The following is a 127,666-nucleotide window of genomic DNA, read 5'->3' as shown; positions in this document are numbered from 1 at the left end:
AATTTTAAACATACTAATTTTGGTGCATGTAGTTTATCATTTTTTAAAGTATTAAATTAAAATAAAACCTACTGTATGGACCTACAGAATAAGGATTGTGTAATTTTTACCAAAAAGTGCACTGTGTAGAAATGGGAGCCCCCAAAATTTACAAAATATTTTTTTTTCACCCCACAGAATATAATTTTTTTTCGTCTTGTCGCAGATTATATTATAAAATAAGTAATGTAATTACAAAGTACAATTGGTGATGCAAAAAACAAGCCCTTATATGGGTCTGTAGGTGCAAAATTGAAAGCGTTATGATTTTTAGAAGAGAAGTAAGAAATAAACAAAATGCAAAAACAAAAATTAGCTGCGTCCTTAAGATGAAAATGGTCTGAGTCCTTAAAGTGTACCTGTCGTCAACAAATACTTTTTATGTAATGTAGATAATACCATTATATGTATATTTGTAATATACATTGATTAAAAATTGTGTATATTTTTGGGTGAAAAAATGCTGTCCCTGCTGCTATTTGTCTGTGTGTCTCTATGAGGAGTCCAAAAACAGGAAGTGAGGGCGGGACAAGCAGGAATCTATCATCCTGATGTATAAGCCAGGATCATGTTATAGAGCCTCAGTGCACACTGTCCTGCTTTTTCTTGGTGCACAGTCCTGCTTGTCCACCCACACTTGTATTTGTACTCCTCATAGAGACACACAAGCAATAGCTGCAGGGACAAAAATATACACATTTTTAAACCAATGTATATTACAAATATACATATATTGGTATTATCTACATTATAGAAAAAGTTTTTGTTGACGACAGGTACACTTTAATGGGTAAAGTGCACTTTAAATGTATAGGTACACAAGTTTTTTTATTATGAAATTGTATAATGTACAGTTGCCGAATGAAGCAGAAATGATCCCCAGCCAATGGATGCTTCCTATCCCTCATGCTTCTAGCAGGCTCCAGGCAAGCATTTCTACAGCTCAACAACATGTATATTGGAAAGACTACATTAGATCACTATCTTGTTGGTGTTTTTGTGCCGCAAGCTTTACTTATTATTTTAGATTAAAATAAAGTGTTCATCCAGAAAGGTATATAAAATGTAGATGCAGTCATGAGTGGTTCGAAGCAAAGCAGTGGAATTCGGAAAGCAATACAGCGTGACCAACAGCTTGTGAGATACTGAGCTGGGAAAGTGCAACTAAGAATATTCCCACACGGCAGATTTGTTAGATATGTCTATACACCTTAATAGGGCTGCTTCTGCAGTATGTGCATGGAATTCTGTAAACCCTATTCAGAGGCATGGGATGGTCATAGAAATTGTGACTGGTGTAAGTGAACATTTGTACAGATATACAGTTGATACCATAAGTTTACATACTACTTAGGCTGCGTTCACACGGCCGTCTAGACCCATCCCGTTCTTCTCCAGTCAAAAATAAAAACGGACTTTGAAGAAAAAAGCGGACAATAATGGCTGCAAACGGATGGTATCCATTTATTATGTTATTGTTCAGTTAATAAACAAAAACAAAAAAAAAATTTTGTTCTGAGCATGCTCAGTAGTAAAAACGGATCAGAAAATGGATGACATTAAAGGCTCTTCCGTTTTCCATAGACTTCAATGTTAAATTTACTGTATCCGTTTTTTTTCTTCTGTTTTTTTGACGGGAGAAAAAATACTGCATGTGCCGTTTTTTTTTTTCTGCTATCAAAAGAATGGAAATGAGTGTAGAGGGGTACAAACGGATGTAAACGGATTATTAAAAAATCCCATTGACATGAATGGGATTTTTAAAAAAACGTTTTTAATCCATTTACAGCCTGCAAGAACGGAATCGAAATGGGGATAAAAAAACGGGGACAGACAGCTGTGAACGCACCCTTATCCATATTCTTTTGAATTCCTGACATTTAATCTTAATTTACATTCCCTTTCTTAGGGCAGTAGCTGTATTTAAAGAATGTGAAGTATCAAAATAATACCATGAGACAATGATTTATTTCAGTATTTTTTTTTCTCTACCTCCCAGTGGCTCAGAAGTTTACATGCATGTGGACATTTTTTTTTTAAAAGTTCTGCCCATACATTTTTTTGTAGGACAGTGGTCAAGACAAATAAAGCGCTCCTGGGCCTAGGCTGTAACAGGCTGGCGTTGTTTAGGCTGGGGAAGGCCAGTAACAATGGTCCTCGGCCACCCTGGTAACGTCAGGCTGTTTGTTGCTGCTTGGTTAGTATTTGACTAAGAACGTAAATATGGGGAACCCTATTTAAATAATAAAAGAAAAATGCATAGGGTTCCCTGTATTTCATTCTCAGCCAAATACAAACCAACAGCAACAGCCTGACATTACCAGAGTGGGCGAGGACCATTGTTACTTGCCCTCCCAAGCCTAAATAACGCCAGCCTGTTACCACCTAGGCCCAGTAGCGCCATTTTTGACGCTCCGGGCATTTTGGTACCGGCGGCTCTTCCCGGCGCCCCTGGGGCAGTGGGTACAAGGGTAATAATTGGGGGTTAGCGCTAGCTGTTATGGGGGCTAACGCTAAGCCCCGGCTTAGTAATGGACTCAGTCTATAAGACCGGCTTCCACTACTAAGCCTGTAAAGTAAATTTAAAAAATTTAAAACGCATTTAAAAAAACTTTTATTCCAAAAGGCACTCCCCCACAAGCCCTCGTTACAAAATGTTGTTCATATTAAACAAAAAATTACTGGTCATCGTAGCCCACAGGATACACGGATCTGAAATGAGAAGAACAAAACAAAAAATGGGTTAGTACATTTAGGGGGGAAAAGTGATTAAAAAAAAAAAAAGTGTATGCTGAGAAAAAGTGATTTTATTGTTTTTTTGCTTATGTGAGCCAAATTTATTAACCCCCTGTGATAGTTTAATAAATGTGCCATACAAAAGCAAGAAAAAAATGCCTACAGAACTCGCTTACCAAAGCAATGATGATAAATGTTCCCCTAAGTGTATGGAAACGTATGACTTCACCTGTATACAGTGCACACAGCTGGTGTAGAGACTTATCTAATAAGGCAAAGTTGATCTGTCCAGGACATTTTCCAGCAGCGGCGGAATACCAGCAGCGGCGGATGATAAAATAAAGCAGTTATTTATGGTTGTCTTAAAAGGTTTTATCTGTTTTGGAAAATAATTTGTAAAAAACTTTTAAGGGTCTTTTCACACATACAGTATCCTGAGCATATGTGATGTGCAGGATTTGAAGCTGCAGATCTGATGCAGTGTTCAGTCATTTAGTTTACATCAAAATCTTCAGCATAAAATCTGCAGCTTCATATCCTGTGCATCAAATATGTGCAGGATACTGTTCATGTGAATACATCCTGGTGGAGTACTCCACCGTTATTGTGCATTCTCTATGGGAGTGCTGAAGATGTTGCACTGTGTATTTGCAGTGCTTCCATTAAGAATGCAGGGAGCGTGTAACGACCCTGTGCTTCATTCAGTGGGGAGATTCGGGACCCTGTTCTGGAAATCATAGTGGGTCAAACAACCCAGAGGTTGAACCCCCCCCCCCCCCCCCCCCCCAACGATCAAACACTTAGCCCCTAGTCACAGGATAGGGTATATGTTTTTAAATGCAAAAATCCAAGTTACACATCTACCTACTAGTTTGAAGGGGTTATCTGGCATTAGGGTGTTTTTTTTTATATACCCATACCCAAGCCTCTACTCGCCTTTAGTGCTCCCCCGGTGCCTCTGGTATCCTGTTCCAGGCCTCTGTTGTGATCCTCCTCCTGGTTCTGGGGGTTGATCCATCACACTGCAGTTTAGCGAATCTCTGGCTTTGGTATCCTGCCTCAGCCAATCAAGCAACGTGACGTGTTGAGCCCTGGCTTTAGGAAGACCACCGGGGCAAGGACTCAATTCAAGCACATTCTCATGCCCCTGTCACTTTTCATACTGAACTGCTGCATACAATCCACTTTTGGCAGGTTAGACTCTTTGCTGCATTCTATATCCTGTATTCCTATAGAACGCCACCATTTCTATTGATGGTTCTTGGAGCAGTTGAGAGTGGCAGTGATAGAAGCAGATCAGCTATTAAGAGTACTCTAGCACATAGATAAATCTCATGTATATTCAGTTTTTTATCGTGTAAGTGCACATGCTGAAAATGTCTGTCCTCTATCAGGTGTAAGTCTGACCACCTAGCTCTTACTAGCTCATGGTTAGTTTCTATTGATGCTTGCATGGTGTCTCTCCTACAGCATTCTACCCTTAAAAGATGTCAAAATCTTCCAATAAAAACATGAATGTAGATTGTTTTAGCAAAATCTGCATGATGCCAGTATGCTTCATAAAATACAACAGGACAGTACTTAATGTACTAGGGACTGGTATTGTCCAGGTGAAGTATTATGTGGGTGCCTTTTTATTGGTTCTGTAAAGCAATGCAATCATTTGACTTGGACTGCGTATCCATTGTGTGTTATTGTCATTGAAATGTTCGAGGTTTGTTTACTACTGTCTGTGCCTTTTAAAAGGGATTCTAGTAAAATTCTTAAACAATGTTGTCGAAATATTCAATTATTTCTTTCTGACTTTGCTTTCCCCAATAATCCGGTCCACCAATAAACATCTGGCATATTAAACACAATTCATACTTTTGGAAAACCACACATGAAGTTTGTGAAAAAACAAGTCGTTTTTTATATTAACAGTATTATAATATTAACAGTATTTTCTTTAAAGAAAAAACGTTAAAAAACAAAACCCAAAAAAAGGAAGAATGGATGTAAAATAATCTTTGTAGTGTGAAGCAGCTTATTCTACATTGTTTTTATTGCTTGAATTATGAATTAGTTATCCGAAGAAAAGTCAGCAAATAGCAAAATAAGTTAAAGGTTTTTTTTTTTTTTTTTTAATAAAATATTTTCTTTATTACTCCAATTAACAAACATATATATAATATTATGCATTTCAAATATTTCAATCAAGCCAATAACCAAACAATGGCCCAGATTTATCAAACTGTGTGGGAGAAAAAGTGGAGTGATTTCCCCACAGCAACCAATCACAGTTCAGGTTTCACTTTACCTCAGATCGTTAGCAGAGCTGTGATTGGTTGCTGTGGGAAAATCACTCCACTTTTTCTCCCACACAGTTTGATAAATCTGGGACCATATGGCTCTAAATTTCAATGAGGTACCTTACTGGACCTTTTGGGGCATAGATCTTTAAAATTAAACCCTTTCCACCATGGGTACCATATTGGCACAAACCTTTGATATCTCTTGCAACGCTGATATGCAGCCTTTTCCCAGCTCAAGAATATATTTACTTTACTAACAAATTGTCTCTTGGATAGACACCTGTCACTTTTCCAATGCTGTGCAGTAAGGTTTCTAGTTATAGATAGTATACGTCCTACTGTCAGTTTTCTAGTTTCACCAAAAGCAAGTTATTTTGTATAACCTAAAATGCAAAGTATAGGGTCCTTTGGAACATGTACATGATACAGAGTATGAATACGTTCCAGTACAGAGGACTAATTTTCTGTCAGACTAGGACACGACCACAACATATGAAAGATATCGGCGGCTTTTGAAAACATTGCGGGCATGTTGAGTCTAGTCTAATGCCCACTTTATGAAGGAATGCCAAGATCTGATTTACTCTTTGAAATATATTTATTTAAGACATTGGCCCGCCTTCCCTAGACATTAATTTGGTACGGACTCCAACACAGACCTTTATTGTTCCATAGTAATTGGCCCCACATCTTGCTGCCATTTAGAAAGATCCCTTATCAGATATAGATCAAGCAACTTGTTAAGAAAGAGTTGGTAAACTTAAGAAATAATGCCTAAGGAACACAAAGTCCTAACCACAGTGTCCAAAGCAGGGTCTTTAATAATGTGCAGGGGAGATAACTTATGTTGAGCCTGAAAGGTATGTCTCCATTGTAAATATTGAAAGAAAAATTGTAATTTGCCCAAATGTCCAAATATACAATTCTTTACCATGGTGACAGATGACCCCAGCTTTCCACCATGCTTCAAAGACCTCCATTTTTGTCACACATTTTGTGGACCTTCCAACCTCTCTAAGTTGTTTTAGTTAACCTATGCCTTATGCATGAGATAAATGGTGGAGGGAGCAGACTTTTTTACAGCAAAATCACCTCTATCCAATAAAGCTAATAGCGCTGTCACGAATAGGACGTCAGAGCCTGCTCTGAGCAGAGCCCAGGTGCTGATAGTCACTTATGTCTCTAGGACGTGAGAGTCTATGTTGCCTACTCATGGGGGCGGGCCAGAGCGGGGGAATATGAAGGAGGCAGGGGAGCGTGGCAAGCTGGCACCCTGCCTTCATTGCGCAGAGCTGTGCAATGCAGCTGGACTCCTTCAAGCCTTCATTATTTCAAGTAAGTGACCCCACAATTTAATGCTGTCAGTTTCCCTTTTAATACATCACCCAAAAGAAGAGGACACTATCCATGCCAGTATATAGAATACAAAGTTAATGTTTATTGAAAACGACAAGAGTAATAATAAAACATTAAAAGAACAATGGCACAATAGAAGAACCCTATGGTAAGCACACACCATGGAAAGCTATTGAGTAACATACATGTAGATGTAATCAACTGGACCCACTCCCATATATATATAAATATTAGTATATAGTATAAATACCAATACAGTTGCAGAGGGGAAGAGTCAGTAACAAAAATAACCAGTACCAATCATATAATAAGCCTTACCAAGGAGTGAGCCAAACCCCTACATATGTTTTGCTTCTTCGAGCTTACTCAGGGGGCAGGCTAACTCTAGGTCACTTGTGGCTATATATGGCTGACATTGGCCAATCACATCCATCCTCACATTCAGACCATTCATGCTAACTAATCATTCACAGCCTGACAACTCTGTCAATTCTACCTCTTGCCTCCAGTACACAGCTGAAGTGTTCATTAGAGGTACATCATATCTCGCGAGATACGGGATGATACTTGGATTTACAGACTCAGAGATATGACATACCTCTAATGAACACTTCAGCTGTGTACTGGAGGCAAGAGGTAGAATTGACAGTTATCAGGCTGTGAATGATTGGTTAGGATGAATGGTGTGAATGTGAGGATGGATGTGATTGGCCAATGTCAGCCATATATAGCCACAAGTGACCCAGAGTTAGCCACACCCCCTGAGTAAGCTCGAAGGAGCGAAATATATGTAGGGGTTTGGCTCACTCCTTGGTAAGGCTTATTATATGATTGGTACTGGTTATTTTTGTTACCAATTCTTCCCCTCTGTATTGGTATATATACATATATATATATATATATATATATATATATATATATATATATATATATATGGGAGTGGGTCCAGTTGGTTACATCTACATGTATGTTACTCATGTTACTACATGTATGTTACTTCCATGGTGTGTGCTTACCATAGGGTTCTTCTATTGTGCAATTGTTCCTTTAATGTTTTATAATGTTATTTTCAATAAAGATTAACTTTGTATTCTATATACTGGCATGGATAGTGTCCTCTTCTTTTGGGTGCTGACTTAATAATTTGAGACACTGTTCCAATCATATGGTACCTTGCAGTGGCAGTTCACTGCAGGATGTTTTTTTTTTTTTGGAATATACAATTTCCCTTTTAATAGCCAAATCTTCTGGCTTCTGTTATACATACCTCAAGCACATGATAGGAAATTATTTTAATAAATGCATTTGTTTTTCCAGATCAAGTAGAGAAAAACATTATTGAATAACTCAATATGGAGGGGAAAATTGTGGAATCGTCAACAGCAAATTCCCGGTCTTTGGCTGTCCGGGCAGACTGGGAGTCGTAGTTTTACAACCGCTGGAGGCACCTTGGTTGGCAAACTCTTTTCTAAGACATGGGTTCCACTCCCCCTCATCTACCAAGGTGATCACCTTATTCACATGGCTGAATAAGAGCTTTTGATGTCTCTTTGTTACGGTTAAAGATGCGCGGCATTCAGGAAAGCATTGATTTCTACAATTTGTTAAATACAATGCAGCTCAGACACATAAGTGGCTTTGAAGCTTCTGACTAGAAATGTGGTTCGACTTGGAGCCAATTATATTCTATGGCCGTGCAACTTTTAAGAATGGACAACATTGTTCCATGACTTCTTTTATTCACTTTTATTGAAGGGGGATATAAATGGCGTGAAAGTTGGAACTTCTCACCAAGCACTGACTTTATGAATGACACTTTTTTTTTGTGTGTTTACATTATAGGAAGAAAATGAAACGGCAGGAGGACATTGTATTGTATGGCCAGTGCTGAACAAACATATATTTAGAGTCAATACCAACACAATTGCACCAATTCTCACATACAAGGGAAACATCTGGGAAAGCTTTTGTTCTTTGCAAGTAGCAAAGTTCTGTTTCTGACCATTGTACATACCGACCCGGAAAGAGAGACAGTATTCATCTGAACTACATTTTTGGTAGTTGTTTGTATGACATTTCCTGTTTAGGTGAAGACTTCCTTCTATTAGAAGCTAAAACATTTAGGTACATTGATGTCAAGGGAAGCTTGTATATGGATAAAGAACACGACCAGATGCAACTGCCGTAACAGTAAAGCTTGCAGGCAGCAGATGCTAAGATCCATATAGTTTAGGTCTGTGTGCACCAAACTATTTCTTAGTCTCTGCTCTATTAGGACTTATGACAAAGAGGCGGTAATTCTATAAGGTCTCACTCACAAGGCAGAATTTCTGAAAATTTCGATACCCCAAAATCCATGCGAGTTTAGCTCCAACACCACGTCTTACTTTGTTTTATGGGGATGCAGACAATTTTTATGTGGTTGGCGCCATTTGTTGGTCACCACAGTGCCATCTTCTCTTACTGTATTCTTTGGCTGAAGAAAAAATAATGGGCAGAAGAGAAGCCAGACCTGTGTGGATCAGCTGATGCTGGCACCCGTTTAATAAGAGTACTTTGAGGTTAAAACATTCAATTTTAGTATTATATAATGTATAATTATATTCCTATTATATGAGTGTATTTGTATTTATACAGATGAGCCAAGTGGCTTCTATAAGCTTGTGTAAAATAATGCTAAAATTACAGAGCACATGTGGTCTCATTTTGTAATACACACTGCTGAATCACTTGTTCTAAAATCATACATCATTTTAATATACGGCAAGCTTGTATAGACGAGGCACTGTAAAGTGCTACAGAACCTGTTGGTGCTATATAATGATTATTACTGTATTTGTAGCTGTGCTGAGGATTGTTACATTACTTTGTGCAAAACGGAGGCCCAGACCATACACCAGTGTTTCCCAATCAGGGTACCTCCAGTAGTTGCAAAACTACAGCTGGGTTTAACAAAAATCTGCATTTCTAGTGACTGGCAGTTTTCTGCCACTTGACTAGTGGATCAGTGGCAAATCAATCAAAATACCCTCCAAAATAGTTTTAATTAAAAAAAAAAAAGTTTGTTAAAGTAATGGTTAGATAAGGATGGGGTAGAGGAAAAGCACCCCTGACAGGTCCTGTCAGTAAGCATGTTGGTGGTAGTATCAGCACTGTGGGCACCACCCATTTTCCAAGGCACAGTACTGGTAGCAGCAGCACCCAGGTGCCTGGTGGTAGTAGCAGCAGTATCAGCAAGCAAAAGTTGTCCATGTCTTCAAGGGGTTGTGTTGTTTCAGCACATAATAATGCTATTGTGGACTGGTTGGCTCATTCTTGATCATCTCTTACACATTTCACAAAGGTCTAACTATATCAACAACACAGTGAAAAAAAGGCTTGGGGTCTCCCTGTGTGATGTTTATAAACTGAGACATTCCAAGTTTGCTTAATGTCTCTTTATATAAGTAATCATCTTATAAATAGCATTTATTGTCCCCATGTAATGCTTTAGACATAGACGGCTACACAAACATACCAGTCTGTCGTTTTTGTCATTTCTTATGCCTTGTCTAAAGAGACACTTCTTGCAATATTAGATTTTTTTTTACAAAAAAAAATGCTGTGAAGTTACCACATATAAATGTTTAATTTGCTTTTTTTTAATTTATTTTTTTATTATTTAACCATGTGTTCAGAGACTTTGGTGCAATGTACTGTTGGTGTCTAATGGAACTCTTCTTTCTAAAGGTAACTGTGGATGTTCAGGAAAGACCTCCTTAAAGGAGTACTGAATCCCCCGCGATCTCCCGTATGGGGACTTTGCATTGCTGCGACTAATGTGCGTGTCGTCGACCTTGCATCTCTGCCTCTCTCATAGAGGTAGATGGAGGGGGCGTGTCAGCCGCGGCATCATACTGCGGGCAACACGCCTTCTGCATGGGAGAGCCACAGCAGAACCGGGGGCCCCTTACAGGAGATCACGGGGATAATCAGACACTTATCCCCTGATCTGCGGATATGTCTATGGCTGCAGGTATCCTTTAATGTAACAGTAACTGTGGAGCATCCTGATTATTTAGTCACTTAAATTGTCATAGGTCAACTAGGCCAATGCATGTTTCTATGTTGTCTTTATGTGGTTCAGTTTGGTTTCCCCTGCAAGCAATCCCATTGGTCTTTATCCTGACTATTACAATCCCAAAATTATATGTAGTTTCATCAGACCCTTAGATATTGACTTCTCAGTTATTTTAAGGATTGTTACTACTGGGTAGCGGTTCTTTCAGTTGTTGGTTGCTTGTGGCTTTTGATATACAGTCACATCTATGCTACCTTGCTCCTTTATGAATCCCATCAAAAATAGAATAAAGCACTTGTGAATTTCATATTTGAACTTGAAACGGATATTGTTCTGAACCATCTCTCTGGGGCTGTATAGACAAGTGGTGCTTGCTCCTCCTACTGAAATGCAGGAAGCAGTGCAGATTGATGGCTCCTATAACTGTGTAGTGCACATGTGTATGAATACGGTTTCACATTCTTTATTAAATGCTGCATTTATTGGAATCATTTTTTAGCGTTTAGGATTTTTTGTCCTCTTTCCTTTTCAAAACAGACCTCAACTTTGGTTAAATTGTTGCTGTAACTGAGGAAATTGAGCTGCTTTGGCATATATCTACCTTCATTCCCTGGTTCCTCTTTGTACTCTGCGTGATTGAAAACCTCCTGCTGCTTTCTGGAAACCATCAATAAGAAGGCTATAGATCTTATTCTTACTTTTCCCTCAATTTAATACTTTCCATGCTCAAAGGCTTGTGACTGTGAATGGTTTATGAATCCAATGGGCTCATTACCACCTTAAAGGGAAGCTCTGCTTTCAATTAACTATAGATACAGAGAAACTTTACTTTAATGGGATTTTCATTATTTTAGTAATGAAATACAATCGGATTTAGTGAATTATAATCATACACATATATATATATATATATATATATATATATATATATATATCTATATCTATATTATATATATAGGGACCCCCTGACCTACGATGGCCCCAACATACGATTATTTCAACATACGATGGCCTCTCAGAGGCCATCGCATGTTGAAGGCAGCATCAACATACGATGCTTTTGTATGTCGGGGCCATCGCATAAACGGCTATCCGGCAGAGCAGACTGCTTCAGCTGCCACCGGATAGCCATTTACGGTGCCCCGTGTGGTCAGCTGACAATCACTTACCTGTCCTCGGGGCTCCGGCGTGTCCTCTTCGGGATCCCCTGCATCGTCGGTTGTATCTGTAGGACCCCTCCCCCCCCCCACATACCGTATATGCCGGCGTAGAAGACGACTGAGTGTATAAGACGACCCCCAACTTTTACAGTTAAAATGTAGAGTTTGGGATATACTCGCCATATAAGACTACCCCTCCTACCGCAATGTACAGTACCTTGTAGTTCCCCCCCCACATTAGGTAGGCAGCATGTTCCCCCACATTAGGTTGGCAGTATAGTTCCCCCCACATTAGGTAGGCAGCATGTTCCCCCACATTAGGTTGGCAGCACCCCCCCTCCCTCCCTCCCCACAGACATACAGCCTCCAGCCATATACAGTGTATGGCTGTATGTCTGTGTGCTGCCCCCACTGTGATCCGGTCACCGCTCCTCCAGCCCGGGGTCACAATCTACTGCTATGGCCTATGGACCATAGCAGTAGGTGCCAGGACCGGTCGAGCGGTGACCGGAATGCTGAAGAAGATAACGTGCTGCCGGTCACTTACCAGGCCCTGGCCGGCGCACATCCTGCGATGATCCTGCCGTCCTCCTGGTCCTCCCGCGTCTCTATGGTTGTAGGCACGGGACGTCACTGACGTCCCGTGCGTACAACCATAGAGGCGGAGGACCAGGAGGATCGCTAGAGGGCAGACGTTCTCTGGCTTGTAGGCTGCCGCGCATGCGCTGAAGAGGCGGCTTTCATGTGTAAAAAAAAAAAAAGCGAGAATAAAAGGTGAAGGCTGGCGGCAGCTACGTGGGCCACATGACGAGGTCTGGTGGGCCGGATTTGGCCCGCGGGCCTTGTGTTTGACACCTGTGTGCTAGATCATTTACATTAATCAAGTAGTTTACCATGTAAATATATAAATTTGATATATATATATATATATATATATATTACAGGCTCAATCCATATTGATACAGTGCATGTGTTATACACCTTAGTAGTGTACATATATAAAAAGTGCATGGTACATAATTAAAATTGATAAAAACTTGAAAATGCCCCACATACCATAATTAAGGTGCAGATATAACTAACATAAAAAATCTGAAGAAGGAATTTAAATGTTACTGCTTTGACATGAGTTGAATAAATAACTTTTTGCTTTGGACCTTTTGGGAGTACCGCGCCATTGAGTGTGTATTAGTGTGTGTATATTTTATATATACAGGGATTCCATTAATTTACAATGGCCTCAACATACAATAGTTTCAACATACAATGGTCTTTTCTGCACCATTGTAACTTGAAACCAGACTCAACATACAATGCTACAGAGAGTCCAGATCTGCGAAACATGTCAATACCCGGAAGAACTGACTAATCAGAATGGACGTTCACTGGTACAACACCTTTATTACTGATGTGTATGCACTGAATTCCTGTCTGGTAGCGCCCCCTACAGTACAGGGAGGTATTACATGTTCTGTACTACTCTTTGGGCCAGGGTTAGCTGCTCCTTTGGACACCAGGTGAGGGCGGCTCCATGTTACTTTATTAGAACGTTGCGTGTACTGTACAGGACCCTGAATAAGTCCTCTACATAGACAGTGATTTACAGCTCCAGCAGATCTTTCTTACTTTTATATGTAAGGATTTGCTTTATCTATATTAGTTATCTACTTTTTTTTCTCTAGTCCTCACTTTTTCCTATTTTTGGATTACATTTTGGTGGCTTCAGAACCAATTACCAGGTTTCCATAGAGTTATGGTTCAACATACAATGGTTTCAACCAGGTCTGTGGAGTCGGAGTCGAGGAGTCTGAGTCGGACAAAATTTTGGGTACCTGGAGTCGGAGTCGGCAAACAATGCACCGACTCCGACTAAATTTGATTGGAATAAAAAAAAAGCAAGTTTAAATGTCCCAATTCACAAAAAGTTATAATTAATGACTTCTCTACTGTAACAAAAAAGACCAATGCATGCAGTGCCTCACGTAACCGCAAAATGAACACGTTAAGTGACCATGAAGAAGCTTTTCATGTGCTTCACTATATAGCACGCAACGCACAATTAGGAGCGGCAATACTTATACTTTCCATAGTGTTGTGTTCTGCTGTTACAGGGAACCCATGGGTAACCTAGCCTCTCACTGATAAGGGATTAAGTAAATATGTTTTTTGCAGGACTAGAGACACTTGTATAAGTGAAGGGAATGGAGGGTCAATAGTTCAACACTGAAGCTGTAAACCATTGGAAAAACTGCTGCCATTCAGCTAAGGCTATAAAAACTTGTAAACTCAGATTGTTAGCTTAAAGGGGTACTCCGCCCCTAGACATCTTATCCCTATCCAAAGGGTAGGGGATAAGATGTCAGATTGCCAGGGTCCCGCTGCACAGAGCGAGTTCGCTCTGTGCGTAATGAAGGACAATACAGGGGCTGGAGCATCGTTATGTCATGGCTCTGCCCCTTGTGATGTCACGGCCCGCCCCCTCAATACAAGTCTATGGGAGTGAGCGTGGCAGTCGTCATGCCCCCTGCCATAGATTTGCATTAACGGCACGGGCCGTGATGTCACAAGGGGCGGAGCCATGACGTCATGCTGCTCCGTCCCCTGTATCGCCCATCATTACACACAGAGTGAACTCGCTCTGTGCAGTAATGATAGCGGGGTGCCGCAGTGGCAATCCTGGGGGTCCCCAGCAGCGGGACCCTGGCGATCTGACAAGATGTCTAGGGGCGAGTACGCCTTTAAACTTAAAACATGACTATGGGATTCTACTAGGGAAATCATGTTTTATAATAAATGCCCCTTCCTGGATCCTCCCACTGCCCTATCTTCAGCAGCAGATCAGCACACAAAAAGGAGAAGGCAGCAGCTTCTGCCCAACTACCTCTCTCTGCTAGAAGAGCTTAGAAGAACTTGGTGGAACAGCTTCTTGGATTCAACTGTAAGTGTTTATAAATACATTTGCATATTAATGTCGGGGAGTCGACAAAACTGTGGAGTCGGAACATTTATCTACCGACTCCACAGCCCTGGTTTCAACATACAATGGTCGTCCTGGAAGCAATTAATATTGTAACTTGAGGGACCACTGTGTATGTATAAAATTTACCAAATCTCATTGTACTTTATAATTAAAATATTGAAAATCCCATAAAAGTAAAGTTTCTGTCTCTATAGTTAATCGAAAGCTTCCCTTCAAGGTGGTAATGAGCCCATTGGATCCATAGACTATTCACAGTCACACACCTTTGTGCATGCAAAGTAATAAACTGAGGGAAAAGTGAGAATAAGATCTATAGCCTTCTTATTGATGGTTTCCAGAAAGCAGCAGGTTTTTTTTCCCACATTGGGTATGTGAATATGTGCCGCTGAGCTCCTCATGTTCAATAGGTGCTGTTTTTTCTATGTCTATTCCATTTTTTTTCGGCTTGGAAGGGGTGTAGGAATTACAGATCAGAGATTGGGTCTTAGAGAAAGAATCTCAATTTAATTTATATTCTACATCCTCTTGTCACATTAGGTCAGTTATAGCTTCTGCTACGTTCTGGGAAGCCTCAAGCTAATAAGACATAATGTGAAGTAACACAGGAGGAGATAGGCTTATGTGTTTTTATTTTAGTTTTATTTACATAACACACTATGCCTTCTTTATATTGCTTCATTCTAAAACAGACAGCAATTCAACTTGTGTTTCAACTTCTTACATTTTTCTTAGGATCTCTGGTTATTTTCGATAGAAGACAGTGGGCTTGGCCTTCAGACCAATACAAACTATCAGTACAAGCAAAAGATTTTTCCACAGATTGTAAAAATTTGGAGGAACTAAAACCAAGTATCTTAGAAGTTTGAAAATGTTACATTTAGCAAATTTAATTTACATTTAGGGCAGGGTCACACATGCCATATTTTGATGCATATCTGCTGTTACGTATTTTTCCTTCCCATTGAAGTTAAAATATGCAGATGGCCATCACGCCCCCTCCCATAGACATGAATGAAGGGGGCATGGTGTGATGACTATGGGGTGTGACTGTGACGTCACTTCCCTGTCTCAGAAGCAGCGCCCGGCACAGAATGCCAGGGGCTGCACAGGGATCATGGGCGTCCCCAGCGGTGGGACCCCTGCTATCATACATTCTACATTGATCGTACTCTTGGTTAGTGTGCCTTGAAAACTCCATTATATATATAGTAAACGTATCCATAAGCTCCCCACTGACCAGGCATACTTTTTATTAAGAGTTTTGAAATGTAACAGGCATCGCTTCTTGTGGTACAATAAAAGTAATACAAATATCAAGTACATATTACAAAGTGTAAGGAACAGTGAATAATGGTTGTGAGTACTTGCAAAGACAGTAGCATTGTGATCCCGTAATAACCGTACAAAGGCCTACTTGGCATGATGCTTACAATTGTGTGGATGTACTGTAGTTTAAAGCTCTCCTGTGGATAGACAAAGGAGACTCATAATCTTAGATGCGTATAGAGATAATCGGGCACAGTGTTTTATAGTATGTTAACACCCAGAAAAAGAAAAAACCTGAATTCTTATCCATTTGAAAGAAACATATACTTTTTTCTACAATGGGAGCTTTTTAGCCATATAGTCCACTACATGCATATACAGTAGGATACTTTGCAGCCCTCCATTAGAAGTATGCATCAGGGATTCTTACTGAAATGATGGAAGGCTTTTAATTGATGTGCACAAAGCTTAAATCCTATTAATGCCCCTTATAGTAGTATATTCTGACAATGCATCTTGTATGGAGCTTCAGTCGTTGCAGTGATACAACTTTCGTTACTATGGACCACAAAACAAAAGAGAGCACCATGAATACACTAGATCTCTTTATTGGAATCACAAGTTAATACACCATTAAAATGCATGAAAAGAGAATATATAGTGTTAATGATACACTCAAGAAAGAATACTTTTTCTTGAGTGCATCATGTGCTCTATATATTCTCTTTTTATGCAATTTAATGGTGTTTTGAACTTGCAAATTCCAATGAAGATAACTTTTGTATATTTTAATCATGTACTGTTTTTGGTGTTCTCTTTTGTTTTTAGCTCCGCAACCTCTCTCCACATTGGTTGCCTTTGGTGGTGTTAATTTTCATTACTATACTACCACTTTTAAGAAGACCTGTGGTCTCTTTGTAAGAAAACAACAGTGACATCTATAAACGGGCAAGGGGTGATCACATACCTTTTTATAGAAGGTGATCAGCTCCCCCTTCTGGACTATTTTGCTCATCTGGCAGGCTAGCTACTCTGTCAGATGGGCGAGGACAGCATTATACAGGGTGCGTTGTGTGTCCTGTATTAGGAGGGAAGGCATGCATACTTTATGGCCAGGGTCTGTATTCAGGTCCGGACAGTGTGCACAAGATCTTGTTCCTAAAGCTCACCCACACCCCAATGCACACCCCCCCCCCCCCCCCCCCCATCCTAGTACAGGAAGATTGTCAGGCTAACAAGCCCTTTATCTCCAGAACAAGGGGACAATCACCATACTATGAAAACATGCAAGTGATCATCATCCCCCCTTGCCTGTCTATAGGTACCGCTATCAACTTTTTTTTATATAGAGATCGCAGGTTTTCTTTAAGTTAAAACAACTCATGCCCAATTATAAGTGAGACTGCAGTAGATTTCTTACATAGATCTAGCCGTAGCCCAGTAAAAATTGTGAAAAAAATTGTTTTCATGCAACTTTATATATGACTTTCATCGCATTCAAGGTGTGTGACAAAAGATTTTGCCCACTTGTGTCCCATAAAAAAAAGTTTCAATTGCAGTAACATTACTTAACATATCTTTATAGACAGCGACTCTTGTGGTACAATTGTAGATGCCCAATAAACAAGTAGCCCTATCACAGCACAAAGCCCCAAGCTAAGGGATCTGGGTGTTATGGATCTGAAATATAGAACTGACACCCCTGTGTGCATGCAGATCTTTTGTTTTCTTTATATGCACACAATGTGCCACTGTATGGAAAAAAAAAAAAAAAAACAGATCCGTAAGAACCCTCCACGTAGATGGCGCACTATAGATGCATTACCCTGTATTCATACATTGCCCATATGAAGCATACGCTGAACAGATTTAGTTCCATACAGATGATCAGTGATGCATTTTGCACATCCATAGAAGATTTCCTATGATACTGTATGTGTCGTGCTCTCTTGCACAAGACCTAACCTATTAGAAGACTCCTCTTATAAGTCCTATATGAATGTGTGTACAGAATAGATTTCACTTGTTATAAATAAGCTCCATTTGCAATTCACAAGTCTGTAATCTTTTTTTCAAGCACAATAAAAGGTATATAATTTCTTACTACACAAAAGTTAAATACTTTATACAAAATATATACATATATCAGTACTGGGAATACTATAGATACATAATCTTACAAAAATATGTGAATTGATATAGTTCTGTTTCACTACAGACTATAATCAGATATAAAGTGGATCTAAAAATTATATTGAATTGGAAATGGAACATATTACAACATGTGACTTGTCATTTACTCCATAGGTGTATGGCAGCTCCTGGCCACACTTTTTTTCGAATGACAACATCTACTATGAATACAGCCAAAGGTCTCTTTCCAACATGTCCCTAGAGCAATTTCAGGTGGTTCCATTGGCCAGTGGGGTGCAGCCTCCATCTATCTGCCATTGTTCACTATTTGGAGCTATTCAGCAGCACTTTGTGATTCAAGAAATGGAGAGTTACTTGTAACTCCTTACAGTAGGATTCTTGATAATATGTCAGTAATGGCAATTTGGGACTAGGCAGCATTGGTCGATCATCACTATACTTTTGAGATCTTGGCCCTCTCTCCTTACATATAATTGTTGCCAACACTAGAGTTAACAAATCTAAAGATTTAGCTTTGTCTATTGTTTGACCCCCCCAAAAAAGGTCATATTGTGAGGGGCACTGACTAAACGCCTTTTTACAATGTTCTTTTTATGGAATCAGCTGAGGTTGTGGTATTTCTAGTCACTATTGTTAGGAATTGCTAATGTAAATGTATATGACGCTTAATTTCTTTTTTCAGGCCATTTATGTTGTTTTCATAGTAAGTCCTTAATAGACAGTTACATTTACAGTCTTTTACATGGTCCCTAGTCAATGATGGTCAACCAAAACATAAGAGTGTATATACCATGAATAAGACCATAGTATGAAACACAAGTAAATCTCTGAGAATAAAAAGGCCCAGTTACACCTAACAAATAGCAATAAAGAAAGGGACATTCTATGTTTTTTCCCCCCCACTAATTCCTTATCAGACACCAATGTATTGTTCATGATTTACTGAATGGATCTTTTCGAGTTCATGTAAGGATACACAGTTTAATGGTTATGGATGAAGGCCTCATTCCGTGTATGCAGTACACAACATGTCCAAAGACCAAAATAAATATTCCTGATACGGCCATCTGTGCTCTCATCTGGCCACTGGCAATCCGCATTCCAGAAAAAGCCATTCCTTAGCACATTATCAGAACAAACATTATCTGAAGGAACAAGACAAGGTCTTAGACAACTCTTTCATCCAGCAATTTATTGACGCCTTCGCAAATCCTTCTGAGGTACGGCCTGCAGCTTCCATCAAGGCTATAAAGGGCGGTAAGGAATTCAACATCCGCAAAGTGATTGAAGACCCTGTTGATTCGCGCGTGAGACTTCGGCGTCAAGTGGCGCTGTACCAATTCATGAAGTAGGTTTTTGCATTCGTGTAGTAGTCCAGAAAGAACACTTTTATCAAACGTGTATTCCACTTCATAGAAACTGACTGCTGTCATAGCCGTCTGGTTGAGCTTTTTCCTGAATTTCTCCACGATCTCCAGTTCTTCAGGACTGAACTGGTTATTCCTATACAGAATGCCAACTTTTACCGCAACCTTGATAAGGTCCTTTAGGATTTTGTGAGCCTCTTTCTTATTCCTCACGTGTTCTTTAGTTGCTTTGAAAAGCTCATCAAAGATCTCGCTGCTTATGTCGTCAATAAACATATTTGCCATAGTCTTTGTAGCCATTTTGCTCAGAATTTTCTTTTGAGCTTGTACTGCGAAGCTTTTGGAGCTAAAATGTTCTGGTCCTGTGCGTGAAAGAGAAAACAGTGTCACTTGTTTCCTGTCAAAACTGCAATAGACAGTCAATAATTTATTCTGTTTTGGGGACAGGAAGACTGTACAAAGTCACAGAGGACATCATTTACCATTTGTAGAGAAATGTCAGCCACTTGTGTTTTTTTTTTTTACCAAACATGAAGTAAACTCTTTAGCTGCAATTACAAAGTCACAAATAGACACAATATTAAAATGGACTTTCTGTAATGTGTTCCGCTGTAGCAGTCAAACTTTTGCTTTATTATCATTATCTTTATATAGGTGAAATAGTACAACAAAGATACAGCATATCATCCTAAACGTACAAACAAAAAGAAAATTAGTAGACCATTCTATCTAGAAAATATGCCCAAAAATTACTGCAGTAACAGATCATAGAAAAGAAGAATAAAAACAGATAAACAGGTTACTGAGGGTGATGCATGCAGGTTTCCAAACTGTTCCTCAATATTCCTGTTTTTATAACCTACGATTGGGTTGAAACTTCAAGACACTTTGCTGCAATAAAATAAAGTAATTTGTTATATCCCCAAGGTGTAGCTTTCTTTTAAAAGGATTATTCAGGAATCGAAAAACGGAGATAATTTCTTTCAAAGACCGCTCCCTGTCTGTCTCCAGGTTGGGTGTGGTTCTGCAGCTCCGTTCCATTGAAGTGAATGGAGCCAACTTGAAATACCACACCCACATTTTTTTGGTCAGAATTTGAATCCAAAACCAGAAGTCGGTCCAAAACACAGGAAAGGGTGCAAATGTATTCATAATAATTTTTCTAAGTGTTTGTTTCCCTCCTGGTTTGGGCTGAAAACACTGACCAAAATACTATGTGTGAACACAGGCTTCTAGTGAACCACTTAGTATATACTGAACTGTGCAAGAAAGCAGAGCTATCCAAAGAAAATTAGGACTAGGATTACATATGTCCGTTGTCTCAACGAAACTGATGCCACAACTGATGACAACATGCATCAGTTGTCATCAATTGTGCAGCATCCGGCATCCATTTTTTCTGAGCGCTGGATGAGGGAACGCGCCAGTCCAGCGAGTTTAACCATCCGGCATCGAAATTAAGATGCTGGATGATTGTGAACTGTCCCATTCAAATGAATGGGATCAGTTCTGTTACCTGTTCCCCTCCAAAATGCAGCTAGATGCCTGATATATGTAAAGGAGGCCTTAATGGTGAGAAAACGATAAAAAAAAATTGGACCTTATGAAAATATTGAATAGTAAACCATATGGTCCACCAGGCCAATTATTTAAAGGTTTTGTCTGCCATTAAATTTTTTAAGGGATCAGACTGGGTTAAAAAAAAAAAAAAAGTGCAGCACCTGCACATTTTGATGATAACATGGTCCCCACTGATTGCCACTTCCTGGTCCTAATCTCAACACACAGGAAACGGCAACTTAATCAATAGCTGCAGTGGTGACCTACATCGGCAGGCGAGTGGTTGAGTTGGGCAATTCCAGCTAGCTCCTAGATACTGAGATGTGACATATTCTACTTTATTTTAGTGGTAACCTTTGGTCGATACTTGCATCATTTTTTGGTGTAAAATTCCAAAATTTCTAACTTTGAAGCTCTCTGCTTGTAATGAAAATAGACATCCCAAACAATGGGATTTTGAAGAGTGAATTTTGCTGAAATGGTTTTTGGTGGGAATGTTGCATTTAGGAAGACCCTATGGTGCCATAACAGCAAAAACAAAACCCCCCATGGAATACTATTTTGGAAACTACACCCCTCATGGCACGTAACAAGGGGTACAGTGAGCCTTAATACCCCACTGGTGTTTGACGACTTTTCGGTAAAGTCGGATGTTATAATGAAGTAGGTTTTTTTCACTAATGGGCTGTTTTTTCCCAAATTTCAATTTTTTTTAATAGGAGAAAATGCCCCCCAAAATATGTAACCCAATTTCTTCTGAGTATGGAAATACCCCATATGTGGATGTAAAGTGCTAAAGTGCTCTGCAGGTGCACTACAATGCTCAGAAGAGAAGGAGCGCCATTAGGCTTTTGGAGAGAGAATTTGTTTGGAATGGAAGTCAGAGGCCATGTGCATTTACCAAGCCCCCCGTGGTGCCAGAACAGTGGACCCCACCACATGTGACCCTATTTCTTAAACTACACCCCTCACGGAATGTAATAAGTGGTGCAGTGAGCATTTACACCCCACTGGCATTTGACAGATCTTTGGAACAGTGGGCTGTGCAAATGAAAAATGAATTTTTTCATTTTCATGGACCACTGTTCAAAAAATCTTTGAGACACATTACATTCTGTGGGGGATGTAGTTTTCCAAAATGGGGTCACATTGGGGGGGGGGGGGGGTGGAATAGGGACACCACTATTCTGGCACCATGGGGGCTTTGTAAACGCACATGCCTTTCAATTCCAGACAAATTCTCTCTCCAAAAGCCCAATGGCGCTCCTTCTCTACTGAGCATTGTAGTGCACCTGCAGAGCACCATACGTCCACACATGGGGTATTTTTTTCTTTTTTCCTATTACCCCTTGTGAAAAGGAAAAATTTGTGATAACAGCAGCATTTCAGTGAAAAAATTCTAATTTTTCTTTTTCACATCTAACTTTTAACAAAAATTCTTCAAACACCTGTGGGGTGTTAAGGCTCACTATACCCTTGTTACCTTCCGTGATGGGTGTGGTTTACAAAATGCGGTCACATGTGGGTGTTTTATTTTTCTGCGTTTATGTCAGAACCGTTGTAACGATCAGCATCCCCTGTGCAAATCATCTCAAATGTACATGTCGCTATCACTCCAGAGCCTTGTTGTGCACCCGCAGAGCATTTTACATCCACATATGGGGTATTTCTGTACTCTTAAATTGCGTTACAAATTTTGGGGGGCTTTTTTTTCTTTTACCTTGTGAAAATGAAGTATGGGGGCAACACCAGCATGTCAATGTAACATTTTTTTACAATAACATGCTGGAGTAGACCCCAACTTTCATAAGGGGTAAAAGGAGAAAAAGACCCCCAAAATTGGTTAGGCAATTTCTACCAAATATGGAAAAACCCCATATAGGGCCCTAAACTGTTCCCTTAAACTACGACAGGGCTTTGAAGTGAGAGAGAGCCATACGCATTTGAGGACTAAATTAGGGATCAGTGCATGCTGGTAGTTGTAGTTTGCGACAACTGTAGGCACACTGGTTGCAAAACACTGAGTTAGGTAACAAACTCTGTGTTTCCCAACCAGTGTGCCTTCAGCTATTGCAAAAACTACTACTCTCAGCACACAGTGACATCTGAAGGGTATGCCGGGACTTGTAGTCATGCAACAGCCGGAGGCATACTACAATTTCCAGCATTTGGCTGTCCGTGCATGGTGGGAGTTGTAGTTATGTAACAGATGTAGGCACACTTTTTCATAACTACAACTCCCAGCATGCCCAGACACCCAAAGGGCATGCTGGGAGTTGCAGTTGTGGCTCCAGCTGTTGCAAAACTACAACTCCCAGCATGCCCTCTGGCTTTGCATGCTGGGAATTGTTGCTAAGCAACAGCAGGAGGCAAACAGTGCTTACTTCCCGCTGTTGAATCCCTCCACTACAGACCGCCGCCTCAGGAGACCACTGCCGCTGCTCGGGACTGCTACCACACCGGATCCCGGGTGAGCGTACCCACACCCCTCACCACCGATCACCTTCTCCCTCCACCACTGATCACCCGCTGATGCCGCCCAGCAGGATGGGAGATTGGTCGGCCGGTCCGGCTGACTAATCATGCCGATCGTCAGGTGGCACCAGTGCCACCTCACTCCTGCTGGGCAAGGGTGATTGGTGCCGACTCGGACTGCACCAATCACCCTTTTTTCCAGGTCACCGGGTCATCATCGCAAATTGCCGATCTGAATTGATTGCCGACATGGGGGGGGGGGGGGTCTCAGGACAACCCCCAAGGGTTTGCACGGGGTGCCTGCTGAATGATGTCAGCAGGCATCCCTGTCCTGTCCCCGCCGCTTGCCCTTGTCCAGAAGTACCATGGAGTCAGGGCATACCCATACGCCCGTGGTCCTTAAGGGGTTAACAAATAAAAGAAAATGTTGGCTGACCATTTATTGTGTATTTAAATCCCTTTATTTAGTTACATTGACAATTGTGAAATCTTTATGTTAGGATGATTTAGATTGATCAATTTATGACCTCACAGATTCATATAATGTTCTTCCAAACAGGAATATAATATGGGTGCAAAACATGTGCCCTTCAGGTTTCTACTTGTGGCCTCAGGCATCATCACACCATATGTGTTATACGACACAGTGTTGGTATAAATAATAAATGACCACATTGACTGGCTGGAATAACACATTGATCTCCTCTATATGTACTGAACATGATGTAGATTTTGAATAGTTGTTTTAGCAGAGCTGAATGGAGATGGATACCTCAAATAAGGATATTTCTGTTGTTAGGCATTATCCCTATCCCAGTAGGTACAAAGCATTCATGCAGAGATTATACAGTAAGTTAATGAGCAATTGACATAAGCAGCTGCAGTCTCTTAGTAAAGATCCATTTGAGATGCATTTACTGTACATTGTAATCTTACAACAGTTGCTGTATATGTGGACAGAAATCAGCTCCGAGCTCCATGTCCTAACTCCGAGCTCCTTATAATTTCCATGATATTCTTTATGACTCACCCCAGTGTTCCTCATACCTTTCCCAGTATACTCTAGAGCGGACTGTTCACACCATCTATCATTATTGTCTTCCTATAATTATATGCTGCTGTTCAGTTAGGTTCAGGGTTCAATATTTTGCCATTTTGCAAAGTTTGTACTCAAGCATCGGTCAGGGAAATTATACAGGGAACACCGGAGTGGTTTTCATTACATGGACCTCTGACTATTAACTCTTACAGAGCGTGGAGCAAAACAAAATACATATAGAACTCCTAAAAAAACTATTAATTTGCTGCATTTTGTATGTCTGTTTACAACAACACCCAGCTAGAGGAGGTATAAAGATTAGAAACATTCCAGTGTGTAAAAAGACAATAAAAGCAAGCATCAGAACAATGAAAAATACTAGTTTATTATACTGTATATAAGTGCAGCAACCTAGCAGTTTAGAGAATTTACCTGTACAGATGAAACCAGTACATAGACACATACAGTCATGGTGGTAAATGTTGGCACCCCTGAAATTTTTCAAGAAAATGAAGTATTTCTCACAGAAAAGGATGGCAGTAACACATGTTTTGCTATACACGTGTTTATTCCCTTTGTGTGTATTGGAACTAAACCAAAAAAGGGAGGAAAAAAAGCTAATTGGATGTAATGTCACCAAACTCCAAAAATGGGCTGGACAAAATTATTGGCGACCTTAACTTAATATTTGGTTGCACACCCTTTGGAAAAAATAACTGAAATCAGTCGCTTCCTATAACCATCAATAAGCTTCTTGCACCTCTCAGCCGGAATATTGGACCACTCTTCCTTTGCAAACTGCTCCAGGTCTCTTATTGGAAGGGCGCCTTTTCCCAACAGCAATTTTAAGATCTCTCCACAGGTGTTCAATGGGATTTAGATCTGGACTCATTGCTGGCCACTTCAGAACTCTCCAGCGCTTTGTTGCCATCTATTTCTGGGTGCTTTTTGATGTATGTTTGGGGTCATTGTTCTGCTGGAAGACCCAAGATCTCGGAAGCAAACCCAGCTTTCTGACACTGGGCTGTACAGTGCAACACAAAATCCATTGGTAATCCTCAGATTTCATGATGCCTTGCACACATTCAAGGCACCCAGTGCCAGAGGCAGCAAAACAACCCCAAAACATCATTGAACCTCCACCATATTTAACTGTAGGTACTGTGTCCTTTTCTTTGTAGGCCTCATTCCGTTTTCGGTAAACAGTAGAATTATGTGCTTTATCAAAAAGCTCTATCTTGGTCTTATCTGTCCAAAAGATGTTTTCCCAGAAGGTTTTTGGCTTACTCAAGTTCATTTTGGCAAAATGTAGTCTTGCTTTTTTATGTCTGTGTCAGCCGTGGGGTTCTCCTGGGTCTCCTGCCATAGCATTTCATTTCATTTAAAATGTCTACCGATAGTTTGCGCTGACGCTGATGCTCCCTGGACCGCTTGAATATCTTTGGAACTTGTTTGGAGCTGCTTATCCACCATCCGGACTATCCTGCATTGACACCTTTGATTTAATAAAATTTTCCTCTTCCATCCAGGGAGATTAGCTACAGTGCCATGGGTTGCAAACTTCTTGATAATGTTGCGCACTGTGGAAAACGGAAAATCTAGATCTCTGAAAATGGACTTGTAACCTTGAAATTGTTGATATTTTTCCACAATTTTGGTTCTCAAGTCCTCACAGTTCTCTTCTCCTCTTTCTGTTGTCCATGCTTAGTGTGGCACACACAGACATACAATGCAAAGGCTAAGTGAACTTCTCCCCTTTTTATCTGCTTTCAGGTGTGATTTTTATATTGCCCCCACCTGTTACTTGCCCCAGGTGAGTTTAAAGGAGCATCGCATGCTTGAAAAAATTTACATTTTTTTCACAATTTTGAAAGGGTGCCAATAATTTTGTCCAGCCCATTTTTGGAGTTTGGTGTGCCATTATGTCCAATTAGTTTTTTTGTCCTCCCTTTTTTTGTTTAGTTTCAATAGACACTAAGGGAATAAACATGTATAGCAAAACATAAAATACTTCATTTTTTGGAAAAATTTCAGGGGTGGCAACATTTACGGCCATGACTGTCTCTACACTGTGCCTGGTCTTTACTGGTAGATTTACTGCACTAACTAGTATAAAAAAGTATATCGTTGGGTCAGTAATTGGTGGTCCACCCCTATATACTTCAGTAGGGTCAGGTTTATACACTGGTGCAGAAATATTAATACTGCTGTAAAGTTAGGATTACAATTGTAAAGACAGGAGAAAACTAGGACAAAAAGACAGGAACTGTGCCAAATTCATCACGCAAACGGCATGATAAACCTGGCACAACTTACCAGATACTCCTTCTTTTACACCAGTGTATTAAAAATGGCTCACGCTGTCATTTTATCTGGCACACTGTTCCTCTTAGACATGACCCCTGTTCTAAACACTTTGTAAAAAAGTCAAGAAAGGTATGAAAGGTGTCAAAAAGACATAATTTGTTTAACCCATAATACATTTAACGGAATACATTTAGCCCATAGTATGTAATCCACTTTTTGTAGTAATCGATGACAGAATTCTTTCTTATTTTGCCAATTAATTCTCTTTCAGGATGTTCAGTCCTTGGTAAACCAGTTGGATATAATGGGCCTACGCTTTGATGACCTACTGGATAATACTATGCCAAGTATATAAGGCCGAGTACAAACAACTAGTACTGAATAATAAATAGGACTCTTTTATATATTCAATCTGCTCCAGGCAATATACAGTGCCATCACCTATTCTGTTACTGATCATTTATAGAATGTTCTTTAATAAAACATTAAAAATGTACTGACGTAAGTGGTTCGTGGTGCAGGAACCATAGGATTCCTATTAATTTAATAAAGAAAACTTGTTACTTTATTAAAGTACATCTAGCTTCCATACAATCCTTGCACCCATGTATAAACTATGGTGGTTGCTGTGTCGGCCGGCATCCAGGTGACATTATAGAGCTGTAAAGAGAGCATAGGGGGAGATTTATCAATACCTGTGTAGAGGAAAAGTAGTGCAGTTGTCCATAGCAACCAATAAGATCACTTTTATTTTTCACAGGAATCTTTAAAAATGAAAGAAGCGATCTGATTGGTTGCTATGTGCAACTGGTCGGACTTTTCCTCGACACAGGTTTTGGAGGCGATCTCCTTCTCATGTGTACACAGTAGTTCATATTCGTGTCTAATGGGCTAAGTTCTACCATAGACTATACCAACGTTTTACCCTAGTGTGCGCATGTACATGACAGGTGGCTCAGCCTATCATCGGCCGAGGCGGGACATTGCTGCGGCCGGTGATAGGCTGAAGGCTCTGTGACGTCCCAACACCAGGAAGCAGCAAGAACAGTGGAGGGACCATGAGGCGGGTGCCTTAGCAACGGGGGAAAGGAGGACGAAGGTAAGTTAAAGTTTGTTTTTTAATATTTGCAGCCCGGGCACAGGAATACAGTACAGCGCAGCGGCTGATAATTATTTGGCAGGGGGAGAGAAGCTGCGCTCGCGGGTGACAAACGATTAGTGTGGGGTGCAGAGCTGCGCCCATTACATGATGATAATGGGGGGGGTGTAAATACAGTGGAACCGCCATGTTGTTCAATGTGCATACGGTACCGTAAATAAATAAGCCCTACCCCGAAAATAAGCCCTAGTGTGTTTATTGTGACTAAAATTAATATAAGACCCGGTCTTATTTTCGGAGAAACACAGTATTTATATTTTATAACAATCTTAAAATGTTGCAGTTTCCTTTCTGGCCACTTGGTCTCTAAAACTAAGATAACACTTCTTGTTCTTTACAGATAATTTCCCAGTAATGCCTTTCTTCTGAGGAGCACAGTGAAAGGTGAAACCAGTAGTTATAACACTGGATCCACCACCATTCACAGCAAATATCAGCATCCCTCTTCATGTAGAATGGCCCGAAATGTTCGCAGATAATGCTCAGCAGTGTCTCCAATTCATATGAATGGGACAAGTCCTGTCTATTTTTGACTATGGACCTATAGGGGTTCTGCTATAAAGCATATCACTAAATAGTGTTAAAAAACAGGCAAGGCAAGATGGCAGCTTCCATAATAATGTACAAAAAAAAAAACGATAAAAAAAAAAAACAACAGTGTCTGCCTTTCATGGTGATCCCTTCAAAGAATTCAAACTTCTAATATCTACATGTTACTTTTTGGTATGCGGTAAACTTTACAATCAAAGGTGTACTACAGTCAAAAACATTTTATTTTATATCAACTGGAGCCAGAAAGTTATCAGCTGCTGCATGCTCCACAGGGAGTTCTTTTCTTTTTGAATTTCTTTTCTGTCTGACCACAGTGCTCTCTGCTGACACTCCTGGTTGTCTCGGCACCAGTTGATTTAAAAATAGTATTTCACCGGAGTACCCCTTTAAAGGGGTATTCCAGGAAAAAACTTTTTTTTTATATCAACTGGCTCCCAAAAGTTAAACAGATTTGTAAATTACTTCTATTCAAAAATCTTAATCCTTTCAGTACTTATCAGTTGCTGAAGTTGAGTTGTTCTTTTCTGTCTGGCAACAGTGCTCTCTGCTGACATCTCTGCTTGTCTCGGGAACTGTACAGAGTAGAAGAGGTTTGCTAAGGGGATTTGCTTCAACTCTGGACAGTTCCTGAGACAGGTGTCATCAGAGAGCACTCTGAAAAGAACAACTCATATTCAGCAGCTCATAAGTACTGAAAGGATTATGATTTTTTAATAGAAGTAATCTGCTTACAAATCTGCTTAGCTTTCTGCAGCCAGTTGATATATAAACAAAAGGTTTTCTTCTGGATAACCCCTTTAAGTCCACCCTAGGCTTTGTTTATTCAGTGTTTTCACTATCTATGGGTGCATTCACACCGCATTTTCTTCATACGGTCACCGGAACCGGCAGTGGAGTGCGACATATCACAGTTTTCAGTCCAGCTAAAAAAACAGTATGGAATGCGGGCTGGGTCTGGTGGGGATACGTAAGCAATCGGTTTTGAAATCACCCCATAGGATATGGTGACCGTATGAAGAAAACGTGGTGTGAATGCACCCTTACAATCTTTATCTTATTTACATTATCATATTAACAAACATAATAAAAGGTGTTATCCAGGATTAGAAAAACAGCACCACACCTATACCCAGGTTGTGTGTGGTATTGCAGGTCAGTTCCATTGAAGTGAAGTAAAACCACACCCAACCAGGAACACGTGTGGTGCTGTTTTGAGAAGAAATTAGCTCTGCTTTTCTAATGCATACTTTATATCACAACTGAGTCTTTGAAGATACTCAATAGCATGTCCCCTTTTTCATTTTAACAGACATTGATGAATACATGGATCCAATACAGCTTTTATACATATGTGTACTATCTACCCTACTCTTAAAAATAAATAAAAAGATAAAAAGGAAATTACCAAAACATATATGTTCATTTCTCCAGACCGATTATAAACCACTTCATTTAAATAAATTCACTATTTTACAATATCAGCAAAAGTGTATATTTCCCAAAAGGGTATTAAACAGTGGGGACTGATTAAAATTAAACTTTTAATATCCTACCTTTTAAAACATATGCATTGACAACCATAATATTATATTTTAAAACTAGTCCCTTCACAGTCCCTTTTTTAATACAGTACACTATGCGAGTCCAGGGCATGGCTTGTTTGTAGTACTACTACTGAAAAATTAGCAATACTTGTCCATGAGCAATGACATTTTTTGTCATATATCACAGTCAGTGCTCACATTAATGACACTAATTAATAACGTTGCAGGGATATGTTCTGACATTATGTAAACATTCCCCAGTGTATCCTCGATACCCTTTTCTACTAGGCACACATGACCTTTTGTAGAGGGATCTTACAAGTGTAGACTTTGTACAGTCACCTAATGGACTATAGCAGTGTTGCCCTCAGCTGTTGCAAAACTACAACTCTCAGCATGCCCTGACAGGTGTAGTTTTGCAACAGCTGGAGGTACCCTGTTTGGGAAACACTGGCCTACGGTGCAACCGAAACAAAATTTAGCCCTTTAAGGGGTACTCCACACCTAAACATGTTACCCCCTATCCAAAAGGTATAGATGTCTGATCACAGGGCGGGGGTGTTGCGGCGCTGTTCCAGCCACTGGGCACCCCCCCCCCTCTCTGCGATCTCCAGCACAGCACTCCGTAATCGAAGATAACTCCGCTCCATGCCAGATGATGGGCGACCACTGCTGTCATGCCCCTTCCATTCATGTCTATGTCAAACCGCCATGCCCCCTCCCATAGACACGAATGGAGGGGGCGTGGCGTCCAAATTCCATATGTCCGCGGTGCTGGCCTGGAGATTCATATAGAGCAGTGGTCTCCAACCTGCGGACCTCCAGATGTTGCAAAACTACAACTCCCAGCATGCCCGGACAGCCGTTGGCTGTCCGGGCATGCTGGGAGTTGTAGTTTTGCAACATCTGGAGGTCTGCAGGTTGGAGACCACTGATATAGAGGATAAGATGTTTAGGGACGGAGTACCCCTTTAAGTTGCACACATGCATATACCAGTGCTTGTACCCTTGATTTTGTTATATTTAGCCTCGATACAATACGGCAATGGGAACATTTTGTAGTCATTTTAACTACAGCAGAATTGACTACAGTGCGCGCTCCGCGGGGACAGTATGGGACAGTCATTGCAGGGAAACAGATGTCTTTGGTTAATTTGCTGTCAGAAGAATAAATTGTAGGATCAATTTTAACTCCTCATTAACAGGAGAGCCCATCCATCTCGGCGTGTCATAAATAATCTCGATTACATAGTGCTAAGCCCCGAAACGCGTTAAATGTTATTTTACGCTCCGCTCGCGGGAGCCGAATAAGTAGAGTGACCAAACTCCGTCCTCATAACTTTGTAATTACAGTCAATTTACAGAGGGTTACATCTCACTGTCGAGAGCTTTCCATCATTGTACGACACGTGTTCCCAGAAAAGGGCTTCGCCGGCAAACATGTAATTATTTCTATTTTCAATACAGACTCTTCAAATATGTTACATTCATTCCCAGGAAGTTGTCAGCCTTGTGCAGCTGTCTTTTGGAGCAGAAGCTTTTATCTGTATAACAACAGGAAAACTTGCCTGTGATTTCAAGCCATTTCTTTGATAATAAAAAGAGATAATAATTGAGGAACCCTGATACTTCTGACTGTGGAGTATGTACATGTATTAAAGGAGAACCGAATACCTCCATATGCTGTATAATAAAACATTACCAAAAATTCGACTGGGTTTTGATCATAATGGTCACGTGTATAGACTATGATCACTCCATTAGATCTATTTGCCTTTACATACTGGAGGTAGAGTTACTTAGTGCTAAGAGATACTTCGAGGTAATGAAAGGTAAGTACCGTATTTTTTTGCCCTATAGGATGCAGCGGCATATAAGACACACCCAATTTTAAAAGGTGCAAAATCTAGAAAAAAAAGATTCTGAACCCAACAGTGATCTTCAACCTGCGGACCTCCAGATGTTGCAAAACTACAACTCCCAGCATGCCCGGACAGCCGTCGGCTGTCCGGGCATGCTGGGAGTTGTAGTTTTGCAACATCTGGAGGTCCGCAGGTTAAAGACCACTGGTAAAGGATGTAGTACTCACGTGTCCCCGCCACTCAGGACCCGTCACCGCTGCCCTGGATGTCGCTCCATCGCTGTCGCCGCGTCCCCGATTCTCCGGACATCTTCTTCCCCGGGATCCACGCTCTCCGTCACCGTCATCACGTCGCTACGCACGCCGCTCCTATTGGATGACTGGACGGCGTGCGCGAAGACGTGAGGACGTCGAAGGAGAGCGCCGACCATGCAGGGGATCCCGGCACGGAGCAGACACCAAGGAGGCAGGTAAGGTCCCTCCCGGTGTCCTGTAAGCTGTTCGGGATGCTGCGATTTCACCGCGGCGGTCCCGAACAGCCCGACTGAGCAGTCGGGTTAGTGTCACTTTCGCTTCAGACGCGGGCGGTGGTCACCTTTGATCGCCGCGTCTGAAGGGTTAATACAGGGCATCACCACGATCGGTGATGTCCTGTATTAGCCACGGGTCCCGGCCGTTGATGGCCACAGGGACCGACCCATATAGGTGTGTATTCGCCGTATAAGATGCACCAACTTTTCCCTCACAGTTTTGGGGAAGAAAAAGTGCGTCTTATACGGCGAAAAATACGGTACTACCCAAGACGAATTGTTTCTCCTTCTTTGTAGATGTGCAGACCACTGTCTGGGTTATTGAATATTCACTACTTGCATTGGGTTCAGCAATGATCGTGCACAGGGTTGGAAATACAGATCTGTGTGATTTGATCCATAATATGATGTCCATAAAATTGCATGTGTGTGTACTGTACCCCTTGTAGAATTCCTGATTGATTTGGGAACAATGGGAGAGACTTATCAATATCTGCATAGGGGAAAAGTGGTGCAGTTGCCCATAGTAACCAACCATATCGCTTCTTTCCATTTCTACGCAGTGCACTTTTCAGTAAAAATGACACCTTATATTTATTCTGTAGGTACATACGATTAAAATTATACCCAACTTATATAGGTTTGATTTTGTTTTACTAATTGTTTTGATGGGACTTTTTGATCTCTTTTTATACATTTTTTTTATACAATTTAGAACTTTGGATTTTTTTTACGTTTACGCCATTGACCATGTGGTTTAATTAACATTATATTTTTATAGTTCGGACACTTACGCACGTGGCAATACCCACATATGCTTATATTTCTTTTTGTTTACATTTTTGTTATGGGAAAAGGGGGGGTTAAATCCCATCAACTTTTTATTTTTACTTTTTACACATTTATAGCCCCTATATGGGAGTATAAAATGCAATCTTCTGATTGCATACACTGTTCTCTGCTATGCCATAGCATAGCATTGATCAGTGTTATCAGCGCTCTGCTGCTCCAGCCTGGATCTCAGGCATGGAGCAATAGAACGACGATCGGACACAGAGGAGGAAGGTAGGGACTCTCCTCGCGTCCTCTCAGCTGATCGGAACACCACGGCTTTACCGCGGTAGTCACGATCAGCTCCGCTGAGCTGCCGGGAAGCATTATTTTTTTCATTTTAGACGCGGCGATCAACTTTGATCGTAGAGTCTAAGGGGTTAATACCGGACATCACCGCGATCGGTAATCCGATATTAGCCATGGGTCCCGGCCGTTGATAGCCGCCAGGACCGACCCACTATGACGCGGGGTCAGCTCGTGAACAGGTTAAAAAGGCTGCTTAATGAAAGAAGTGATCTGATTGGTTGCTATGAGCAACTGAACAACTTTTCCTCTACACAGTTTTTGATATAGTACCTTACTCCACAAGCTCCGCTCTGCATCTGCTGGTGAATGCGTCAATCCGGCTTGCAAGCCACACCCCATCTCACAAAGACACACCCACTGTTTAAGCCCTACCCCTTTTATTATCTACTCTTTTTGTGCATCGGTCTGGCTTGCATATCACGTCCAGTCCCACAAAAGCCACGTCCCCTTCTATTTTCAGCTTACAATATTTTCATCACAAATCAGTCCCACCTGAGGACAGGATATGAGGATGGGACATAAGGACGGGATATGAGGTCGGGATATGAGGACGGGATATAAGGACGGTATATGAGGTCAGGATATGAAGACGGGATATGAAGACGGGATGTGAGGTCGGGATAGGAGGACAGGATGTGAGGTTGTGATATGAGGACGGGATGTGATGTTGGGATATGAGGTCGAGATAGGAGGACGGGAAATAAGGTTGAGACATGAGGACGGGATATGAGGACGGAATATGAGGAGGGGATATGAGGACGGGATAGGAGGTCGGGATAGGAGAACAGGATATGGGGTTGGGATATAACAACAATATATGAGGACGGGATATGAAGTCAGAACTTCATCCTTTGTTGATTTTCCTCCCCAACAAGGATTAGGAAGGAAAAACCAGGCAACGCCGGGTATTCAGCTAGTATCATTAATAAACAAATTAAACAAGAGCGGGCCCAGTACTGAACCTTGGGGGTACCCCATTAATAACTGGGAACCAATAGAGTATGAATCACTGACCACCACTCTCTGGGTATGATCCTTAAGCCAGTTTTCAATCCAGTTACAAACAAAAATTTCCGAGCCCAAAGACCTTAACTTACCTATCAGATGTCTATGAGGGACAGTATGAAATGCTTTTACCGAATCCAAAAACACTATATCCACAGCCATTCCTCTGTGAAAGCTTCTACTCACATATTCATAAAAGAAAATTATGAACATGGTATTTCCAGCTTAATGATGTTTTCAAATGGTAAACAATGAAGGCTAAGCTATTAATGCAATATTATCCAAGCAGAGTGCCTCTGGGTGTAGCAAAACTACAACTCCCAGCATGCTCAGACAGCCTTCGGCTGTCAAAGCATGCTGGAATTTGTAGTTTTGCAACCGCTGGAGGCACCTTGTTTGGGTAACGCTGCATTAATGTATCTTTTTTGACCTCTGGCAGATACAAATGGATATGAGGTTTTGTAGGAGATATGTATGTGTCAGTGATAAGGTTACATAATAAAATATTTAAGACAAGACAGAATTAAACTATTCCTAGGAAAAAAAAAGCTATCCAGGGCGCTAACAAATGATTGCTGTCACCGTTCATGAAGCTTATATTGATCTCAGTGGAAGCACATCACCTCGGGCTACTTAGTTGTCTAGTTGCTACACTTCACTGATGGGCTCTCACGGTTAATATGGTATTAGTTTGTGCAACAATTTAAGAGTGTTTCTTTTTTTAGCAGGTTTTAAATAGTTAAAATCCAGAAAAGGTCAAATGACAAACAAAGGATAAACAATAGAGGAACCTAGGGGTGATAATACAAAATAAGTGGTAATTTGTCCGCCAGCGGTAAAAAAAAACAATGGGCCTCATTTACTAAGCCAAACCCAACAAGCCTGTGCGACACTTTTTGCGACATGTTTGGACTAAAAAATAGTCTACATTCTCACACATCACTTGGAGAGTTTGAGAAAACCCTACAAGGGGGCGTGGCTTATCAAAAAATAGGTGTAACCTGACACTTTCAAAAATCACTTTTTTTTGTCCCAAACCCAATGAAAAAGCAGAGAAGACGGAATTTTGAAAACCCGACTGCCAGAGGCTGGTGCAAAAGCAGGTAAAATAGTTGGTTTTTCCCCAGCATGGTTCTTTTGGGCAATATGCATAAACTAGGTAAACCAAAATTAAAAAGACTGGTTCATTTAACTCTAATGTTATCGGAACTTATATTCCTGACTTAATAGGATATATGGACAAATGTTTAATTTTTATACCTTAAATGTGTGGAAATTTTACTTTGAAGTTTGCATTGTTAGGGCTCACACGGCCACCTGCTCCCGTCATAAAATGCCCGTTCTGCAATCCGTTTACTACTTTTGCAAAGGGCTGTAAAAGGATCCCATTGATTTCAACAGAATTTTTTTACAGTCCTTTATCACCTGTTTGCACCCGTTTTGTTTTTAATCCATTATTTTTGACGGGCAAAAGACGTTGAATGCAGAATTTTTTTTGGGCGTCAAAAATAACGGGTGAAAAACGGGTCTTTTAAATTTTACATTGAAGTCTATGGCAAACAGATGAACCTGTAATGTCATCCGTTTGCCCCCCCGGTTTATAATATCCGTTATTACTTCTGAGCATGCTCAGAAGAGGTGAAATCAGCAGACTCCTGCAGTGTTGTGGGACTACTACTACTCCTATCATGGAACAGACTTGTTTCCATAATGGGAGTAGTAGTTCCCCCAGCTGCAGGAGTCTGCTGGTGGCTGGGGAGACTATATTAGTGCTTGTACTACTACCCCCATCATGGAACAGATTAGGTTCCATGATGGGGGTTATAGTACAGGGGCTGAGGGATTGATTGCACCTTCTGTGACCCCATGCGATCAGAAGTTATAAAGCAGGGGAGCGGCATGATCCGCAACCCTGCGATGTATCATGTGTTTTTTACTTTAATTTTTAAATCCGCCGCCGGGAGCCCTGAATGGCCGGTACCGAGGAGCAGCCATTCAGGGCTCCCAGCAGGGTTTTTAAAATGAATATTGTAAGTGGCAGCGGGGGCCATATCTATATTAAAAGCGCTGTGGGGGCAAAATATATAGCGCTTCAGGGGGGGGGCAGGTATATAGCCTATATATCTAGCCCCCCAGCACATTTATAACATGCCCCCCGCAGCCCATTAATAAAGATATGACCCCCGCCGGCGCATTTCTAAATATATATACTCCCCGCAGTGTATGTATAATGTGCCCCCCCAGAGCATTTGTCATAATATGCCACCGCAGCGCTATATGTGAAAAGTATATCTAGCAGCAGCGCATCGGACCAGCAGCCGACCGCCCCGATGATGCTGATGCAATACTTTTCATACATAGCGCTGCAGTGGCATATTTATATAGAAGTGCTCTGGGGGGCAAATAACGCTATATGTCTGCCCCCCCAGCGCTTCTAAATACTTATGCCACAGCAGCACTATGTATGAAAAGTATTGTATCAGCATCATTGGGCCGTCCGGCTGCTGGTCTGAAGCGCCGCTGCTAGATATACTTTTCACATATAGCTCTGCGGTGGCATATTATGACAAATGCGCTGGGGGGGGCACATTATACATACGCTGCGGGGGGTATATACATATCTTTATTAATGCACTGCGGGGGGCATATTATAAATGTGCTGGGAGGCTAGATATATAGGCTATATATCTGCCCACCATGCAGCGCTATATATCTTGCCCCCCCACAGCGCTTTTAATATAGATATGACCCCCCCCCCCCCCCCGCTGCCACTCACAATGTTCATTTTAAAAACCCTGCTGGGAGCCCTGAATGGCTCCTCGGTACTGGCCATTCAGGGCTCCAGGCGGGGGATTTAAAAATGAAAAGTAAAAACACAGGATACAGTGCAGGGTTGTGGATCATGCCGCTCGCTCCCCTGCTTTATAACTTCTGATTGCATTGGGTCTCAGAAGTGAAACCCGGTGCGATCAATCCCTCAGCCCCTGTACTACAACCCCAATCATGGAACAGACTCTGTTCCATGATGGGGGTAGTAGTACAAGCACTAATGTAGCCTCCCCAGTCGCCTACAGACTCCTGCAGCCAGGAACTATTACTCCCATCATGGAAACAAGTCTGTTCCATGAGGGGAGTAGTAGTAGTCCTGGCTGCGGGAGTCTGTAGGTGGCTGACTTTTCATACTAACGGATGAAAAACTGATGCAAAAGGATGGAACAGAATGTCATCCGTTAGTAGTATGGTCCATTTAGGAAGCAGTGATGGGAGAAAAGCGGGACAGAAGTAAACGGCCATGTGATCCTAGCCTTACATGGTAGTAATTTCTAACTTTATCTGTGATTTATTCAATATTTATTGCACAATTTTATTTGTGGGATTCCTAACATAATCAATCCACTTTCAGACTTTTTTTCCCCCCTCTGGTCTGTAGAATATTGTCGCTATGGCTGGCAGCCTCAGTGTCAGAATGCATGCTCAAATGGTATTCCCAAATTGTGAAAGTGTGTTATTTCTTAAATAAAATCGTTATGGTGCACAGAGCAGATTTTACACCCAACTCAATTTTTCAGGAATTCAGCAAATGCATTGGAAATGTCATGCTTTTGCATGGCTGGTTGTTGGGGTGGTGTTTCTTGCCTCAGATTTGCATAAACCTGAAGAGCCACTGTTTATTCCCACATTTTTTGTACCTTCCGGTGTGGACAAAAAACCCTTGTGTGACAAAAAAAAAAAGAACATTTTAGTAAATAACACATGAAAAAAAGAAGAGGACAAAAAAAAAAAAAAAAACCCTGACAGACGAAAACCCTACACTCTTAGTAAATCAGGGCCAATAAGTTCTATTTATTACACATCAGACCAACTTAAAAAAAATATTCTTGGCTGATGGTTAACGCAGATGAAGTAAAGCAAAGGGTTAATCCGTCTTTATTGAAAGATTCGCACATTAGATTAAGTGCTCCGGAGGAGCTGATGTCTGTCTTCCTCCCTTCTCTTCTGCAGTACATGTAATGTGCGAATCTTCAATAAAGATGGATTAACCCTTTGCAACTAATGTGGTGAGTGCAACGTATATATTTCCTTAGAAAGAAGAGAATGTCCAGCACCAGACTCGTGCAAGGAACTTCATTAGGTTGCCATGGGAAATGACAGGAACACAAGTAATGACACGTTTCGTCCCACAGGGCCTTAGTCTTAGCCTTTGACTAAGGCCCTGTGGGCCAAAACGCGTCACATTACTTGAGTTCCTGTAGTTTCCCATGGCAACCTAATAAAGAAGTTCCTTGCACGAGTCTGGCGCTGGACATTCTCTTCTTTCTATGTGCTAAGTGGACTAGTCCTGGTCCAGTCCGAGCGCAATCCCAAGGGTGAGCTGGATACAACTCTTTTGCTGTTTCTATATATTTTCTTATTTTGACTCAAAGCCCAAAATATGTTTCGTAACAGAATACAGCCTAAAAATTGTGGTATTTTGGACTATAAATGGCCCCAAAAATTAAGCTCTGTAAAAATGACGGCCATACAATTAATTTCATGTGCGCACAAACATTTTACTACCGAGCTCAATAAACAGTTGTTTTATGATTCAAAAATGGCCCAAAATACTATGTGGGAACAATCCTGAAGTCAGGGACTATGTCAAGGTGACCAAAATGATTCTGACTGCCGATCAACATATATACTAATACTGAGATATTTATATGTCATTTCTAATGCTGAAGGAAAAAGATATTTGTTGAACTATGCACCACTTTCCTGCGTTTGCAAACTGTTAGTGACGGAATAACCTTGGATCAACGCCAGACGGCACAAGATGGAAGTCAAAACATTTGAGGAAGATGCAGATTGTATAAGAAGGGCAAAGAACTGGAATTTTCCGGTATTAGAGTGAGAGGGTTGCATAGATGAACTTTGGTCAAGAAAGAAATTAATGGACACTAGATGTGCTAATATATACGGACACAATATATTTAAACAACTAATCAGAATGTAATATGCTAATTGTGATGTCATAATTCATCCTCCTTCTTTGTACAATGTAAAAATTTACTTCCTGTAATAAACAGAACTTCTTAGGGGCAGCTCCTTTGAGTATGCTGAAAAAGGAGATATTATACCAACATCCTGTGTCTGGTGTAAATCCCTTGTGCCGGCCCTCAGCTATAAGCAGAAGCAGTCACTCACATATTAATGCCTCACCTCGGTCAATCCTTAACAACTGTGCCCCCATGAATCTTGTCACCCATTACACACTTGTCATTGTGTGGTTCATGGTGGTCAATCCCTATGTTTGTCAGCCATATATACATATAAAATTATAGGCATTATAGAGTAAGATACAAATGTAGACTTGGCATCTGTTGGGTCATCGGTTTATTTTAGCAATACATATGCATATACAGATACCACTAAACGCTGGAATAATTTTTACACTGAATCATAATGTAATACGTCATATGAAAAATAGGAAGATCAAAAAGGTACAGTAATTCCCTACAGAAGTCTATAGTTGTCTACACAATCATCCTCCCTGACCTAGTGGTGGACGACATTCGATATAGTAATTTACAAAGATTAGTTTGACGTAACCAAGTAATCCTTCCAGCACCAGTGAATACTAATAAAAAGCTGCCAGACTACTCAGGTACTACAGTCTCTAGAACATATAAAGATAAGTGTAAATCATTTATATGACTTTGGTTAATAATATATGTAGGAATCAGAATATTGCATTAACACATATGGGAGTTATTTTAGGAGGTGATGATCTGGGGCCTATGAGAAGGCACATCCCCATCTTCTAATTTTATCCTGATAGCTGTTTGAACATGTAAAGCAGATTTCAGTCCTCTAATACCTCACGGGGCTTTACATTAGAACTGCCATTAGATGAATCTAGACCACACACATGGTGATGATCAGAGAAGGTCATTGGGAATTATTAATGCACCAGTAATGATAGCAGACATGATCAGGAGCCATTCCTTCTTATAGATATGTGCTGCAAGGATCCTGCAGATGGGCTTATATATTACTTGTGTGTTTCTATAAGGCAGCTCAGTGAACTCCATCACTTTTGTAAATCCTCTATAATCGCACAAGAAGGAATCCTTCAAGCCTAAGCTGTAATCTCTGATTCTTTATTCATGTCTCCCAGAATGACTTTACAAGTTCTCTCCTCCTTTCAATGTCGGAGATCATTTCTTACGGTAACTACCAGGAGTACATTAATGGCAATGTATATTACACAGGACCAGCTTCAAAGTTATTGGTCAACAAACTTATACAGCAACGATGTATACACTTATCCAGCAGCAAAATATAGGAATATTTAAATGGGTATTACCATTTTTTTTAAAAAGGATATTCAATAAAATGTCTGATAGTTAAAGGGGTTATCCAGGGATTGAATAATCAAAGACCGCTCCCCGTCTGTCTCCAGGTTGTGGAGACAGACAAGGAGTGGTCTTTTAAAGAAAATAGGTCTGTTTTTTTTGATTCCTGGATTACAAGGGTCCAACCTCAGGAATACTCGTGTCAAAATTAGGGATCGACCGATATCGTTTTTTTTTCGGGCCGATACCGATAATCGGTGGAGGTTAGGGCCGATAGACGACAACTTATACTGATATTCTGGTATAAGTTATTGGCTATTTATCCCCCTGCGACACCGCTGCAGATCATTGATTTAAAGCGGGCGCTTTAAATCAATTCACTGCAGTGGCTTTTGCGGTGCAATAGGCCGCCGCCGCCACTCGCTTCTCTCCCCCTGCCTGTCCGGGGGTCCTGAGACCTATCACCACCACCGCTCCCCCCACCGCCGTGCCGCACTGCACCCCCGACCTGCCGTTCCGCACCCGCGACCGACCCCCGGACCCGCCGCACCGCGACCGACGCCCCGCACCGCACCGGCCCCATTGCCTCCCCCATCCCCGGTTTTATAATTACCTGTTCCCGGGGTCCACTCCACATCTGGGTCCGGTGGCGTCCTCCTGAGCTGTCACTGTGCGCGCTGACGGTGTCGTCATTGCGCACAGCGTAACGCAGGACGCAGCAGGAGCAAGAAGTAGTATGGGCCCCGGGAACAGGTAATTATAAAACCGGGGATGGGGGATGCAATGGGGCAGGGGCGGTGCGGTGGGGGGTGCGACACGGTGTGGCGGGTCGGGGGCGGTCGCGGTGCGGTGGGCCGGGTGGGGGTTTGGGGTGTGCGGGGGCGACGCATTATTGTCAAGGTAATTGCCAATACCGATAATGCCCAAAATCGTGATTATCGGCCGATAATATCGGCCATACCGATAAACGGTCGATCCCTAGTCAAAATTATCCAGGTGGGAAAGGATTGGAAAAGAACCTATACTCTTCTGTGCGAGTTATTAAAATAGTGAAGAGATATATATACATATACACATAAAAGAAGCAAACTGTTTTCAGTCCGGCACTGCAGGGGTGTACTGTGTGAATCCCATTTAGTAGCACAGATCGTCGGATTAGCGTTAGGCTAGGGAGCTGCTAGTGCTGGTGGTGCAGGTAAGGAAGGCACAAAACGCTGATATATAACGTAAGAAAGAGAGGAACCGCACTCACCAGCCTTTCCATGCAGATATTCTTTATTCCTTTAAAGAAATAGAACGGTGCACACAATGGTGCAGAGCAGTCGGCTAGGACGCCGGGAGCACTCACAGGTCCTAGCTGACTGCTCTGCACCGTTGTGTGCAGCGTTCAATTTTGATCAAGCAACAAAGAATATCTGCATGGAAAGGCTGGTGAGTGCGGTTCTTCTCTTTCTTACGTTATTAAAATAGCTAAATCATTCTCCACGCTTTCCTTAATAGAGTACTCCAGGTTAGGGAATTTTATTGTCTATCTTAAAGGAGTATTCCAGTGCAAAATAACTTATCCCCGAACCAAAAGGATAGGGGATAAGTTATAGATTGAGGGGGGTTCGAGCACTGGGGCCCCCCAGGATCTCTTGGACGGGACAACGGCAGTCTGCAGGAAGTGAAGTTTTGTCCCCAGCAGAAAGCAGCGGCAGACACGCCCCCTCCATGTATCTCTATGTGGTACATGGAGGGGGCGTGTCGGCCGCTGCGTCATGCGGGGACGGAATGCCCCCTTTCCAGCATACTGCCGCTGCCCTGTCCAGGAGATCCCGGGGGGCCCCAGCGCTCCGACCCCCCGCTATCCATAACTTATAAGTTATATTGCACTAAAGATGTCCTTTAAGGATAGGGGATAAGTGTCAGATCACGGGGAGGGGGTCTGACCGCTGGGAACCCTGCGATCTCCCGTATGCTGCCCCGGCTCTCTGCATGGACACGCCCCTACATGCATCTCTATGGCAGATTCGGAGCACTGTACTCGTGTATCTCTGGCTGTCCCATAGAGATGCATGATGGCCAGCGCTTTGTGCAGTGGTGGACACACCTCCATTTATAAGGAGAGCCGGGGCGCCATATGGGAGATTGCAGGGGCTCCCATTAGTCATAACCCCGCAATCTGACATGTATCCCCTATATTTCCCTAACCTGGAGTACTCTTTTAACATAGGTGAGGGTACCAGGAGGTGAGACACACACCCATCAGACATTTGTGGTATATGCCATTTGTTTACGGTTTAGAACTAACTGATAATCTGGCAATCTTGCAAAATTGAACATGGGAAACTAGAATCCTATAAATAATCTTGTAGCTGTGCCTGGGTATCTGTGAGAATGAGTGGGGATTCCATACATTCACATGTTAGAAATACCAAATAGCATTTAATAGGGACCTAGCCATTCCATAACTACAAATATAGCAGCGGTAGTGGCTGCTATAGAGCTTTTTAGTCCTGTAGATGGAAAAAGCAAAAATAAGATTTTCAGCATTTCAAAATAACTTAGCAATTTTTTTTTAAAGTAATAAAATAAAAAACATAAAATTGTGTATTTCTGGAATTGTACAGACCCTAAAGATTGAGCTGTAGAGCACTTCACCCAACACTTAGCATTGTGTATAGATATCTCAAGTTTTCATTCAGCTGCTTAGCCATTGCCAACAATAAACTGTTCTTTTAGGGGACATTTATTAAACCTTAAAGGGGTACTCCGGTGGAAAACTTTTTTTTTTTTCAATGAACTGGTGCAAGAATGTTAAACAGATTTGTAAATTACTTTCAGTACTTTTTAGCAGCTGTTTGCTAGAGAGGAAAATCTTTATTTTTTAAATTTCTTTTTTGTCTTGTCCACAGTGCTCTCTGCTGACACCTGATGCCCATATCAGGAACTGTCCAGAGCAGGAGAAAATCTCCATAGCAAACCTATGCTGCTTTGGACAGTTCCTGATATTGACAGAGGTGTAAGCAGAGAGCACTGTGGACAACACAAAAAAGTAATTCAAAAAGTAAAGAATTTCCTCTGTAGCATACAGCTGCTAAAAAGTACTAAAAGGATTAAGATTTTTTAATAGAAGTAATTTACAAATTTGTTTAACTTTCTGGCACCAGTTAATAAAAAAAAAAGTTTTCCACTGGATTACCCCTTTAAGGAACCCATCATGTTGGGAATGCTGTCAATGAGTGATAAGACTGCTTATTCTGGGCTTAGGAGTCCCGTAGGTGGCCCTACTCTGTGACTGACACATATCTTTGCATGCCTTTATATTTAGGGAATGCTGTTAATGAGTGATAAGTCTGCTCATCCAGGTCTTAGGAGTCCCGTAGGTGGCCCTACTCTGTGACTGACACATATCTTTGCATGCCTTTATATTTAGGGAATGCTGTTAATGAGTGATAAGTCTGCTCATCCAGGTCTTAGGAGTCCAGTAGGCGGTCCTACTCTGTGACTGACACATAGCTTTGCATGCATTCACATACAGGGAATGCTGTCAATGAGTGATAAGACTGCTTATGCTGGGCTTAGGAGTCCAGTGGGTGCTGATTCTATTCCTAAAAATTTGAGCAGCTCCTCCTACTGTGTACCATGCTGTCTGTTAGATTTAAATTTGAACCTAACAGGTTCAATTTTAATAAATTATGGATACAAATGTTTTACTCTTTTCAGTCCAAATTGAATTTTGTTGGCTTTCTGGTCAATGCTCTGTGGAAACTTTTCGTAAACTAATGACACTAACTGGAGAGTCAATGTGCCCAGTGGACCTCATGCGGGCCAGTTGGGTCATCTCTAGCTCAGAGCTTTATGTCTCCGTTTAGTCTATTAGCAAAGTGGGGCTTGTAAACCCTTCTGAGGGGATGGCAGGGCAGAAATCGCTTTAACTACAAGAGGTGCTCTGGGAGGTAAACAGAACTAATAGTAATGTGATCATTGGGTTGTAAAATATACCAATTCTTGCCAGTGTCTCTCTGTGAGGTTAACCTTCACAGCGCAACTCATTGTGTCTGTAGGGAAATGTCTGCATGAATTAATGTGATTTCTGCATGTCCACCAATCTAGGACTAGGAACACAGCCAAGGGGGCACTTGGGTGTTGTATCTGCTTCCACACGACTGTCTGAGGTCCAGTTTGCAATCTGCCATAGGAGGGATTGTTATTGTCTGGCTACAAATAACTGTATTGGCTGACATTTGATGTCATTTCCCCTAACCTCCATTAGAAGTCTAATGTGGCTTAAAAATATATTATAGCCTCAGCTTCTCCCCCATATTCATGAACTCATAAGCAAACATTTATGTACAACTTTCTATAACTAAACCTATAAAGTTTGGTTTGCAACCCTATTGCTTACTTCTATCATGCTGTTTTTTCCTGTATGATGTCATTGGAAAAATCTCTTTAAACAAATAGTTAAACAGAACAAATGAAAAAAAAAAAAAATATATATATATATATATATATATATATATATTCTTATACAAGGGTTCATTCAGTGTAATTGTAATCCTATTACAGTTCTGGAATGCTTAGCTATATATTTACCTTATTAAGTCAGCAGAAACTAAGCTTTAAAAAGCATTAAAAGAGCCTGCACTGCCTATTCCTGTGTGTATTATGTGTGATAACAACGACTGCGCGACACGTGACTTACACACAGACTACAGACGCACAACAATATAGGTCAGCAGTAACTGGAATGCCATGAATTGCAAATACTATAACTTTAGTGAAGCCTATCCAACTTATGGCCATGTTCCACATACAGCTGTCTGCGCCTGTATGGCCTGGATCATGAAGTCCTGTTCTATCTAATATGGAATATAAACAGATAGATAGAACTTTCAGAAGCTTTTATTATGATACTTTTTTATACTATTATTTATAGATTGTTGAGTGAGTTTACTTTTTTTGTATGTCTTATTACTTACTCGAGGATTTTACTGCTTTTCTACTTCACTCTGTACTTTCAAGCCTCCCCCATATAAAGTATATATACTCATAAGCCAAAGCATATACATATAAAACTAGCCGAGTACCCAGCGCTGCCCGGTTTTTCCTACCATGTCCTTGCGGGGGAGGAAAAGCAACAAAGGAGCAAGCTTTTGTCCTCATATCTCGTCCTTGAATCTTGACCCCCATATCCCCTCCTGATATCCCAACCCCAAATCCCCTCCTCATATTCTGACCTCATAGTCTGTCCTCATAACCCATCCCCATATGTAATCCTCTTTTTCTAATGTACCGCATCGGGTGACACCCTGCCTGGCACTAAATAGCTGCACTCCAACTATCCCGCAACAACCCATCCACCCTCCTCCTCCTCAGAAATTAAAAAATATTAAAAACATACTATGCCATGCACCATGAATATCTGTACTCTGGAGGCTTTTTGGTTTAATTTTGAGCCCCCAATTTGTGACGTTGGTGGGCGGAGTGTTGCGCCGCTGCGCTGAGGCCGGAGTTTACGTCAGGAAGGAAGACAGCGCAGCACCAACAGGCACATAACAGTCAAGCCACAAAAAAATAAAAATAAAAAACGCTCGGTACGTTACCCACCCCATAATGTGCATGAAGCTGTATTACTATTGATGTTTTATTTTTTTAAGGATTAATGTTTGTGCCACATATGGGTTATTTATATAGTCTGCAAAAATTCTTACACAATAATTTTGTGCCTAATTCTATTTTAACAAAACATTCATTTTAAAATTTAGAGGGTACACCAGCATGTAAGTGTCCTAAAATGTGAATTATCATCCTTAAAATTTATAGTTATTAGTTATATAATTATTTTTTTCTATAATTAACATTAAAGAGGTATTATAGGAAAAAACTTTTTTTTATATATCAACTGGCTCCAGAAAGTTAAACAGATTTGTAAATTACTTCTATTAAAAAATCTTAATCCTTTCAGTACATAGGACCTTCTGAAGTTAAGGTTGTTCTTTTCTGTCTAAATCCTCTCTGATGACACCTGTCTCGGGAAACGCCCAGTTTAGAAGAGGTTTGCTATGGGGATTTGCTTCTAAACTGGGCATTTCCCGAGACAGGTGTCATCAGAGAGGACTTAGACAGAAAAGAACAACTTTAACTTCTGAAGCTTATAAGTACTGAAAGGATTAAGATTTTTTAATAGAAGTAATTTACAAATCTGTTTAACTTTCTGGAGCCAGTTGATACATAAAAAAAAAAGTTTTTTCCTGGATAACCCCTTTAATGTAGTAGCTTTGTTTCATGATGCAGAAGGCGTTGGGCAGTGCAACCTTTCCATAAACTAGGAGTAGATGGGTGAAGCCCATTTTCACAGTCATTTTAAAGGGGTACTCCGGTGGAAAACTATTTTTTTTTAAATCAATTGGTGCCAGAAATTTAAACAGATATGTAAATTGCTTCTATTAAAAAAAAATCTTTATCCTTCCGGTACTTATCAGCTGCTGTATACTACAGAGGAATTTATTTTCTCTCTGTCCACAGTGCACTCTGCTGACACCTCTGCCCATGTCAGGAACTGTCCAGAGCAGCATATGTTTGCTATGGGGTTTTTCTCCTGCTCTGGACAGTTCCTGACATGGACAGAGGTGTCAGCAGAGAGCACCGTGGACAGACAGAAAATAAATTCAAAAACAAAAGAACTTCCTCTGTAGTTTTCAGCAGCTGATAAGTAATGGAAGGATTAAGATTTATAGATTAAATAGAAGTAATTTACAAATCTGTTTAACTTTCTGGCACCAGTTGAATTGTTTTCCAGCGGAGAACCCCTTTAACAGTAGTTCAGCTTTGTCCTCATAGGTGGATGTGCTTTAAATAAACAAAGATTCTGGAAGAGAACCCTAGAGGTTTCCACATTACAGGACCCCAGGGATGTAAGATTTGTTGTTAGTTTTACCTGATGATATATTGTATTCTCTGTTACCTAACATTATGGGCTTTCAACAAAGAACCAAGGCAGGTAGACATGATGGAGGAGATTTACCAAAACCTGTGCAGAGGAAAAGTTGCCCAGTTGCCCATAGCAACCAATCAGATCGCTTCTTTCATTTTGCAGAGGCCTTGTTAAAAATGAAAGTAGTGATCTGATTGGTTGCTATGGGCAACTGGGCTACTTTTCCTCTGCACAGGTTTTGATAAATCTCCACCGATGTTCCTGACGAATCTATTCCTGACCCCTCTGTCTCAAAGGATAAAAGCTAAAATATCAGCTTTGTGTCTTCATTGAAGTGATGAGGAGCACTGACCATACTGTGGTATGATTATAGTAAATATCAGTGAATATTCCACATGTTAACAAGAGCAAGGTGATGAGTATATATCAGTGGTCTTTAAACTCTGGACCTCCAGATGTTGCAAAAACTACATCTCCCAGGATGCCCGGACAGCCGCTGGCTGTCCGGGCATGCTGGGAGTTGTAGTTTTTCAAGAAGCACTCCTGTTCTTTTCCCCCAATATAATGCACCATCATCCTCACTAGTCGTACAGCATCATTTGTGTTATTCTAGTACAGATGCATACATGCATGCACTTCATTACTGTAACTGGGTCATGTGGTCACCAGTCTGAAAACACACAGAAAATCACAGCAGCAGAGGAAGTGTTCAGTCCTGGGTCAGCTGACTTCCTGTGGACTAAAGATCCCCTCCCCACTCAGCTTCACCTGTATACTGCTACTACTGCAGCCATCCCTATGGGTTCTGCATATATAGTAGTTACACCTAGAGATCGTCCGATTATCGGTTTGGCTGATATTATCGGCCGATATTCACGATTTTGGACGTTATCGGCAATTCCCTTGCCAATAATGCCCCGCCGCCACCGCTGCCCCATTGCCTCCCCCATCTCTGGTTTTATAATTACCTGTTCCCGGGGTCCGCGCTACTTCTGGCTCCTGCGGTGTCCTGCGCTAGTGCTGTGCGCTGCGCAATGACGAGTGATGTCCTCAACGCGACGTCACCGTCTGTGCGCACAGTGACAGCTCAGGACGCCGCCAGAGCCAGAAATAGCGCAGACCCCGGGAACAGGTAATTATAAAACCGGGGATGGGGGAGGCAATGGGGCAGCGGTGGTGGTTGGACTCAGGACCGGCAGGGGGAGAGAAGCGGGCGGCGGCGGTCTCTGGCCAGAGGATAGGCGGCGGTGGTGGTAGGACTCGGGAGGACCCCAGGACCGGCAGGGAGAGAGAAGCGGGTGGCGGCGGCAGTCTCTGGCCCCGCAAAAGCAGCTGCAGTTCATTGATTTAAAGCGCCCGCTTTAAATCATTGATCTGCAGCGGCTTCTGCAGGGCCGGGGGGGGGGTGAGAAATAGCTGATAACTTATACCGGAATATCGGTATAAGTTATCGGCCTGAAAGTTCACAGATTATTGGTATCGGCCCTAAAAAATCAATGTACGTCGATCCCTAGCTACACCCCACCCCTAAAGCTGTATTCAGACTGAATTTTTGCCTTTTTTTTCTGGTTTTGCCATGTACTTTTTACAGCAGTTTTGAAAATTTGCAGCAAAGACATGGCCAAAAAGTGGTGAAATTGTGTAATAATGCAGTAAAAATGCAACATATAAACAAGGCCCGAAGAGTTGTTTTCATAAACCACCTCAGTTGTAATAATAGGTTAAATCACTTTCGCCTCATGACAATATTTAAAAAAAAAAAAAAAAAAAAATGCATTTGAATAAGAAAACCTATCAAAACTGTATGAATTTATAACCAATACACTTTAATAGGATTCTGCTGTCCAATTCACGCAGCAGAATTTCTGCTGCAGAATTTCCGCTGCAGGAAATCCATTGAAATGACTGGGCAATTCATTTCTGCAGAATTTTCATGTAGAATTCGGTGCAGAAATTCTGCCCTGTGAACATAGCCTCATAGGTGTCAGCGGTTTAGGCTTCTGGTTGCAAAGTCTAGCCACGTGATAAGGTTGGTCTCATTAGGTGAACTGCAGGGATGAGACTCCATCCTCTCTCTAAAAAGACACAGAAGTCATGGAAAATGTAGGCAGCATGAGGAAATCATTTCTGCTCTGAAACAGAAACCAACATGGCTCAAAACCCATGCCTGCCACATCAGCTAAAAGAGGTAAGCACAAAGCGTATACAATAACCTGTTTAAAGTGAAATCCTGAAGGCTACCGCTTCACACAATTTATTTATAGGTGCACAGTTTGAAATCTATGTTATCTCTCTGTGCTTAGATTTAAAGGGGTACTCCACTGCTCAGCGTTTGGAACAAAATGTTCCGTACACTTAGAGCCAGCGCCGGGAGCTTGTGATGTCATAGCCCTATCCCCTCAATGCAAGTCTATGGGAGGGGGCGTAACGGCCGTCACGCCCCCTCCCATAGACTTGCATTGAGGGGCAGGGCATGATGTAATGAGGGGCGGCTCTATGATGTCACAAGCTCCCGGCGCCGGCTCTAAGTGTACATAACATTTTGTTCCAAACGCTGAGCAGCGGAGTACCCCTTTAAGCTACAATATACGATATGTCTCTAGTAGTTCTGCACAATTTATTGCAAAAACTATTGGGATATAAGCGAAATCCGGCAACTATTGCTTTGTATTTGGAATGGACATGAAGTGGGGGAATGGACATGACATAGGGGAGATTGGACATAAAATAGAGGGAATGGTCATGAAATGGGGGGGATTTGGACATGAAATGGGGGAATTGGTCATGAATTGGGGGGATATGGACATGAAATGGGGGAATTGGTCATGAAATGGGGGGATATGGACATGAAATGGGGGAATTGGTCATGAATTGGGGGGATATGGACATGAAATGGGGGAATTGGTCATGAAATGGGGGGATATGGACATGAAATGGGGGAATTGGTCATGAATTGGGGGGATATGGACATGAAATGGGGGAATTGGTCATGAATTGGGGGGATATGGACATGAAATGGGGGAATTGGTCATGAAATGGGGGGATTTGGACATGAAATGGGGAAATTGGTCATGAAAATACTCCCACTTTACACCAAGGTCTTCCCATTTTTTTTTTTACTTTTTTGAGTCTGAAGTCATGAATCTCCCCCACAGATTCCGCTAATTCCTAATAGCAGACAATGTAAAAGGAGCGCCTTCTGTGCAGCTCCAATTAAAAAAAATGAGGCAATGTACCAACAATGTTATAAAATACATTATTAAAGAATTGTCAAGAAAAGCATGAAATGCATGAATGAGCGGGAGGATGGGACGTATTATATTAGAATTTTACAGTTAACAATGTGATTACACAGTTCAATACATTTAGGCTAAACAAGCCATATAATATTAGTAACAGTACGGTAAAAATATTTTCCAACTGGGAACATAAATCTATAATAAATTCATCATATTAAATGATATCTGTTTAAACGTTAAGCTTTATGACAAGCACAACATTTCTCATGGGAATCCAAGTAATGATTTTCCACCACAACCATAAAAAACGACAGAGTGTAACAAATGATGGTCAGAATGTGAACGAATATAATTCATAGTTCTGAAAAGTTTGGCAGAAACACTTGTCACTATTGAAATGGAGGAAATGTAAGAGACTACCCCTGTTATTAGAAGAGGAGATGGAAGATGCAAAGGGTTCGCAGCTGTCAAGAAGGGCCCGTTTACATAGAGCATTTAGCAGTTTCTGTATCTACATATTGTTGTATATTTATCAAAACTTGTGCAGAGGAAGAGTGGTGCAGTTGCCCATAGCAACCAATCAGCTTGCTTCTTTCATTTTCAAAGAGTCCTGTGAAAAATGAAAGAAGCAATCCGATTGGTTGCTATTAGCAACGGCACCACTCTTCCTCTACACAGGTTTTGATAAATCTCCCCCATTGTAAGCAAGTAGCTGGTAAAATGGTGGATGGAAGGTATCCCTTCTTCCCTCAGTGCCGTAAGACTGGGGTTTGGGTCTGGCTTTTGGGAGTGACGGAGGGTCCTGGAGATAAAGTCACTCCTGAACCTGATCTCACAGGAGTGTGGGCGCTGAGAGCAGCAGAGAGGAGTTGGTCTGAAGGAAGACCGGTTTGCCTTAAAGGGGTACTCCACTGGAAAACATTTTCTTTCAAATCAACTGGTGTCAGAAAGTTAAAACAGATTTGTAAATTAAAAATGTCAAAGAAAGGGGAACTTGCACTCACAACCATGTAGTAGACTTTAATCCACGGGACCTCCGTGCGGCAGGGAGAGTTTGGGATGGGAGCGCTCAGAGGCTAACAGCCGTTTTCACACACACCTGTGTGTGAAAACAGCTGTTAGCCTCTGAGCGCTCCCATCCCAAAATCTCCCTGCCGCACGTAGGTCCTGTGGATTAAAGGGGTATTCCAGGCCAAAACTTTTTTTTATATATCAACTGGCTCCGGAAAGTTAAACAGATTTGTAAATTACTTCTATTAAAAAAATCTTAATCCTTCCAATAGTTATTAGCTTCTGAAGTTGAGTTGCTGTTTTCTGTCTAACTGCTTTCTGATGACTCACGTCCCGGGAGCTGTCCAGCTGCTATGGGGATATTCTCCCATCATGCACAGCTCCCGGGACGTGACATCATCATTGAGCAGTTAGGCAGAAAACTTCAGAAGCTATTAACTATTGGAAGGATTAAGATCTGTTTAACTTTCCGGAGCCAGTTGATATATAAAAAAAAGTTTTTGTCTGGAATACCCCTTTAAAGTCTACTACATGGTTGGTGAGTGCAAGTTCATCTTTCTTTGACATTTTTGGATTGCTTGCTATTTTTCTAAGAATTTAGCACCCCACCAGTATATACATTATCAGCTACGGCCACTGGACACTTATCAGACTGTGCGAATATATTATTACTACAGGCAGAATATAGTAAGACTGTGCCTTCTGTTTCCTTCTCAGATGTTAGATTTGTAAATTACTTCTGTTAAAAAATCCCAATCCTTCCAGTACTTCTAATACACAGGAAGTACTCCAGATTTGTAATTGACCTCTATTAAAATATCTCAATCCTTCCAGTACTTATCAGTTGCTGTACGCTCCACAGGAAGTTTTTCTTTTTGAATTTCCTTTCTGCCTGACCACAGTGCTCTTTGCTGACACCTCTGTCAATTTCAGTAACTGTCCAGAGTAGGAGCAAATCCTCATAGCAAACCTCTCCTGCTCTGGACAGTTCCTGACATGGACAGAGGTGTCAGCAGAGAGCACTGTGGTCAGGCAGAAAGGAAATTCAAAAAGAAAAGAACTTCCTGTGGAGCATACAGCAGCTGATAAGTACTGGAAGGATTGAGATTTTTTAATAGAGGTCAATTACAAATCTGTTTAACTTTCTGGCACCAGTTGATTTGAAAGAAAATGTTTTCCAGTGGAGTACCCCTTTTAAATATGTTGGATACTGATAAACTGTATCAAAAAGATTGTCTTTTGGGACTAAACCTGTCAAGTTTTGGGTGAGAAACTCAGTAGTTCATGTAAAGAACCTGATTTGAAGAATGTTTGAGTTTCTATAATACTGCTGCAAATGGAATTTATTGCTGGATGTAAATTATAACAATAAACCCAAGACTACTGAACGGAGACCCCTGCCTGTTTGCATGCTGACAAGACTGTTTGAAGGGTCCCGTTCTACAATATGTAGTGGCTGATTACCAGGGCAACTAGCAAATTGTCCTTGGCATCTGGATTTTGCCTTGGCCCCTTTCATATGGATAGTATTATTGTTGTTAAATATTCCTTATCTTTACTGTTTATTTTATTACTTTAAGCCATGAAGTGTTCATTTTAATTAAAATTCATTTTGTTGAATTTTCTAAATTTATCCCGATTATCTAGAATTACAACTATCACCCAAGACATATAAAACTTTTTAATATAGTGTTTTCACTAATTGTACTGGCTTCAGGGTGTTTATGCTTAAAACACACCTAACAGGAAGTTGTGTAGTTCTATCATTTTCATTGTGGTATTGTCTCAGCAGCTCCCCAACTCCTAATTCCATCCCTAGACAATGCATAAACATGTGGTGTTGTCTCAGGAAACTTGGCTGAATCTGGTCACTGAGCTCAAGCCTCCATCCCTGAGTGATGCCACCATCTTTGACCAGCCCCTGCAGCCCATTACCACCTCTTCCCAATCCACACAACTTTGTAATGCACATGTATATATGTATATTTGTTTTACTTGTCAGAGAAAAATTTAAGTTTATTGGGACATTTTAGCAGAATAAGGTGTTTTTATTTCATGCTTCCTTTTGAAAAACAAGGTGGGTCGATAAATGCAGCAGCTGCTGGCAGACTTTTTAAAGGGGTACTCCGCCCCTACACATCTAATCCCCCTATCCAAAGGTCCCGCCGCTGGGGCATTCTTTTAGCGCTTCGGGTGCAGCGCTGGAGGCTCGTGACGTCACGGTCACGCCCCACTTGTGATGTCACGGCCATGCCCCCTCAATGCAAGTCTTTGGGAGGGGGCATGACAGCCGCCACGCCCCCTCCCATAGACTTGCATTGAGGGGGCATGGCCGTGACGTCACGAACCTCTGCCCCGCATCGCTAGTCATCCGGCACGGAGCGAAGTTTGCTCCGTGCACTGGATGTCTGGGGTACTGCAGCCAGGATAGCAGGGGTCCCCAGCGGCGGGACCCCCGTGATCAGACATCTTATCCTCTAGATAAGGCATAAGATGTCTAGGGGTGGAGTACCCTATTAAAGGTATGTTTACATACGGCATATTTTCTGCAACTAAGCTACAGCAGACTTGCAACAGAATTTTAAATTCATTGACTTTATTTTGGTGCAGAAACACTGCACATTTTCATCTACTAATCTTTCTTCAACTGGACTGTTGCAGAACATTTACAGTGTTTCTCAGCCAAAACCAACCAATGTAGTTAAAATGAGTTGCAGCATTAGTAATTAAAGCCACAGCTTTAGGTGGGGAACTGGCAAGAGTGCTGGGGAAGGGAAGTAGACAGGATTGGAGAGGTGTCAGAAAGAGCTGAGGGACGCAATGCATTCTGGGAATTGTAGTATTGCGCAACTGCACAACCAAAGCGTACACTGATCGTCTGAAAGGAGGCACAAACCCAAAAAACCCATGCTGGGCATGGGCATGCTGGGAGTTGTAGTTTTGCAACAACTGAAGACACTCTGGTTCGGAAACACTGCATTAAATGATGTTCTAGAGAGTTGTTTGTTTCATAATTTTGCTACAACAAAACTCACAGTAACACAGGCGCAGTGTTAGGCCCGGCCGTCAAACTCTCTCTTTTTTGGAGTTTGACAGCCGTCATTTTGACGGGTCATAACAGGCAATAAACGGGTCCCGATGGACCCCATTATAGTCAATGGGGTCCATCGGGCGCCGCTATTTAGCCGAAGAAAAAGACGGTGCAAGCACTATTTTTTCTCCAGCTATTTGCGATCCTAAAATAACGGGCTTCACACTGCTGGAGACAAGCGGCAGTGTGAATGTAGCCTTAGATACAGTCATCCACCCCTGAAGTATTTCTCACAGAAAAGGATTGCAGTAACACATATTTTGCTATACACATGTTTATTCCCTTTGTGTATATTGGAATTAAACAAAAAATGGGGGGAAAAAAGGCAAATTGGACATAATGTTACACCAAACTCCAAAAATGGGCTGGACAAAATTATTGGCACCGTTTAAAAATTGTGGAAAAATAAGACTTTCCCTCAGTGCCGTAAGACTTTCAAGCATGTGATGCTCCTTTACACTCACCTGGTGTAAGTAACAGGTGTGGGCAATATAAAAATCACACCTGAAAGCAGAAAAAAATGAGAGAAGTTCACTTTGTCTTTGTGTGTCTGTGTGTGCCACACTAAGCATGGACAACAGAAAGGAGAAGAGAACTGTCTGAGGACTTGAGAACCAAAATTGTGGAAAAATATCAACAATTTCAAGGTTACAAGTCTATCTCCAGAGATCTAGATTTGCCTTTGTCCACAGTGCGCAACATTATCAAGAAGTTTGCAACCCATGGCACTGTAGCTAATCTCCCTGGGCATGGAAAGAAGAGCAAAATTGATGAAAGGTGTCAATGCAGGATAGTCTGGATGGTGGCTAAGCAGCCCCAAACAAGTTCCAAAGATATTTAAGCTGCCCTACAGGCACAGAGCATCAGTGTCAGCGCGAACTATCAGTCAACATTTAAATTAAATGAAATGCTATGGCAGGAGACCCAGGAGGACCCCACTGCTGACACCGAGAAATAAAAAAAGCAAGACTAGATTTTGACAAAATGAACTTTAGAAAGCCAAAATCCTTCTGGGAAAACATCTTGTGAACAGATGAGATCAAGATAGAGCTTTTAGGTAAAGCACATCATTCTACTGTTTACCAGAAAGAGAATGAGGCCTACAAAGAAAAGAACACAGTACTTACAGTGAAATATGTTGGAGGTTCAATGATGTGTTGTGGATGTTTTGCCGCCTCTGGCATTGGGTACCTTGAATCATGAAATCTGAGGATTACCAATGGATTTTGGGTCGCACTTTACAGCCCAGTGTTAGAAAGCTGGGTTTGCATCAGAGATCTTGGGTTTTCCAGCAGGACAATGACCCCAAATATACGTCCAAAAACACCCAGAAATGGATGGCAACAAAGCGCCGGAGAGTTCTGAAGTGGCCAGCAATGAGTCCAGTTCTAAATCCCATTGAACACCTGTGGAAAGATCTTAAAATTGCTGTTTGGAAAAGGCGCCTTCCAATAGGCGAAACCTTGAGCAGTTTGCAAAGGAAGAGTGGTCCAACATTCCAGCTGAGAGGTGTAAGAAGCTTATTGATGGTTATAGGAAGCAACTGATTTCGGTGTGCAACCAAATATTGAGTTAAGGGTGCCAATAATTTTGTCCAGACCATTTTTGGAGTTTGGTGACATTATGTCCAATTTGCTTTTTTCCTCCCTTTTTTGGTTTTTTCCTTTTCTGTGAGAAATACTTCATTTTCTTGAAAAATTTCAGGGGTGCCAACTAGAGATGAGCAAACTTACAGTAAATTCGATTCATCACGAACTTCTCGGCGCGGTAATTGATGACTTTTCCTGCATAAATTAGTTCAGCTTTCAGGTGCTCCCGTGGGCTGGAAAAGGTGGATACAGTCCTAGGAGACTCTTTCCTCCGGAGCACCTGAAAGCTGAACTAATTTATGCAGGATAAGTCATCAACTGCCGAGCCAAGAAGTTTGTGACGAATAGAATTTACTGTAAGTTCGCTCATCTCTAGTGCCAACATTTACGGCCATGACTGTAGAAGAAAGAGCTATGATACGATAAAGACTGCCTGTCTGCAATCCTGATGTGTCAAATTCAGTACATACAACAAATATCACTTCTGTAACATCTTTTATTTGTATGAATTTATTGATACATTTGCATGTTCAAACATTAGTCTCTTGATATTGAGTATATTGTGATCATGCTAGATAAACTATTATCTTTGTTGTATTGCAGTACGTAGGATTATGCTAGTTCTATCACAAGAGCAGCTGCACACCAAGAACATTCTGCTGTCCTCTGCAATGCAGGTTCTTGTACAGTATCAGCATCACACAGCAAGTACTATACATCTGAAATATTCCCTCATTCCCTGGTTCGCTGCAGTCTAGAAGCTGAAAAATGAAGCCACCTGGCCTGATTTTACTTTCATAAGAATATAAAATACAAGATTATGTGTTCTTCTGCCAAAAATTATGCAGAATTGTTGACATTATGAAAATGAATTGCTTGGATTTCAGAGATGCGTTTCATATAGAGGTTTGCTTTATACCATCATCATCCTCAATCAGTTTGCCAAGGCCTCCTACCATAGTGATATTTCAGCTTTATAACTCCAGTTTTCACAAAATATTAGGGAATTTCATCATTTTCATACAGTCAGTATGATGTCAGCTAAGTCACCTTTCATATTAGACTTCTGTAATATATATATACACAATGGGGGGTATTCATCAATTTTACCTGTTGACAGTTTCTTTTTACCCTTTTTTTTTCACTTTGGTTTTCGTGGACATGTACCAAATTTATCATTTGGTGGCAAGTTGTTAGTAATTTTGGCGCAAATGTTGAAATAATCTGTTCACAGCGCCTTTTACACAGAACTTACCGACACAGAGGACGCGTATTTTACCCTGTAGAGCAGCCATTTCGGAGTCCCTCCTGCAGTATATCAGCAAGCGACGTGAGTTATTTTCTTTTGTTGGGTATATATATATATATATATATATATATATATATATATATATATATATACATATATACACACACACAAATCAGCTCATTACATCACCTTCTCAGGCGATGTTCCCTGGTATCAGCTTAGCTCCATTTACGGAATATAAAAAGCTAATCGGGATTAATGCCAAGCCAGAACTCTCTCTCCAGAAGGAAAGAGTACCCATCTGCAGACAGCTGTTTCAGGGCCTTAGACCAACTGAACGGGATGAGTATTTAACTCAGGGAGAGTTCACCACTCCTGGTGTGACGGAGCTTTCAACGGCCACTAAGCACTCCGCAGGCATTCTGATGTAATGAGCTGATTTGCATATTCCCCTACCCAGAATGCCTACGGAGTGCTTAGTGGCCCTTGAAAGCTCCGTCACAAGGAGAGTCCGTGAACTCTCCCTGAGGAGAGGGGGAGAGAGAGGGGGAGAGAGAGAGGGGGGGGAGAGAGAGGGGGAGAGAGAGAGGGGGAGAGAGAGAGGGGGGGAGAGAGAGGGGGGGAGAGAGAGGGGGGGAGAGAGAGAGGGGGAGAGAGAGAGGGGGAGAGAGAGAGGGGGAGAGAGAGAGGGGGAGAGAGAGAGAGGGGGAGAGAGAGAGAGGGGGAGAGAGAGAGGGGGAGAGAGAGAGGGGGAGAGAGAGAGAGAGACACACACAAAAAGGCGACCGCAGCACTCCAATGCAATGTGCAAAAGTATTTATTCCAGGATTATTCGACGTTTCTGTGGCATTTTCAAGCGTGAAATATATATATCTCATGTGAAATGGATTTTATTTTTAACTTGAGTTTTTTTTTTTTTTTGGTTACTTTAGTGCAGTGGTCTTCAAACTGTGGCCCTCCAGATGTTGCAAAACTAAAACTCCCAGCATGCTGGGAGTTGTAGTTGTGCAACATTTGGAGGGCCACAGTTTGAAGACCGCTGCTTTAGTGCTTACCTTTCCTGAACCTGTGTGGCCATGTCCAATGCTGGACAACTATGTCGCAGGATAGTATTAGTATTGCGCAGCCCTGGACGACGGAGGTGTCGATGCTTTCACAAAAATCTTTTTTTTTATGTATTTTGACACCTTTACATTTTCTGACATTGCTCTGTGGGTTTTCCATGTACAAAATTTCTTGCCGGTGAATTGCGCCAAAAAACAAAAAAAAAAACCTAGAGGCGCAAAATTGCGCCAAAGATCGATTGGCGCAAATGATGAATTACTGACCAAAGTAAAAATCACACACAGGACCGTGTGATTTAGAGAAAGTTGTAAAAATGACAGTGGAGAAAATGCGCCAAACTTTGGTGCAAAAACTGCGCCAAAGTATTGCGCCAAAGTTACGTTAAAAAAAAAAAAACACATAAATCCTTTGATAAATACCCCCCAATATCACATACTGTACATATTCTACAGATCATTTCTAGTGGTGGGATATCACTTAAAAGGACTGCTTATTAAATATCCATTTGGGGTCTGAAAACTATTTAATTCTGGCAAAACCAGTCTCCCTCACAGGATAAGAAAAGAGAAAGAGAGCTAATTTGCATACTTATTTGAGGCAATGCTCCATGGGAAAAAGTCTCCATAATCCAACTGGGTCTTTTAAATGAGAGCCAGTACCTCACCCTCCACCTAGTGCTGCATTGGGGGCTAAAAACCCTTAATGGTCTATTCACACGTACAGTATTCTGCGCAGATTTGATGCACAGGATTTTCATCAGACATAAAAAAAAGCTAGACTACATTTTGCCAAAATGAACTTGAGTAAGCCAAAATCCTTCTGGGAAAACAGCATTAAAAACATTGGTCACTTACTTTAATTGCTTGCGTAGTTTCTGAGTTATGCCCGTTTTTTAAATCCATTGCTATTGTGCTACTGTGCTCAATTCCTCCTCAATAATCAATAATGAATATGCAAATATCTTCACTTTCACGTCACTAGGACATGAGAGCCTGCGGGGGTGAGCGCTCTCTGAGCACAGCACAGGGGGCCACTGCCTTCCGGATTTAGCGAGACAGAGCAGGGCTCTCACCCTCGGCAGGATCTCACGTCTTATTGACATTTGCATATTCATCACAGGGGCGGGCAGTGAATATTGTCTCGCTTTACGTGAAAGGCAGTGGCCCCTTCGCTCTGTTCCCTAAGAGTGAACACCTTTGCTTATTCATTACAGGGGTGGGCCAGGCGACGAATATTGAGGAGGCAGGGGAGCTCGACAAGCCGGCTCCCCTCCTCTATTGTGCACAGCAGTGCTACAGCAATAGATAAAAAAAATGGGCATAACTCTTATGCAACCAATTAAAGTAAATGACCAATGTTTGTTATTGCTGTTCACCTGTACTATAACCCTTTATATTGGGTTTTGCGCAGATGAACAGCCTGTCAGTTTCCCTTTAAACAATCTTAATACAAAATGAATAGAACCTGGAGCCTTGTGTTCCAATCCATAAGGCCACATTCTACCCTGGCATTCCTGTTGGTGCTAAAGATCTGTCAGGTAATGTCTGTGTTTCAGGTAAAAGTATTAATTGCGAGATCTGCGGTGTGATCACAAAACAATCAGCAAGTCCTTTATTATACCGGTGCTGGGAGAACAGAACATAATGCCGCTCATAGTTTTTACATGACAATAGAATTCTGTTAATTGTTTTTCTTTTTGGGCTTGGAAAACTATATTATTAAAATGGAGATTCTGCCAAAGAAAAACATTTCCTGGGAACGTTTCCTCCTACTGCTGTTTTCCATCTGTTATCATCATGACTGTATCGTTTAATGATCTATTATGGTACACATGTAAAAGGCTACTGGGGGGAGAGGGAGATAGATAGATAAAACATGAGAGATAGATATGAGATAGATATATAGATAGATAGATAAAAAAATGGAGGAAAACAGCACATCCAAAACAAGAAAACTGTTCAATGGTGCACGCAGAGTCCAGACCTTGGTCAGAGGTCCATGTGTAAAATGAAGAAAAATATTCGCAGCACACAAAATCGGTCAAAAAATCCAAAAGGTGATTTATTCCATCAAGAAAACATGAGTGTCATAGAACAACGTTTATCAGCTCTCCTGAGCTTGATAAATACCAGGAGAGCTGGTTGAAACGATGTTCTAGAACACTCATGTTTTCTTGATGGAAAAATTTACCTTTTGGATTTTTTGACCGATTTTGTGTGCTGCGGATATTTTTCTTTATTTTAGATATATATATATGAGATAGATAGATATGAGATAGATAGATAGATATGAGATAGATAGATAGATATGAGATAGATCTTCTAGGAGAACCGCACTCCTATGATGATTACGGGTGCAAGCTGGTCCAACCCGGGCAGGGTCCCCAAAATATAAGAAAAAATGCAGCAGCACTCCGTGATGGATGAAAAAAGTGGAGTTAGGCTTTATTCAACAAGTGCACTACATGATGTTTTGACCGTCTCACACTGGCTTGACAAAGACCGTGTGAGACGATCGAAACTTTGTGTATTGCACTTGATGAATAAAGCCTAACTCCACTTTTTTCATCCATCACGGAGTGCTGCTACATTTTTTCTTAGATAGATAGATAGATATGAGACAGATATGAGATAGATAGATCACCAAAAAGGCAGCAGCAACTCCAAATAAGGTGCAAAAAGGAAGTGTTTATTCACACAATGTGAGGCGACATTTCGGTTTGCTCACCAAACCATTTTCAACCATTTAGATAGATAGATATGAGATCGATAGATATGAGATAGATAGATATGAGATAGATATGAGATAGATATGATATGGATGGATAGATAGATTTGAGATAGATAATGGATAGATAGATATGAGATAGATAGAGATAGATATGATATGGATAGATAGATAGATATGAGATAGATAATGGATAGATAGCTAGATATGAGATAGATATGATATGGATAGATAGATATGAGATAGATAATGGATAATGGATAGATAGATATGAGATAGATAGATAGATATGAGATAGATAATGGATAGATAGCTAGATATGAGATAGAAATGATATGGATAGATAGATAGATATGAGATAGATAATGGATAGATAGATATGAGATAGATATGATATGGATAGATAGATAGATAGAGATGAGATAGATAATGGATAGATAGATATGCGATAGATATGAGATAAATAGATAGATATGAGATAGATATGATATGGATAGATAGATAGATATGAGATAGATAATGGATAGATAGATATGCGATAGATATGAGATAAATAGATAGATAGATATGATATTGATAGTTATAAGATGTATAGATAAAATATGGATAGCTAGATATTAGATAGATGTTATTTTAAGTAGCATTTTACAGGACTGTACATTATGATCCCATTAAATGATGTCACCTTGTTATTTCAGAAGGCTTATAATCCATGATGCTCTATGTTTGCCATTAGACTGCAGTCATTCCTGTTCAGGATTTCACACTCCTCCTGTTAATGATCTGTAAACTGTCAGAATAAGTAACTTAAACATATAAAACATCATCTGCTGTATGTAAAACACACAAATACCCTCAGGACTACTGACTGCCTTAATAGAGCACTGTGCCACAGTAATACTATTCATTACTAAATGCCTTAAAAGGATGCGTGATATTTTGCCACAAAAATGCCCCATGTTGTTGTAGTTTAGCAACAGCTGGAGGCACCCTAGTTGGGAGACACTGCCTTAGTAAACTGAATATGAGTGGATAATAGGGTGTTTGGACACTTTGCTTTTACCACCAGAATTTAGCTGTAATCTTTAAGAGACTGTGCATTTCCAAGCCATCCTAGAGCCCGCCGGATTCTGTGCGGAATGTCCGCCTATGTTTTTCAGGCATACATTCCACACATTTACAGCCATGTAAATCCATCCTAGGTGTATTTCCACACACAGAAATGCCACAAATTTAAAGCCCCATTGATTTCAATGGGATTCCGCCCCAGAATTCTGCAATATATAAGACCGGAATGCCCACCGCGGAAATTCTGCTGTCTGAATGGGAATGCGGAATCCTGTTTAGGTCATTAGTCCGTAAATTATGGTGGGATTCTTCCGCTGAATTCCAGAAGGAAATTCTGCCATGTGAACATACCCTCCATGTCCAATTCTGCCTCAGTGATGGCACAGAAAAAGCTAAGCCCTTCAGGGTGCTCATTGAAAACAAATGGCTTTGTATGTAATGCACGGATTTACCAGAGAAAAGCTATAAGTGGAATATATGGCTCTCCTCTGTTACACCAGAATTCTCTAATCTAGTATGAAAAATTGGTTTTCTAAGGCCCTTTCAGACAGGCACAACTGTGCCTATAAACTAGAGAACACACAGTAGGGTTTAAAGGGGTACTCCCACCCTAGACATCTTATCCCCTATCCAAAGGATAGGGGATAAGATGTCTGATCGCAGGGGTCCCGCCGCTGGGGACCCCCGCATTATTGCATGCGGCACCCACCTGGTTTTTCACCGGAACCGCTGGAGAGTCTGAGTCGCGACTCCGGGAACGGAAGTCCGTGACGTCAGGACTCCGTCCCCTCAATGCAAGTCTATGGGAGGGGGCGTGACGGCCAGGAGTAGCGACTCAGACCCTCCAGCGGTTCCGGTGAAAAACCAGGTGGGTGCCGCATGCAATAATGCGGGGGTCCCCAGCGGCGGGACCCCTGCGATCAGACATCTTATCCCCTATCCTTTGGATAGGGGATAAGATGTCTAGGGTGGGAGTACTCCTTTAAGGTTGAACTCGATGGACTCTTGTCTTTTTTTCAACCTTACAAACTATGTTACTATGTAATGATTCGTGTAATTGTGTTTGTAGGCCTCTATAAACAATGCAAACAGCCAATGCCATTATAGCCTATGGGTGATGGATACCAGCTTTAGACATCTGTTCATTGGGTCCAGGGGTGTGGAAATTTAATAAAAAACTACTTGTTCACGGGACTAAAATGGAGCAAAATCTACTTGTCCCTCATGACGATCCACTAGTCTGGACCAAGTTTCACTTTTACACTCTCATTTTTTCTTCCTCGCCCTATAATAGCCATAACTACCTACTATAATGATACCTTTTAATTTATTAATAACATATTTTCCGAACAAAAAAAAAAAATATATATATATATAAAAATCGGTGAAGTAAAATTGAAATAGTAAAAGATAATTTAGCAGATTTGGTGGTTTTCTTTTCTACGCCATTTACCTTGTCGTTGAGCTAACAGCATTGTATAGTTTCCGTTATATTTTACAAATAAATAAAAAAATCTGAATTTTTAAAAAAAAATTTATTGCCATTTTTTTTTACTTTTGTAACTTTATTTTTTTTTCCGCATACCAGGCTGTATAAGGGCATATTTTTTTGCGCCATTATCTGTTTTTTGTATCGGTAGCATTTTGGTATTGATCTGACTTTTTAATCGCTTTTTAACTTTTATTTCAGGGATATTATAAAAAGGAATCATTAGATTCCTCATACAGATTATAAATAGAGTTCTATTGAACTCAATTGATCTGTGTGCTGTGCAATCCATTGATGGAGACTGGCTGGACTAGGCTCTATCAATGACAGAGCCACAGATGCCAGGGAAGCAGAGGTAAGCCCTCCGGCTACCTCTACAGTGGATCCCCCCCCCCACGATCACACTGTGTGTGTGTGTGGGGGGGGGGGGGGGTCGATCCGATCCACCCCACTAGCCCACCAGGAAGCATTTACTAGCCCACCAGGGAGCATTCACATGTCCCTTTAGATGCTGCTGTCAGCTTTGACAGTGGGATCTAAAGGGTTAATAGCCAGCTGCGGCGATCGCCGCATGCTGGCTATTAACGGCGGCCCCTGGCTACTGAGAACAGCCGGGGGCTGCAGAGTATGGAGCGGGCACAAGTCGGGAGCTGCTCAGACTGCTCGTCAGGTCCAGCCCTGCTTGCCCCAAGCTGGAAAAGTTCACCTGCCCGGCGCCCGGAACTGCATGTCCCGGGCATCGGGCGATAGGAATTCCACATGCCTGGGGTCTATACCTTATAGGGTACTTAGGCATCCACTTTTGAAAATGACATACCTGTGATGGATGCCATATAGTGGTATCCATACCTATTACCTACCATGTTAAATGTATGAATTTAACATGTATGATTTTTACTAGACTAGCAGGAAAATAGTCTATGAAAGGGGTACTCCGCTGCTCAGTGTTTGGAACAAACTGTTCCGAACACTGGAGCCGGCGTCGGGAGCTTGTGACCTCATAGCCCCGCCCCTTCATGACATCACGTCTGCCCCCTCCCATACACTTGCATTGAGGGGGCGGGTTTGAGGTTGAGGGTTAAGTGTATGACGTCACGCGCTCCCGACACCGGCTCCAGCGTTCAGAACAGTTTGTTCCAAATGCTGAGAAGCGGAGTACCACTTTAAGCTACTGATACACTCACACTGTATACTGATGTACACTAGCATGTACGTCATGAGCTATACCTGCATACACACTAAACAGAACAAAAAATGTCATGCGAACAGGCATTAAATCAGGAAATATCTTCCAAGAGTTTTCTACAAAGTAATATTCATTAGAACATGCATATTTACATATGTATTGTACACCTATGTGGAGTCTCATGGAATGATGGTTTCCTAGGGACAAAAATACATAAATTGTCCCTCTTCATACAGAGCACTGGAGAAATGATCATCTTTAAGTCAATCTTGTCTATGGGAGCTTTACAGCTTTGAATGTGAAGTGGTCTATAAAAAGGCTTTTTTCACATCCAATGGACACGGCTTTACACAGCTCCAACTGCATAGGAAGCTAGGAATGTCCATCTAAAGTGCATGCGTTATGTTTGTGTGCAGTGACATCATGGTCTCTCATTTCTAAATAAATTTAAAGGGTACATTTTAAATATATATACGGTATATTTATACATTAAATACCATTTATATGAGGCGACTAGGGGTTAGTCCTACAGGAGAGCCCTATTGACATGGAGGGACTCTGGCTGAGGGGACTTTAGACAAAGGGACCAGTTGATTTAAAAAAAAGAATAATTGTACCCCTTTAATGGAGATGTCTAGTTTGTATATTGAAGCATGCTTACAGAATCCTGTTCTAAAATGTTGTGTATGTGGCTATGACAAAACACACCTTCTCAGGCTATGTCTAGACACACAGGGGGGTATTTATGAAAAGTGGAGTAGGTGAACGTCTTTATACTCCATTTATTCATGTGGTGGAAACCGTGTACCTGCTCCAAATTTATACATGGTGCAGGGCATGTTATAAATATGGTTTTGATCACATTTCTTACTTCAGTGAATGAAAAGTTGCACAAAAAGTTGAAAAAAATTAAATAAAAAATGCACTGTGCTAAAATATTGCAATACATTTACCCAGAAAAACCTGAGTAAAAGTTTCATAAATAACACCAACAGTGTTTTGGAAAAAAAAACTGGAAAAGTGGACCAAGTAGCTTTTGTTCTTTTCTTTGTTTGTTTTTTGAGGTTCAAAAAGCATCTAAAAAAATTGCATGGGAACATAGCCTCAAACTGAAAGAATGAACTTCCTGTGGAGCATATGGCAGCTGATAAGTACTGGAAGGATTAAGCTAGGAATTTTCAAATCTGTTTAACTTTCTGGCACCAGTTGATTAAGAAAAATGCTTTCCAGGGGAGTACCCCTTTAAAATAGTATTTTCATCTCAAAGAATGACAGCTGCCAGTCCTAGAGCTGTTTTCAACCTGTGGCTTTAGACCTGTTGTAATATTGCTGCTGTCCCTAGGTCATGACAGCCTGCGGCATGATGAGAGTTGTAAGGTCGCAGATTGTGGACCATGGATCTAGGACGTAATAAAAGCTGCCTTTCTGATATATAGATGGCTATCGGTAATTTTAACAACTGTACTTTTTTAACCCCTTAAGGACTCAGCCCATTTTGGCCTTAAGGACTCAGACAATTTAATTTTTACGTTTTCATTTTTTCCTCCTCGCCTTCTAAAAATCATAACTCTTTTATATTTTCATCCACAGACTAGTATGAGGGCTTGTTTATTGCGCGACCAGTTGTCCTTTGTAATGACATCACTCATTATATCATAAAATGTATGGCGCAACCAAAAAACACTATTTTTGTGGGGAAATTAAAACGAAAAACGCAATTTTGCTAATTTTGAAAGGTTTCGTTTTCACGCCGTACAATTTATGGTAAAAATGACATGTGTTCTTTATTCTGAGGGTCAATACGATTAAAATGATACCCATTATTATATACTTTTATATTATTGTTGCACTTAAAAAAAATCACAAACTTTTTAACCAAATTAGTACGTTTATAATCCCTTTATTTTGATGACCTCTAACTTTTTTATTTTTCTGTATAAGTGGCGGTATGGGGGCTCATTTTTTGCGCCATGATCTGTACTTTTTTTTATACCACATTTGCATATGAAAAACTTTTAATTAATTTTTTATAATTTTTTTTTTAATAAAATGCATTACAAAAGTAGGAATTTTGGACATTTTTTTTTTTCGTTCACGCCGTTCACCGTACGGGATCATTAACATTTTATTTTAATAGTTCGGACATTTACGCACGCGGCGATACCAAATATGTCTATAAAAAATGTTTTTTACGCTTTTTGGGGGTAAAATAGGAAAAAACGGACGTTTTACTTTTTTATTGGGGGAGGGGATTTTTCACTTTTTTTTTACTTTTACTTTTACATTTTCTTACATTTTTTTTTTACACTTGAATAGTCCCCATAGGGGACTATTCATAGCAATACCATGATTGCTAATACTGATCTGTTCTATGTATAGGACATAGAACAGATCAGTATTATCGGTCATCTCCTGCTCTGGTCTGCTCGATCACAGACCAGAGCAGGAGACGCCGGGAGCCGCACGGAGGAAGGAGAGGGGACCTCCGTGCGGCGTTATGAATGATCGGATCCCCGCAGCAGCGCTGCGGGCGATCCGATCATTCATTCAAATCGCGAACTGCCGCAGATGCCGGGATCTGTATTGATCCCAGCACCTTAGGGGTTAATGGCGGACGCCCGCGAGATCGCGGGCGTCGGCCATTGCCGGCGGGTCCCTGGCTGCGATCAGCAGCCGGGATCAGCCGCGCATGACACGGGCATCGCTCCGATGCCCGCGGTTATGCATAGGACGTAAATGTACGTCCTGGTGCGTTAAGTACCACCTCACCAGGACGTACATTTACGTCCTGCGTCCTTAAGGGGTTAAATACTCTGCTTATGAAGATTTTATACAGTGATGCTTTGTTCTCATGTTGTAAAGAATAATGAAAATAAAGTCAGCTCACCGCCATGTACGTGCACATAACACCCCAGGATAGGTGCAAAATTCCACCAAAGACTATGGGACGCCATTCGCACCGACTCCTGGTCCATACAGCAACAAGAACAGTAAATGCTATTTTTGATATTCTAAAATATAAACAAACTTGCCACTTTTAATTAATATTTAGAATAGTCCTCAATAGCAATCAAAAAGCATGTAAAAAAATAAATAAATCTAAAATTCACTGCAATGTGTAAACACAGCCTAGGTTTACTAGTCAGTCAATAAATGAGCCTGATCAACTAGCTGCAGTCACGGCCTCACAATGTGCTGACTATTACTGAGGATCTAGGGACTAATGCCTCTGACTATGCAGCACCTAGACCAGTGGTTCTTAACCTTGTTGGAGGTAATGAACCCCACCAGTTTCATATGGGCATTCACCGAACCCCTCTTAATTGGAAAAATAAAATATGATTTTTTCAAATTCAAAACATAGGAGGTATATATTTAAAGATATATTTATACATAGGTGCACAAAATGAACAAAACCATGAGGAACAAAGAACAAAACCATGAAAACATGATTTTCACACAAAAACATAATGAATATTTTCTGCAAATCAGTGTGACTTCTGCTGTTGTCTTTCAGAGACCAGTTCAGAAATGCGCTTTACCTTGGCAAGTGCCACTCTCATGTAATTTTCACAACAATGGCAGTGTTCCCCCACATTAGGCAGGCAGTGTCCCCCCACATTAGGCAGGCAGTGTTCCCCCCACATTAGGCAGGCAGTGTTCCCCCCATATTAGGCAGGCAGTGTTCCCCCCACATTAGGCAGGCAGTGTTCCCCCCACATTAGGCAGGCAGTGTTCCCCCCACATTAGGCAGGCAGTGTTCCCCCCACATTAGGCAGGCAGTGTTCCCCAGGTCCACAGGTTGAAGACCACTGATGTAGGCAGTGTTCCCCCACAGACATACAGCCTCCAGCCATATACAGTGTACGGCTGGAGGCTGTATACCTGTGTACTGCCCACTTCAGTGCTCAGACCACCGCTCCGGCTATAGCAGTAGGTCTCAGGACCAGGGGTCGGAGCACTGAAGATGACGTGCCACTGGTCACTTACCAAGCTGGCCAGCGCGCATCTTCCTCCTGCTCTATCCTCCGGTCCTTGGCACCTTCATTTCCATGGGCACACGCACGTTTCTATGGGCGTGCGCTATGTCTCGGCGGCCCTACGTTTTTAAACTTAATGCGGGGCCGCAGGGAGTTAATAGTGATGCGGGGAATTGCCCCGTCGCTACAGGACGGGCAAACACCGGATCTGCTCGGGGCCCCAAGCAATTGCTTGGTTTGCCTGTCCTGTTGCAACCTCCCCCGCCGAACCCCCGGGACTGACTCGCTGAACCCCTGGGGTTCGATCGAACCCAGGTTAAGAACCACTGACCTAGATGGACATGTGAAGAACCACTGTGCTACTTGTACTTTGAATTTACAGTAAGATCAGATTTTACTGATCTTACTAAGGGCATCTGCCTTCCTCCTTCAGTACTGTGTACAGAGAAGGTCCTCATCCATTGGAAACCCTTTATTAATACTAAGCAGTGTAAACTTTGTAAAGTGTGTATAAATAGATCTTTAGGAACCTATAAATGAGTTTCATGGAACAGGATTATGTTAAAGGGAACTTGTCAGCTGTTTCTTGCTGCCTGAACCCTAGGCAACATGAAACAGTTCCAGGCACCCGCACTGCAATGAATTATAATCTACTTTGAAGGTCTCTACCTATAGACACAAATATATACCTCCTCATTAATGTAACTACACTGCTCAAAAACATAACAGGAACACTAAAGATAACACATCCTAGATCTGAATGAATGAACTAATTTCGTCTTTACATAGTTGAATGTGCTGACAACAAAATCACACAAAAATTATCAATGGAAATCAAATTTATCAACCCATGGAGGTCTGGATATGGAGTCACACTCAAAGTCAAAGTGGAAAAACCACACTACAGGCTGATCCAACTTTGATGTAATGTCCTTAAAACAAGTCAAAATGAGGCTCACTTTTTTTTTACTTTTACTTTTACATTTTCTTACATTTTTTTTTTACACTTGAATAGTCCCCATAGGGGACTATTCATAGCAATACCATGATTGCTAATACTGATCTGTTCTATGTATAGGACATAGAACAGATCAGTATTATCGGTCATCTCCTGCTCTGGTCTGCTCGATCACAGACCAGAGCAGGAGACGCCGGGAGCCGCACGGAGGAAGGAGAGGGGACCTCCGTGCGGCGTTATGAATGATCGGATCCCCGCAGCAGCGCTGCGGGCGATCCGATCATTCATTCAAATCGCGAACTGCCGCAGATGCCGGGATCTGTATTGATCCCAGCACCTTAGGGGTTAATGGCGGACGCCCGCGAGATCGCGGGCGTCGGCCATTGCCGGCGGGTCCCTGGCTGCGATCAGCAGCCGGGATCAGCCGCGCATGACACGGGCATCGCTCCGATGCCCGCGGTTATGCATAGGACGTAAATGTACGTCCTGGTGCGTTAAGTACCACCTCACCAGGACGTACATTTACGTCCTGCGTCCTTAAGGGGTTAAATACTCTGCTTATGAAGATTTTATACAGTGATGCTTTGTTCTCATGTTGTAAAGAATAATGAAAATAAAGTCAGCTCACCGCCATGTACGTGCACATAACACCCCAGGATAGGTGCAAAATTCCACCAAAGACTATGGGACGCCATTCGCACCGACTCCTGGTCCATACAGCAACAAGAACAGTAAATGCTATTTTTGATATTCTAAAATATAAACAAACTTGCCACTTTTAATTAATATTTAGAATAGTCCTCAATAGCAATCAAAAAGCATGTAAAAAAATAAATAAATCTAAAATTCACTGCAATGTGTAAACACAGCCTAGGTTTACTAGTCAGTCAATAAATGAGCCTGATCAACTAGCTGCAGTCACGGCCTCACAATGTGCTGACTATTACTGAGGATCTAGGGACTAATGCCTCTGACTATGCAGCACCTAGACCAGTGGTTCTTAACCTTGTTGGAGGTAATGAACCCCACCAGTTTCATATGGGCATTCACCGAACCCCTCTTAATTGGAAAAATAAAATATGATTTTTTCAAATTCAAAACATAGGAGGTATATATTTAAAGATATATTTATACATAGGTGCACAAAATGAACAAAACCATGAGGAACAAAGAACAAAACCATGAAAACATGATTTTCACACAAAAACATAATGAATATTTTCTGCAAATCAGTGTGACTTCTGCTGTTGTCTTTCAGAGACCAGTTCAGAAATGCGCTTTACCTTGGCAAGTGCCACTCTCATGTAATTTTCACAACAATGGCAGTGTTCCCCCACATTAGGCAGGCAGTGTCCCCCCACATTAGGCAGGCAGTGTTCCCCCCACATTAGGCAGGCAGTGTTCCCCCCATATTAGGCAGGCAGTGTTCCCCCCACATTAGGCAGGCAGTGTTCCCCCCACATTAGGCAGGCAGTGTTCCCCCCACATTAGGCAGGCAGTGTTCCCCCCACATTAGGCAGGCAGTGTTCCCCAGGTCCACAGGTTGAAGACCACTGATGTAGGCAGTGTTCCCCCACAGACATACAGCCTCCAGCCATATACAGTGTACGGCTGGAGGCTGTATACCTGTGTACTGCCCACTTCAGTGCTCAGACCACCGCTCCGGCTATAGCAGTAGGTCTCAGGACCAGGGGTCGGAGCACTGAAGATGACGTGCCACTGGTCACTTACCAAGCTGGCCAGCGCGCATCTTCCTCCTGCTCTATCCTCCGGTCCTTGGCACCTTCATTTCCATGGGCACACGCACGTTTCTATGGGCGTGCGCTATGTCTCGGCGGCCCTACGTTTTTAAACTTAATGCGGGGCCGCAGGGAGTTAATAGTGATGCGGGGAATTGCCCCGTCGCTACAGGACGGGCAAACACCGGATCTGCTCGGGGCCCCAAGCAATTGCTTGGTTTGCCTGTCCTGTTGCAACCTCCCCCGCCGAACCCCCGGGACTGACTCGCTGAACCCCTGGGGTTCGATCGAACCCAGGTTAAGAACCACTGACCTAGATGGACATGTGAAGAACCACTGTGCTACTTGTACTTTGAATTTACAGTAAGATCAGATTTTACTGATCTTACTAAGGGCATCTGCCTTCCTCCTTCAGTACTGTGTACAGAGAAGGTCCTCATCCATTGGAAACCCTTTATTAATACTAAGCAGTGTAAACTTTGTAAAGTGTGTATAAATAGATCTTTAGGAACCTATAAATGAGTTTCATGGAACAGGATTATGTTAAAGGGAACTTGTCAGCTGTTTCTTGCTGCCTGAACCCTAGGCAACATGAAACAGTTCCAGGCACCCGCACTGCAATGAATTATAATCTACTTTGAAGGTCTCTACCTATAGACACAAATATATACCTCCTCATTAATGTAACTACACTGCTCAAAAACATAACAGGAACACTAAAGATAACACATCCTAGATCTGAATGAATGAACTAATTTCGTCTTTACATAGTTGAATGTGCTGACAACAAAATCACACAAAAATTATCAATGGAAATCAAATTTATCAACCCATGGAGGTCTGGATATGGAGTCACACTCAAAGTCAAAGTGGAAAAACCACACTACAGGCTGATCCAACTTTGATGTAATGTCCTTAAAACAAGTCAAAATGAGGCTCACTTTTTTTTTACTTTTACTTTTACATTTTCTTACATTTTTTTTTTACACTTGAATAGTCCCCATAGGGGACTATTCATAGCAATACCATGATTGCTAATACTGATCTGTTCTATGTATAGGACATAGAACAGATCAGTATTATCGGTCATCTCCTGCTCTGGTCTGCTCGATCACAGACCAGAGCAGGAGACGCCGGGAGCCGCACGGAGGAAGGAGAGGGGACCTCCGTGCGGCGTTATGAATGATCGGATCCCCGCAGCAGCGCTGCGGGCGATCCGATCATTCATTCAAATCGCGAACTGCCGCAGATGCCGGGATCTGTATTGATCCCAGCACCTTAGGGGTTAATGGCGGACGCCCGCGAGATCGCGGGCGTCGGCCATTGCCGGCGGGTCCCTGGCTGCGATCAGCAGCCGGGATCAGCCGCGCATGACACGGGCATCGCTCCGATGCCCGCGGTTATGCATAGGACGTAAATGTACGTCCTGGTGCGTTAAGTACCACCTCACCAGGACGTACATTTACGTCCTGCGTCCTTAAGGGGTTAAATACTCTGCTTATGAAGATTTTATACAGTGATGCTTTGTTCTCATGTTGTAAAGAATAATGAAAATAAAGTCAGCTCACCGCCATGTACGTGCACATAACACCCCAGGATAGGTGCAAAATTCCACCAAAGACTATGGGACGCCATTCGCACCGACTCCTGGTCCATACAGCAACAAGAACAGTAAATGCTATTTTTGATATTCTAAAATATAAACAAACTTGCCACTTTTAATTAATATTTAGAATAGTCCTCAATAGCAATCAAAAAGCATGTAAAAAAATAAATAAATCTAAAATTCACTGCAATGTGTAAACACAGCCTAGGTTTACTAGTCAGTCAATAAATGAGCCTGATCAACTAGCTGCAGTCACGGCCTCACAATGTGCTGACTATTACTGAGGATCTAGGGACTAATGCCTCTGACTATGCAGCACCTAGACCAGTGGTTCTTAACCTTGTTGGAGGTAATGAACCCCACCAGTTTCATATGGGCATTCACCGAACCCCTCTTAATTGGAAAAATAAAATATGATTTTTTCAAATTCAAAACATAGGAGGTATATATTTAAAGATATATTTATACATAGGTGCACAAAATGAACAAAACCATGAGGAACAAAGAACAAAACCATGAAAACATGATTTTCACACAAAAACATAATGAATATTTTCTGCAAATCAGTGTGACTTCTGCTGTTGTCTTTCAGAGACCAGTTCAGAAATGCGCTTTACCTTGGCAAGTGCCACTCTCATGTAATTTTCACAACAATGGCAGTGTTCCCCCACATTAGGCAGGCAGTGTCCCCCCACATTAGGCAGGCAGTGTTCCCCCCACATTAGGCAGGCAGTGTTCCCCCCATATTAGGCAGGCAGTGTTCCCCCCACATTAGGCAGGCAGTGTTCCCCCCACATTAGGCAGGCAGTGTTCCCCCCACATTAGGCAGGCAGTGTTCCCCCCACATTAGGCAGGCAGTGTTCCCCAGGTCCACAGGTTGAAGACCACTGATGTAGGCAGTGTTCCCCCACAGACATACAGCCTCCAGCCATATACAGTGTACGGCTGGAGGCTGTATACCTGTGTACTGCCCACTTCAGTGCTCAGACCACCGCTCCGGCTATAGCAGTAGGTCTCAGGACCAGGGGTCGGAGCACTGAAGATGACGTGCCACTGGTCACTTACCAAGCTGGCCAGCGCGCATCTTCCTCCTGCTCTATCCTCCGGTCCTTGGCACCTTCATTTCCATGGGCACACGCACGTTTCTATGGGCGTGCGCTATGTCTCGGCGGCCCTACGTTTTTAAACTTAATGCGGGGCCGCAGGGAGTTAATAGTGATGCGGGGAATTGCCCCGTCGCTACAGGACGGGCAAACACCGGATCTGCTCGGGGCCCCAAGCAATTGCTTGGTTTGCCTGTCCTGTTGCAACCTCCCCCGCCGAACCCCCGGGACTGACTCGCTGAACCCCTGGGGTTCGATCGAACCCAGGTTAAGAACCACTGACCTAGATGGACATGTGAAGAACCACTGTGCTACTTGTACTTTGAATTTACAGTAAGATCAGATTTTACTGATCTTACTAAGGGCATCTGCCTTCCTCCTTCAGTACTGTGTACAGAGAAGGTCCTCATCCATTGGAAACCCTTTATTAATACTAAGCAGTGTAAACTTTGTAAAGTGTGTATAAATAGATCTTTAGGAACCTATAAATGAGTTTCATGGAACAGGATTATGTTAAAGGGAACTTGTCAGCTGTTTCTTGCTGCCTGAACCCTAGGCAACATGAAACAGTTCCAGGCACCCGCACTGCAATGAATTATAATCTACTTTGAAGGTCTCTACCTATAGACACAAATATATACCTCCTCATTAATGTAACTACACTGCTCAAAAACATAACAGGAACACTAAAGATAACACATCCTAGATCTGAATGAATGAACTAATTTCGTCTTTACATAGTTGAATGTGCTGACAACAAAATCACACAAAAATTATCAATGGAAATCAAATTTATCAACCCATGGAGGTCTGGATATGGAGTCACACTCAAAGTCAAAGTGGAAAAACCACACTACAGGCTGATCCAACTTTGATGTAATGTCCTTAAAACAAGTCAAAATGAGGCTCAGTAGTGTGTGTGGCCTCCACGTGTCCGTATGACCTCCCTACAATGCCTGGGCATGCTCCTGATGAGGTGATGGATGGTCTCCTGAGGGATGTCCTCCCAGACCTGGACTAAAGCATCCGCCAACTCCTGGACAGTCTGTGGTGCAATGTGGCGTGGTGGATGGAGCGAGACATGATGTCCCAGATGTGCTCAATGGGATTCAGGTCTGGGGAACGGGTGGGCCAGTCCATAGCATCAATGCCTTCCTCTTGTAGGAACTGCTGACACACTCCAGCCACATGAGGTCTAGCATTGTCTTGCATTAGGAGGAACCCTGGACCCAACCCGCACCAGCATATGGACTCACAAGGGGTCTGAGGATCTCATCTCGTTACCTAATGGCAGTCAGGCTACCTCTGGCAAGCACATGGAGGACTGTGTGAGCCCCCAAAGAAATGCCACCCCACACCATTACTGACCTACCGCCAAACCAGTCATGATGGAGGATGTTGTAGGCAACAGAACCTTCTCCTCTGTCACATGTGCTCAGTGTGAACCTGCTTTCATCTGTGAAGAGCACAGGGCGTCATTGGCGAATTTGCCAATCTTGGTGTTCTCTGGCAAATGCCAAATGTCCTGCACGGTGTTGGGCTGTAAGCACAACCCCCACCTGTGGACGTCGGACCCTCATACCACCCTCATGGAGTCCGTTTCTGACCGTTTGAGTGGACACATGCACATTTGTGACCTGCTGGAGGTCATTTCGCAGGGCTCTGGCAGTGCTCCTCCTGCTCCTCCTTGCACAAAGGTGGAGCTGTCGGTCCTGCTGTTGGGTTGTTGCCCTCCTACGGCCTCCTCCACATGTCCTGATGTACTGGCCTTTCTCCTGGTAGTACCTCCATGCTCTGGACACTTCTTGCAACTGGGGCACAGCAAGTGACCCGGTTGTCTGGGAGACCTGTAAAGCTTACCTAAGAGGGGAAATAATAAGAGCAATAAAGTGGGGAAAAAAAAGTTTAAATCAAAAGAGGAGGGCTTAATAAGTAATCTGATGGATACAGAGAAGGAATATACACAAAATTCATCGGAAGAGAGTAAGGAAAATTAAATAAGCTACACAATGAATTTAATGAATATATGTTGGAAAAGAGTAAAAATAAATTGATATTTCAAGGCCAGGAAAGATTTGTACAGGCAGGGAAGCCTAACAAGTATTTGATGGCAATTGTCTCAAATCAACACACTAAGCAAAGAATTTCTGGGATAAGGAATAAAGAAGGAGATTGGTGTACAGAAAAAAAGGAAATAATAAGGGAATTTAGAGAATATTATGAGTTATTATATAGATCTGAATATAATAAGGAAAGAAAGGAAACGCAAAATTATTTGGACCAAATGGAACTCCCTAGACTCCCCGAAATGGAAAAACAAACCTTAGATGCTCCATTAACTAGAATAGAACTGAATAAAGCTCTAGATCAGATTAGGGATAATACAACATCTGGAAGCGATGGACTACCCTTTGAGGTATATAGAAGGTTTGGCGGAATTTTGATCCCGGCATTACATCGAGTGATTGAGACCAGCATGGTGACCGGGAAATTACCAGACTCAATGCGGGAAGCGGTTATAATATTGATCCTGAAAGAGGGAAAAGATAAAGAGGATATGGGGTCGTATAGACCCATATCGTTAATAAATACGGATATTAAGATTTTCGCCAAAGCATTAGCCATTAGATTACAGAGTAATATCACAGAGTTAATTCAGGAAGATCAGTGCGGGTTTATCCCGGGAAGAATGGCCCGACACAATATATATATATTATATAGAGTCCTTACGAATATAGATATGGTAAAATTACAGGGCGGGGAATCCCACTCCATCCTGTCTTTAGATGCCACTAAGGCTTTCGACAGGGTGGAGTGGGAGTTCTTGTGGGCAGTATTAGAAAAATGCGGCTTTGGGAAAACATATTTAGACATGATCCGACTGTTATACTCCGAACCTAAAGCAAGAGTGTCGATCAATGGGAAATTATAGGAGCAATTTTTGCTCTCAAGAGGCACCAGACAGGGATGCCCTCTCTCCCCCTTGCTGTTTGCTATGAGCATGGAACCTTTGGCTATTAAGATCAGAGAGGAGAAGGAGATTGGCGGGTTTGGTGCAAGGTGGAGAGAGGACAATATATCCTTATATGCAGACTATATCCTGCTTTTTTTGGAAAAACAGTCGGATCTGACCGGAGTGATGGAGATTATCAAGGAATATGGGAGTTTCTCAGGGTTAGAAATAAACTGGTCCAAATCAGTACTTCTTCCATTGGGGGAGAATAATACATTCATAGAAAAACTAAATAAAAATATTTAAAAAAGATGAGCACTTTAAATACTTAGGTATACAAATCTCAGGTAAATTAGAAGATTATAAATTAAACCTAGAACCCTTAATAAAGAACATGGAAAAGAAAATTAAAATATGGAGCGACTTCAAAATTTCTAAAGCAGACAGAATGATATTAATTAAAACTATTATGTTGTCGAAAATATTATACGTATTTAGTGCTTCACCCATTTGGTGTGGTGAAATTTTTTTTAAAGAATGCTGTCAATCTTCAATGCTTTGATATGGGGCCGAAGAAGGGTGAGGATTAAGATAGAATATTTATGTTTACCCAGAAGAGAAGGGGGAATGGCGTTTCCAGACGTGAAAAAGTATTTTTTAGCTGCCCAATTATACTTTATTAGGGACTGGAAGAGATCGCATATGATTGAGTATTTGATGGAACGATGTAGAGGATCATATGATGATATTTACCAGTTACTGGAGTCAGGGCAATTAGAAGAGAAAGGATGGAAAAACTGTATAACAATAGCTGCCTTGAAAAGAACGTGGAAAATGGTAAAAAGGGAGGTGGGAATAACTGGGATATTGGATATAGCCCTCATTTGGAATAATAAAAACACAGTAGAGGAAATAAATAGATTAGAATTTCGAACACTAGCACAATGGGGGGTGAATAAAATAGGGGATATATATAAGGAAGGGAAGATTAAAACATGGTTTGAATATATGAGATTAAGAGGTATAGTAAAAGACACGGTAGATAAGGGGAAGAAAGTAGAAATAGTAAAAGGTAGTTTTTTTGATAAGATGGTGAATACAGAGATGGGGGGAAAAAAAAAAGAAAGCATTTTTATAAAATATTGTATTTCTTTTTTTTGTAATATGTGGTGGTAATAAAAAAAAATTAAGAAAAAAAAATGGGAACCGTACAGAACCATATGTGTGTACAGCTGCATCCAGTTTGCACCATCCGATTTTTAAATAGAAGTAATTTACAAGTCTCTATAAAACTTTCTGGCACCAGTTGATTTACCCCCCCCCCCCCGGAGTACCCCTTTAACCCCTTAAGCACCATGGACGTACTGGTACGTCCTTGGTCCTGCTCCGGTGATATAACGCGGGGTTACACTGTAACCCCGCATCATATCACGGCGGGCCCGGCGTCATAGTGATGCCGGGACCAGCCACTAATAGCGCGCAGCGCCGATCGCGGCGCTGCACGCTATTAACCCTTTAGCCGCGCGCTCAGAGCTGAGCCGCGCGGCTAAAAGCGAAAGTGAAAGTTGCCGGTTAACTCAGTGGGCTGTACGGGATAGCCGCGGCAAAATCGCGGCATCCCGAACAGCTTACAGGACAGCGGGAGGGCCCATACCTGCCTCCTCGCTGTCAGATCGCCGAATGACTGCTCAGTGCCTGAGATCCAGGCATGAGCAGTCAAGCGGCAGAATCATCGATCACTGGTTTCCTATGAGAAACCAGTGATCAATGTAAAAGATCAGTGTGTGCAGTGCTATAGGTCCCTATGGGAACTATAACACTGCAAATAAAAAAGTGAAAAAAAAAAGTGAATGAATATCATTTAACCCCTCCCCTATTAAAAGTTTGAATCACCCCCCTTTTCCCATAAAAAAAAAAAAAGTGTAAATAAAAATAAACATATATGGTATCACCGCCTGCGGAAATGTCCGAATTATAAAAATATATCATTAATTAAACCGCTCGGTCAATGGCGTGCATGCAAAAAAATTCCAAAATAGTGCATTTTTGGTCACTTTTTATATCATTTAAAAATGAATAAAAAGCAATCAATAAGTCCTATCAATGCAAAAACGGTACCGTTAAAAACTTCAGATCACGGCGCAAAAAATTAGCCCTCATACCGCCCCATACACGGAAAAATAAAAAAGTTATAGGGGTCAGAAGATGACAATTTTAAACATATTAATTTTCCTGCATGTAGTTATGATTTTTTCCAGAAGTAATACTAAATCAAACCTATATAAGTAGGGTATCATTTTAATCGTATGGACCTACAGAATAAATATCAGGTGTAATTTTTACCAAAAAATGTACTACGTAGAAACGGAAGCCCCCAAAACTTACAAAACTGCGTTTTTTTTTCAATTTTGTCGCACAATGATTTTTTTTTCCATTTCACCGTAGATTTTTGAGCAGAATGACTGACGTCATTACAAAGTAGAATTGGTGGCGCAAAAAATAAGCAATCATATGGATTTTTAGGTGAAAAATTGAAAGAGTTATGATTTTTTAAAGGCAAGGAGCAAAAAACGAAAATGCAAAAACGGAAAAAACCCGGGTCCTTAAGGGGTTAAGTGATCTTTTTCCATAAAACAATATATTAATCAGCTCAGTTCCTCCTGCCCCACAACATGATGCTGGCTAATCAGACTGCAAATTCAGTGTGACAGGTTCCTTTATTAGGAAATAAATGTATAAAACACCTCCCTTGCCAATGACCTGCATCTTTTTTTTGTATAGCGTCCAAACGCTTACATAACCATATTTATATACTGTTGGAACACAAAAAAATTCCTGTACAATCATAAACTACCTGCACAGTCCTGACTGGCAAAATATCTCCTCTGCTGTGATGTTCATCACGTGATAAAGATACTGTAAATAGCTATGAAACTGGTTTTCACATAGATTTAAATGGTTCACAGTGACCTTAAAGGGGTATTCCGGGCAAAAACATTTTATCCCCTATCCAAAAGGAAAGGGAACAAGATGTCTGATCGCGGGGGGCCTGCTGCTGAGACCCCCCGCGATCTCCCTGCAGCACCCGCATTCTATGCGGATGCTGAATCTCCAGTTTTGGAAACCTCCGGGTTTCCGGGACTGGGGATGTGTTGTCACGCCACGTCCCCTACATTCATGTCTATGGGAGGGGGTGTGACGGCCATCACGCCCTCTCCCATAGACATGAATGGAGGGGGCATGGCGTGACGTCACGTCCACAGTCCCAGAAATCCGGAGGTTTCCGAAACTGGAGATTAAGCACCCGCATTCCAGGCAGGGAGATCGCAGGGGATCTCAGCAGCGGGCCCCCCGCGATCAGACACCTTATCCCCTTTCCTTTGGATAGGGGATACATTTTTTTTGCCTGGAATACCCCTTTAAGAGACAGCTTGTGCTGAATGATGTTATACTTCAGAAATATTTTGTCTGGATTTCTCAGAAAATAGATTTTGTGTAATTTGTCAAATATACAAAAAAAAAAAACCTGGAACGCCTCTATTTGATTAAACCATAATGAACATCTGAAGCCAAATCCGCATTACAGCAGCTGGAAAGAAATCATTATCCAGCTAGGAAACCTTTGTTGTTGTTGAGTGGTTGTTTCTGCAGCTGTAGGCTCAGTTCACATCAGATGGTTTTTGTGTTCGAGAGAGAGAGAAAAAAGACTAAGAATGAGAGAAAAAGAACAGCATAAGTTTTACTGTGCCTGGTGGTGTTACATTAGTAATGCGTTACGAGATGGTACAAAAAATAGGGGCCGAGTGTCTAAAGTCTAGATACTGATCATACATGTATCCTAACAGAAAATTCGGAGTTAACAGAAGAGGGTGTCCAGTCCTGCATTCCACAAAGAGCCTATGGATATGGGAATGTGCAGTGTGCTATGCTTATATTCTCCTGTGATAGTACTGAAGGAATAATAACACTTTGTAATAGATGTATCTGGTCCTGGCAAAAGGGCCGATTTGTCCTGTGTTTGGCTAGTTCATCCTTCAATGCTGTGAATGGCCATGCAGGACGCTTGGATAATAATCCAATTACATCCGGCCTAAGTGTCCACACCCTCATCAGGTGGGCTAGATTACTTCATTAAGTTTCACTTATTGTCTATGTTAGAGGTTTTGAGGTTTCTATCAACACTATTTTCCTGTTTTGTTTCACTTTAATTCTGTGCATTCTTTGACTTTGGCATGTGAACTGACTTTCCTTAGCTTTCTGATTCTGCACTGCGCTGTTCTCTAGGTTTTTGACTCAGCTCTCTTATCTTGATGTTTGTTCCCTGCTTTGGTATTGCTCCTTGTTCTGTGCCTCTTTAACCCATTGTGCCCTGACCTGCTTCCTGATGTCTGTACAACGTTTGTTATATTGTATATAACTTTGTTATGCACAGCACTTAAGTAGGGTAGGGACTGGCATAATGGTTCAGATCATCCTATTAAGGAAGTGGGCACCCCAAAAGGCAAGGACAGGGGTTTGGGCAAGCTCAGGGACGAATTTATCCCTGTCTGATGTGACACACTTACTGCCATGTTTCCCCACACACCTTTCCAATAAGCAGGGACTGTCAAAAGTGGAGAGCTATCTTAAAGGACTAGTCCAGTGTTGGAAAACATCGCCTCTCCTAAGGATAGGGGATAAGTTTCAGCTGGGACCCCCGCAATCTCTTGTATGGGGCCCCAGCTCTCCAGCCACTACTCCACTACTGTCCACCACTGCCTGAAGCGGCAGCCGACACGCCTCCTCAATACAGCCCTATGGCATAACCGGAGATTGCAGAAGGCAGCACTCTGGCACTCCCATAGAGTTGTATTGAGGGGACGTGTCAGCCACCGATCCAGGGTTCCACCCCGATGCTTTTGTTTAGTTACCTTGATGCCATTCTGTATCACCTCTTCTGATGAATCCCCTGCAGACTCAATGATTGGCTGCAAAGGGTTTGGAACGCCATATCTTCTAGGTAAGTAAATAAAAGCACTTGAGTATTACGGACCACAGACACTGGACCAGGAGAGTGAAGTGTGGCATAGTTAGTTATATTACACATCTTGCTGCCGGATGCTTACTTTGTAAAAAAAATTGACAAAACCTTTTACTGAATTGAGACTTAAGAAACTCAAACTTATAAAGAATAATAACAACAACATAAAGATTAATAAATATTTCAAGGGTAATGGACATGGCCCTATATGTCATGTGTATAATATAATAAAATGTAAAATATTGAAATTCTACTCCGCTGCTTGAACAAGGGCAAAATGCGCCAGGATGTGATGCTGAACAGAAAGAGAGAGAGAATACCATTAAGTGATCAAGCTTGATGGTATCTTGACGAAGATGAGTTTAAGTGTGAATCCACATAAGAAAAGGAAAATTAAGTTGAGTTATCTGAATGAATTTAAACCAGTATTGATATCTGTATCAGTTGTTCTTATGGACAAGCAGGGCACAGTCAAGCCAGCAGCAGCCATCTACATGTCCTGATGCACAACTTATCGTTCCTCAGCACAGATGGGCTGTGACAGCAGAGGACCAGTTCAAGTGTCATTGTTGTCTAAGGTAAACTGTGGGGAAAGAGAACACATACATTGGACCACTAAGCATTGGAAAAACATTGCCTGGCCACATGAATCCAGGTCGGAAGGAAGCGTTAAAGACCTTTAAACATCGAAACACAATGTTCAATCTTTGATTATAGTGGGTTCTACATAGCAACATTAGAAAGCGATGCAGGACACATCTCAGCATAATAGAACAAGAAACATAACCCTTTCTAATGTGCAGTTATGTCAATAGACCAAATAAATATATTACAAACCCTGAGCGTAAATTATAGACGAATAATATTTAAGAATAGAATTTTAATGGTTATCATGGCATGCTCAACACATATCTGATGACTCTGACTTATCCAATGTATAGACACCTGATATAATTATAGATGAACCATTCCAATCTGTTGTCAGGAGACAGTCAGGAGGCCCCCATAAACATTACATTGTTGGTCTATACCAATTGACAGTTGGACCAGCCTTGGTATAACTAACTGCAGTTTTGCAGTTAAATGCTAATGGCAGGGTCATAATCTGGCACAAGCAGCATGATTGGGTGAACCCTTTTTATCAGATATCATTAATTTAGGTTAATAGAGGTGGTGTAATGGTCATGACCCAAAACCTGTGGGTAGACATTTGGACAGTAGGGCTTATCTAAACATTGTGGTTTACCAAGTTAATTTCTTCATAGCAACCTTTTACCCTATGGCAAAAGGGCACCTTCAGCAGGACTATGGACAAAGTCTAAAGGGACATACAGTGGTATACTGGCTCCAGGAACATGACAGTGACTTGTCCTTGTTTTCCTGGTCGTGTTTTCCCAGGAGAAGGATAGGTATTACTTTTCCTTACTCCCTGGTGCTCCACGTCTGTCCTCCATCTCGGTATCGTCTCACAAGTATAACTTCAAAGACAGGGGCAGGTACTTTATCATGATCATCACTGGCATGCAGTGGCCAAGGATTGCACAATTTTGCCCTAAAATCAGCAAAATTGTGCAGCCATTTGCCACTCCATGAGTACCGCCGGCTGAGATAATACCGCGGCGGAAGTAGATCGCTAAAGAGCAAAGAAAGGTGATACCTGTCTTGCTCCCCTGTAATCCTAAATTGCATCTCTGGGTTGAGGAAGACTAATCTGTTTAGAGCATATAAGTACTTCCATCTAATGTGCATAACTGTAAGACTCTATCCTGTCTGCACGGTCCAATATTCCTTCAGAATGACTTAAGCATGTAACGGAATCTACATCATGAGAAACTGCTTTGGTAATGAAGGCCAAGTTCTTTACTAGAGGGATGGCTCTAATACATTGCTTGTAAGATTTGGGGCACTAAATATTTATAGTCTACTAGTTTACATTTCATCCTGAAGACGCGAGTTACACTTGGTTTTTCTACTACAGTCCAATCTCTTGGCTACAGACGGAGAGAACAGACCCACGGCAGTTTATTTTACACATACACACATTATAAATGAAATGGTAGGAAGCGTTAAAGCATAAAGCAAAGCACTGTTTTACAGGAGACCTTTGACATCGAAAAGACAGTGTTCTATCTTTAATGATAGCGCAATCTACAATGCAAATTTAGGAAGAGGTACAGCACTCATCTCAGCATAATATCACAAGAAACATAACCTCCCTTTCTAATGCGCAGTCACGTCAATACCAAGCACATTAAATTACATACCCTGAACGTAAATTACGACCAGTAATGTATCAAGATAGAATTCAACTGGGTATCTAAGCATGCTCAAAACATATCTGATGACTCTGGCTTAGGGGACAATACATACTGGATAATGTAAGGGATAGTCAGGTGGCCCCCATACACATTAGATTGTTGGTCGATACCATTCGACAGTTGTGTCAACTTTGGTATAACTTTAACTGCAGTGGACATGATATGAGTGACAATGTATATCACTGAGCTGCATCTCCTCTTTAAAGTGTATTGTCCGTGATCAATGCTCTTTCTAAAGAACCTTCTGCAAACTCTACAAGCCAACAGAGGAACAGCAACCCACAAGACAGAGAGAACCACCATGTCTGTATAATGAAGGCACATAGAGACATGGGCACAGAATAATGCAGGCACATGGAGGCACGAGCACAGTATAATGGAGACACAGGCACAGTATAATAGAGACATGGGCACAGTATAATGCAGGCACATGGAGGCACGAGCACAGTATAATGGAGACACAGGCACAGTATAATAGAGACACGGGCACAGTATAATGCAGGCACATGGAGGCACGAGCACAGTATAATGGAGACACAGGTACAGTATAATAGAGACACGGGCACAGTATAATGCAGGCACATGGAGGAACGAGCACAGCATAATGGAGACACAGGCACAGTATAATAGAGACACGGGCACAGTATAATGCAGGCACATGGAGGCACGAGCACAGTATAATAGAGACACAGGCACAGTATAATAGAGACACGGGCACAGTATAATGCAGGCACATGGAGGCACGAGCACAGTATAATGGAGACACAGGCACAGTATAATGAATGGTTTGGTAAATGGAGCAGATTAGGCAAAGAGCAAGAGGCCTGAGGAGATAGGGAGAGAATATGGAGTATGAAGAAGAATATAAAGAAAACAATATAAATAAAAAATGACAGTAGTTATATCAATTACAAACATGCTACTAATATAGAAGAACCGGAGGGGAGGCAACAAGCCAACAAGGGGTGCTCTGAGAAGAAAAGATTAGGAACCACTGAACTATAAATTGTCATGAAGTAGTTCTATTGAACACCATGGGGGACATTTATCAAAGCATTTAGTAGATTTTTTTTTGCTTAAAATTGTTGCAAAAAAGTTGCAAGTGCGCCTACTCTCTTTTTTCTGCGACTTTTTGTTTGTGCAGTGTCCTAAACAAAAAAAAATGATCTTGCTTACCAAAGCAAAAAGTGATTTTTGACTTGCAGTGGTCAGAGATTTATCAAGTGCGAAAGTCGCAAAAAAGTTGCATGGCATGAAAAAACCTACAAAATTTACTCCAGCTCAGACATGGAGCAGAAAAAGCCACTACCAAAGCAAAAAAATAAATAAAATAAAAATTTCTTATGTGAAAGAAATTTATCAACAGGCTGAAAGCAGTTGATAAATAAGTTGCAAGTAAGCAAAAAAAATTGTAAGATGAAAAGAGTTAAAAAAAAGGAATACATAAGCAAACATTGATAAATGTCCCTCATCTGTATATAAAATATCAGTGCCTACAATTTCAGTATGGCAGAATGAGCATTTTAACTTTGCTATCTGTGTCTATAATAAATTTCTAACTCCAAGACAAGATAGCCTTTTCTACATACTACTGTATTTTTTTTTTTGTATATTATAAACCAGCTGTAGTCAACTAGTGACTATGCTTGGTCCATTTAAAGAGGTATTCCAGGAAAAAACTTTTTTTTTTTTTTAAGATCAACTGGCTCCAGAAAGTTAAACAGATTTGTAAATTACATCTATTAAAAAATGTTTAATCCTTTCAGTACTTATGAGCTGCTGAAGTTGAGTTGTTCTTATCTGTCTGGAAACCGTGCTCTCTGCTGACATCTCTGCTTGTCTCAGGAACTGCACAGAGTAAAAGAGGTTTGCTATGGGAATTTGCTTCTACTCTGGACAGCTCCAGAGACACGTGTCATCAGAGAGCACTTAGACAGAAAAGAACAACTCATCTTCAGCAGCTCATAAGTACTGAAAGGATTAAGATTTTTTTTTATAGAAGTAATTTACAAATCTTTTTAACTTTCTGGAGCCAGTTGATATATATATAAAAAAAAAGATTTTTTCCTGGATAACCCCTTTAATGCATCTACATGTTTATTTTGCAATACAAATGTATAGGGGCAGGAAATGGACCAAACATAGTCTGTGGTGTCCCGGTACCGCATCGTATACGGTACCTATGTATGTGTGGGTCCCCATAGCCAGAGTCCCTAGGACGTAGGGATCCCTGTAATGTAGTTTGCCCCTTGTCGCCTCTATTCCAACTAATATACTAATAATTTATTTAAAGTTAATGTAAATAGGGTAATATAGATGTAAATAAATAGTTAATTACCTGTTCCATAGCATTGCAGGACCTGCGGGTCACGTGACTAGGTAAACTCTATGGTATTCTGCTTAAGGACCTTTGGAGGCCATGTGATATAAGCAATCCCATTACTCTCTAATGGTGAGTGACAGATGTTCGGACCAATCGGATTCGCTCCGCCCCCTGCCCATATAAGGGAGCGGCGGCCATGTTTTCGCTCTCTTGTTCCTGGGCTGTGAAACGAGAAGGACCTGTACCGCAGCCAACGCAGTGAGTTAGGCCCGAGCCTTGCTGCAATGGCTGAATCATTCAAAATATAGAGTGTATCAATTCCCAGACACTCTGCAGCATCGCCGGACCTAATAATACCCCTAAGTCCGGACGGATCTGCAAATATCTACCCTAAATTCAGAGACTGTTTAAATAGCAAGGTTCGCAACTACTGTCAGTCACTAAGCGATTTAAGGACTGTTTGTACAAGACTGTTACTGTGCCTTGGATGTATCGCAAGCACTTAAGTAAAGTTGTTCAAGTTCAATCTCCTTGTGGACCTTCAGTCATTTCATGCACCTATCGTTACTGGGAAGGGCAGCGATAGGCCGGAGCATTGACTCAGCATACCAGCCCTCAGCCTGGCGTCACGAACTATAAGGTTAACATTAACCCCTTATATACCGATACCATACCACCTCTACCATACACCCCCCAAGGGCTACCACAAGTCACTAGCTGAACTCTGTAGACTGTAAGCCATGGCATAGCATTGACATGTCTCTGTTATATATCAGCAGTGTGCCTTTACAACTATATGATATACTGTAAATCCAGCATAAACATGTTTTGTTAGGAATAAGATGACATTTTTTATATAAAACAAACTATTATATTTTATTATCTCTATGAACTTCTAAAATAGATGCCTTAAACTATATGTCAGATGTTAAATATAGACATAGTGATGGTATTTACTAGAAATTCATGTGAAGCAGGCTGCAGAGGTCATTGATGGCTTTAGAAATGGAAGAAAAATGTAAAATGACACGATGTCTTTTTCTTTTACAGCTGCTTCATGACATTGTGCAGTATTGCAACAACCAAGTAAAACAAGATTGTCATAAAGACCTGAACACAATATTTACAGTGTGAATTCAAACAGAGAAAACAGACATGGTCGCACATCCACAACATGCACAATGATCTAATGCTTCTCAGCAACATTTATTAAAACTAACAGTTCGTTTGTGTACTTTATGATCATGAAGTGCAAGCCCACTAGCCACTAGACTGCATAAGTGTTTTCTCCTTACATTCTTCCAGCCCTCTGGCAGGGAGCACATGGTAAGTGTTCACACTGGTGTGGTGCTCTGTGGCGGCCATTGTTTCTGTCATGCTTTGTCTGTGGGGTGGTGCAGCCCAAAGCCATGGGCTTGGTCGGGCAGCAGTGGGGCTGCCTGGCCACTGGGTCGTTCCCCCTGTGGGGCATGGGACTCACTCTGACTAGGTGACCTTGACGTGGTGAGTGGGCTTGTACTTTTTGATCAAAATGTATACTAACAAGCTGTTAGTTTTTAAATTATGCTGAAAAGCAAGTAGATCAAATTACAAATGGTGGATGTGCGGCTGTGTTTCTCTATTTGTGTTTTACAGTATAATCCTGGCCCTAGTCTTCCAATTCACTCAAGGACACTATGCGCTGGGTCTTTCCCTTCTCCCTACAGTTGAACATTTTCACAGTAGTAACTAAATAAGTGACATCTGCAATGTGTAGTAGGCAGGGACAGTTTTAGTGTGGCCCTGAGCAAAAATGATAAATGGGGCCCTCAGATTGCGAGGACTGTCACTACAACATGAGAAACGTAATAACTCCATCCTGGATGAATTTGTGGCTGCAGTAATTTGGGGGTCCCCATTTAGAGCAAATCAGCTCAGCTCCCCCTTTGCAAGAACAAAGTGCACGGACAGCTGTGGAGCAACAGCAACTTGTAAGGACACACGTAGAGAAATCCAGCACAAAACAGCATCATAAAATGTATGGTGGCAGGAAACCACAGGGTCACAGAAAGTCATACATTTTATGATGCTGTTTTAAGGGTTTAATAAACAACCTAAAGAGCAAGAACTGATTTGTGCTGAATTTCTCTACGTGACCACATTTACTTACAATAGCCGAGATTCAGGCGACATGGCGATCTTTGACTGTGCGACCCATTTTTGCCATGTAGCCCTAACCTAATACGGTCTCCTTGTTCTTGTAATAGTCACCACACACAGATAAACTGTGATCTTCTCAATACTGCCTATCAGTAATAGCGCCCACATATACTATAAGGCTATGTTCACAGACGAAATGTCCGCATGGAGAATCTCCGTGTTGATATTCCACGAACTGGGGGACACCGGCATACTATACCGGCGCTAGGACTGCACAGTAATGTGCCATCTCATAGGCAGCTATGCATTCTGTGTGGACTCTGCACAAAGAATTACTGTGTGGACTCTGCACAAAGTGTTCAGAATATGGAATTTCCGTGCCGGAAACATCTGGCTAGGAAATTCTGCCGTGTACACAGAGCAGCAGAATCCTGTTGAATTCAACGGGCCCACAAATCCAGCGCAAAACAGCATCATAAAATGTATGGTTGCAGGAAATCACAGGATCACAGAAAGCCATACATTTAAAGGGTAGGGTCACACGTAACAGATCCACAGCGTATTTCACGCTGCGGATCACTGGTGATCCAACCCATTTATGCCTCCAGCTGTTACACTGCCACTATGAGCAGCCACACAGGGGGCCTGCGAGTCACTGAGTCCCCTCTGACACCGCAGAGCAGCCGCAATGTCTGGCAGGGGAAGGGGGGGGCAACAGCTGGAGGCACAAAATGGGTTGGGTCACCGGCAGATCCACAGTGTGAAATACGCTGTGGATCCGTTATGTGTGAGCCTACCCTAACAGTGATCTTCTCAGAGCTGCCTGTCAGTAATAGTGCCCACATATACTATAACAGTGATCTTCTCAGAGCTGCCTGTCAGTAATAGTGCCCACATATACTACAACACTGATCTTCTCAGTTCTGCCTGTCAGTAATAGCGCCCACATATACTATAACAGTGATCTTCTCAGTGCTGCCTGTCAGTAATAGTGCCCACACATACTATAACAGTGATCTTCTCAGTGCTGCCTGTCAGTAATAGTGCCCACATATACTATAACAGTGATCTTCTCAGTGCTGCCTGTCAGTAATAGTGCCCACATATACTATAACAGTGATCTTCTCAGTGCTGCCTGTCAGTAATAGTGCCCACATATACTATAACAGTGATCTTCTCAGTGCTGCCTGTCGGTAATAGTGCCCACATATACTATAACAGTGATCTTCTCAGTGCTGCCTGTCAGTAATAGTGCCCACATATACTATAACAGTGATCTTCTCAGTGCTGCCTGTCAGTAATAGTGCCCACATATACTATAACAGTGATCTTCTCAGTGCTGCCTGTCAGTAATAGTGCCCATATATACTATAACCGTGATCTTCTCAGTGCTGCCTGTCAGTAATAGTGCTCATTTTATTCTTTACACAGTAATAGTTTTCCTCTTAATGCCCCACACTGTACAAATGACCCATTTGTGCTCCTTAATGTGTACCTTCATGCTGCATGCTCCTTACTACAGATCATGGCGCAAAAAAACGACCCTCATGCAGCCCTGTATATGGAAAAATGACAAAGTTATAGTGGTCAGAATAGGGCGATTTTAAACAAACTTATTTTGTTAAAAAGTCTAAGTTTTTTAACCCCTTAAGGACCCATTTTCACCTTAAGGACTCCTTTCGTTTTTGCATTTTAGTTTAGTTTAGTCTTCCCTTCTGAAAATCATTACGCTTTCAATTTTGCACCTACAGACCCATATAAGGTCTTGTCTTTTGCGTCACCAATTGTACTTTGTAATGACATCACTTATATTATAATATAATCTGCGGCAAAACCCAAAAAAATTTTTGTGGGGTTAAAAAAAAAAAAAAGCAATTTTTCACGTTTCTACACAGTGCACTTTTTGGTAAAAATGACACCTTATCTTTATTCTGTAGATGACGGTTTAGCTAACCTTATATTTTAATAGTTCCGACATTTACGCATGTGACGATACCACATATAATTATTTTTATTCTTAAAATGGGAAAAGGGGGAGGAGGTGATTTAAACTTAATAGGGAAGGGGATCTACGGTTTTAAACAACAGCAGTGTTCTCATCCAGTTGGCCCTGTAGTACTGCAGGCACAGGGCCATATACAGACCTCCAGCTGGAGGCCCATTTATAGAAACAAGAGTGGCAACAGCTGCTGGGCTTTTAACTATTTTCCCTCACAAGTTTGACAGTTTTAAACAATTTAATAAAAGTGACGTTTTAAAGGGATGGTGCACTTTAAAGGGGTTTTGCACCCCCATCTGGAATTTATTCTAGGTGTGGGGTTTGGATTTTTTGTCCCTTTTGGATGGGGGCCCTGGGCAACTGCCCAGGTTGCCCTGCCCTAACGCCAACCCTGGTAATTGGTTTCTATTGACATCCAGCCTGGAATTCATTTAACAAGGGGACTGCCCTGAAAGCCAAAGAACCCTTATAACATCAACAAATTGTACCGGATATATCCACAGCTTTGATTGCTGTTTACATTGGCTAAAACACTGACTAAAGAAAAAAAAAAAACAGCATTATATGTATCATAGATGTTGTTTTTATTAGTGGTAGAAAGAAAAGGAACCAGGCAGTTACTTTAATAAATAAAGTTACTTTAATAATAAATACATACAATATGATTATATGCATTCTAAATATTATACAACATATTGTATAAATACCATATCGGGATGATGCAACTCAAGGACGAAGCTATACACATAAAGTTTTAAAATGAGAACTCATGTCTGTTGCATGGTGATAATGTGATAATATTCTTATTTTCAATCCTGAGCAGAATAATCCAAATACAGGATTTACTTTGTGTGTGAATTCCAGTAAGCAATAGTAAGCAATGTATAGATAGAAATCAATAAACTAACAGTGTAGGTAACAGAAATAAGTTTTCTTCATTAACTTCTGTGTGATTTTTGGGTGAAAATGTTGTGCAGTGGTTCGGCTGACTGAGATGTTCTGTCACAAATATTGAGCATACTCCTCTAACAACCATCCAGAAGAATCAGCTCTCTTAGGCTAGGATTTCAGCTCTCTTAGGCTAGAGTCATCAGAAAGCAGTTAGACAGAAAACAGCAACTCAACTTCAGAAGCTAATAACTATTGGAAGGATTAAGATTTTTTAATAGAAGTAATTTACAAATCTGTTTAACTTTCCGGAGTCTGTTGATATATAAAAAAAAAGTTTTGGCCTGGAATACCCCTTTAAATAAATATTGATGTTTTTCGCATAGAGGTCTATAGGAGGCAATATCAAAAATGCCATATGGATTTAGCATTGGCATTTTTTTTCTGGCGTCCCCCTCCCAATTCTTCAAGGAAAATCCTTGAGTCACATGGCTTGTCATGAGAGAAATGTATGGTATAAAATGGCAAAGAAAAAATGCCAATACTAAAACCCACTATTTTTGACAAAAAAAAGTCCCAAAAACTGGGAGTTCAAAATGACAGGGCATTATTTGTGGGGGTTTTTCAGGTAAAAAAATTGCACAAAAAAAAATAAAATAAAAAGTGGAAACCTAGGGGGGAGAGTGCAGAGGAAAAGTGGTGCAGTTGCCCATAGCGACCAGATTGCTTCTTTTCTTTTTCACAGGCCTCTTTAAAAATTAAAGAAGTGATCTGATTGGTTGCTATGGGCAACTGCTCCACTCTCTCTCTTTGCACAGGTTTTGATAAATCACCTCCATAGACTCAAAAAAGGCTCATTTTACAAAGCAAAAGTAGTCTTACATTTTAGAAGGGTTTTTTGCATTGTTTTTTTTAGGCATTTTTTGTCTGTTTTTTTTTTTTTTTTTTTGTTAGGCTGCTGCCAATTTGAACACTGCCTTGGGGCTACAGCAAAAACATACATTTTGGGGGAGATTTATTAAAACCTGTGCAGAGGAAAAGTTATCCATAGCAACCAATCAGATCGCTTCTTTCATTTTGCACAGGCTCTTTTAATAATGAAAGAAGCGATCTGATTGGTTGTGATGGGCAACTTTTCCTCTGCACAAGTTTTCATAAATCTCCCCCTTTATGCCTTAAAATAAGGTCCGGAAAGCTGTGTGTGAACATAGCCTCACTTTTTTGGGGGATTTTTTACATCAAAATAGGGTGCCTTATGCATCTGTACTGAAGGCTGTCGGGGGTCGCACTTCTATGCTGGAGAATGGCAGCCATATGGTAGAATAATACACTTTCCACCCGTTGTGGCAAATAGAGGAAGCTCCTTATGGGTAGGGTCACACATACCGTATCTGTTTATCTGTTCCATCAATGGTCGGCAGAAGAATGAAAAAAACAAAGTTGGCGGATCTGCTACACCCTAGATAGCAATAGAACTCGATAGACCACATTGATTTTAATGGGGTCCATCCGGCATAGTGCCCGTCTTGGCTGGACAAAACAGTGCTGCATGTTGTGCTATTGAGTCAAGTATTTTGGATAGAGCCTGCAATGGAGGCACCCCACAGAGCCACTGACACACATGTGAATCTAGCCGTAGGAGCTGTGGAGATTATTTTTTTCTTTTGTACAAAGTTATTTTCTTGTAGTGATTGTAAATCTTATATTCTTACCAATCTGCCAAGACTAAAATACATAAAAAATCTAGTTGTGAGAACCATATTAATTATTGTGGCTTGAAGCCTTCCTCTTCCCAACTCGCCTAAATGTTTTTGTATTTTTTTTATAGGCTAGGGCTTCATAGCGACTTTGGTCATGTGACAGTTTAAAGAATCAACTTCATTTCTCAATTCCCCATATCCCATCTGTGGGAAGTGCTGGAGAAACAAGTCTGATCCCAGGAGGCTACACATTACAAATTACAGGATTTAGAGGATCTGCTGCGAACATCTTGGTGCCAGAGTCCATAGGACACCCTCACAGGTCTTGCTTCAGAGTCAGAGCTGATTTGGTGGCTCAGTGGGGACATACACATTATTAGGCTTTATATTATAGCTGACCAGTGTATCTTTTTATTATTAGTAGCAAATTCTGTATTTATTCTATTGAGAAAATTGGAAGAAAATGACCAGAAAGTGTCAATGTAATATTAAGCGGACATCATCAGCTGATTCATCACAAAATGCCAAATGTTACTTTACTAACTGCATATGAGCAGAACTTTCCTTCACTTAAACCAGGCATGCAATGAATTGAATATTGTACTGTAACACTAATGACAAACACACACACCCATATACCTACACATAAGTGTATATATAAAGTATGCAACATTTATAGATAGGCGGACATACTGTATGGTTTTGTTTATTAACAATGCCAGTTACATAGGCTTCAACAATATCCACGTCATGAGGACTTAAAGGGGTACTCCAGTGGAAAACGTTTTTTTTAAATCAACTGGTACCAGAAAGTTAAACAGATTTGTAAATTACTGCTATTAAAAAATCTTAATCCTTCCAGTACTTATTAGCTGCTGAATACTACAGAGGAAATTCATTTCTTTTTGGAACACAAAGCTCTCTGCTGACATCATGACCACAGTGCTCTCTGCTGACATCTCTGTCCATTTTAAGAACTGTCCAGAGTAGGAGAAAATCCCCATAGAAAACATATGCTGCTCTGGACAGTTCCTAAAATGGCCAGAGAGGTCAGCAGAGAGCACTGTGTTCCAAAAAGAAAATTATTTCCTCTGTAGTATTCAGCAGCTAATAAGTACTGGAAGGGTTAAGATTTTTTAATAGAAGTAATTTACAAATCTGCTTAACTTTCTGGCATCAGTTGATTAAAAAAAAAAAGTTTTCCACTGGAGTGCCCCTTTAAGTTAGCTTTTTAACCCCTAGAGGACCAATGACAATGTATGTTATGGCGCCCTGGGACTTACATTTACATCCTAAACATAAAAGGAGTGCAGGAGCTCTAACTTCAGGCTCTGCGGGTACTGGCTTCTAGCCCACTGATCGCTATTAACCCTTCAGATAGTTATCAACTGCATTTATAAGATGTAAAAAGAGTCATATCACAAATGGAAACCTACAGAGACCTTTATCTATTGGGGGCAATCCCCAGCCATCAATGATACTGTTCTGTCAAGTTCCGAATCCCTGCAAACTGACTGTGGCCATCCCACAAAGATCATCCTCACATTCTTGCCTTTTAAAGAAGAAGCTGAGCTGTTATCCTAGAAATATAAAATGCATAGATAAGTGAAGACGTCTGTGGAGCATGCGCCATTCCTTAACGTAAATCAAAATGTTTATCCTTGTCCTGTCAGGTGAGAGCAAACACCCTGTGTATCTTGTCAGAGTGTGTCACTGACTACATTGTGAGACACAAGACCTGGGGACACTTTAATGATGCTGAACAATGACAGAAGACCTGACACAGTAACAAACTGGTGACAATCTTGTGTGCGATAATTGTGCCATTCCACCTCTCCGGAATTCTCCAGTAAAGCTGCAGCCAATAAACCCCTCATTACTTGCCGTCTAATAACATGTTATGTATGACATGCTGTTATGTAGTCCAGGCCCTTTCCGGTTAAGCCAATGACTGTTTATTGTACAACCGCTGCTATATCATTAAAGTAAGACGCTCCAGGCGCCTAATTAGATCTAATGACCGCAGAAGAGGGGACGTTCAGCGCCAAATCTACCTACCACTTCCCATCTGCCTGTCTATACTTATACAGAACACTATTCCCTCTGTGAGGAAAGAAAAAAAAAAAAGCACACGCCTGGAAATCTACATAATACCGTATATACTAGAGTATAAGCCGAACCGAATATAAGCCGAGGCCCCTAATTTTACCACAAAAACCCAGGAAAAGTTATTGACTCGACTATAAGCCTAGGGTGGGAAATACATCATCCCCCCCATGTCATCATCCAGACCCCCCGTCATCATCTCCCCCCCCCTTCATCATCACCGCCTGTCAATCTCTTCATCAGTGGTCTTCAACCTGCAGACCTCCAGAGGTTTCAAAACTAGAACTCCCATCATGCCCGGACAGCCATCGGCTGTCTGGGCATGCTGGGTGTTGTAGTTTTGAAACCTCTGGAGGTCCGCAGGTTGAAGACCACTGCAGCCTTCCTCATCATCCAGCCCCCCCCCCTTTGTTTTGTACTCACCTCCCCTCGGTGGGACGTTAGGGTGAGCTGGTTCGGGCCATCTATGCAGCAGGGTACGTCCGGTGGGGATGGTTAGTCGTTGCGGGCTGTCCATTTTCACAGGGGGGGGCCTCTTCTCCGCGCTTCGGCCCCGGAGTAGTGACGTTGCCTTGACGACGATGCACAGGGACGTTGTGCCTGAACTTCCCTGTGCGGCATCGTCAAGGCAACATCACTACTCCGGGGCCGAAGCGCGGAGAAGAGGCCCCCCCGGTGAAGAAGGACAGCCCGCAACAACTAACCATCCCCACCGGACGGTCCCTGCAGCAAAGATGGCCCGGACTAGCTCACCCTAACGTGCCGCCGAGGGGAGGTGAGTACAAAACAAAAGAGGGGGGGCTGGATGATGACGAAGGCCGCAGTGGTCTTCAACCTGCGGACCTCCAGAGGTTTCAAAACCACAACACCCAGTTTTGCAACATCTGGAGGTCCGCAGGTTGAAGACCACTGATGAAGGCATTGACAGGCAGAGTTCACTCGAGTATAAGCCGAGGGGGGCGTTTTCAGCACGAAAAATCGTGCTGAAAAACTCGGCTTATACTCGAGTATATACGGTACCTTGAATTCTTCTCTGGTTTCAAGTGGTTACAAAATCCATTGTTCCCTTTCTTTGTTTTCTGGAACAGCTGGGTAAAGCTCCTTTCCCACTGCCATTAGTGCCCAGCAGTGTGACGGCCGTCATAAGATAGTGGGAGAAAAATTTCTTCTTGTTCAGTCTTTTTCTCCCGCCATCTTCTGGCGGAACAACGGCTGCAATAACGCACGTCAGAGAATCCCATTCAAGTGAATGGGATCCTCTGTGCCCGTTATGCCTCCTGTTGGCCTCCGTAACATTAACGGCTGTTAAAGGCAAAACATTTTTTTAAATAAATAGAGCCTCAACGGCTGATTGTGGCGGAGCCCAGGGGCAGTATGAAAGTAGCCTAAATTCTCTATTTGTGTTGTCAATCTAGGCTATATTCACACCTCGGAATGTCCGCACGTAAAATCTCAGTGCGGACATTGCTAGGACTGCATGGGAATGCGCAGTCTCATAGACTGCTATGCATTCCGTGCGAAGTCGGCAGAAAAAAAAATGGACAGGTTCATTCTTTCTGAGGACACGGAAATCTGAATTTCTGTGCCCAAAAAAAATCTGGTGCAAATGTGCTGTAGTTTTGGAAAGCTGGTTAAGGCTTTCGTGAGAATATATATTGATTTCAACAGGCTTGTCCATTCTTTCTGTGGATTCTACTCGGAAATGCATTGCCATCTATGAGATAACAGATTTCTGAGCGGTCCTAGCATCTGCCGAAACATTCAAATGTGTGGAATGTCCACCAGTGTTTTCCAGGTGGACATTCTGCACATTTTCGGGCGTGTGAATATGGCCTAAGGCTATGTTCACATGGCGGAATTTCCAAGTGTAATTCTGCAAGATGTACTGCACACTGTACTGAATGGGGATTTCACTGTCCCATTCACACGGCAAAAGTTCCGCGGTGGAAATTCTGCTTTGCGGAATCTACAAAAACATTGAACATGTCTTCAAATTTTGCTGTATTCCGTGGCGGAATCCCATTGAGTAAATTTCAGCAGAATTCACACCAAAATGTTGTAGAAATTGGAATAGCAGTCCTATTTTTTTTTCCACCTAGCTTTCCCAGGTTTTCCTGCTGAAAGAACAAATTTTAACAGTAAAACAGGGATACAGCCTAAGCTCCAGGATTACTGTATTACCATGAGAATCAAGGAGTCTGGGAAGGCTGGGTGGACAGTATCATGACCGCATAAATGTCTGTCACCTAGCTTTCCTATAGTTAAAAGACAGTATTCCCCAACCTGTGGGCCTCCAGCTGTTGCAAACCTACAATTTCCAGCATGCCCAGACAGCCGTTGGCTGTCTGGGCATGCTGGAAGTTGTAGTTTTGCAACAGCTGGAGGCACCCTGGTTGGGAAACACTGATATAAGGAATGGCTGAATTATGTTTTGTATATATATTTATGTTTAATTGTAAATGTTTATCAGTTTTACAATAACACAAAACATAAAAAACAGTGGGCAAAGTAAATAAGGATAAACTACATTAATCAGTGTTAAGCTTAAAAAAGTGTTATGTTATTATGCAAGAAAATGCTCTAAACACTATTTCCTATCCCGGTGTGACTTCTTTCACCAGTAAACGTCTATACTGGTTCCAGTCTAGAAGTAACAATATCGTCCTGCGAGGTAAGAGTAAGGACACGACTGAGGTGTGCAGAACATGCTCATCTTTGGTAAAGACATCTATTGCTATGGTTTTACTGCAATCCATCACTTTAACAACCACCCTGGCAACGAAATCCAAGAGTATTCAGTGGAAAGTTTAAGGTGATATATTACTTACGAGACTGTTCACTCTACCCACTCATATCCATGGGACTTTCCTCGCTGAAACAACATCGCATGCCAAGCCTTAAATCAAATAAATGGTGAAAGGGCGTGGAAACATATGGCGTTATATTGGTTAAACACTATTTATGTGATTTACGGTTCTGCTTTATACCACTGCCGTTCGGTAACTGAGACAACGATGGGTGGAACATATAGTGTTATGCACTGTATACACTGCTGCGGTCCATTAACACGGACACAGGGTCATGTCAATAGCATCATGGCTGCTTGCTTGACCAGCTGGCAGGGGAAATGGACAATACAAACTGTAAGGGGTTCGGGGGGAGAACCAGTTGTGATAGCCTGGGGGTGTAGGGTATATGGGGTGGTAATTAAAGGGTGCTATCTTAACCCTTTCTATTCGTTATGCCAGGGTGAGGGCTCATCTGCAATGCTTGTCCTACCGCCACCCTTCCCAAGAGTGATAAGGAGGTATGGAATAATTGAATGTCCACAACCGGAGAGTTTGCTGAAAACAATCGGAACTTTTACTGAAGATTTTATGCAAGCTTCATAACCGGAACAGTCTCTATACAGGCAAAGTCTCTTAGAGATTGACAGTGGTTGGGCCCTTAAGCGTTTTAGAGTCCGTAGACTGATATGCGCTGTTCCGCTGGATTTAGGGGATTTAGTTGAGGTCCAGCAGTCATGCTAGCTTTAGCGGGGATTTAGTTTAGAACTCACTGTTTAGTTTGAGGCTGAGGCCAGCAGGCTTCAGGCCTAGAGTGTCTTTGTAAGTTGCGCAGATCCGTCCTGATAGTCTGACATCCATGAGAGCAGCAACCCAAGAGAGCGATCATTGGCTACAGCTCCCTTATATGGGCAGGGGCTGGACTTAAACTAATTGGTCCAGTACTTCTGTCAATAATCTTTACAAAGGGTTATGGGTAATCATGTGACCTCCAAAGGTCCTCCAACATACCATAGAGGAATTAACATAGTCACATGACCGAAGGTCCTGCGACGCTACAAAGGTAAGCACACTAATATGCATTATATTAAATATACACATTATTAAATATGTACACATAAACATTATAAAATTAGAGAAAGAGGAGGCGACTAGGGGCTGTCCCACCTGGGGAACCCTACCTGAACGTAGTAACTCTGACTTTGGGAACCACCATACAAGGTACGGTATGCAATACGGTATCGGGACACCACATAGTTATCTGCTCAAGGTTCAAAGATACATAATTACATTGATGAGAAAGGAGGCAATCATTGATCCTTGTCCTTAGGCTGTTGTGTTCAGTTAGACCGATTTCCGATGAGTGTTATATGGCGGCATCCCTATTAGGCCATGAAGGATTTCCAGAATCTGGTAGAAAAATTCTGCTCGTAATTCTGCTCCAGCAGAGTCTGATAACTTTCAATTGGGTTCTGCTGCACCGTGCACACTGCGTAATTTTTATTCCAGCCTCTGCCAAAAGAATTGACATTTCAATTCTTCATGCAAAATCCACTTGCAAATTCTTTGCCGTCTATGGAGCGAACCTAGCACTGGCATCCTCTGCCCGCTGTTTGCCTCGTTTTCCGGGGGGATATTCTGACGTGTGAACATAGCCTTTGGCTGGGATATTACTTTTTTGGAATAAATGCCCATACTTGCTGTATGAATGTTTTTGGTGGCCAAAGATGTTGCTGCAAGATATGACCTGGGAGTCGATAGGGAAAGATGAAATGCCAGACCCACATGACTGTTTTTATTTTGCATTATTTTGCCCTTTTATGGCATTTTTAAGCTCAAGGGCAGATTTCCAAAATTGCAGAATGTTGATGATCTGGCTTTTTTTCAGAAAATTCTGGTTTTTCTCCTCCCATAGACAAAAAAAAAAAAAAGGGAAAAAAAGGGGTGAAAAGGGTATTATAATCTGGCTTATTTTTTTCTTTTGGATCCACCAATTCTTCAATAAAAAGTCCTTGAGTCGCATGAACAAAACCCATTTCTTTCACCTATACCGATTGCCTGTATCAGCCGCTTTTCATCTATTATTGGAACTCTATTGCTCCCCCAATTCAAAGGTTTAACCGGAGGCCTCCACACCACAGCATTCTGTATCTCTTGCACCTACGGCCAGCTTGGGCAGCGGCCGCCTCCGGAGCTAGAGGCACAGAAATTGATTACATCAAGGACGAGTCGCCACACTTTAAAGGGGTTATCCACCATAAGGTGATTTTAGTACTTACCTGCCAGACAGTAATGGACATGCTTAGGAAGGATCTGCGCTTGTCTTGGGGCTAAATGGCTATGTCATGAGATTACCATAACACTGTGGCTATCTTTTTGTCAACTTGTATTTCCTGTTTGACTTTTCTTTTTTTTACTACAAATCCCACAATGCCATTTTCCTCCCTCTCACACATTAGCCACAAGGGATCGACCGATATCGGGCGACCGATAAAGCAGGCGCTTTAAATCAATGCACTGCAGTGGCTTTTGCGGTGCCATAGGCCGCCGCCGCCACCACCCGCTTCTCTCCCCCTACCTGTCAGGGTGGTCCGGGCCATCCTTCCTTCCTGTAGTGTCCGGCGGCATTCCGGGTGGAGGGTGAACCGGTCCGGGCTGTCCTTCTTCTCCGGGGTCCTCTTCTCCACTCCGGGCAGGCTCCGGCCTAGTAACGCAGCATAGACGCCGCTGCACAGTGACGCCCGTGCGCAGCGACGCACCTGACGTCACGGCGTAGCGGCGTCTATGCAGCGTACTAGGCAGGTGCCTGCCCGGAGTGGAGAAGATGACCCCCGGAGAAGGACAGCCCGGACCTGTTCACCCTCCACCCGAAATGCCGCCGGACACTACAGGAAGGATGGATGGCCCGGACCACCCCCATTACGGGTAAGTTTAATTTTTTTTTATTGACTCGGAGGATGGGGGAGGGGCCCGACCGGTATAGCGGTATGGGCAAAAATCCATACCGGTATACCGCCCAGCACTACGGTGGGGGTTGCGACGCGGTGCGGTGGGTCGGGGGGGGCGGTCGCGGTGCGGGGCATTATCGGCAAGATAATTGGCGATACCGATAATGCCCAAAATTGTTATTATCAGCCGATAATATCGGCCATACCGATAATCGGTCGATCCCTATTAGCCACCCCCCTCATTGAAACAAAAGACCTGTGGTTTTCAATCAGGGTGCCTCCAGCTGTTGCATTAGTTGCAGATTTATCTCTCTCCCACCAAGCTATCCCTCCACCTATTGAAGCAGACCGGCTCCCTGTCATCAGCTGACTAGTGAGTCAGGTCTCGACCGCATTGCAAGCTGGGGAAAATCCAAGACAACAGTCATTTTGTATGCTGTTAAAAATAAATATTGGGGTGAAAATCACAGAAGAATTGTGAGAAAACCGTCACACACAGGTACAGACACTATATTATGTACTACACTAAATTTACAGCCCCTGTAGCAAAGTCAAGTAAAAAAAAATCCTGGAATACCCCTTTAAGTGGGTGAGCGGTACATAGTACCAATACTCTTTTCTTCAACAGGAACTGTATATGAATAGAACATCTCTAATTGATACCAGAATACATGTATATACATTAATACAGCAGTACACAGCACCAACCCGTCCCATGGGTACAAATTTACTTTTTTTGCACAGCGTCCTTATTTCCAACAAATAAATATATGGAGTGATTTATTGCATTTTGGATGTTTAGAATTTGGATTGATAGCATTTACATTTACCGTATATACTCGAGTATAAGCCGAGTTTTTCAGCACGATTTTTCGTGCTGAAAACACCCCCCTCGGCTCATACCCGAGTGAACTCTCCGCCTGTCAATCCCTTTCAGTGGTCTTCAACCTGCGGACCTCCAGTTGTTGCAAAACTACAACTCCCAGCATGCCCGGACAGGCATGCCAGGAGTTGCATTTTTGAAACCTCTGGAGGTCCGCAGGTTGAAGACCACTGCGGCCTTCATCATCATCCAGACACCCCCTTTAGATTTCTACTCCCCTTCCCTCGGTGGGAAGGAAGGGTGAGCTGGTCCGGGCCCATCTATGCTGCAGGGACTGTAAGGTGGGGAGGGTTAGTCGTTCCAGGCTGTCCATTTTCACCGAGGGGGGGGGGGGCCTCTTCTCCCCGCTCCGGGCCCGGCCCCGGACTAGTGACGTTGCCTTGACGACGAAGCACAGGGACGTTCATGCGCGTCCCTGTGCGTCGTTGTCAAGGCAACGTCACTAGTTCGGGGTCGGGCCCGGAGAAGAGGCCCCCCTGGAGAAAATGGACAGCCCGGAAAGACTGACCCTCCCCACTGGACGGTCCCTGCAGCATAGATGGCCCAGACCAGCTCACCCTTCCTTCCCACCGAGGGGAGGCGAGTAGAAAACTAAAGGGGGTGTCTGGATGATGACGAAGGCCGCAGTGGTCTTCAACCTGCAGACCTCCAGAGGTTTCAAAACTACAACTCCCAGCATGCCCGGACAGTCGATGGCTGTCCGGGCATGCTGGGAGTTGTAGTTTTGCAACATCTGGAGGTCCGCAGGTTGAAGACCACTGATGAAGGGATTGACAGGCGGAGATGATGAAGGGGAGGGGGGGTATGATGATGGGGGTGTTAATGACGGGGGTCTGGATGATGATGGGGGTCTGGATGATGACGGGGTGGGGGGGGGATGATGTATTTCCCACCCTAGGCTTATAGTCGAGTCAATAACTTTTCCTGGGTTTTTGAGGTGAAATTAGGGGCCTCGGCTTATACTCGAGTATATACGGTATCTTTTTAATCCAAGCATTCATAACTGAGCACTGAATGCATATGTGGCTTTATATTTAATATGTGTTATTCACTAGTAAGCTGGCATTATATGTATGACATGCCACTATGAACATATGTTAATATAGGATATTGCTTTGAGCAGCAGATTACTAGGGGTTATTTTATTATCCCTTCTTATTTTATGGTCCTAATTATTGTTATAAATATTTGGCAACAGCTATAAAAGGGCCCTGTGGTGTGACAAACTGAAATTTTAGAGCTGAATCTTACATCTTATTTTTATAGATTGGAATAAAAATGTTTTTATCATAACTTATTAGTTGCTTATAATTTATATATATATATATATATATATATATATATATATATATATATCCATTTGGACCTTGGGCAACGGTTTCATATTAATTACTATCAGTTTTATTTTTGTTCGACTTTCGATGCATATTTGATTTTTTTTATTTTAACACAAACTTTTTTTTAAATCAGCAGTGTATATATACTGTGTGAACGACATTGCAAATTTCTCATTGAAATCAATATGACAGGGTTTGTTTGAAAAGGACATGCATTTTGGCATGAATTAGGCCTCGTTCACACTGCCGTCTGGCTCCATTAGGTGCTGCTCCGTTGGCAGTTACGTTAAGTTTAGCGGAGAAAAAAAAATATTGTGCTTGCACAACTTTTTTCTCTGCTAAACTCCTATAAAATTACTGGATCACCAAAGAACCCCATGCAAGTGAATGGGGGCTGTTGGAACAAGGCAGTAGCCATTTGCATCCGACCCATTTCAGGGTCCTTTCAGCTCAAGAAAAAGAAAAAAAAGAGCCAATCAGATCCTAAATGGGTCGGATGCAAACGGCAATGTAAACAAACCCTTAAAGGGGTACTCCGGTGGAAAACAGATCTTTTAAAATCAACTGGTGCCAAAAAGCTAAACAGATATGTAAATTACTTTTATTTAAAAATCTTAATCCTTACAGTACTTATCAGCTGCTGTATACTACAGAGGAAGTTGAGTTGTTCTTTTCAGTCTGACCACAGTGCTCTCTGCTGACATCTCTGTCCATGTCAGGAACTGTCCAGAGCAAATCCCCATAGCAAACCTCTTCTGCTCTGCACAGTTCCTGACATGGACAGAGGTGTCAGTAGATAGCACTGTGGTCAGACTGAAAAAAAACTATACAACTTCCTCTGAAGTATACAGCAGCTGATAAGTACCGGAATGGTTAAATAGAATTCAATTTACAAATCCGTTAAACTTTTTTGGCACCAGTTGATTTAACCCTTTAAAAGGACCAAACCTATTTTCACCTAAAGGACCAGAGCGTTTTTTGAAAATCTGACCACTGTCCCTTTAAGCATTAATACTTTTCATTCTGATTCCGGATTTTCCGTCGATACTTGCATACTTTCTTAAATTTCTGAAAATGTTTAAAATGTTGCATTTTTTTTTACTTTGAAACTCTCTGCTTATAAGGAAAATGGACATCCCAAATAAATTATATATTGATTCACATATACAATATGTCTACTTTATGTTTGCATCATAAAGTTGACATGTTTTTACTTTTGGAAAACATCAGAGGGCTTCAAAGTTCAGCAGCAGTTTGCCAATTTTTCACAAAATGTATACCCCATAAATGACCCATTATAAAATCTGCACCCCTCAAAAGTATTCAAAATGACATTCATAAAGTGTGTTAACCCTTTGAAAAAAATTCAAAATCTTTATTTTTTACGCTGGCATGTTCCTATAGACCCAGATTTTGAAAATTTACAAGGGGTTAAAGGAAAAAAAGCCCCCAAAAATTTGTAACACAATTTCTCTCGAGTAAAAGAAATACCTCATATGTGGATGTAAAGTGCTCTGAGGGCTCAGAAGGGAAGGAGCAACAATGGGATTTTGGAGAGTGAATTTTGTTGAAATGTTTTTTGAAAAAAAAAACACATGGCATACTATTTGGGAAGCTACACCCCTCAAGGAACGTAACAAGGGGTACAGTGAGCCTTAATACACAACAGGTGTTTGACGACTTTCGGTAAAGTCGAATGAGTAAATTTAATTATTTTTCTTATTTCACTAAAATGCAGTTTTTTCCCCAAGAGGTAATAGGAGCAATGCCCCCCAAAATTTGTAACCCCATTTCTTCTGAGTATGGAAATACCCCATGTGTGGACGTAAAGTGCTCTGCAGGTGGACTACAATGCTCAGAAGAGAAGGAGTGCAATTGGGCTTTTGGAGAGAGAATTTGGTTGGAATGGAAGTCAGGGGCCATGTATGTTTACAAAGCCCCCCGTGGTGCCAGAACATTGGACTCCCCCACATGTGACCCAATTTTGGAAACTAAACCCCTCACAGAATGTAATAAGGGGTGCAGTGAGCATTTACACCCCACTGGCGTTAGACAGATCTTTGAAACAGTGGGCTGTGCAATTGAAAAATTACATTTTTCATTTTCACGGACCACTGTTCCAAAAATCTGTCAGACACCTGTGGGGCGTAAATGCTCACTGCCTCCCTTGTTACATTCCATTAGGGGTGTAGATTCCAAAATGCGAATCTACACCCCTAATGGAATATTCTGGCTCCATGGGACTTTGTTAATACACATGGCCTTCAATTTCAGACCTATTCTCTCTCCAAAAGCCCAATGGCGCTCCTTCTCTTCTGAGCATTGTAGTGCACCCGCAGAGCACTTTATGCCCACATATGGGGTATTTCCATACTGGGGTTACAAATTTTGAGGGGCTTTTTTCCGATTTTTTTTTTTTCATTTTCTCATCCAACTTTAATGAAAATGTGTCAAACATCTGTGGGGTGTTAAGGCTCACTGTACCCCTTGTTATGTTCCGTGAGGGGTGTAGTTTCCAAAATGGGGTCACATGTGGGTATTTTTTTGCGTTTATGTCAGAACCGCTGTAAAATCAGCCTCCCATGTGCAAATCACCAATTTAGGCCTCAAATGTACATGGTGCGCTCTCACTCCTGAGCCTTGTTGTGCGCCCGCAGAGCATTTTACATCCACATATGGGGTATTTCTGTACTCATGATCAATTGCGTTACAAATTTTGGGGTGTCTTTTTCCACTTTTACCTCTAGTGAAAATGAAATGTATGGGGCAATACCAGCATGTTAGTGTAAAAAATTTAATTTAATAACTTTCCTTTTCATAAGGGGTAAAAGGAGAAACAGCCCCCAAAATGTGTTAGGCAATTTCTCCCAAGTACAGAAATACCCCATATGTGGCCCTAAACTGTTGCCTTGAAATAGTGAGAGAGCTCAATTCACTTTTGAGGCCTAAATTAGGGATTTGCATAGGGAAGTACTCGGATGCAAGAATAGCACCAGCCTCCGATACCAAAAAAATACCCTACGGCAGTGTTCCCCAAACAGAGTGCCTCCAGCTGTTGCAAAACTCCCAGCATGCCTGGACAGTCAATGGCTGTCTGGCAATACTGGGAGTTTTTTTTTTTTTTTTTTGGAAAAACTGCCGTACGAGACATTTTCTATTTTTATTGGGGGGGGGGGGGTAGGGGATGTGTATATGCAGTGTTTTACTTTTTACTTTGTGAAGGTGTAGTGTAGTGTAGTGTTTTTAGGCTGGGTTCACACTGCGGAATCTCTGGGAAGAATTTCTGCCAAAGATTTAGCCAGCGGCACTAGGACCGCACGGACTGAATTGCCGTCCCCGTAGACGGCAATGCATTTCTGGGTGGACCATTTGGGAGATCTGCTCAGAAATGCATTGACATCTATGGGGACGGAAATGCAGTCCACACTGTCCTAGTGCCGTTGGCTTGATCTCTGGCAGAAATTCTGCCCATAAATTCTACAGTGTGAATCTAGCATTAGGGTACAGTCACATGGTCGGGCGTTTACAGCGAGTTTCCCGCTGGGAGTTTGAGCTGCAACGGAAAATTTGCCACAGCTCAAACTTGCAGCGGGAAACTCACTGTAAACCCCCTCCCATGTGAATGTACCCTGTATGTGGGGTGCCAGGAGCTCCGGTCCTAGCTCCGCCCATGCCCCAAGGACCTCATTAAAAGAGAAAGAGTGATAACGGCACAACGGCTGGCCATTCAGGACATTGTAAGTATAATTTTGATCAGTATAATGCGGGTGATACTGATGACAGATTTCCTTTAAGTCCCAGATAGCCAGGGTGTAGCTCTACGCCCTGTGTCCTTAAGTGGTTGAAAAATAATTATAATCCACCGGAGTACCCCTTTAACACAAATTACACTTGAAAAACACAAACATAGCTTAAATGTGAAATCCAGTCAAAAATAGATTTGTAAAATGGATCCACATTGATCTCCTAACAAACACTATGTTCATTTTTTAAATATTTGTTATGATAACAACATCCTATACCTATGGAAAGGTTCTACAACCCAATCAAAATATGAGATCCACGGCACACCCCACAATGGGGATGCAAATCAGTGTCTCACACTTTCATATTAAACCTTGCAAAAGTACAAATAGAAAATCTGCATTTCTTTCAGACAGATATTAGAATGCATCCATAGTATGCAACGTTTTGGTCCTGTGGTGACCTTTATCAAGCAATGTTGGATGTATGTCGAGGAATGGTCCCACTGAGGTAAATGGTCACCACATCTCTGAACACCAGACGGAATTTGTCCTCTTCCATTCGGCCCTGCAAGTCAATTCAGAAGTCAGTGGGGGAGATTTATCAAAACCTGTCCAGAGGAGAAGTTGCCCATAACAACCAATCAGATCGCTTCTTTCATTTTTCACACAGGCCTTTTCAAAAATGAAAGAAGCGATCTGATTGGTTACTATGGGCAACTGGTCAACTTTTCCTCTGGACGGGTTTTGATAAATCTCCCCCATAGTACAGTGATCCCTCAACTTACAATGGCCTCAACATACAATAGTTTCAACATACAATGGTCTTTTCTGGACCATTGTAAGTTGAAACCAGACTCAACATACAATGTTCAGACAGTCCAGATCTGCGAAACATGTCAATGGCTGGAAGAACTGACCAATCAGAATGGGCATTTTACTGGTAAAACCCCTGTATTCCTGAAGTGTATGCACTGACTGATGTCTGGTAGCGCCCCCTACAGTACAGAGAGGTATTACATGTTCTGTACACTTTACCTGTATCAGGGTTAGCTGCTCCTTTGGACACCAGTTGAGGCGGCTCCATGTTACTTTTTTAGGACATTTCCTGTACTGTACAGGACCCTGAAGAAGCTCCTGTCCTCTACATAGACCAGTGTTTCCCAAGCAGGGTGGCCCCAGCGGTCGCAAAACTACAACTCCCATCATGCCCGGACAGCCTTTGGCTGTCCGGGCATGCTGGGAGTTGTAGTTTTGCAACAGCTGGAGGCTCCCTGCTTGGGAAACACTGACATAGACAGTGATTTACAGCTCCCAGCAGATCTTTCTTACTTTTATATGTAAGGACTTGCTTTATCTATATTAGTTATCTACTTATTTTTCTTTACTTTTCACTTTTTCCTATTTTTGGATTACATTTTGGTGCCTTTAGAACCAATTACCAGGTTTCCATAGAATTCTGGTCTCAACATACAATGGTTTCAACATACAATGGTCATCCTGGAAGCAATTAATATTGTAACTTGAGGGACCACTGTATTTCGGTATGTTGTCTGGGTTCAGCTCCTGAAGAAGATGTAATCTCTAACAGACCTTTTCATAAGATTCGCCATACCATGGCTTACGGCACATGTAGTTCCATACTGATCAGCCTGGTTTAGCTTTGATTTTCAGTCACTGGTCTTTTAATTCTGGCCTTTACTTTTTCCTTTCTGAATCACCCTGTATTTTGGTCAGCATTCAGTCCCTATTTCACAGTCAGTACCAATTAGCCAAAATCCCACATGGAATCTACACGAAGAAAAACTATAATGAAAAGAGTTGCACTTTTTTCAGTGTTTTGGATCCGCTTCTGGTTTTGCATAAAATAACTGACCAAATGGGTGGTTTTCTACATCGCATTTTCCCCAAAAAATGCTAAAAATGTATCACGAAAAAATAACTGCCTTTTTCTAGTGAAAAACTACTGCAGCCAGTAAGTCAAAAGTCAATAGGCAAAAATAATCGGCTGTGCCTATAATGCTTTTTACTTGGTGGTGTTTTCATTAATAAAGTGGAGTTTTTCATGATGGCCCAAAAAACAATGCAGTTTTTTGTGGCTTTTTTTCAAGTGTGAAGGAGGCAAAATACTGCCCAAAATATTTTGTTAAACCCAGTCTTAGGGTGCGTTCACACGCTAGTAGCGAGTTTCTCGCTGCGAGTTACATTACCATTGATTTAAATGGGTCCGCAGACAGTCCGTAAATCTGACACTCATGCGGACTGTCTGCGGACCCATTCAAATCAATGGAAGCGCAACTCGCAGCAGGTTTCCCGCAGCGTGAAACCCGCTGCTAGTAATAGCGTGTGAATGCACCCTTAGTAACAACACACGTAGCAGATATGCTGCAGCAGAAAATGTGCAAAAGGCAGAAGTGGATCCAACTGAAAGGGGAAATATCAAGTAAAGCCTTAGGCCGCGTTAACATTTTGGAATCATCAGACGGAATTTTCTGCTTTCACTCAGATTCCGCTTTGACATGGCAGCAAATTTTTTTTTTTTTTGCAGTTTTGCGGATTCAATGTGGAATTTGTGCTGAATTTATGCAGAATTTCTCGGCTCAACACACAGATTCTGGGTGTAATTCAGAGTCCCACTGACTTTAATGGGACTCTGCCACAAAATTCAGCAAAAATAACTGACGAGTTAATTCTTTTTTCAGAATCCGGAATGCAGAATTTTTGCATCAGAAAATGATCTGTGTGAATGGGACAGTGGAAAATCCATTCACCGCCGTGTTTACTTCTTGTACCAGCATTGCGGAGATTCATTTTTCAGCCGCATTCCACACAGAAATTCTGCCATGTGAACATGCCCTTAGAGGATGCTTACACAGTAGGAACATGTGTGAAATATCCGCCCGAAAGTATTGGCTGGCGCTAAGACCACTCAGAAATGCATCGTCTCATAGACGGCAACGCATTTCTGAGCAAAATACGCAGAAAGATTAGACATGTCTATTTTTTCTGCTGAAGCTGGAATTGGGATTTCCGTAGATGTTTCAGCGGAAATTCCACCGTGTGCACAGTGCAGGAGAATCCTATTGAAATCAATGGGACTGCGCTGCAATGGGAGGTCTGCGTGGAATATTCTGGCGGAATTCCGCCGTGTGAACATAGCCTAAGAGTAAAAATTACCAGTGTCAGCATATCAGACCCAACAAGTGTATCACTTTGTCCCCCATTTGGGACACAGATTACCGTCCAATTCCTTCTGGCCTGATGCTGTAAAAACGTTTTGGGGTATACGTCTTTTTAACACCCTTGGTACGATAAATGCCACTACAATACATCTGTCATAGTTATACATTGGACATATACATGTCGGCCTAGTACGTACAGTATATGTCGGATCTAATAGACCCAACATTACACAGTATTTCACAGTGCTGTACAGACATTATTATCACCCATAACTCCATGAAAATCTATATACTTATAAGTATATTCTGGAGTTTGCCCAAAATTTACACAAAGTTTACCCGAAATAACCTCGGTCAGTAATCAATTAATTGTGAGCTGCACCATCTTTTAACTAGTTAAAAGTTTTCCACCAGAGTACCCCTTTATTTATTTTTTTTAATCAACTGGTGCCAGAAAGTTAAACAGATCTGTAAATTACTTCTGTTAAAAAAAGCTTAATCCTTCCAGTACTTATTAGCTGCTGAATACTACAGAAGAAATTATTTTCTTTTTGGAACACAGAGCTCTCTGCTGAATCAAGAGCACAGTGCTCTCTGCTGACATCTCTGTCCATAGTAGGAGAAAATCCCCATAGCAAACATATGCTGCTCTGGACAGTTCCTAAAATGGACAGAGATGTCAGCAGAGAGCACTGTGCTCGTGATGTCAGTAGAGAGCACTGTGTTCCAAAAAGAAAAGAATTTCCTCTGGAGTATTCAGCAGCTTATAAGTCCTGGGAGGATTAAGATTTTTTTCATAGAAGTCATTTACAAATCTGATTAACTTTTTGGCACCAGTTGGTTAAAAAAAATTAATAAATAAAAAAAAAAAAAAAAAAAAAAAAAAAGGTTTTCCATCGGAGTACCTCATTAAGAAATTCTGGAGTTTGGGAAATAACTGGAAACTCCCACAAAGACAGGGAAAATATAGAAACTTTATGACAGTGTTTCCCAACCAGAGAGCTTCCAGCTGTTGCAAACTACAACTCCCAGCATGCCCGGACAGCCTTTGGCTGTCCGGGCATGCTGGGAATTGTAGTTTTGCAACAGCTGGAGGCACCCTGGTTGGGAAACACTGATTTATTCAGATGTTGCCCTTGGTTTTAAACCCAAGACTCAAACTTCAAGGCAACAGTACTAAGCGCTGAGCCACCAGGGTGCCCATGTATCTATTGGATCCATTAACAGCCTCATGTCTATGGCAGCTAGTAGAGATGAGCGAACTTACAGTAAATTCGATTCGTCACGAACTTCTCGGCTCGGCAGTTGATGACTTATCCTGCGTAAATTAGTTCAGCCTTCAGGTGCTCCGGTGGAAAGGAGTCTCCTAGGACTGTATCCACCTTTTCCAGCCCACCGGAGCACCTGAAAGCTGAGCTAATTTATGCAGGAAAAGTCATCAACTGCCGAGCCGAGAAGTTTGTGACGAATCGAATTTACTGTAAATTCGCTCATCTCTAGCAGCTAGGAAAGTTTTGGCCATTTTCCTAAAGGTAATGACCAACATGTCTTGCGATCAGACACAAATAATGGAAACCACCACATGTGAACTGGAATCTTTTATCTGCCACCTTGTCCAGCTGTGATCATTGTACATATTAGAGATTATTCACACCCTATATGCATACGTCAACGACAATCCAGATTATCAGATCATAGTCCGAGATTGGGCAGGGTGTATTTTCCTCCTCCGATCGCACTGATCTCCTATAGCAGTGGTCTTCAACCTGCGGAACTCCAGATTGGAGGTCCGGACATGCTGGGAGTTGTAGTTTTGCAACATCTGGAGGTCCGCAGGTTGAAGACCACTGTCCTATAGTGTCAGAAGTGACCAACTTCATACAAATAACCTGGGTTTGGCCGAACTGTAGCATTTCTGAGGACTTATCACACGCAAAATCATTACAATTGTTATTTATAACCATCCCTAAAGAAAAGAATAGCTTTTAGGTGTCATCTGTATAAAGAAACTTTGGCTGTAGCAGAGCTGAGTTTGTCATTTGCCACAACTCATGATAATGCTAGGTTAATCTACAGTGGAGACAATGGACAAGTGATCTGCTCTCCTTAGTGGACAGGACGTCTGCTATAGATAATGGACAAGTGATCTGCTCTCCTTAGTGGACAGGACGTCTGCTATAGATAATGGACAAGTGATCTGCTCTCCTTAGTGGACAGGACGTCTGCTATAGATAATGGACAAGTGATCTGCTCTCCTTAGTGGACAGGACGTCTGCTATAGACAATGGACAAGTGATCTGCTCTCCTTAGTGGACAGGACGTCTGCTATAGACAATGGACAAGTGATCTGCTCTCCTTAGTGGACAGGACGTATGCTATAGACAATGGACAAGTGATCTGCTCTCCTTAGTGGACAGGACGTCTGCTATAGATAATGGACAAGTGATCTGCTCTCCTTAGTGGACAGGACGTCTGCTATAGATAATGGACAAGTGATCTGCTCTCCTTAGTGGACAGGACGTCTGCTATAGATAATGGACAAGTGATCTGCTCTCCTTAGTCGACAGGACGTCTGCTATAGATAATGGACAAGTGATCTGCTCTCCTTAGTGGACAGGACGTCTGCTATAGACAATGGACAAGTGATCTGCTCTCCTTAGTGGACAGGACGTCTGCTATAGACAATGGACAAGTGATCTGCTCTCCTTAGTGGACAGGACGTCTGCTATAGATAATGGACAAGTGATCTGCTCTCCTTAGTGGACAGGACGTCTGCTATAGATAATGGACAAGTGATCTGCTCTCCTTAGTGGACAGGACGTCTGCTATAAACAGTGCAAAGAGGGATCTGCTATCTCTGATGGACAGCTGATCTGCAGAGAGGACAACGAACGGAGAGGTGATCTGCTATCCCTACTAGACAGGTGATCTATCTTTTGAGAACAGGTCCTAGTAACAGATGATCTGCAGAGGAAACCTGTATGACTGATGGACAGGTGATCTACTATCTCTGGCTGGCAGGTGATCTTTTCCCTGGTGGACAGGTGACCTACTATTACTAGTAGACAGGGACGGGATCTGCTATCCCTGGTGAACAGATTTACTTTCATTAGTGGACATCTGATTTGCTTTCCTTGGTGTACAAGTGATCTGCTTTTGACAGTGACAGGTAATCTGCTATCACTAGTGGATAGGTGATCTGCTATCACTTTAATGAAAGAAAGGAGATCTGCTTTCTGTGGTTGGCAGAGGATTTGCTAACTCAGGTGATCTGCTACTACTACTAGAGGGAGGGTCGCAGGTAATCTACCATCACTAGTGGTCAGGGGATCTGCTATCAATAAACAAACAGGTAATCTGCTGTGACTAGTGGACAGGTGATCATTAATGAACGGGGGATCTGCTTTCCTTGGTATACAGTTTGAGCTGTGATCACTAATGGACATTAGATCTACTATCCTATTGGACATTAGATCTACTATCCCTATTGAACATAACATCTACTTTCCTTAATGGATAGGTGATCTATTCCTGGTAGACAGGTAATCTATCACTATAGGACATTCGATCTACTATTACTAGTGAACAGGTGATCTGCTATTTCTAATGAACAGCGGATCTGCTACCCCTGATGGGAAGGGGGGGGGGGGGGGGGGGGGGGGTCTGTGATCACTAGTGGACAGGTGATCTACTATCACTATAGGGCATTCGATCTACTATTACTAATGAACAGCGGATCTGCTACCCCTGGTGGACAGGGGGATCTGTGATCACTAGTGGACAGGTGATCTACTATCAGTAGTGGACAAGTAATAGACTGGTGATCTACTACCATTAGATCTAGTATGACCAGCGGACAGGTGCTCAGGCATTACGTGCACATGATAGGTCACACAAGTAACTTCCAGCCCCACTTGTAGCACACAAACTCTCGGGGCGTCACGCTACACTTAACCCTTTCCAGGGCGTCACCGGCACCGAATGAGCGCACCCTCCAAAAACAAGCGGAATTTCGGCTCCCGCCCCTTTTAATTAAGTTGATTGCTTTGTAGCGGACGGGAGGCTGTCAGTCACTAGCGCGGCACACAAGTTTGGCGTTACCTGGTGACAGCTCGCCCTCGCTCAGGTCCCCGGAGTCCGTGTCCATGGTGGGATGAGTGTCACTCGCCGGTCCGGGCACTCGTCTCTCCTGAGCTCCACCGCCTCTGGCTCCGGGTGAGCTGTGCGGATCAGCATCTCCAGCATTCCGAACGATGCCGACTAGGGAACGCACAGCAACCAATCAGCGCGCCCAGAATGTCCCCGCCTAAGCGTCTCGGCCAATGAGAAGAGAGCTGGAGACTAGCAACGGCCGAGTGTTCTCTCCTGCAGAATCCTGGGTATAGCTGGCAGCATCCTGGCGCTGTACCTGTACACACAGGCTGCGTTATGTACTCCCTATTCCCATACATACAGGCTGCGATATCTACTGCCTATTCCCATATACACAGGCTGCGATATCTACTGCCTATTCCCATACACACAGGCTGCGTTATGTACTCCCTATTCCCATACATACAGGCTGCGATATCTACTGCCTATTCCCATATACACAGGCTGCGATATCTACTGCCTAATCCCACATACACACAGGCTGCGATATCTACTGCCTAATCCCACATACACAGGCTGCGATATCTACTGCCTATTCCCATACACACAGGCTGCGATATCTACTGCCTATTCCCACACACACAGGCTGCGATATCTACTGCCTATTCCCATATACACACAGGCTGCGATATCTACTGCCTATTCCCATATACACACAGGCTGCGATATCTACTGCCTATTCCCATATACACAGGCTGCGATATCTACTGCCTAATCCCACATACACACAGGCTGCGATATCTACTGCCTAATCCCACATACACAGGCTGCGATATCTACTGCCTATTCCCATACACACAGGATGCTTATCTACTGCCTATTCCCACACACACAGGCTGCGATATCTACTGCCTATTCCCATATACACACAGGCTGCGATATCTACTGCCTATTCCCATATACACACAGGCTGCGATATCTACTGCCTATTCCCATACACACAGGCTGCGATATCTACTGCCTATTCCCATATACACAGGCTGCGATATCTACTGCCTAATCCCACATACACAGGCTGCGATATCTACTGCCTATTCCCATACACACAGGCTGCGATATCTACTGCCTATTCCCATACACACAGGCTGCGATATCTACTGTCTATTCCCATACACACAGGCTGCGATATCTACTGCCTATTCCCACATACACACAGGCTGCGATATCTACTGCCTATTCCCACATACACACAGGCTGCGATATCTACTGCCTATTCCCATATACACACAGGCTGCGATATCTACTGCCTATTCCCATACACACAGGCTGCGATATCTACTGCCTATTCCCATACACACAGGCTGCGATATCTACTGCCTATTCCCATACACACAGGCTGCGATATCTACTGCCTAATCCCATACACACAGGCTGCGATATGTACTGCCTATTCCCACATACACACAGGCTGCGATATCTACTGCCTATTCCCACATACACACAGGCTGCGATATCTACTGCCTATTCCCATATACACAGGCTGCGATATCTACTGCCTATTCCCATATACACAGGCTGCGATATCTACTGCCTATTCCCATACACACAGGCTGCGATATCTACTGCCTATTCCCATATACACAGGCTGCGATATCTACTGCCTATTCCCATATACACAGGCTGCGATATCTACTGCCTATTCCCACACACACAGGCTGCGATATCTACTGCCTATTCCCATATACACAGGCTGCGATATCTACTGCCTATTCCCATATACACACAGGCTGCGATATCTACTGCCTAATCCCACATACACACAGGCTGCCATATCTACTGCCTAATCCCACATACACACAGGCTGCGATATCTACTGCCTATTCCCACACACACAGGCTGCGATATCTACTGCCTATTCCCATACACACAGGCTGCGATATCTACTGCCTATTCCCATACACACAGGCTGCGATATCTACTGCCTATTCCCACACACACAGGCTGCGATATCTACTGCCTATTCCCACATACACACAGGCTGCGATATCTACTGCCTATTCCCATATACACACAGGCTGCGATATCTACTGCCTATTCCCATATACACACAGGCTGCGATATCTACTGCCTATTCCCATACACACAGGCTGCGATATCTACTGCCTAATCCCACATACACACAGGATGCGATATCTACTGCCTAATCCCACATACACACAGGCTGCGTTATCTACTGCCTATTCCCACATACACACAGGCTGCGATATCTACTGCCTAATCCCACATACACACAGGCTGCGATATCTACTGCCTATTCCCACACACACAGGCTGCGATATCTACTGCCTATTCCCATACACACAGGCTGCGATATCTACTGCCTATTCCCATACACACAGGCTGCGATATCTACTGCCTATTCCCATACACACAGGCTGCGATATCTACTGCCTATTCCCATACACACAGGCTGCGATATCTACTGCCTAATCCCATACACACAGGCTGCGATATCTACTGCCTATTCCCATATACACACAGGCTGCGATATCTACTGCCTATTCCCATATACACACAGGCTGCGATATCTACTGCCTATTCCCATATACACACAGGCTGCGATATCTACTGCCTAATCCCATACACACAGGCTGCGATATCTACTGCCTATTCCCATATACACACAGGCTGCGATATCTACTGCCTATTCCCATACACACAGGCTGCGATACCTACTGCCTATTCCCACGCACACAGGCTGCGATACCTACTGCCTATTCCCATAAACACAGGCTGCGATATCTACTGCCTATTCCCATACACACAGGCTGCGATATCTACTGCCTATTCCCATACACACAGTCTGCGATATCTACTGCCTATTCCCATATACACACAGGCTGCGATATCTACTCCCTATTCCCATACACACAGGCTGCGATATCTACTGCCTATTCCCATATACACAGGCTGCGATATCTACTGCCTATTCCCATATACACACAGGCTGCGATATCTACTGCCTATTCCCATATACACACAGGCTGCGATATCTACTGCCTATTCCCATATACACACAGGCTGCGATATCTACTGCCTATTCCCACACACACAGGCTGCGATATCTACTGCCTATTCCCATATACACAGGCTGCGATATCTACTGTTTATTCCCATATACACACAGGATGCGATATCTACTGCCTAATCCCATACACACAGGCTGCGATATCTACTGCCTATTCCCACACACACAGGCTGCGATATCTACTGCCTAATCCCACATACACACAGGCTGCGATATCTACTGCCTATTCCCATACACAGGCTGCGATATCTACTGCCTATTCCCACACACACAGGCTGCGATATCTACTGCCTATTCCCATACACACAGGCTGCGATATCTACTGCCTATTCCCATACACACAGGCTGCGATATCTACTGCCTATTCCCATACACACAGGCTGCGATATGTACTGCCTATTCCCATACACACAGGCTGCGATATCTACTGTCTATTCCCATACACACAGGCTGCGATATCTACTGCCTATTCCCATACACACAGGCTTCGATATCTACTGCCTAATCCCACATACACACAGGCTGCGATATCTACTGCCTATTCCCATATACACAGGCTGTGATATCTACTGCCTATTCCCATACACACAGGCTGCGATATCTACTGCCTAATCCCATACACACAGGCTGCATTATCTACTGCCTATTCCCATACACACAGGCTGCGATATCTACTGCCTATTCCCACATACACACAGCCTGCGATATCTACTGCCTATTCCCATACACACAGGCTGCGATATCTACTGCCTATTCCCACATACACAGGCTGCGATATCTACTGCCTATTCCCATACACACAGGCTGCGATATGTACTGCCTATTCCCATACACACAGTCTGCGATATCTACTGCCTATTCCCATACACACAGGCTGCGATATCTACTGCAAATTCCCATACACACAGGCTGCGATATCTACTGCCTATTCCCATACACACAGGCTGCGATATCTACTGCCTATTCCCATACACACAGGCTGCGATATCTACTGCCTATTCCCATACACACAGGCTGCGATATGTACTGCCTATTCCCACACACACACAGGATGCGTTATCTACTGCCTAATCCCATACACACAGGCTGCGATATCTACTGCCTAATCCCACATACACACAGGCTGCGATATCTACTGCCTAATGCCATACACACAGGCTGCGATATCTACTGCCTAATCCCACATACACACAGGCTGCGATATCTACTGCCTAATGCCATACACAAAGGCTGCGATATCTACTGCCTAATCCCACATACACACAGGCTGCGATATCTACTGCCTATTCCCATATACACAGGCTGCGATATCTACTGCCTAATCCCACATACACACAGGCTGCGATATCTACTGCCTAATCCCATACACACAGGCTGCGATATCTACTGCCTAATCCCACATACACACAGGCTGCGATATCTACTGCCTAATGCCATACACACAGGCTGCGATATCTACTGCCTAATCCCACATACACACAGGCTGCGATATCTACTGCCTAATGCCATACACAAAGGCTGCGATATCTACTGCCTAATCCCACATACACACAGGCTGCGTTATCTACTGCCTATTCCCACATACACACAGGCTGCGATATCTACTGCCTAATCCCACATACACACAGGCTGCGATATCTACTGCCTATTCCCACACACACAGGCTGCGATATCTACTGCCTATTCCCATACACACAGGCTGCGATATCTACTGCCTATTCCCATACACACAGGCTGCGATATCTACTGCCTATTCCCATACACACAGGCTGCGATATCTACTGCCTATTCCCATACACACAGGCTGCGACATCTACTGCCTAATCCCATACACACAGGCTGCGATATCTACTGCCTATTCCCATATACACACAGGCTGCGATATCTACTGCCTATTCCCATATACACACAGGCTGCGATATCTACTGCCTATTCCCATATACACACAGGCTGCGATATCTACTGCCTAATCCCATACACACAGGCTGCGATATCTACTGCCTATTCCCATATACACACAGGCTGCGATATCTACTGCCTATTCCCATACACACAGGCTGCGATACCTACTGCCTATTCCCACGCACACAGGCTGCGATACCTACTGCCTATTCCCATAAACACAGGCTGCGATATCTACTGCCTATTCCCATACACACAGGCTGCGATATCTACTGCCTATTCCCATACACACAGTCTGCGATATCTACTGCCTATTCCCATATACACACAGGCTGCGATATCTACTCCCTATTCCCATACACACAGGCTGCGATATCTACTGCCTATTCCCATATACACAGGCTGCGATATCTACTGCCTATTCCCATATACACACAGGCTGCGATATCTACTGCCTATTCCCATATACACACAGGCTGCGATATCTACTGCCTATTCCCATATACACACAGGCTGCGATATCTACTGCCTATTCCCACACACACAGGCTGCGATATCTACTGCCTATTCCCATATACACAGGCTGCGATATCTACTGTTTATTCCCATATACACACAGGATGCGATATCTACTGCCTAATCCCATACACACAGGCTGCGATATCTACTGCCTATTCCCACACACACAGGCTGCGATATCTACTGCCTAATCCCACATACACACAGGCTGCGATATCTACTGCCTATTCCCATACACAGGCTGCGATATCTACTGCCTATTCCCACACACACAGGCTGCGATATCTACTGCCTATTCCCATACACACAGGCTGCGATATCTACTGCCTATTCCCATACACACAGGCTGCGATATCTACTGCCTATTCCCATACACACAGGCTGCGATATGTACTGCCTATTCCCATACACACAGGCTGCGATATCTACTGTCTATTCCCATACACACAGGCTGCGATATCTACTGCCTATTCCCATACACACAGGCTGCGATATCTACTGCCTAATCCCACATACACACAGGCTGCGATATCTACTGCCTATTCCCATATACACAGGCTGTGATATCTACTGCCTATTCCCATACACACAGGCTGCGATATCTACTGCCTAATCCCATACACACAGGCTGCATTATCTACTGCCTATTCCCATACACACAGGCTGCGATATCTACTGCCTATTCCCACATACACACAGCCTGCGATATCTACTGCCTATTCCCATACACACAGGCTGCGATATCTACTGCCTATTCCCACATACACAGGCTGCGATATCTACTGCCTATTCCCATACACACAGGCTGCGATATGTACTGCCTATTCCCATACACACAGTCTGCGATATCTACTGCCTATTCCCATACACACAGGCTGCGATATCTACTGCAAATTCCCATACACACAGGCTGCGATATCTACTGCCTATTCCCATACACACAGGCTGCGATATCTACTGCCTATTCCCATACACACAGGCTGCGATATCTACTGCCTATTCCCATACACACAGGCTGCGATATGTACTGCCTATTCCCACACACACACAGGATGCGTTATCTACTGCCTAATCCCATACACACAGGCTGCGATATCTACTGCCTAATCCCACATACACACAGGCTGCGATATCTACTGCCTAATGCCATACACACAGGCTGCGATATCTACTGCCTAATCCCACATACACACAGGCTGCGATATCTACTGCCTAATGCCATACACAAAGGCTGCGATATCTACTGCCTAATCCCACATACACACAGGCTGCGATATCTACTGCCTATTCCCATATACACAGGCTGCGATATCTACTGCCTAATCCCACATACACACAGGCTGCGATATCTACTGCCTAATGCCATACACACAGGCTGCGATATCTACTGCCTAATCCCACATACACACAGGCTGCGATATCTACTGCCTATTCCCATATACACAGGCTGCGATATCTACTGCCTATTCCCATACACACAGGCTGCGATATCTACTGCCTATTCCCATACACACAGGCTGCGATATCTACTGCCTATTCCCATACACACAGGCTGCGATATGTACTGCCTATTCCCATACACACAGGCTGCGATATGTACTGCCTATTCCCACACACACAGGCTGCGATATCTACTGCCTATTCCCACATACACAGGCTGCGATATCTACTGCCTATTCCCATACACACAGGCTGCGATATCTACTGCCTATTCCCACACACACAGGCTGCGATATCTACTGCCTATTCCCATACACACAGGCTGCGATATCTACTGCCTATTCCCATACACACAGGCTGCGATATGTACTGCCTATTCCCATACACACAGGCTGCGATATCTACTGTCTATTCCCATACACACAGGCTGCGATATCTACTGCCTATTCCCATACACACAGGCTGCGATATCTACTGCCTAATCCCACATACACACAGGCTGCGATATCTACTGCCTATTCCCATATACACAGGCTGTGATATCTACTGCCTATTCCCATACACACAGGCTGCGATATCTACTGCCTAATCCCATACACACAGGCTGCATTATCTACTGCCTATTCCCATACACACAGGCTGCGATATCTACTGCCTATTCCCACATACACACAGCCTGCGATATCTACTGCCTATTCCCATACACACAGGCTGCGATATCTACTGCCTATTCCCACATACACAGGCTGCGATATCTACTGCCTATTCCCATACACACAGGCTGCGATATGTACTGCCTATTCCCATACACACAGTCTGCGATATCTACTGCCTATTCCCATACACACAGGCTGCGATATCTACTGCCTATTCCCATACACACAGGCTGCGATATCTACTGCCTATTCCCATACACACAGGCTGCGATATCTACTGCCTATTCCCATACACACAGGCTGCGATATCTACTGCCTATTCCCATACACACAGGCTGCGATATGTACTGCCTATTCCCACACACACACAGGATGCGTTATCTACTGCCTAATCCCATACACACAGGCTGCGATATCTACTGCCTAATCCCACATACACACAGGCTGCGATATCTACTGCCTAATGCCATACACACAGGCTGCGATATCTACTGCCTATTCCCATATACACACAGGCTGCGATATCTACTGCCTATTCCCATATACACACAGGCTGCGATATCTACTGCCTATTCCCATATACACACAGGCTGCGATATGTACTGCCTATTCCCATACACACAGGCTGCGATATCTACTGCCTATTCCCACACACACAGGCTGCGATATCTACTGCCTATTCCCATACACACAGGCTGCGATATCTACTGCCTATTCCCATACACACAGGCTGCGATATCTACTGCCTATTCCCACATACACACAGGCTGCGATATCTACTGCCTATTCCCATATACACACAGGCTGCGATATCTACTGCCTATTCCCATACACACAGGCTGCGATATCTACTGCCTATTCCCATACACACAGGCTGCGATATCTACTGCCTATTCCCATACACACAGGCTGCGATATCTACTGCCTAATCCCATACACACAGGCTGCGATATGTACTGCCTATTCCCACATACACACAGGCTGCGATATCTACTGCCTATTCCCATACACACAGGCTGCGATATCTACTGCCTATTCCCACATACACACAGGCTGCGATATCTACTGCCTATTCCCATATACACAGGCTGCGATATCTACTGCCTATTCCCATATACACAGGCTGCGATATCTACTGCCTATTCCCATACACACAGGCTGCGATATCTACTGCCTATTCCCATATACACAGGCTGCGATATCTACTGCCTATTCCCATATACACAGGCTGCGATATCTACTGCCTATTCCCACACACACAGGCTGCGATATCTACTGCCTATTCCCATATACACAGGCTGCGATATCTACTGCCTATTCCCATATACACACAGGCTGCGATATCTACTGCCTAATCCCACATACACACAGGCTGCCATATCTACTGCCTAATCCCACATACACACAGGCTGCGATATCTACTGCCTATTCCCACACACACAGGCTGCGATATCTACTGCCTATTCCCATACACACAGGCTGCGATATCTACTGCCTATTCCCATACACACAGGCTGCGATATCTACTGCCTATTCCCACACACACAGGCTGCGATATCTACTGCCTATTCCCACATACACACAGGCTGCGATATCTACTGCCTATTCCCATATACACACAGGCTGCGATATCTACTGCCTATTCCCATATACACACAGGCTGCGATATCTACTGCCTATTCCCATACACACAGGCTGCGATATCTACTGCCTAATCCCACATACACACAGGATGCGATATCTACTGCCTAATCCCACATACACACAGGCTGCGTTATCTACTGCCTATTCCCACATACACACAGGCTGCGATATCTACTGCCTAATCCCACATACACACAGGCTGCGATATCTACTGCCTATTCCCACACACACAGGCTGCGATATCTACTGCCTATTCCCATACACACAGGCTGCGATATCTACTGCCTATTCCCATACACACAGGCTGCGATATCTACTGCCTATTCCCATACACACAGGCTGCGATATCTACTGCCTATTCCCATACACACAGGCTGCGATATCTACTGCCTAATCCCATACACACAGGCTGCGATATCTACTGCCTATTCCCATATACACACAGGCTGCGATATCTACTGCCTATTCCCATATACACACAGGCTGCGATATCTACTGCCTATTCCCATATACACACAGGCTGCGATATCTACTGCCTAATCCCATACACACAGGCTGCGATATCTACTGCCTATTCCCATATACACACAGGCTGCGATATCTACTGCCTATTCCCATACACACAGGCTGCGATACCTACTGCCTATTCCCACGCACACAGGCTGCGATACCTACTGCCTATTCCCATACACACAGGCTGCGATATCTACTGCCTATTCCCATACACACAGGCTGCGATATCTACTGCCTATTCCCATACACACAGTCTGCGATATCTACTGCCTATTCCCATATACACACAGGCTGCGATATCTACTCCCTATTCCCATACACACAGGCTGCGATATCTACTGCCTATTCCCATATACACAGGCTGCGATATCTACTGCCTATTCCCATATACACACAGGCTGCGATATCTACTGCCTATTCCCATATACACACAGGCTGCGATATCTACTGCCTATTCCCATATACACACAGGCTGCGATATCTACTGCCTATTCCCACACACACAGGCTGCGATATCTACTGCCTATTCCCATATACACAGGCTGCGATATCTACTGTTTATTCCCATATACACACAGGATGCGATATCTACTGCCTAATCCCATACACACAGGCTGCGATATCTACTGCCTATTCCCACACACACAGGCTGCGATATCTACTGCCTAATCCCACATACACACAGGCTGCGATATCTACTGCCTATTCCCATACACAGGCTGCGATATCTACTGCCTATTCCCACACACACAGGCTGCGATATCTACTGCCTATTCCCATACACACAGGCTGCGATATCTACTGCCTATTCCCATACACACAGGCTGCGATATCTACTGCCTATTCCCATACACACAGGCTGCGATATGTACTGCCTATTCCCATACACACAGGCTGCGATATCTACTGTCTATTCCCATACACACAGGCTGCGATATCTACTGCCTATTCCCATACACACAGGCTGCGATATCTACTGCCTAATCCCACATACACACAGGCTGCGATATCTACTGCCTATTCCCATATACACAGGCTGTGATATCTACTGCCTATTCCCATACACACAGGCTGCGATATCTACTGCCTAATCCCATACACACAGGCTGCATTATCTACTGCCTATTCCCATACACACAGGCTGCGATATCTACTGCCTATTCCCACATACACACAGCCTGCGATATCTACTGCCTATTCCCATACACACAGGCTGCGATATCTACTGCCTATTCCCACATACACAGGCTGCGATATCTACTGCCTATTCCCATACACACAGGCTGCGATATGTACTGCCTATTCCCATACACACAGTCTGCGATATCTACTGCCTATTCCCATACACACAGGCTGCGATATCTACTGCCTATTCCCATACACACAGGCTGCGATATCTACTGCCTATTCCCATACACACAGGCTGCGATATCTACTGCCTATTCCCATACACACAGGCTGCGATATCTACTGCCTATTCCCATACACACAGGCTGCGATATGTACTGCCTATTCCCACACACACACAGGATGCGTTATCTACTGCCTAATCCCATACACACAGGCTGCGATATCTACTGCCTAATCCCACATACACACAGGCTGCGATATCTACTGCCTAATGCCATACACACAGGCTGCGATATCTACTGCCTAATCCCACATACACACAGGCTGCGATATCTACTGCCTAATGCCATACACACAGGCTGCGATATCTACTGCCTAATCCCACATACACACAGGCTGCGATATCTACTGCCTATTCCCATATACACAGGCTGCGATATCTACTGCCTAATCCCACATACACACAGGCTGCGATATCTACTGCCTTATGCCATACACACAGGCTGCGATATCTACTGCCTAATCCCACATACACACAGGCTGCGATATCTACTGCCTATTCCCATATACACAGGCTGCGATATCTACTGCCTATTCCCATACACACAGGCTGCGATATCTACTGCCTATTCCCATACACACAGGCTGCGATATCTACTGCCTATTCCCATACACACAGGCTGCGATATGTACTGCCTATTCCCATACACACAGGCTGCGATATGTACTGCCTATTCCCACACACACAGGCTGCGATATCTACTGCCTATTCCCACATACACAGGCTGCGATATCTACTGCCTATTCCCATACACACAGGCTGCGATATCTACTGCCTATTCCCACACACACAGGCTGCGATATCTACTGCCTATTCCCATACACACAGGCTGCGATATCTACTGCCTATTCCCATACACACAGGCTGCGATATGTACTGCCTATTCCCATACACACAGGCTGCGATATCTACTGTCTATTCCCATACACACAGGCTGCGATATCTACTGCCTATTCCCATACACACAGGCTGCGATATCTACTGCCTAATCCCACATACACACAGGCTGCGATATCTACTGCCTATTCCCATATACACAGGCTGTGATATCTACTGCCTATTCCCATACACACAGGCTGCGATATCTACTGCCTAATCCCATACACACAGGCTGCATTATCTACTGCCTATTCCC

At 42.5% G+C, this 127,666-nt stretch overlaps 1 protein-coding gene across 6 annotated transcripts; it reads right to left on the bottom strand.

Annotated features, from left to right (window-relative positions):
• Positions 1-17,602: 17,602 nt before the first annotated feature.
• Positions 17,603-115,546, bottom strand: TNFAIP8L3 (TNF alpha induced protein 8 like 3). Of its 6 annotated transcripts, XM_056572303.1 has the most exons (3): positions 115,368-115,515; positions 91,190-91,249; positions 17,603-19,774 (listed from the first exon to the last, which is right to left on the bottom strand). In XM_056572303.1, the coding sequence occupies exons 2-3, from the start codon at positions 91,200-91,202 to the stop codon at positions 19,212-19,214; spliced, it is 576 nt and encodes a 191-aa protein (XP_056428278.1). In that variant the 5' UTR covers positions 91,203-91,249; positions 115,368-115,515; the 3' UTR covers positions 17,603-19,211. The 6 variants fall into 6 exon arrangements, with proteins under 6 accessions (XP_056428278.1, XP_056428276.1, XP_056428280.1 ...); XM_056572301.1 differs by lacking the exon at positions 91,190-91,249 and having other exon boundaries at positions 115,368-115,546; XM_056572305.1 differs by lacking the exons at positions 91,190-91,249; positions 115,368-115,515 and adding an exon at positions 62,498-62,519.
• Positions 115,547-127,666: the final 12,120 nt, after the last annotated feature.

This window comes from Hyla sarda, chromosome 4, assembly GCF_029499605.1.
Source record: "Hyla sarda isolate aHylSar1 chromosome 4, aHylSar1.hap1, whole genome shotgun sequence".
In the NCBI taxonomy this organism is placed as follows: Eukaryota; Metazoa; Chordata; class Amphibia; order Anura; family Hylidae; genus Hyla; species Hyla sarda.
This window is presented reverse-complemented; position numbering and strand designations above follow the sequence as displayed.

Coding starts and splice junctions, on each gene's coding strand:
- TNFAIP8L3 (XM_056572301.1), bottom strand. CDS start 115,413: ATGGACACGGACTCCGGGGACCTGAGCGAGGGCGAGCTGTCACCAG. Junction 19,775..115,367: donor CGAGGGCGAGCTGTCACCAG/GTAACGCCAAAC, acceptor TTTCACGCACAG/GACCAGAACATTTTAGCTCC.